Source organism: Seriola aureovittata, chromosome 9, assembly GCF_021018895.1.
Source record: "Seriola aureovittata isolate HTS-2021-v1 ecotype China chromosome 9, ASM2101889v1, whole genome shotgun sequence".
NCBI classification, from domain to species: domain Eukaryota; kingdom Metazoa; phylum Chordata; class Actinopteri; order Carangiformes; family Carangidae; genus Seriola; species Seriola aureovittata.
Genome location: NC_079372.1, coordinates 9488085 through 9612580, shown reverse-complemented (window position 1 = coordinate 9612580; position 124496 = coordinate 9488085). Strand labels below are relative to the sequence as shown.

The window sequence follows — 124496 nt, the reverse complement described above, 5'->3', positions numbered from 1 at the left end:
AATAATAGAACACATTAAAATAGTCAGCAGAACCACATTAACTGAGATCAAATAAGTGCTTAATTGTGTGTGTGCCTGCGGAGGCACGTGTGTGTCCATGTGTACGAAGGGCACTGAGTGCATGAAACGTATGATTCTGAGGCGTGTAAAGAGATAAGAATGTGTGTGTTTGTCTGAAGGCAGGTGATGGATGAGATGGTAGGACATGCTTCTTATTGCCTCCCCGGCTGGCTCCTATTGTCTGCTGGCTTTGGGAGTGTTGAAACAGATAGCAGCTCTCACTGTATTAGGCAATCCCTGTTTGCAGTGGACCTGTGTCTCATCTTCACATTGCTGCTGCATCAGAGCAGCAGCTAAGTGTAGCCACAGCACAAATCACTGTGGGAAAAGTGATAAATGCATGAAGCATTTTCAAGTCTTTTATCATTTAAAATATTGTTTTTGCCACATTTTGACCATTTGCATTCAGTAGTGTCACTTGAGTACATTCTCTGCAAGTATGACAGGAGCTTATAATTTTTTATATATATATATTTTTTTTTTTTCTCAAATGTTTATAAGCTGGGATGCACATTTAGCTTACAAAACGCCCCACACGCCTCTAGCTTTATGTATGTGATTGGAACACCGCCCACAGTGTTCCACTTGAAGTAATAGACAGATGGGAGTCAGTCACAGCGTCGCTATGATGGAGAGAAATTACCCTACTGAATACTGCCCTCCCTCCCACACTACATCAAACTCACTGGACGCTCAATATTCACCAAATCACTCTATTTTTCTAGTCATGATTGACTTGTATATAGGACAAGACAGCTTAATGCACTGAAATGACCAGACCTGGATTGAGATATGGGTGAGATTCTGTATGACTAAGGTTTTTCGGGATGAATATTGTGTATTCATCTGCTTTAACACACCAGTCTTTTAAACATGTGTTGTCTTCTCACGGCGTGGTGAGGTTAAAATGCTCAGATCAAGGTCTGGGCAAGACAGCTTGGCAGAGGAACGCTTTCAAGGTGAAACATTGATAGTGGTCCTGAAATGTTCACAAGTGTTAGGCTGTGTTTTGCAGAGTATGTTTTGTGCCATACTGTGGCCTAAAGTCTTGTGCCATTCAGCTATACTGAAGTAATTAGAAGGTCATATTGGTGGATTTGTGTAGACTGTCACTCCACAAGCTTCACAGCTGAGTAATGTGTTCATCATTACCCCATAGACTTATTTTAGCAGCAGTGACTCACTTTATAATAAACCGGTGAGCCATATATCCACACGTTGGTAAATTGTGCACAAGTCTCATCTATATTCATTGCATCATATATACATCATTGCAACACAAACCAATCAGCTCACAACTGTTTCCTCTAGTTAGTGAAATCTGTGAGGTTCCAGTGTTGATTTCAGGGCTGCAGTTACCACTAAAAACACTGAAGTCATGTCCTTTATTTTTCTCACAGTTATGCTTTTAGCATCCTGGAAGAAATGTATTGTCTACAATAAAAAACAAAACACATAGTGGGTATTTTTAAATGCCGATTACTGTATTTTTTTGTTACTCAATATATTTAAATTTTAAGGAACATATAATTAAACAGTTAACACAATAAGTAATATATCAAAAACAAACAAACAAAACACTTTTTTTTCTCAGTTTTCTCAGTCTGAGGGACTGAACTCACCACTTCATATGAAGTCAACTACACAAAGTAAAATGCTGTTGATCGAGGTCTATTGGGAAATCCACAGTTTGCCAAACCAATCAGTCAAATTCAAAGGGGAAATTAAGTTGCATCTCATCTGTGTGGGAGCATGGCTGCACTATGACAAAGCAGCACCGGCAGTGGGTTTGTTTCTTTGAAATGACTCAACCAGGAGGTGCTTCCCCACATGGTCTGGCCTGATCTCTAACACCGGGAGCTACTTTATGGCCAACAGCAACCTTGAGCAACACGTTCAGTCAGAGAAAGGCAGACTGCCGGGGCCAGCATCCAGCATCCAGCATCCTAGCGGGAGAAAAATCAGTTTGTGTTTGTGATGGATGCAACTGCCATGCAGAGAGAGAGAGAGAGAGAGAGAGAGGGAGGGAGAGAGAGAGAGTGACAGAGGGAGGGAGGGAGGGAGAGAGAGAGGGAGAGAGAGAGGGCGCGTATATTTGCAAATGTTTGACACATCAGTGTTGACAAAACGAGTCATGTGACGACCATGAAGATGGCGCAGCTTATGGTATATTGCAGTTTTCTTAGTATTTCCTCGCACCAGCTCGACAGCTCGGACCGGCGAACACTATCGCGACCTATTAGCGACTAATTACCGACCGATTCAGCCCGTTCACGCTGGCTGAGCAGCCTATTGTGGATCAGCTGGACTTGAGCGCGATTGGCTGAGGAGGGGGGGTAAAAAAAAAGGAGGGGGCAAAGAGCGAAAAACAAAGAAATTAAATAAATAAGCTTCGAGGAAAAGAAATCTCTCCGTTCCGCTTGAAATGCGGCTGCAATAACACCTTTGTTTTTTTTAGTTTTTTTTTTTAGTTGACAGCAGAAAACCCGCTCACCGCGTGCGTGCGTGTGAGCGTGAGAGCGTGCCTGCCCGTGTGATTGCGCGTGTGCATGCGTTACATTAGGTGGACACGGAGACTGCATCAGACTGGAGACACACGCCGGGACATAACAGAGCGGAGATATTGAGGCTTTGATGGTCCTTCCTTCCTCCTCCCCCCCTACCTCCCCTCCTCCTGCACACACACAAACACACGCACACACACACACACACACACACACACACACACCACACACACACACACACACACAACACACACACACACACACACACACACACACACACACATACACACAAACGTCAGGATACTGATTCCGGTCGAGACATGTAGTCCTCATGTATGAGCAGCCAGGATAATTTGTAGCCTTCAGCTCTCTTTTTTAGCAGCATCATCTCACGATATCGACATAATGTGGCTTGTTCTACCGGAGGAAAAATAACCAAATATGTGGATACCTACAGAAGAGGAGAAAATCGGAGTTGGTGAGTCCATTGCTTCCTTTTATTGTTAATTTACCACGTTTGGTTTCTAGCTTTTTAATTGACTTGAATCATTCAGCGTTAGGATGGCAGTTTGTGCTTAAGGAACACCCAATTTTGCCCATCGACATTTCTATCCAGCCCATTTCTCCCCCCTCCTGTTATTATGGCCATTACACCCAATGAAAAACACATACACTTATAATGGCTGATATACACGGCCAGTGACTGCATAGAAAGGGAAATTGCGTGGGATGATACAGCCTACAACCCACCACCTTACAGATGCTATCGCAGTCTATGCACAGCCGCAGGCGGTGCTTTAAATCAGGGTCCTGCTCATAGTTTTGTGGTTTAGTTAAAAAAAAATGCGTCAGTGTAGCATTTTAGCCTTTTCTTTTCATAAGCATATCTGGAGGGGGGGAGGGGGGGGGGCGCGATTCGTGTTAAAACCACGAGGGGGCATCGTGACTGCGTACCTCCAACAGGTGTAGGCTGGAGTGAAACTGGAGTCTACCTGTAGACAGAAAACTGAGAAGCCCACTGCTGCTGCTCCTGCAGCTGCTGCTGCTGCTGCAATGACAGGGACTGCACTCTACCACACTGCACATGTATTCCTCCCTGCTTGTGAGCACTTTGACCTTTGACAAAGAGGTGAAAGTGTCGGTTGCAAGAGCAGCACTTCTCCAATCAGATTAGCATTTTATGAAAAAAAAGGGAAAAAAAGCAAATGTTAAAAAGAGCTGTATTCTATAGGGTCTAATAACTAGCATAAGGTCATTATAAACTGACTGCTAAGCCCCACAGCCACGGCTAAAGTGTCTATACCCTACGATTATACTATAGAGGGTTTTCATTTGGGGAGTGAGTCATGTCCAGATGCTCTACAGCTGGTTACTTGCAGGGCTACTCATGCTGGCTCGCACATGATACTCCCCCCTACATACACCCGCCCACACATAGGCCTATACACTTTGTTTGGAGGCATTACATTTGTCATGATGGTTTCATAAAGACTGCAGGATGAGAGCGCTGTATAATCGCTTGTAATCTCGCCACTTCTGGTGGCTGTATAGTAATCTTATCGCATTTAATCGTTTGTACGTTCATCCCATGCAGCCGTCATAGAGTCACTGCAGTTCTTTTTCAAGCGCAAAATAACAGTAGGCTTATTTTGGGAGGGAAGGAGGGAGGGAGGGAGGGGGTGCAGAGAAAAGAGGTAGTTTTGTGTGATGGAGCAACAGTTCGGCGCAGCCTCCGCATCAGTCGGTGTGGACTGACCTGGCGCTGTCCGTGGTGCTGAAATGCGGGGAAAGCAGAGCCGCTGTGTACCTACACAGTACATACTGTACCTTGTAAAGGCAGCCCAAATGACTCTAGTCAGTTCCCCCCTTCCCTCAAACAACGTGTTGACATGCTGGATCTAATATTTCTCCAACATCATTGTAAGATGAAGCCCACCCTGCTAACTTAACTCGCAATGCAGCCCCATATTCTCTTATCATTTCTTCTCCTGCTTCCTCTGTATCATTATTGGCATCATATCTGCACATTTCCTTATCTTCTTGGCTAATTTTGTCATTGCCTGTAAATGGTCTCTCACCAATATTACCATAATACACCGATATGAAACAGAGCTGTGGTCTGTCAGCAGCCAGCCAGGCCTTTCTGTTTTTTCTTTCTCCTGGGTTATCTTAATGAGCTCTGTCTAAACAGGAAACAGTTGGAGACCACCTCATGAAACGTTAATGCCTTTCTTAGAATCGCTGCCTATTCATTATTTTGTTCTTGGGTGTGTTTATACAGGACATAATATTAGTTTGTAAATCACTTGTAGAGTGGCAGCGAAGGCCAGCTTTGCATAGTGTTGTGCTGCCCAGTTCTTTCCATGCTGGAACTGCAACTGATGATTATTTTAATTACTAATTAAACTATAATTATGTTTTGTTCCTCAATTAATAATTAGCCTGTAAAATGTCAAAATTAACCAAAAGAAAATGCTTATTATGCAATAAAAAATAAATATAAGATAATCTTGAGGTTGTAAATTGTAAATATCTGGAATTTCAATTGATAAATGACTAATAGATTATCAAATTTATTTTCTAACCACTAATTCATTAATCAATCCTCATTCCACTGTTCTTTAAATCTTTCTGTAAGTTCAACTTTTTTATTCTCTTATTTTTAAATGAGTCACTGATGGATTTCTCTCATATAAGAAGCAATATTGAGAGAATTTCTTCTCCAGTTTTATTGGAAAGAGCTCTGACTGTAAATCAGTACCTGCCCACATGAGAGAGTGAAATGAATCAGCTGGCTTCATCTGTGGCCACATGGACATGAGTCAGACACAAACTACTGTAGCAGTACATGAAATAATCAAGCCAACGAGGCCACCATTATCTGAAATGGACAACTCTGGGATCAAACATGTTCATAACAGAACAAAAGATAGAGCTAATGTTCAGCTGAGAGTGGGATTAGAGAGATGAATGTAGCCCAAAGTAGCATTTCTCCACCATTTAAACCCTTTATCAAATCTCCAAATGAAAGTTGCTCAGCCTCAATTGAACACCTCTTGATTCATCACAGGCGCCGGATCACAAAGCTCATTAGTTCTGTAGTTTTCTGTGACTTAACTTACATGCACAACAGCACAATAAATAAATACATGTATTATCGCATGTGTGATAGTCATGTTCAGGGTAATTTAAAAGTGTTTCATGATGAGTTCATCATCTCACAGCTGCACCACTGCAGTTGGGTAGCGTACCTAGATTTCTGTGACTTGAGATCAGATTTGGTAAAATGCCGCTCTGCCTGTGTGGCAGAAATCCCTACGCTAGCAGGACTTCAGTGCAGTAATGTGTCTGAGTAAGTGAGCGTGCATTCAAGTCGTGCTGAACAACATGACTCAGTGGGCGAAGCCCAAAGACCGTTGTGTAATTTTTAACTTTGCTAGATCTGGGACAGGACTACTCAAGCCAGGACCTTCATGGTATGCATGCTCACATTGCATTACTGGAATGGTTTAAGAATGCACTCAGTAAGCAGCTCAGCTTCAGTTGTACCAGTTATGATTGAGACTGGAACTAAAAGGACTAAGGAAACCAAAGAAAATAAGTTAATTCCAGTGCCGCGGTTTAGATGAGCACAGTGTCCTCTTTAATAAGATGTTCCTCAGTACAGTGGTGCCATTAGCACTCACACACAAAAAACAGTAGACAATTCATAAGCCATAATAGTGTTTACTGTCGTTCTGGCAGGTTTTTGATGATGTCTTCCCTTTCTCTGCAAAATATTTCTACCCTGTGGGTCACTGTACAGTTAGGTACTGTATGTGTGTTGTACTGATTCAAAAGCAAGGTCATTGGGCCATGCATGATCTGTCTTAAGCTTCACTATATTACATATAGCAGTGAAAACATTTTTCAAGGCATGACAGTGTGTAATAGTCACTGAAAGGTGATACTAGCCTCACTTCCTCTGTTGTATAAAAGAACAATATTACAGATAAAACACGTCTGTCTCGACATTTCTCAGGAAACATGAAAGTGAAAGGTAGATATGGGAAACAGGTCAAAGGTCAGACTCAACAAAAGTACCTTACACTGACATGTGTATAGTGAAATTATTTTTCTTGGATTGAATATGTTATCAATGGATATTGTTGTCAGTGCAAGTTAAAGCTGTAGCTAGCAGATACATAGTAAACCGGACTTGAACATATTCAGAACTTGAATGGTGTTACAGTTTGCTGATGTAATGCAAGTGTGTGCTCGTGATATAAGACAAACCTCTCAACATAGATACAATGTTCATGGTGCTACAACTCTCTCTCAGTGTGGAGAGCTTTGAATTGTCACATTTACCTGCAATCATCACTTAAAAGTGCCTTTTAGACTGCAACACTGCAGGATTCCTTCCAACAAGGCAAGGTGGGGGTTTTTAGTATTCACTCATAAGTTTCCTATTTAAGAAAAAAAAAACACTGAGTCTGTTCCCACATGACATGACCATTCTGGTTATATTAGGCTTTTTCCTACACACCATGGGTGGCAGCACTGAAGAAAAGCGAGGTAGAAAATGAAGGCACAACAGAGAAAAAGCGATATTAATTCTCACGCAGTATGTCTAAATGATTTTAAAACTTCTTTTACAATTGAGCAGCAGTTTATCGCTGGTTTGCTGAGTCTCATGCTTATTTTAAACTATGATGCTTGATACTCACTAAGTGATTTCTAAGTAATAGGTGATCAGTGTGATGCTATAGGTAGGGTCAACTAAATAACTCTTTGCATAAAATAACCAAGGAACATTGCTGCTGTTGTCTTGTAAGAGCTGGTGGTGGTGGTTACCAAGTGCTGTGATGAAAAATCAACTCCAGCTTGTGTTCTCACTTCACGCCAACACAGAACATTGGATTCTTTAAAGACTGTTTTCAGGCTGTAAAAACTTTTGGTAAATATTTGAAGAAGGGAGTAGAGAATGTTGTGAGCTTTGAGTTTATGATACATAGTAAATAACCCTTGAGTCTGTTTAGTTTATTAAATCTAAGCATATAAAATCACCAAATGTTTTACTTTTTGTTCTCCTTGGTTATATATCTATCTTAAACTCTATTATTTTTGGAATATTGTTGCATTTGTAGTTTTTTAGTAGAGAGATTGAGTTCCCATCATGTTGTTGTAAGGTTGCCACTTTGGAAAACTAACCTTTGCTGAATTCAAGTGTTGGTAAGATAAGTTCTAACAACTTAGGGCCCCAGGCTGAGCTCTCAGTAAATTAGTCCCTTTTAAATGCAGGCTACACCCAGCACCCACATTTTCAATCACAGATGTGTCTGATAGTTGATGAGTAAATTAATATAGGTAGTGTTTGAGTTATGTTATGGATGGATAGACATGCTGCATATGTATATACCGGAGGTATTGTGAGGTAAGAGGAAAGCGGAGGACAGCAGGACTCGCTCAGAATCTCCTCCTGTGCCCAAGCCCCATAATTCCTACCAGTGGGTTACTGGTTACACAATAATTGCCATGTGGACTATGAATTCAACTGAATGGAGGGACAGTCTGGACTGGTATACTGTTGCTAAGTAGAAATGTTTGCTTTTGCCAAGCATTACCACGGCCTGTCCTGTCAGTCCTTCCAACATCCTACGTTCAACATGCTGAAGTCTAAAGGTGAATTCTGTTGGTTTTGTTTTGAGGATATGCTAATGCTCTGCAGCTTTTAGGCACAGTGAAAGAGTGTTTACACAGCTTGGAGGTTTTGTGAGGGAGGACTATGAAAATATGAGCCTGTGTGATGCGCCCATCTCTCTTCAACATGACAATCTCATCTTGTTCTGACGTGGCATCCACTGAAGAGTTTTCAAATAGTATGAGTGCAGGTTTTGCAATTCAAATGAAATAGAGGCCATTAAAGAATAGGACTCTCAAATAGGAAATACTTAGTCCTGGCTGGAAGACCCCAAGGCAGACTGAAAAAGGTGACAAGGAGGCTCTTTAAGTCTATCCATCTCTCTCCCTCTAATACATGCCCAATACGCTTGACTTGAACTCTAGTGCCATGCAGCATCTATAAGCTTGCCATTTAAAAATGCCCAGATCCCTGCAGCAGTTACAGTGAAGAAAGCCCTCCAGTTTGTAGATGATCTGTTGCCATAGTTACCCGAGCACAGGAACTGAGCGCTCGTTACCCTCAAACAGGCGAGGGAGCCGAGCCCAAGCCCCTCCTTCTCTTCCTCCCCCTCACTGGGTCCCCTGGCTAGTTCATTAGCATAATGATTCACACCAAACTCTCCTTGAAGGGCCACCATTTGTAGGTTTTTAAAATTGTCAGCGGAGCCCTGTCATTATTAAACAAGTTTGTCTTTGCTGAGGCTTGTGCACTACATGTTACAGTGAACTGCAGTGCTACATAGATAAACACAGGCTCCTGAAGCGATCCTATTGTGAAGGCCTTTATTGTGGCATCTGTCCCCTCAGGAATGATCATGTTCTAAATCGGGGTTTGAGTCACAAGATGTTTCTGTGTATGGTCAAAAACTGCATGATGCTGCAAAAGCGGGTGGCATGGAAGGTCTATGCTAATACCGACTTATAATAAATCAGTATTTAGCCATACTACTTAGCAGCCTGTGTGGGCTCTATTTTGGGAGACAGTTCAATTAACTTAACATTGCACAAAAATCAGGCCGCTTAAGAATTAATTGCCTATTAAAATGACTACCCACTTCAGGGTGGGAGCTTGTTTACAGTTCGCTAAGCAGTGGTTCCTGTGTGACACTGTGTTTAGATGTTTGCATTAAACAGCTTATTAAAAAGCTGCAGCAACTGCCCTGCTACAACCCCAGAACACATACTGTGAGGAGACACAACAGTGTAGGGGATGCACCTTGCTTAATCAGAGATCACATGGGTGAAACCAAGTTTAGCTCTTGATCTGTAATGTGATTTCTGTTGACAGTCAGCACTATAAGGTCAAATATTTCTTCATCTCTCTTTTGTCTACTGATTTTTTTTTTCTGTTTTCTCTTTCTCTGCACAGTGATCTGCAACTTCCGGTCACCAATATGTCAGGCCCTGGTCCTGGAGATTGGGGAAACTGTACAGATTCTGGAGAAGAGTGAAGGTAAAAGCAGTCAGATTTCCTATGACAATGCATGCTTATCATAAACATAGGCATAATGCACAGTCTGCATTCTTCGCTTAAACGTAAACATGGTGGTTATTTTTAGGCTGACTCCAGTCTTGGTATACTCAGTATTTAAATGATACCTTTAGGCCAAATAGATAAATAGAGGATTTGGTATTTCTTCACCAGAATTTTATTCCTGGATGGAGAGGGCTTTGAAATAGCATTTTGATCTTTATGTTGAGAAATAAGAAGTTAACACTGTATTTTACTGGTTCGTAATTTGCTAATAATTTCTCAATTTACTGCTAACTATGTAATCTGGCACTAATTATAGGAAAAACAGAGACACATTTTACTGTTTATTAGTTAGTTCGGTTTTTAAGTTGTTAAATTCTAAAGGAAAATACAACTGAAGCGAATGTATGAAAAATACAAATAATTTAGATATGTTAGGGAGTTTCTTTTTTTGTGTTTGGGGTGGGGTTGTGTAGGATAATCATGACCTCAGCATTTCTAAAATCCTGGCTACAGCCCTGTTGTCAATCATCTTGGCTTGATGGCACAATTTGAATGCAAACCAATGGTGCCATCTTGAAACTGCCAGAAAACAAACTGTAAACTTTGATTAAAAAACCAGCACCAATACCAGCTTCACACTTTGAGTTTTAAAATGTGTTATAATGTAAAGGACATCATTTTATATATATATATATATATATTATATATATATATATATCATTATATATATATATATATATAACAAGTCTGATGAGTAAAAATAACTGTAGTGGCTCTCTGGACACACACCTATATATATATATCTATATATATACATATATCTATATATATATATATCTATATATATATATATGTGTGTGTGTCCAGAGAGCCACTACAGTTATTTTTACTCATCAGACTTGTTTCTTGGTGTAGCATATAACATTTTTTACTGTTATAGTCAGGTATCAGGTAAACATTACACATACCTCACCTTCAAATTGTTTGCACCACAAGGTGTTTCATTGTGAGGTAGCAAGGTTTTCTGATGTGCATTCTTATTTTCCTTTAGGTTGGTACAGAGGCTTTTCAACCAAGAAGCCGTCTATCAAGGTAATTATAACAACATACACAAATTACTGGTTTGACATCGTGCTGATTCCTACAGGCTGTGTTCAGTATTTTGTATTCAAATGAATTCTGAGTGAATGAAATGCATTGCAAGGCACACATAGGCATAAAGACAAAAAAGATTTGTAAATCAAACCTCTAATAATATTCACGTATACATTAATAATGTTGGCCACCCAGTGTTTAATAGAAGGTTAACTATTTGTCAGGCAAATGAAGTGACACCAAAAACCGGTTGCCAAAGGTCTGCATCAAAGACCAGTGCATTTTTGTGAATGATAATGTGATGTGAGAGATGTGCATCCCAGAAATAACTGCGTCTAGACAACAAAGACCTTAATGACTGATTAACTTATTGAACAGAGCTTTGATTGAACAAAAATAGAAATCTCCTGACCTGTATTTCCAGAGGTGCTTTAAAACAAGCTGTTCTGACTTCCTAGCACAGACGCACAAAATGTAATGCCATCTTCAAAAAGATATACATATGATGAAAAAAAAAATAAATTATACTGCACATATGATGATGAGAAAATATCAGTTGTACACATTGTAAGTGCATCAAATGTGCATAATGCACACTGTGGTATGAGGCCCTGTCATTTTCTTATAAATTGTAGTATGGCACTTTACAGATCACCGCAGCATCATGGACCCACCCACTGAGAGTATGCAGTATTACTACTGCACTGTTTTCCCTCCTGTGCAGAATTTGCAAAAAGTCCAAAATTTGTTTTCATTCCTGCCAGCAGATGGTGCAATTAGTAATCTGAAAACCAGTCATTATACCAAAACAAGCGTTTAAAAAAAATAAATAAAATGGCAGTTCAGTTCTAATCCATAACACTAAAGAAATTGTTTTCGTCAGTTACTGCTGCTGTACAGATGCAGCAACACTTGTTGTGGTGTTATATCTTTGATCGAAGCATGAACAGGGTTCAGATGGAAGGCAGGATGGAGGGAGTGAATGTAAACCTCTCAGTCTTGAGTTCAGAGTTTGTTCATGCAGCATCGTTGTGATAAATCCTCTGCACAATGCTCAGTAAGAGGAGATCATAGGTGCAGAACTCCGAACAATACAACACCGTCACTCCTAACAAAAATCAATACTCTGCACTGCAGTAAATGGTTATTAAATATGACTGACACATCTTCTTCCCATTGGATTGATTGTTCAGTAAAGAATGTTTATGACAGGCTTCATTCTTGATAACCTGTAGCAGAGTAGTCACTGTTCAAAGTTGGAGAACAAAGATGTAAAGTCTACATAGGTGCAGAACAAACGGTAGTATAACCAGTGACACATATGATCAGAAACAGGAGAGCAGCAGGTCATTTCTGCTATTTTGTATGTCTACTCTGTTTGAAACTGACATGTCAGAAGCTGGAGTGTTATGTGATGCTGCTGAAATGTTTTAAAGAAAGCACAAAAGCTGTCCAGTCCTGGTAAATGTAGGTGTTAGTGGCTACATGCTGTCCTTCTCTACTCTCATCAGCTATTTACAGTTCTTACTAACACCCCTCCATTTTGTTATGTGCTGCGCTGCCCACATTCAGTCGCCCCCATACTCTCTCTGTGCTGAGGAGAATTTGTTGTGTTCACTGTGGCCAATTCTTCACATCTGGCAGATTAGACTATGAAAGATGAACTGCAAAGGTGGCAGTTGGCACCACTCAGTCTCTCATGCCCTTCCCCTACTAAGCCAAGCCACAATAGGGCTCCTGCACATTGCTCTGCGTCTCGTCTCTTTAGTGTATGCAAACAGTATGGACTCGCATCTTTTTTTTCTTTTCTTTTCATGGAAGAAAATGTTTGCACACAGCAAAACACACACTGCCAAAATATATATAAAGGAAGTGTTGTCTTGCACTTCCTTAAGCGTATAATGTGCCGCCAGCAGAATTTTTGAATCTCCCGTTTCTTTTATCCAATTGTGTCACTCAACATTGTTTGGTTTGGACTACCTAATAACACAAACATGGTACATCATATGTGTATTGTAAGAATAATACAAACTATATATTGCAAGAGAATTAAAAATGTAATCCGTGTCACACTCACTAACATCTCTGCTCCTTCCTCTGACCACAGGGTATTTTCCCAGTCAGCTATGTCCACTTGAAGAAATCCACAGTGACCAACAGAGGGTGAGTTGTTTGATAAAGTGTTTTCTATTTGAGCTTGTGCAACATCAGAATTAGGGATGCACTGATCCAACTCTTTTTTTAAAAACTTATCATTAAGGATGTACCCCACCTTGATACACCCACAAACATACAATACAAACAAAAAGAAAAGCAGAAAAAGGTCGCAGGAGTAGCAAATAATTGTCTGTGCAAGCTCAGATATGCTGTATCTCCAGTGTCCATATTAGCTTGAATTGTCTGTGTGTTTTGACAGCCTGGGGATGGACAATTAGTATGACTTAAAAGGAAGTTCAAATAAACAAATTTACAGTATGAGTCAGATGAGGAAGAAGAGAGAGTAACCGCTTTAGCTGTGACCATACAAACACTGAAGCCTGCTGGGACTCACATCCGACCCAACATTTTTTTCTCTTGACACTGACTACGATAAATCTTCCTAGGGTATATCAGGGTGACCCCTTTTCCCCACATTTAAAATTTGTATAGCTGTGGAGCTCCTTGGAAACATAGAGCTTGACATTTCTCTGGTTTCTCTCTGGTTGAATGAATGAATGTGACAGAAAGATTGAACTTTACATTGACGCTGACAAAGAAACTGTATTTCAAAGCCCTAGAAACCTATTTCCTCAATCAGCTTCTTACTATGAGTGATGGGCTTCCACATGAACTCACTATTATTTCACAAAGGAGATTCCCATGTTTTCATCCTTGTCTTTCCCACCTTGAAGTGGGCGGAGCTCAGTGGAAGAAGGTGACGCCATGTATTTCTGTGCACCAATCAGAGTTTAGCAACATTTGAGAGAGGCAGTTGTGGGGTGAGATAATGTTACTTAAGATTTGAGGCTTTAATGTGGATTGGTTATGCCATGGATGATACCCACTTTGTTAAATAAAGTCAGAGCTGGCACTGAGATCCAGTGTATTGCATTGGTGCATCCCTAATTATAATTACAGCATGGCTTTAAAAAGGCACTGCAGAGGGTCTGCAAATATTTGGAGACTTTACAGGATACAGGAAGTCATGCTAACCTCTGTAATAGTAATGCTGGAAAGATTTATATTCATCTCAGGTTACCAATACTCATTGGTCAGTGTCAGGGCAGCTTTAAAATTTCCTGGATTTATAGCTGTTGGAGAAGAAAGCATGTGTCAGTCACACAGTGTGAATATAAATACATGCAAAAACAGACTTGAGACTGGTTTGTTTAAACAGCTTGGGCTAGGCAATATGAGGATGTATTGGTATTTGTAATATGACTGAATGTATTACGCCACTATCGGCAGTGAGCTGGACGTCCTTACGGCTAAATTGGATTTAAAGGACTTTTGCATCAGTGTGAACAAGAACTTATATCAGGTATTTAATTCTGAAATTAACAGTAGTTTCCATCTGTTTTTTGCTATAAACACTTTTTCAACTGAATTTCTCAAAAATTCACGATATATATCGAAATCATAAAGTAAAATATATACATAATAGATATATTAGATTTTGTCCATGTTGCTCACCCTTAGGACAAGCAATAGATCAGACAGAGGGAATCATTTCTGCACATATACGAAACATTACATTATGTGTGTCATGGACTCTAAAGGTGTTTATTATTAAGCAGACACATATAGTAAAAGTAGCCAGTTAAATTTATTGCTATGCAAAGTATTTTATGTAGGAAAGGAGTGCAGTTCAAAATACAGAAGAGCTGTTGTACACAACATCAGCAGATCCATCGCTACCAGAACTTTACTGAAGACATACTGGAGGCTGATATGAACTATGACAATAAAAAACAGTTCAGTTTATTCTATACTGGTTAGGAAATCTCTTTCACTCATTACACGAGAGAGTGTGATACAGATTCATCAACTGATCAATGTCAGGGCATGTGTATCCCTCCCTCCATTGTCATCTAATTTCACCTCACCACTGATTTGTGACGATCTAATCTTCAAGAGAATTACCACCTGACAGCTGCTGACATGCACACACACACACACACACACAGCGATCATCTACAGTTTCTGCCCCAACAGCCGTCCATGGTGGTAGAGGCCAGAATAGAGAGAGAGACAGCAGAAGCAGAGCTCTTTATCAGCCTGAACTCACGGTTGTGAAATGTGCAGGCTGGGATCCGTGGCTCAGTGTGGACTGGGAGTTTGCTGTTATATCACCAGCCTCCAGTTGAGTTACCACATAGCAGGAGGACTCTCGTTTGCACTCAAACAATTAAAAGTGCAGACTTGGAAATTGACATTATTATACTTCCCCGCTCCGGGAGTTGCACTTTGGGAAATCTGTTTTGCTGTCTCATGGAGTTAATGAGGTGACACACCTACTGCATCTCTGTAGTTCTCCCAAAGCATCCCCACCACAGACAATCACCCTGATTCATTGTGCAATGTAATGCTTCCCTTGTTGCAAAAACTATGATACAGTTTCAAAGTTCATTCTTTGCAGCACAGATCAGAGCTTAGTGAGCAAAGTGCAGTGTCACAGGAGATCTAACCTCTGGTTTAGTGTTTCCCAATGAATGTGGTCATAGGGAAATGTGATGTGTGTTGTGTTTTTTACTGGAGAGCTTCATCCCCTTTCTAACTGCAGCCAGAGATACTACCTCTTTGTCATTTAATAGATGTTAAACCCTTTAAAAGATGTCTCGATGCGGTGACATGCATGTGGCTTTGCATGTTTGCGTACTTGTCAGTGATGGACAAGTTAAGTGAAAAATGTAATGATTAACACATTACAAGTTACTGAATAAAAAAAAGTAATTACGTCACTAACTAGAATGACACTCTGTAGCACATAACTCTGCTGTCATGGTTTTCCGTGTTTCACTTTTTATGTTCAACACTTTTTGGACTCTTATGTTCGGACATTTGTTTCCTTTTGTTTTATTTTGTATTACGTCCCTTGTGTGCCTTGTAGTTACTTTACTTCCTGTCTTTGTCCTGTTTCCCTCCTTGTTGATTGTCTGCCCCGCCCTAATGTGTTTCACCTGTGTTCAATTAGCCTTGCCTCCCTTGTGTCTATTTAGTCTCTGTGCTCCCCTTTGTCTGTGTCAGTTTGTCCTGTATTCTGTGGTTCTGTTGCTCCCTCTGTTTTGTTTTTTTTTTGAAGTTGTTCCTAGAGTTTTTGGCTCTTCATTTTTTGCTTTTGTTTTCCCTTATGGTTTTGGATTTCGAGTTCACCGTTTTTGTAAGTTTTTGTTTCTTATTCATTTAATAAATCACCACTTACTTAAGATAGTCTGTATTCGGGTCCCTTATACAACAAAACCTGACATCTGCCAAGGCCAAACAATCTTAAACATGTCTGTCAGACCTGGATTATTAACTGCATCTGCACCAAATTGAATCATAGAATCTGAAAACCATAAATATGTTGGATTTTCTACATAAAGATCCATACATTATTTCCTGAGAAATTGACAAATGTTTAAAAATGCCCTATTTCACAATGTTAAAGAATGTGATTTTAAAAAAAACAAAAGAAACTCCCTTTACTCGGATCCACACCAAAATTTAAATAGGTTCTTCCTTGGCCAGTACCCAATTCCTCCACCAAGTCTGATGCTAATTGGTTCGGGATTTTTCGCGTAATCTCGCTGATAAACAACTTTGTAGAGGTAATTATTCAATGGCAAAAGTATTTTTTTTTCTCATCACCACACCCACACGTTACCTCTTCTGTGTTAAACATGTCAAAATGGAAAATGAGACATTGTAGTTGACTAAGCAGGCTACAGGTACTTACTGACCCTCATTAGCAAACTTAAGAACCATCTGTCACCCTGCAACTGCAAACTAAACCAGGTGGTTCCTGAATGACGCAACATGTCAATAAGACAACTTTGGAGTTACCAGTTGGTGCATTTCTCCTCTTCGGCTGGCGGCTACCGGTTTTCCCACGGTACAAACCCTGAACGACTGCCATAAAGCATGACCACAGGAGGCGCGGGTGACTGGTTGAATGTTTAGTTTACTGTGGTTGTTGCTTTTAGTGTTGTTCAAGTCTTTTTAAAATGGGTGAAAGTACGTGACAGTATTTAAGTGCTGCACATCTTTCTTTAGCTTCCAGACACAGTATGGTCACTGTTTCAAAGGTGGTCGAAAGAGATACTTTAGAACAAAGGTCACAATTTCTGACACTGCTCTGTGCTTGAACAAAATATACAGCATTTAGATATTGTCAGGTACTTGCCCTTCTTTTACCCATTTTAAAGACCGAATAATGCGAATCATAACTGTACAGTCACACTTAATGGCGGTCTCAAAATGTGGTGTAACATGCACATAAACCAAACTGAACCGTCAAACTACCAGTAAGATGGCAAACTTGACGTAATGGAGCGCAACAGGGATGAGTAACTGTACTGTTATGACTGAAGTTCACATGGTAATCCCTTACATTACTCATGATAACATGTTATCAGATGATACATTTCTGCCCATCACTGACACTTGTGTACGTGTATCCTTGTGCGTTCTCACATTCATGCGTGTTTCTTCTTGTTTTTTTTTGTTTTTTTTCTCTTGTTTTTGCTGCAGGCTGTGCGAGACGGTGGTGCCCCTCGAAGACCCTATTATCACAGAGACCACCTCCACATTGCAGGAATGGGGTGTCTTGTGGAAGCAGCTCTATGTGGTCAGTACATCTCACTTATGTTGAAACAAAACACTGAGCAATAAAAATGAGACCGGATCTAAACAACCTACCAAGATTTCCAAAGGAATTGTAGGAAAAACTGTTTTTGCAAAAAGAAATTGCATCCGTTGTTTCATTTGCATCCTCTTAAGGGGATTTGATGGACTAAACTTTTCTAGTACGTATTTTCTCGCTAAACCAAATTCAGCACCTGGTATAACCAGCAAAAGTGGTAGCCTGAGCTATACACCAAACATACAGTGACAGCTCCTTTAGATATTTCCCCAAAGCATGTCGTTCTGACTGTCACCCTACATTTTCATATACTATCTATATAGGAACAGAAATGGTGGTTGGACACAGATAATGGCCTACAGACCTGTCATATGCAATTTCATGCTGTGTCATTCAGCTATTGATTGAGCTTGGCCTGCCTCTCATAGTTTCTGCATCATCTTAAGATCCACCACCTTCAGTCAGCCTTTACTTGCCGGGCAAAAGTGATTACTGGAAACCTAAAGCGTCCTTAATCCTGCTAAGTGTCGAGGGGGCAGGCAGAAGTGGTTGGTAGGGCTTTGAGTTTGGAGCGGGAGTGGATACGTTGCAGAGCTGGCAGCAAGTTTTTACATAACCTCTCACTGAGGACTGCTCATGCTCTGAGCAACTAAGGAGCCTGAGGCATTGGTGTGGTGATGTAACTTCCTCTGAAGCTCGACTAATGTGAAGGGCTGATTTAACAGTGGCTTGTTTTGGTGCTCACCCCCTGTGTGATATGGGCCATGTTGCCACAGTTGCGTCCATAATAATAGGATGTAGCATTGGCTAGATGTTGATACATTTCACCTTATTGTTGCCAATTAGAATTCATGGTACTACTTCAGGGAGCAATGGCCTAAGCATAACTGTATCTGTTATAATGTACATAATTAGCCCTGCAGAATAGTCGTCCGAAAGGGCTCATCAACCCTGACAAAAATCTTTGTTTTTCACCAGCAAGCAGCCTTTGAGAACATGTAGTGTTTATCCTCATTAAATTTACATGGGCATTGTGGCGCTTAATCTTTCCATTTATGTAAACAAACCTGGGTGGTAATGTGGGCTTGTCCTACCATTAGGCAGAACAGAGTGTGCCTGAATTAAGTGTTGTCCTTGGCCCATGAGAAATGGTGATGAAATTCATTACCATGAGGAGGTCAAAGCAGACTTGTAAAGAGATTTTTTTTTTTTTTTTTTTTGTTTCATTAACAAATCCAGCGGGCTTAAGTCTCAGTGGCAATGTGGTTAGAGTGAGTGTCTTGATCAACTTACTAAAATCTTGATGTTCGATATAGCCACTTTTCAGATTTGTTTTTTCTGTTTTACATTTGTAGTTGTATTTCCAAACAAAATCACAGATAGCATGAGGTAAATTCTAGGATGAGTTTTATAGATAGTCTTTACTTAAATTCTGCAGTAGAAGGAGATCATATATACCAACTAAGTCTTTTTTTGGCTACATCAACAGAAACACAAGGTGGATCTGTTCCATAAGCTCCGGCATGTGATGAACGAGCTCATCGACCTGCGTCGGCAGCTGATCCAGGGTCATCTCGCCCAGGACCAGACTCGTGAGATCAAGCGGCACATCACCGTACGGCTTGACTGGGGCAACGAGTGAGTAACTCTTACACTGAACGCACTGTATCAAGAGTCAGAAGGCGTGCTTTAAAAACATTTGTTTTTAACTGTTGGCCACCAAAGAATACAATATTTCCTTGGCACTGGAGAGATCTACAGTACGGGGTGAGTGGGTGCGTAATAGCATCTTCTATGATGTAATTTTATGGTCATTTAGCAGATGAGTGAATTTCAAGCGGCTTAAAGTCAATGCACATCCCCCTGGAGGAACTGTAAAGCCATATTCTTACTGTTGCCAGTTTCAAACTCGATCCAACCGAGCAGTGACAGGCATCCATAACAGAGATAAAGATGAGAGGGCTCCCGCTCGGCCGAAGAAGAGCTTTATGAGGAGGGCCCATCTGTCAGTTTAGTATGAGAGTCACTGCACAATTACACATTTAAACGTACACACTTAATCACTTTGAACTACATCACTGTATTGGTCAACATTAGTGTGTTGTGCTTGAACAATATATTTTTTAATTTTAAAAACAAACAAACAAACAAAAAAATCACTCAGAAGTGGCGCCTGAGATACCGAGTACTGCGTTCACCATGCATGTCAGTGCTCTGTGCCGCACACTGACCTGAAAGCTGTAGTGATTTGATTTCATGGTCACTGCAGCACTGATAGTACTCCATGATTCGAGGCTGCACAGTTTAGGGTTACAGTATGGTATACAACAGCACGACATGAGTCAATGGCAAAAGTAGGCGAAGTATATTTACTCCGGTTCTGTACTTAACCTCTTTATTCCCACAGACTCTGTTGAGGGTTTGCCAGTATAAACTCATGTTGAGTGGTCAAGCACTGCTCAAATTCATAAGTCCTCATTCCACTGTACTGTCGCAACGTTTCCAAAGATGCCAAATACAGTATGTCTTACAAAGGAGTTGGAACAAAACGATGCAGAGGACAAATCTAAAATTGTCCACTGGATGTGATGATGTCACCGTTGAAAAATTGAGTTTTGTTGAGTATTTAATTTAGTGTCACTGATTGATCAAACTGTAGCTTGCAACAAACTGATACAGAGTACAATTTAGATAGAAGTTAGACTGATTTAAGTGCAGGCACTTTCCTTATGTATTTCAAGTTTTGTTACATTGTATTTTTACCCCTCCACATTTCTGAGGGAAATATTGCACCTGTTATATTTTTCTACAAGCTAATTTTTCAGTATATATGTGTATTTGTACATATACTGTAAATCCCAAACAGTGATATATACATTACATCATTGATTATTGAAAAGATGCATGAAAGCATAAGCCGCATTTTAATGTTGTGGCTGGTCACAATGGATCTGTGTTTAACTACTTTAAATACTGTTGGCTAGTTACTAAATCTATAAGAATTCATAACATTTGATAAAGTGATCATGTCTTAAAGTAGCAATCTCAAAGATCTCCGTTTTGTTATCTTTGACAACACCTATGGCCGTACATGGCAACAGCAGGTTTGTTTTTAGAACAGGAGTCACTAACTTTGTGTTAGTGACTCCCGTTCCCTGTGATTTTGTGGGTGAGTCATACCAGACACCCAGTTCATAAAACTGTAGAATGCAAAGACTTTAATATAATTTCACCAGCGGGTCATCGGCTCAATCACTATCACATTACCTTATTCGCTGATAGATGGTAACCTAAAAGACACTTATTTAAATGAAAATGAGATTGTCACCTTTTTAAAACAAAAGTTTGATATTTTAGGAAATGCACAATTTTCCACTACCACTATATATATCTTGGCCTTGAGCAGTTGCCATGCAACCAGAACAGACTTACCATAACTGTAACCCCCCCCCCAGTAAAACAGCCAATTGTTTTTATGTGTGTGTGTGTATGTGTTAGTTTATATAACAAACTCTAACTGTAGCAAACAAGTGTATTTCCCAAAATAGCAAACTATTCCCTTAATATGCAAACTAATAACTACAGAAGTCAAATAGCTCCAGTGGGGTAAAAAGTACAGTGTTTTGCTCTGAAATGTATCTTTATAAAGCAACATGTAAAAGAAATACTCAGGTAAAGTGTAACTACATCAGAATCATACCAAGTACAGTACTTGAGTAAATGTACTAAAGCATGTTTATTAAGGATGGTTTGAAAATTTTATTTCGGTTAGATTCCATAATTGAATAAAACTAAAAAATAAAACCTGGAATTTACTGAGTAGTGTAACCTATGTATAGAGCTCAACTTTTGATAAACCTTCACTGAAGGTTATGTGACATTGTTTTGACTCAGAACCTCTATTTTCAACACTGTTTTTTTTGTGTTCTCCCTTATACCTTCTTGATCCCTCTTTCACCAGGCACCTTGGTTTAGATCTTGTTCCCAGAAAAGAGTTTGAAATGGTGGATCCAGATCAGATCAGCGTATCGGAGCTATACAAACTGGTATGTTGGCTGTACAAATTCATTCCCTGAATCATTAAACGGATTAAATTAATGAAGTGAATGTGTATTCTTTGGATGATAAAAATGCAATTGCATATATATCCCTGCAGCATGCATACCCTATATCTGTAGCCATGACTCAATGATGCTTTCTTTACACACTATGAGCTCTTGTGTCCGCTGTGTACTTCTTTTTTTTTTTTCCCCATTGCAAAGCCTGGTTTTGCATATAAGAACGTGTTGTTGGATGTGTAGGGATGTGTGAATGTACCGATTATCAAATCATCCATAAGAAGGTGACTCACAAGAGAGAGCACGAGTCAGCTGTTGGAACTGCCTCATGTGACCTGTTCTTTATGCTTATCTTACCGCCATATTGAGTGTGTCCCCTCTCTCGCATCCACGTGACTCTCACAAGCGTGATTGCTAGCTAGCAATGCAGACATAATGCAAAGTGACAGGGCCAGGTGAGGCAATGGGGAAAATACATACAAATGAATTTTTATTATGTCTTTTTCAAATAAATTACATATTTTAGTCTTAGTTGCTCTAAACCACCAAACAGACTAGAGATGTATTTCCATAAATAAATAATGTCTCAGATGTATTTTGGCTGTAGCGATGTGGGACTTCCAAACCTGTACACAGAGAGAGAGGGAGAGAGAGAGAGAGAGAGAGAGGAGAAGCAGATCTAATTTTAGCAATATGCGATTACAGCACAGATGTTATGAAATCTAATGTAATACTGCTGGAGACAGTTATCTAGGAGGGGGATCCTTTCTGGTTAGTTGTTGTAGCTCCATATGCTGATCAAAACACTTTCCAACTGCCCCGCAGCCTCCCATTATCCCATTGCCATGTTTCTCAGCTTTGCACGCAGAATGTTTGTGCACTAAATGCTCTGTCCAGAAACAACAGCGTGGCTCTTCCTTGCCAAAAAGCCTCCTGACTCTGTCGATGAAAGTGAGCTTGTTTTTGGCAGGGCATAAGGCCTTGGCACCTCTTCAGGTAGGGGAGTAGAGGAGTTCTTTCAGGCTGCTGAGCAGAGAGGTGTGTGTGGGCGATACTGGCTTTGTCCTCTCCTCTCCCACATGCTCACGTTTTGCCTCATGTGGGCTTCTTTTAGCGCTGTAGGAACGATAGTATAGCCACTCTGCAACGTACGTAGGTGAATTTTTGTCAGATTTGTAGCTTCAGCCGAAGCATTGTTCAGGTAGCGCGTGTCTGAAGCTGCTATAAGGTAAATAAGTTCAATGCTGCGTGGGAAGAGTAAAGAATGGGCCGACTGATCTGACATCTTTCCTTTTGAACTTCACTCTTTTTTAGCACGTATCCAGCAGACACTGTGGTCAGCAAAGCACAAATCAGGTACAGTCTCTGCAAAACCATTTTGTTTATGAATTCATCAAAACCTTTTCATACTGTCTTTCTCTCCAACTCTCATTTTATATTTCTTTTCCAAACACAAATCATCCTGAGGTCAGGGTATCCTGCCTATCACCTTCACACTCTTTATTATTAAATCCTCTAGATCGAGGGATTTTTCCATTTGCACTGAGGATAAGAACTTGTAGGGTTAAAATCCCTAGATGATATATTTAATTACAAGGTGTTGTTGTCCATGCTACATAAGAACCTCACACCAATGCTGCCAGGGTGTGAGGGTTGGTTCCCACTGGGACCACATATGCCCAAATGTATGCACAAATGGTACAGTAGGGCACTTTTAATAACACTGTCCACCGAATTTCATTGTTTTTGGGAACATTATTTTAAAGACCTGTTGCACTGAGGCTCTGTTAAGCAGTGTAATATTTTTAATGTGAAATTTCTGGCATAGTTTTGCATCTAGATCCTAGGAGATCTCCCACAAAGGCTAGATTTAAGCTTATCCTTACTGAGAGAAGGCTGTCGAGCAGTGGTAGGCAAATAGCGGCCTATAGGCCAAATCTGGCCGTCCTACAAAAATATTTGGCCCCTTGATGACAGCTAAAGTTTTAAATTTAATAGTAATCAAAATTGTAATCAGAATAATTTTTCATAAATCTACAGTAGATGTGAAGAGTTTGTTGCCTTCAGACAGAGCTGGGCTAACTCTTTTCCCATGCTTCCAGTCTCTTTGCTACATTTAGCTAACCGGCTGCGAGCAGTATCTTCATATAGACATTAAAGTGGTATCCGTTGTCTCATCTAACTCCCAGCAAGAGAACAAACAAGGCTAAGGTGAACCCAGTATATATGAATCTGACAGAAATGGCAAATTGTAAGTCACTGCAGCTGAAAACAATTAAGTTTATTTGCCAGAATGTCAAAATATCCCTTTTAAAAAGACTTTGCAAAAATGTATTAGATGGACATGAGCGCTCTCCCTGCAGCCCCTTACAACAAATACAGAACCACCAGCGCTGCAGTTTTTCATCATTTATTCATAATTTCTTTATTTTGATGACACCCTGTATGTCTGCTCAGTCTACTGTAAATAGCATGTACTTGTGACAGGATGAAATACACTACAGAGCATACATCAGTGAATTATTCACCTCTTGCATTGCCGCCAATGATCTGTTAAATAAGCTTATCTGTATACAGAATGGCAGGTACTTGGCCTCGGTTGCAGTAAGGACCTGTCTTGTTAGTGGTAACTTTCTTCTTCGTTCCCAGGGTGACAGCATGAGACAGCGCCATGGTGACGGTTGCCGTGTCCCCGTGTCGCACCATCTCTTCATCAATCTGAAGAGCTTTACTTACAACAGCATCAGCGAGGATGCAGACGTCTTCTTCTCTCTGTACGACACTCGCGAGGCCAAACAGATCAGGTACGTGGAGGAATCTCAGTGAACAGATAACAGGCCTGCTGAGCTGTATGCACGCAAGGGCAAACACACACATATGTCTACACACTATCTCTGTTAATTGAGGCATTCTCTGGCTGAGAGACTCAAACTGGGAACTGGCTTCCTTTTGCAGTGAGAAGTTCATGGTGAAACTGAACAAAAATGGAGGACCAAAGAATCCTGAGAAGATTGATCGTCTGTGTGCTCTCTTCACGGTAACATCTTCCCCCTTCTACCCATAAAATACAAATATTCTGTATTTCAGCTGCGCTGACATTTCTCTCGGCATCCCATTTCTCCTCAGGACCTGAGCAGTAAAGACTTGAAGAGAGACCTCTACATTGTTGCACATGTCATAAGAACTGGTAAATAAATCAGCACAGTGTCCAAAAAAAACATATTCTTCATGTTTAATGACAGAGATTTTTGATATAATCAGTGCTCCTTCTTTGCGTCTCCTTCTTGCGTCCAGGTCGTATGCTGCTGAACGACTCGAAGAAAGGCCCCCCTCATGTGCAGTACAGACGACCTTATGGCTGCGCTGTTCTTGCCATGAGTGATGTTTTCCACACCATCACAGACCTCAAAGAGGAGAAGGACTTTGTGCTCAAAGTTTATACGTGAGTACAGATGTAAAGCTCTTCCTCCTCTTCTTCTTTTGGTTTATAAATTCCTCTGAAAGTTTAAAGTGAAACAGTCTGTGTACACTTCAGTTTTTCTGTATATGTCCGTGTAATAGCTCGGTTGGTAGTCGCATTGCTCCTGTGCTTTGGGAAATTAAAGTGTCTATGTAGTGGGGCAGGAATGTGTGTAAATGTTCTGCAAATGTCATGCATGATAACCTAGTGCTTCAGCGTTGATGCCTGGTGTGTTTTGACCAGAATGATAATGAAGTGTCCTCTGGAAAATCAATGGTCGCTCACCCCGGGCCTTGTGATGGGGCACTTGGCGTGTTGTGAATCTGGCTGCTTCTGTTAGGCTTCGCCACAGAGAGCCACTCCTGTGCACCAGCCGACCCAGCGAAGGAAGGAGAGGGGAAGAGACCGAGAGAGATGACACATAGATAATTGAGCAAAGTTAGAGGACGAAGGAAAATAACACCAAGCTCAGCGTTTCCTCCTGTCGGTCAACAGCTGGGATGTCTCCTTGTGTCTACAATGTCCTCCTCAGCATCCCCTCTGGGTCAGAGGTCATTCATACGCTTTGCTGTCCAGTTATGACATTTTTCTTGCGTGGTATTTTCAGGATAACTTTACAGCTCTGTGTGAAATAAAGATTTCCAGAATAGAGGGCTGTCATTTTTATTGGATTTCTGTGCTGAGGCGCAGAGCTCTTCCCTTTTTTAAAAAGCAAGCAGTGATTCAGTGCTGAGCTGCCTCCAAACTGTCGGCTCCTATAACGCTCCAGTCTGTGCAGTTCCCCATGCTTTTCCCAGGGGCCTACGGGCCCACAGTAATGAAAAAGGCTGGTAGAGAGCTGGCTGTCAGGTCTGCTTAGTGTGCAGTGCATTTGGGCTAATGTGCTGCTTGATAGCACCTCCCCCTGCTGCTACCTTTTCTCCAGGAGGAAATCAGCTCTGGGACACATGCCGTTCATATAGTCCCCATGCACACAATCCCGATCCCTCCATCTGGACCCGCTAATGGGTGCGCTGTTAACAGCTCTACTGGCTTGTCTTTTCTCTCCAGATGTAACAATGAGAACGAGTGGTACCAGGTACATGAGAACATCATCCGCAAGTCCAACACCAAGTACTCAGCTCCCAGCACCAACTACGGTAAATATCTCGTCTCTACACATCTCTTGTGTGTTTGGTCTCCTGGTATTGGATTTTTTTTTTTTTCCTATTTTTTGTGAGAATTTAGAGACAAAAAAGTCAGAGTCAAAGTTAGTATTTGATGCTTTTATCCAGAGCAGCTCACAGCAAGGAGGCAAGTAGGAGGTCGAGGACACATAGTCTTGAGTAAATATATATATTCATCAGCATCTAAGATATGCAATTATCATACAAAATGAAGCCTTAGTTGTATTTTGCCTGGATTTTCAGAAACCCAAATTTGAGATTGGTGGAGGAATACAGTGCTGTCTTTGTTTCTCAAAATATTACATTTAAAATTCTGCATCAGCATCTCTTTCTAGAAACAGTGTCCCAGTTACTCTGGATAATCCGCAGCACACACTGTCACCAGTTATTATAGGAACTATTTCCTCGGTAGGAAGTAGTTCCAAGAAAAACAGTGTGTGATCGGATGATTCAGAGAAACCATTTACCCCTAAGGGTGAAGTGAGAAAATATGTTTTGTGTAAGGATGGTTCACACATATGAACCATCCTTTCAATAACTCATAAAGGGAAATTAGACATCCTTCATCATGATACAGTGTTGATGACTGGGGTTGGGCGAGATATACCATTAGATGATTTTGAAATACTGTGTATGCTGAAAGTGGAGACTATTCCTTGGTTGGGTTAAGTAACTTCTGCTCTTCATACTTTAAGGCCAGGTATGAGACACAGGTATGTTCTCATCTCCCTCTCAGCAAGAAAGGGAATAGGGCCACCAAATGTTTTCTTGATGAATCGATTTTGTCTCTGTTTTCTATCCTAGACATCTGTGAAACTCTATAAATACCTAATATTCACATGTGAGAGGCTGAAACCAGAAAGCTTCATGCATTTTTGTTTAGAAAATGACTTGATTGATAAATTGTTGCCAATTATTTTTCTGTGTATTGACTGTTAGACTAATGATTTCTGCCCTTAAAGTTTATTCCCCAGAATGTAGAGCATTTTTTTTTTTTAATTCACTGGATTAGCCAAAAACAGAAATTCACCTCTAATTATTTTATCTGTAAATGGTTCTACAGTTAAAATTGTGGTCAATTAAAATCACTTTACATTAGATGATTGTATCCATATTGCTCACCTCTGTCAGCATGATAATAATCACCTGAAGGAGGAAATGTAGCTGATCAATCAGCTCAGCCATTGGGTTTGATAAACCAAAGATATTGGTTATATCTTTTGGTTATAAGATATTGGTTATATCTTTGGTAGTAAACAAATTGAGTGGAGGTTCAAAAATTGGACTTGCTGTGAGGCTGAACTCTTTCAATTCCCTATTACTTCTCCTCTTATGAGCAAGTCACACTTTAAATTATGACTCATGCCTCCCAAAAATCTGTCACTAGATTTGTGCGGTACCCATATTTTTCTTTGCGTAATTCCACAACACCATTTCTCCTCCCTCCCTCTGTTCTCCTTGGCTCTGATCACGTCTCTCCATCCACTCTCCTGTCTGTCTTCTCCTCCCCCACATTCTGACTAACGTCCCTTAAATACCCCTCTGTCCCTCCCTTCCCCTATCTCCTTTCCGTCCCTCCGCTTTCTTTCCTTCAACTCCGCATTCTTCCCACAACACCCCCCACCCACACAAACACACACACACACACACACCCACCACCCCTTGCCCCCAGGCCTCATCATTTCCCTGCAGCTGCTGCGAGGTGAGCTGGAGCAGATCAGACGGGAGAACCAAGCTGTGTTCAACAGGGCCCTGGCACTCACACGCAAACTGGGTTTCCCAGATGTCATCCTGCCAGGTAAGGAGGCAAGGAGCAGTGGACGGTAATGGGGACATAGAGGGTCAGAGAGGAGGTGGAGAGCAGAGGCCAGATGGCTTGGAGGAATGAAAAGCACTGGAACGAGTAGATCAGGGTTCAGAGGATGCAGATGAAGGAGGGGAGAGAGATGGGGGTGAAAAGGATGAGGATGGTGGTTAAAGACTGAATACAAGAAAACAGCTGGAAATAGAATTATAAACGTTGAAGGAGAGCAGAGAGGGCTGTGCTGAGGAGGAAATATAAGTTGGTTTTCCAATATATGATGGAAAGTAACATTTACTCAAATACTGTACTTAAGTACAGTTTTGAGGTACTTGTACTTTACTTGAATTTGAGTTTCAGATTAGGATTTAACATTAAAAGTGCTGGATAACAATTTTTGTAAGCACAAATAAACCGACCATAAACTGGACCGAACTACATAACTGCATTAAGTAGTTAAAATGAGAAACATCTCGACCAGCTACAACAGTAAAATGCAACATGTACATTGATGCGTCAGTATTACATATCCAATAATCTCATATATAATAATGCCACACGCGGGGGCAGTGTCTCTGCAGAGTTAGTATTTTTGCTTTGATACTTTAAATACATGTAGCCTCTAATACTTTGAATGCAGGACTTTAACCTGTAATGGAGTTCTCTTATTTCTGCTCAAGTAAAGGATCTGGATACTTCTTCTGCCGCCAGTATTTTGAAACTCTTAAGTTCTGAGATCAACATTTAGGTCAGGTGCTGTACAAAATATAAAGAGTAGAGGTCTTCAATGATAATTCAAAGAGAGAAAGGGAGAGGTGTGTTTATTTCGGTATATTTCATCAGCTAACATTGCTCTGCTTTGTGTCTGTTGAGATGTGAGATCCTCTCCTCTCCTCTTAGCCTGAAATACCGCCCAATATCACTCCTTGTGACTCATCTGTCCCCAAGGAAATGACTTGGATATAAATAACTGTAATCTGATTTTATAAATAACTGCAATATATTCCTCCACTGTTGCCTCTGATATTTATTCCATTAAACACTGACCTCACAAAAGGTGCTGGGGCAGTCATGAGCTACTGTGTATTACAGCTCAGCGGGGTCATTTCTCATTGACAAGAACAACGACATGTGGTGCACATCTTAGTCCGCACAGCGGCTTAATTTATGTTGACCACTCGCAGTTCATCTGTAGAGCAGAGGCTGTCATGTACTTATTAACATCGCCAGGGAGGAGACGTGTTTGTAATCATAGTCTGGGAATTTCTGAGATGCCTTGCTGTTGTTGGTAAAATTGAAGCTCAAGCTGTGTTGGGGGGGGGGGGGGGGGCTGTGATGAAGCTGTAGGGCAATGAATTTACTCATGACATAATGTGTCAAGCTTAAAAAAAGAGCTTCCCACCAATTTAGCAAACATTGTCGGACTCACAGTGGACAGTTGTTTGCCAGAGGTTTGACTTTTTAATGTGTAAAATCAGTGGATTTCTCCTTTTTTAACCAAAGTTTCTCCTGTGTATTTGTCCTAGGTGACACGCGCAATGACCTGTATCTGACCCTTGAGCGGGGGGAGTTTGAGAGGGGCGGCAAGAGCGTCCAGAAGAACATCGAAGTCACTCTCTATGTGCTCTATGCTGATGGGGACACGCTCAAAGTACGACTCATATTTACATGAGATATTATGCAGCATATGATCAATGCATGAGTCACGATGAATATAATGTTCCTCGCATCCATCCACACATTCATTTGATCAACTGCTTATGTCACTAGCAAAATCTTCCTGTTTTTTTTGTTTTGCCCCCCCCCCTCAGGACTGCATCAGTTTGGGCAGCGGGGAGCCCAACACCAGCGAATATCGCTCATTTGTCCTTTACCACAACAACAGCCCTCGCTGGAGTGAGATGGTCAAGTTGCCCATTCCCATAGATCGTTTCAGAGGGTCCCACCTACGCTTCGAGTTCAGACACTGCTCCAGTGAGTCAGTAATGCAGCCCAGTGGCAGTCATCCCTCAGTACATGAGTTTATGAGGACATATTGGATCTCCCTCAGAGCTACACAAGCATGGTTTGTGCAGAGGAGATATACAGCATGATGTTATGGTGTGCCTTCTTTCAGCTAAAGACAAAGGAGAGAAAAAACTGTTTGGCTTTGCCTTCACTCCTCTGATGAGAGAAGATGGGACCACGCTGTCAGATGAGAGCCATGAGCTGTATGTGTACAAGGTATGAGCAGATTTGACACACACTTGAGATACATGGTGCCCGGTAGCAAGTGCAGAAAGTCGATGCATAAAGACATTAATATTTTCCTTCACTGATAGTGTGACTGTGTGCATAAAAATGCTCAAAGATAAAGAAACATTATGGTGTTTGTGTTGGTGGAACGAGCCGTTCTGAGAGTGAGCTTCATCACATGTTGGCAGAGTAGGAGAGGACTGACGTGATGAAATGTGCCATCCTTTTTTCTTTTTTTTTCTTTTTTTTTTTTCTCTTCTCTGCTCTCCATCATCCAAAAAATGTGTAGCCCTGGATGACTGATCCAACAATGTCATACCAGGTGTTTTGTCCATAGGCAACTGTCAGCCTTTACTAGCTTCACCTCGCTTTCAGGCCTTGAATTTCTCAAATGACCACGACTAGCAGTGGTCACATAAATAAACCAGTGTAAGTTTGACATATTTCATACCGTTCTTTTCTAGAGTGTTCATGGGTTTGGGTTAATTTTAATACTTGTTATTTAACCTGTATCAGTATACCAATGAGTGCATTTATGTGTGCACTACTATCTTAGTTTTGGGCCTTATGTTGGTTTTGTGTGCAGTTCAGAAACCTGGATAAGACGTTTTCATGCCACAGAATCCCGGTCTCCATTGGAGAACTTCAGGTTTCTCAAGACTGTTATAAGGCCTCGTCCAGGTTTCTGAAACCAGGATAAGGTGTTTACAAATGCAGCGCATACAGTAACTGGGAAACAAACAAACAAACAAACAAACATCCAATCATGACCAGGATACTAATGCCCAAGTAAATGCACTATTAGACTGACCAATGGTTATATCTGCACATGAAGCAGCTCCACATGGGCTGTCAGACCCAGGGTTGGGAAATTCTTTGCTATACACAATATTATATCCGTCAGTCTTACATGCTAACATTTTTAGTATGCTAGCATTATGTATTAACAACATAATGTGATATTGGCCTGTTAGATTATAATTACTACTCTGTAGCCTGTTAGAGTAATATTTTACAAATACGATGTGATAAAATATGTAATTATATCATATTTTGTAATATGTTTATAAAATGTTTTTATGATAATATATGCATACTGTATGGTCATGGAGTGAAATCCAGGTTGTTCATTGGTCAGTAACAGCACAGGAACGCTTCCCTGCAGTTGGCTGATTACTTTACTCCTGCAAGAGTGAAGAGCCATTGAAAGGTTTCTGTGCTCCCAGGCCAGGGGCCAACATGAAAACACCCTGCTGCAGCTGTAACCAAGCCCCCATGATGCTGGTGCAGTGGCACCAACTATTAACAGTCTCCAAGCCTTAATGAATCCTCTCTGACCCTCCTGTTTCCACCCTCTAGTGTGATGAAAATGCCACCTTCAGTAACCAGGGTCTGTACCTGAGCCTGCCCTGCTGTAAAGAGGACTTCAACAGCTGCCCCAACCTGCCGGCCAACCTGCCCTTCCAGAGAAGCCCTAAAGAGACCTTCTGGGTCTCCACGATACTCTGCTCCACCAAACTCACACAAAATGGTAATCTTAACACCTTCCATGCTGCTGCTCCTCATATATTTTCACCTCCTGTTCAGTTTGATTAAACCCGGTTTGATTTCCTTCTTTTCAGTCGACCTTTTGGCTCTTCTGAACTGGAAGGCTCATCCAGACAGGGTGTTGGACATCCTCGGTCGACTGCGTCAGATCAGCGGAGAGGAGATTGTCAAGGTGACTGAGTTCAGATAATTTATCTGACAATGTGAAGGATGTAAAAATATTTACCTTCTGTATAGCTGTGTGGCGTAGTGGGCTTCCTTGACTACACACTACATAAAATATTTAAATTTGCCTCTCTTGCAGTATTTAGGCTGAGAAAGCAAAGACATTTTCAGTATTGTAGGATAAAATCAAAGTGTGACTTCATTGATTACAGGTGATGTTATAATATCATTACATATTGATCAGATTAGGTATAAAGCATTTACAAAATTAAATTGTTCACTGGATTTTCACAATGCATTTTCACAAATTAAGTAAAACATCTGTTACTGTGTAAAACGGTTTATAAGTCACATTAGTGCCATGTTTTCTGGATGAAGGGGAGAGTGACCCTTTGTTTCCATTTTAGTCAACAGCAAGGCCCTTAATGTGATGGTTGTGCTGAGTGTTGTTTCTTTTTTCCCCTCAGTTCTTGCGAGATGTCCTGGATACGCTCTTCTGTCTTTTAGATGACAACACTGATAAATACGGACCGCTGGTTTTCCAGTCACTGGTAGGAAATTTAAAGAGGCACAACTGTACTCGTAAATTAAATTATGCATTGTGACTTGAAGGCACAACATCTTTATATACACGTTTGTTCAGGTGTTCATCATCAACCTACTCAGGGATAGCCGTTTCTACCACTTCAGACCTGTCATGGACTCTTACATCCAAAACCACTTTGCTGGGGCTTTGGCATACAAGTACAACAAATATTTACTCCATTCTTTTCAGTGAACATGAAATTTATAATCTACGTACCAATATTGTCAAATGTGATATTGACTGTTATCATTTCTGCAGAGAGCTCATTCGATGTCTGAAGTGGTACATGGATCGCTCGGCCGAGGTCGTCCGACAGGACCACATCCAGGAAGCCATGAGGGTAAAGTATCACACGCGCCTCTGTCTGGTTTAGTTTCAGAGTAGCAGAATAAATTGAGTCCGTCCTGGCTCTTTCTACAGGGATTAATTAGTAGGACATGCGGAAACGGTCAAACAGAAGGGCTGATAAGGAGTAATATGAGGCCTCAGGAAGTGTATTGCCTGCTCATGAAAGGAAGCTAATGAAAGGAAGTTATCAAAAAACCTCTGCACATATTGACGTGTGCCGAGTGCAACATTTCCACATGGTTTTTGAATTCCCTCTGATGAGATCATGTGAAGAGATATTCTGTAACGAGACCCGAAAATTGAAAACATTTCCTTTTTTATACGTATAGATACTTAACCGCAAAACCATTCAGTGCTTAGTTTTCATTTCATGTTAGGGAACTGATAATACAATATGACATGTACCTTAGCTGACTGCATGTCTCCATCTGCATGCTGCCAACAACCCTGCCAGGCTCTGGAGTACCTGTTCAAGTTCATCGTCCAGTCTCGTATCCTGTACTCGAGAGCCACCTGTGGGATGGAGGAGGAGCAGTTCAGAGCGAGCATCCAAGAGCTCTTCCAGTCCATTCGCTTCGTCCTGAGCCTGGACAGCCGCAGCTCGGAGAACCTGGTGTTCACGCAGGTCAGACACTTCACACCTCATGACCAGAAATTTTCACTGTCTGCTGCTCCGACGACGTATGTCACCTGCTCAGCAGTCTTACTTTATCTTTGTTTCTAAATGTTTTTATTTTTCCATTTATTCATCTTCTGAGTCTGATTTCATGTTTCATTGATTAATTTTTATTTGTTTCTCGTCTCATTCTCGTCACTTGTTCCACCTTTCGTTCTGTGCGTTCTGTGATTGATGCTTCTATCCCTCGCCCCCCACTGTTGCCTCATCCCTGTCTTGCTCTTGGACAGTTTAGGGGTGTGACCAGCTGCATGCCTCTCTGTGGTCACGCTCGGGGCTCTCGACCATCTCAGTAAGTCACAGCGCCCCCCTGTGTTGGTTCGGCAATGCAGCAGAGGCAGTGCCTACACCAGGCTGCTCAAACAGGATGATTATATATCCTTAAGAAACTGAGAAGCAAAGAGTTTAGATTTGTTTTTTTTAACTGGATATTTGTGACTGAATATTGACAAACTGAGATTATGGCTGTACAAAGAAATGAACTGTGTTCCTACATTAAGATATCAGTCATGTTCCTTTTGGAATATTAATAGCCGGCTTAATTTGGGGTTACTGTGTGTCCGTGTCACCCAGAAAAGGGCAATGTTTTATAATGTGTATTTGAGTGTAGCTTCTTTGAAAGAGCTTATATATTCCATATGTACACTACACAATCCCTCTCTGTGCTCTTTGTTCCCTCAGGCAGCACTGTTGAACAGTTTCCCTGATATCTTTGATGAGCTGCTGCAGATGTTCACTGTTCAGGAGGTCGCCGAATATGTCAGGGGCACCCTAGGGAGCATGCCCAGCACAGTGGACATTGGGCAGTCTATGGATGTGGTTAAACTGCAGTCCATTGCCCGTACAGTTGAGAGCCGCCTCTTCTTCTTCCCTGGTAAGACAAATGTTTTACAAGGTGTTTTCATCCTCTGAAGATACCGAAACAACCATGTATGTGAGAATAGCGTGCATACAGTACTTTTCAGTTTCATCCTAACTCTCTTCTTTTTCTTTCTCTCTGCCCTCAGAGTCTCGTAGTATTTTGCTGCCGGTGGTTCTACATCATATCCATCTGCATCTGCGCCAGCAGAGGGAGCTGCTCATCTGCTCTGGGATCCTTGGCAGCATCTTTTCCATAATCAAGACGAGCTCCATGGTACAGCATCTTGTACCACATGTGTACTCAACATATATGACTGAAAATCCCATTTGATCTCAGAAAAAGTTCAATTGAATTAATAAATGCAACATAAAATTCCCATTTTCTTTTGAAATGTATTGGATCGTGGTAAAGCAGCTGTAAACACTGAAGTGTTCCCACTAGGCAGCGTATTTGCATCTCTGTTGTTGACTCAGTGTTTCTCTGCCTCCTTCTACTTGCTCTCGGCGCCTCAGGAGTCTTCAGTTCAAGAGGAGGTGGAGATGATGGTGGAGAGCCTCCTGGACGTGTTGCTGCAGACCCTGCTGTCCATCATGAGCAAGTCTCACTCTGTGGAGACGTCCAGGGGACAACGCTGTCCCCAGTGCACTGCCGAGATAACGGTAAGCTTCCGATCATTGGCCTCTAAAATATAAACAATCAAAACAAGTGGAAATTTAGTGAATATTTGATGATTAACCTTTCTAAATATGTATGTGCATATCTGTCATTTTCTCTTGCACAGGGGGAGTATGTTTCCTGTCTCCTCTCTCTGCTCCGACAGATGACAGAGATCCACTTTCACCATCTACTGAACAACTTCCATAGCAAGGAGGAGCTGAAGGTGGGGAAACTCTTTGAATCACAGAGCTGAGCACGATTACAGCATTTTTGCTGTGGCCTGATTAGTACATACCCAGACTGTATACATTTTGTTAATATATTCATGCAGGAGTTCCTGTTGAAGATCTTCTGTGTGTTTCGCAACCTGATGAAGCTGACTATCTTCCCCCGAGACTGGAGTGTCATGAGGCTTCTAACTAGTCAGTGAGTCTGCTTTTCCTGTTCTGTCGTGCAGTCTTTGTCCCAGAGATGGTAAGGGTACACAGCCAACCATTAGATCAGACTCTCCTCAGATAATCCTGCCCTGAAGGTGACGCTTGTGTTGCAATTTTTTATTTTTTTTCATCTATTTTTGGCTGCTCCTCGTTTTGTAAGCTGACTGTGTAATGTTTGCTTTCTGCAGCATCATCGTAGTGACAACACAGTTTCTGTCCCCGGCGCTGCACAAAAACTTCTCAGAGGCAGATTTTGATTTCAAGGTGCGTGTGTCCCAACAGCGTGGGTTGGCATTTAGGAAACCCACTACACCATATCGCCACAAAATACGTTATGCTTTTTCATGATTCAGTTTGTGAAACTAGTATTATTCATTCAAAGTAGCATAAACTTTTGTTTGTCTCGTGTGTGTGTGTCAGGTGTGGAACTCCTTTTTCAGTCTCACTGTACTGTACATCAACCAGCCCAGTCTGCAGCTGGAGGCACTCGGCCCCGCCAAGAGGAAGAAAGTCCTTGACAAGTGAGAAACCACCATATATTCATTGTGTGCATTCTTTCCGACGCCGGCTCACGTGTTTGTTTTAACTCTCTAAACTTGAATACCCACTCTTTTCTTTCTAGGTGTGGAGATATGAGAGTGATGATGGCGTATGAGCTCTTTAGCATGTGGCAAAAATTAGGTGCGTCATCATCAATCTATATGCATACACATACATACACCATCCTCCCAGACACTCGCACACGTGTCACACCTGCATTTACATCCTTATGAAATCAATGAGAACACTGACTTCTAACCCAATCCAGGTGACAACAAGCCCCACTTCATCCCAGGAATGATGGGACCCTTCCTGGGAGTCACCCTCGTCCCCCAAACTGAGGTTCGAAATATTATGATCCCAATTTTCCACGACATGATGGATTGGGAGCAGAGGAAAAACGGCAACTTCAAACAGGTCATTATGACATCATTATGTTATGAGATGCAGATTGTGCGCTGCGGTGGTTAAAAACGGACAGCTTTTTGTCACATACTGTAACATACCCCATCTTTTGGCTGAACGTGTTTGCGTATGCGTGTAGGTGGAGGCAGAGCTGATGGATAAGCTGGACAGCATGGTGTCAGACGGAAAAGGCGATGATAATCACAGAGAGCTCTTCAGCCTTTTGTAAGCATCAAACCTGTGTTTAGAAAACCTGTGGGTGATCCTCAGGATAATGCTGCTCTCATACTATTTCCTTCTAACATACTTCTCTGTGTTGTCACACCCCAGGACCCAGCTGTTTGGTCCTTATCCAAGGTGAGGTGTGATGCCTTCACGGCCAAGACCAAGAGGCATTTTGATTAATGTCCATTTCCTCCTTTTGCTCATTATCTTTAATAAGAGCATCTTAATGTATTCTCTGTGCAGCCTGCTTGAGAAGATCGAGCAGGAGACCTGGAGAGAGACGGGGATCTCATTTGTCACATCAGTCACGAGACTTGTTGAACGACTACTGGATTACAGGTATACTGAGATTATGGTGCGCATAATAACACTATTAGTTTATGCAATGAAATGAAAAGCAGTGAGGGGAAAAAAAAATAACTTTTTTTTTTTTATGTTTAGGGACTGCATGAAAGGTGATGAGGTGGAGAACAAGAAAATCGGTGGTTCCGTCAATCTCATGGTGAGACATTCATGAGCGTGTCTGGATTTTAGAAACACTTTTCAGAATATTTCCACATATGAGATAAAAATTTTAACCAGTCTTTTTAATCTTTTTTAATTCAACCCCAGAACTTCTACAAATCAGAGGTGAACAAGGAGGACATGTACATCCGTTACATCCACAAGCTGTGTGACCTGCACCTTCAAGCAGAGGACTTCACAGGTAGCAGATATACTGAGTTCATTTCTTTGTGGTGTAACGTGGTTTATGGTGGAGACTTTTTGCTGGCAAAGTGTTTTTTTTTTTTTTTTTTTTTGGGTGAACACAGGTTTGGAAGTCTGACAAAGCTAGACCGTAAGTAGCTAAAGTTTAGGCTGGCACTGCTTTCCTTTATTTTAGCTGATTGGATGTCTTCTTGAGGTGAGGTCGGACTATATTTCTCTGTGAAACGACCTGCCTGTTTTGCTTGGCGCGGACTTCAGTTTGATCAAACTTTAGAACGGAAAGTCGTGAGGCTCCAGTCAGTTTGAAAGAGGTGTAGGATTGATAATACGGAGTAGGAATGATAATTGATTGACTCGCAAAGGTTGTGATGACACTCACACAGCTATGACTGTAGTTGTTGTCAGCTCCAGTAAAAAGTTCACTCCATTGGTCTCCACCGCCGCCTCTATGCACGTTGTGAGGCTGCGGTTTGACACCAAAATGCGGCAGTTTTTAAAAAAAAATTGTTTCATTTGGCTCCGGTGCTGCGACCTGAAAACCCTGCATGCACGGCGTGTGTAAATAAAATAATTTCTTCTAAGTCATGCGTCAGTCTTTTCCGATGTGTTTATTGCACATGTTCATATTGCGATGACAATGAAAATAAACTTAATCAGTCAGCACTAGTATTAACATGCGTCTTCAGTCATCTGATCACAAGTGGACAGCTGTAACGTCAGTTCACACCTGACTTTAAAATGCTTCTCCACATGCGTCTCGATTGACCACTTGTGATCAGATTGCTTTATAATCAAATAACCCCTCCCGTGCCCCACTCGCTCTCTCTCTCTCTTGCTCGCTCTCACACACACCACAAATTGTAAATAAAGATGGATTTAGCCTGCGACTAATCCAAAAATGGGCAAAGAGGGAGGGGAAAGTGTCGAGCCGAGACTTCAGTGCATGTCGACTCGTGGCAATCTGTCAATTGGCTAAAAACAAGTATACTTGGTTATTTGCATGTAAAAGGGGGAAATGAGATCCAATCACAACAGATCAATCGAGACGCATGTGGAGAAGCCAGGTGTGAACTGACGACTTGTGATTGGATCACCCAAAATGGATGTTAATACCAGGTCTGATATCTTGACGAATGTCAAGATGATATTTGACTTGTTTTCCTAATTAATGTAGTTATTTTTTATTTTTAGTATTAAATTAATACTAAATTGTGTTTGCCTGCCACAGTTTAACGTATATAACCGCATATAACCGACGCTTGCGACACGCGAGCGCACACACACTCCGGAGAGACCGACAGACGGAACACGTCATTTAGTTCAGTTTCTGACACTGCTGCTCTATATGTTGGTAAATTGAAATTCCAGAGACACTCATTTTTTTGGTCACTCCTCTCTCTCGCTCATAGGGTAACGTAACATTGACGTAACGCACAGGTGTAGTGCTGCCCGGAGCCACCGGAACAATGCTCAACAATAAAATCTCCACAGTTCACATAATCCAGTTGATATTTATATACATTTTAAGCACTTGAAGATCTGATCCTCATGCGTGTGCCATGTAGAGAGCTAATAAAAAAACAAATAGACAAAGTTGTCATATTGACGTTTAACGTGTATTGTTTGATTTCGAGCAAGCCTGATACTCAACCAAGATAAGAGAAGAAAACAGTATGAGGGCAACAGACGTGCAGGCTAATATTTGGAGGGGGGTGATAGTACATTTTACTTAAGTCTGGTAATGCCACTTTAAATCATGTAAACAGGAAATGTCAGTTTATGTAATCATGTAAATAGTGTAAGTGTTCTTGCTTTACTCACATCGTTGGCAGTGGGGCTTTATTGCTGGCATGTAAATGTAGACAAATACGACTAATTGAATGCAACCTTATCTATCACTTATGTACAACAAACAGGCTGGCAAGATAATTACATTGCATTTTAGTGTTTACTCTATACTCTGAATGTAATGGATTCATGTTGTCCTACGGTTTATTTTAGGGCTGCAGCTCATGATTGTATTCATTTTTTATCAATCAGCCTTTTTGTCAATTAATTGATCAATCATTTGTCTATAAATGTATTTTTTAATTTTTTAAAAGTACTATCAAAATTTCTGAAACCCAAGATGATGTCTTCATGTTGCTCATTTTGTCTGATTAGCTCCACAAAACCCAAAGATATTTAATTATTTATCTCTGAAGCAAAAGAACAGCAAAACCTCACAATTGAGAGAATTTTTTTTCTGTCGATTGGCTGATCAATTAATCATTTCCTCAAAGGCACAATCCCCTGTCTTCAACCTACACACCTAGTGAGGGCTGAAGATACAGTATACTTTTACACGCTTTGCCTTCTGTATGAGCAGCTTCCTCTCCCTCTCCATCTGTTCACACCATCACTGTGATGCCCTGAATATTCACACCTGAATACTTTTGAGTTCTGTGTGAAAGTTGTGACAAAATGCATTTTCATTTGAAGATTAGAGAAAAGCTGGAACAGGAAATGAGAGTAGATGGTATATTTCAACTGTGCAGGTGCTCTTTGCACCTCTGGCCACCAATACACCAAAACATACTCGCTTTGCTTTGGGCAACTTATGCTTTGTACCACTGACTGCACTCTGTGCCGCTCACCATCTGTTCACAAAAACTGGACCCAAAATGTCTGGAAGGTTATCACTTCATCACTGTGGCCAGACTGTGCAAACTGCTTTACTAGATAGCAGATAATCACGATGACACGCTTTCATCGTGTCGACCTCTTCTGACCTCTGCTACAGAGGCAGCGTTCACCCTGCTGTTGTACTGGGAGCTGCTGCAGTGGGAGGACCGGCCCCTGAGGGATTTCCTCCACTATCCCTGTCAGAGCGAGTGGCAACGCAAGGAGAATCTGAGTCGTAAAATCCTCCACTACTTTAACAAGGGCAAGGCAAGTGAATGTTTTATAGCTTTCTCCCCTGCTCCTGTTTCCACTGATTTCAAGCCAGTGTTTCAGGGAAAGGTTAAAGGCCTATCATTTCTGACACTCAACAGCCTTTGGCCTCACTACAGCTGAACCTCACTTAGTAAAATGTGATCATTATAATGTTAGCATTATAATATTAGTGTGTTTGTGCTGGACCATACACACCAAGAACTAAATCATCTTAGATAAATGAAAGTTACATAAGTTTTATAACTTTTATACATATTTTCTTTTCAACAATGTTCCAGTAGCTGTTTGTTCGCATCCCGATAATTCAGTTTTACCCTCATTAACACTGGGAGAGAGACACAATCTGATTTATTTATAACCTTTCTCAAAGTTTTTATCTCTTTACACATTTTCTACCAGTCTCCAGTGGCTGATCGCTTTATGACACTTCATTTACTATTGAACTAGATTAACACAGTGGTGGAGGAAGTTCTCAAATCCTTTACATAAGTAAAAGTAACAATACCAGTGTATAAATACTCAGTTACAAGTAAAGAAGAAAAAATCCATGTCTTTTGAGTAAAAGTACAGCAGTATTGGTAGTAAGGTACTGTAAAATGTAAGTTGTACAAGTCTTATGTAAAAAGCCAGGGAGACTGTTTTACTATATATTCTGTTATTTGATGGTTATTAATGATAAAGACTATAGTTTCATGTTTTTGTAGCACTTGAATGTAATTTTAATTACTTTATATACTGTTGTAACTGTTGAGTAGTTAAATCAGTGCATCATACTTTACAATACTTCATGTTTTATATGTAAGGTCAATGTAACTATAGCCGGATAAATGCTATCAAGTAGACGTATGAAGCAGCTTAAAATAAAACTCAAGTACAGCAGCATCCTTTCCACAAGGTTGAGAGCACAACCACGACTGTAGATTATCAAAACTTACATCATCTTATTGTCATCGCTCTGGTATATATCCTACGTCAAGAGCTTCCTGTTCTGAGGCAAACTTTAAATATCATAATATGAATACCAACATGTAGCAATTTGTGTTAGTGTTACTGCTCAGTAAGGATCAGGTGGCTCAAATGTGATTTGCTTCCCTGAGTCACTGCTCCCTTTCTGGTGCTCATTCACAAAATTAAATTAGTTGACTGGTGTCTGTACTTTGGAGAGGACAATGCCCTGTGGCCTCCGGGAGCAGCTGAGGAGGAAATAAAAGTGACCTCCTTCAATTAACTCTTTGCCTTTGTGGTTTTTATGACCACCCTCCTTTTTCTTTTTTTTTTTTTTTTTTTTTTTTTAAAAACAACAAAGGCAGTCTCTCTGGATTTGTGGAATCCCTCGCTGCTACAAATGTCAAAGCTCATCCAGGACAAATCTAAATGCTCTTAAAGACAAACTTGCAGGTTTCTGATCTGAATTAATGGGTGATTGAAATTTTAAAAATTTTTTTTTCAAAATAAACAAAACAACCTTAATAAACTTCAGACATCCGGATTCCTTCTTGTAAGGCAGAATCCACGTCCATCTCAAAGAACACAAGGGACAATGGCTTCGATTTGAGTTTCTGCCGTATCATGTCATACACGAACCTTTTAAATCATTTCCAAGTCAAATAGAATAAGATTCTACCTGCAAGTGGTTTTTGAAGTTGTTTTTTTTTATTGCACTGTTATAATATACAGTAAATATAGATGCATGTTACTGCACATACAACCATTTTGCTGTGACCACACACATATTGAAGGTGTCTTGAATTCTAAATGTGGTATTCCTGCTCAGTGCTCACCTTTGGAATATAAATATACTTTTTTTTTTTTTTTCTCTACTTTCAAATGACAGTGACTTGAGTCAAATATTTTCTTTTCATGGTTACTATGCTGCTGTATGATTTGCCAACCCTCTGTTATTCTTTCTACAGTAAATGTGTGTATAGAAATCTAAATTTGCGCAGTCCTAAAATGACGATTTAATGCCGGTTTCCCAAGTTTCCGGACGTTGTCATTTTTATCTCTTGTTTGTAAAGGATAAATGAGGCTGTAATGTTTTCTCCCATTCATCCTTCATCTCAATTATATTTTGCAGTGCTGGGAATATGGAATCTCTCTCTGCCGGGAGCTCGCTTTCCAGTATGAGACTTTATATGATTATCAGAGCCTCAGCTGGATACGGGTGAGTGAAGTCATGCATGCCTCCTCTCTGTTATTATCAAACAAGCATTCTCTGTGATGCTGGAAGGTTACGTTTTTGGCTCCCTCCGTCATTGTCATCCTCTGTTATGTGGTGCGAAGTCTGCAGAACGTCAAACACAATGTCCTAATTACCTGTGGGCACCCACGCTCATCAGGAAATGCAGAGGATTCAGTAATGTGTGTGATTAAATCATTATTCGTCATGACTCCTCTGTATGTGTGTGTGTGTCATTGTGGCAGAAAATGGAGGCGGCGTACTATGACAACATCATTGAACAGCAGAGGATTGAACCCGAGTTTTTCCGAATGGGTTTCTATGGCAGGAAGTTTCCTTTCTTCCTCAGGGTAAGACTTACTAAATCGTGTTTCCTCTTGTCTGTTCTGCCACAGTTCTGATTCTGCTGATGCAGCCAGCTCGCTGCTCCTTCATGCTTTGGCAGGAGACGATGTCAGCTACAGTAGCTTGTGCAGGACAGAGAGCCTGGATGGGAAATTGATGTTAAAGATAGACTAAATATGTAACAGTAAATCCAAATCAATTCCTAGCAGCATAGTGCCGTTCTGAATCACCTCTGTTTATATACATGATAATAAGCTGAACAAGTTTAGCTTGTTTCTAAGTGGTACACTGGTATGTGCTGGCATAAAGATTAACCGAGCTACTGCTGTCTCTCTGCCAGCCATCCTGGCATCATCATGAATATGTATCATGAATCTCATCACAGCATAACAGAACTTTATCTGTAAAATTTAACCACTGAGATCCATCAGCCTCTGCATAAATATTTCCCACAGCTCCTGAGACCTGAGGAGAAACACTTCATCATCTTAGGAAGGAAATGTGTCCACTACACTGTCACAGTATCTCATTTAATTTAGAAAAAAATTTGCCTGAATGTGAAACTGGTGATTTATTCTGCCTTATTTCAATAAAGCAGCAGGATATTTGTCATATTATTCAGCAGGACTGAATAGAAAACAAAAGAATCATGCAGTTGGGGATCCAGTTGTAGTGCTGTTACTAGTAAAACAGCCAGTGTGACTTGTACTTGAGCAATAATAAAAGAATCCAGAGCAGAAGAGCGAGAGAAGAATCTCCTTGGACTCCTCTCACACACATCACTAAAGCAGCTTTCCTCCACCTCTGTTTCTAACATATATTCATCTCATCTGGACGGTACCACAGGTTTTTACACTCTGTAGCATTAGATAATTCTAACTGGTCCAAAATACAGCTGCTAGAATTTTTACTAGAAGCCAAAGATTTGAACACACAAAACTAAATCTGTCCTCTCTTCATTGGCTTCCTGTTTCTTCCAGGTCAGACTACAAACTGCTATTTATTACCCACAGAACTCTCCAGATATTAGCACCTTCCTGTTTGGCAGAACTCCTCAGACCTTTACGCTGCTGACTGAAAGCTCAGCACACTGCAGCTTAAGAAAACACAAGCAAATGGAGAAAACATCTTCCCCCAATGTGACAGCACATGCACAGCATTTAGATATAAAAAAAAAAAAAAGAAAAAAGTGCTGCAAAATGAGAAAACCGCCAAATACAGCAACACGCTGTAAAAACAGTAAACACAACCAGTGACAGAAATGCTGCAAGTTGTACAGAACACAGTAGAAAACAGGTTTCCAGGGGACAGTTATACATGATGAACACACCTGGACACATCTGTTATTTGTTGCCATGGTTTGTTTTTGTCATAAAGATAGTGAATTTTATTTGTCAGTGGGGTTGGTAAATCAGCAAATTTAACATTCTGATTGCCTGAGTAATCTGTTATTTCAGATATTTGCTGTCAACCTAGCGTGAGCCTTTTACTGACTAGGAGCCAACATTACAGAATATCTGAATCAAACAGTCAGTGTTTGAAATACATTCCTTTTTCTATAAAGTGAATTTAAATGTATTTCTTACTCTAATATCTGTCATGTTCTGTATTTCGGTTGTATTTTATTTGTAGTTTACTTATTGTTTATTTATTTATTATTTTGGTTTTGTTTTCCATATACATTTTTTTTTCTTTTCTTTACATGCCCTGAATGTGTTAAATTGTTTTCTTCATTTGAAGATTTTTTTTTTTTTTTTTTTTTTCCCTCCCCAGTTGCAGTGTATTGAGCCCTCAGGGCCACCATAGACCTTACATTCCCCCACGTGCACTCACATCACAGCATGCAGGTCATTTCATTGTTCAAATAAGTAATCTATTGGCAGAATATTTTCTTTCCCGTTCAGAGACAAACACTATCGAGACTGAAAACAGTCATCAGCATGATCTGCTCCAAGATGTCAGCTGCCAGTTTTGCCTGTCAGTGTCAGCCATGTGTACATCCACCTGTTATCTTCCCTTCTCCGCAGAATAAGGAGTTTGTCTGTCGTGGTTATGACTATGAACGGCTCGAGGACTTCCAGCAAAGGATGCTGGGGGAGTTCCCACAAGCAATCGCCATGCAGCATCCCAACCAACCTGACGACACCATCCTGCAGAGCGATGCTCAGTGTATCCTATTACTTTTACTTTGGCTGTTTTTGTTTTAATTTATTATAAATGAACGTGTAGTTTATTCATTTTGTCTATGCTGTTAAGACTTGGTTTGTTTGACCAATAATCGGCAGCAGAAAAGAGCAAACCCTCTCATTGGAGAGCCAGCAAATATTTTATTTGAATGATTATTTGATTTTCTGTTATTGATTGCCTTTCAATTGATTATTCAACTAATAGTTTCAGCGTTGCAGTAAACACCAATAATGGTTGCATATGTATTAGAGGTGATCACGGATCAGATGAGCTGTCTGAACATAATGTTGAGGTTGACATCCAAAATCATACAGTTGGACTGTAAGTGTTTCCTCTTAATATCCCTCCTGCTCTTCCTCTGTGAGCGGGCATGTCTCTGTCACCTCCTTGACACTTGGTCTCTAGATCTGCAGATCTATGCGGTGACTCCAGTGTCAGACATCTCTGATGTGCCTCAGCTGGAGCGTGTGCCTGAGAGGATCAAGAGCTTCTACCGCATAAACAATGTCAGCCGTTTCCACTATGACAGGCCTTTCCACAAGGGGCCAAAGGACCGCGAGAATGAGTTCAGGGTACGGTGAGCCAGCGGTGCCACTCTGTCCATCTCCGCCTCACGGCTGAATTCAGATGTAACACTAGTAAAAGACACGGCATAGATCAAACTCTGTGGAAACTGCAGATGATTCATAGTGATTTTTTTATTTTTATTTATTTTTTTATTTTCTCTACATTTATCTGACCGTTCAGGTGATGTAAGTGCATGTAACACCCCCTGGTGGCCAGTGTGGATGAACTAAAGCTTTTGAGCAGTGATGCCTTTTTAAAACTTGCATTCAATAAATCTGAAGTATTTCTCTAACTTTTAAAACTGATGACTAACAACATCCTTTGGCATTACTTATTAAGAGTTTAACACAAAAAACTGCTTCATCGGGACTGTGTGGGTGTGGTTTGATCAGATTTGATTGACATTTGCCTAGCAACATAAATAATGTGATGTCAGTCACATGCACTGCAATGAATTTTGGTACATTTTACCTTGGTCTGTTAAATCCTCTGTAGCTACTAAGTTGTGTTAAACTGAAAAATGTGATCGTGATTTTAGAGTCATCCAAGTATGACTCACTTGTTTAGCAGCCTTTGTAACTTGCAGTGCTCCCTGTCTGAGTGAACTGCAGGTGCATTAGTCATAAACACTGCAAAATGATGTAATCCAAGGAAACTGTTAATTTAATCTTAAAAAATCTAAACATCAGTTTAAAAAATGCCATTCACAATTTTCAAAACAACCTGTTTTGTCTGACCAACGTCCTCAAACCCAGTGATTCACTTTACATTGTAAAACTGAAAAACTGAAAACTATATTTTTTCTTTTGAAATGACTTTAATGATAAAACAATTATCAGAATTGTTGATGATTCTTATCGTGTTGATTAACTGACTGAAATGTTTCAGTTGTATTCACCTCCCCATATCTAGTGTGAATACAGCTGACAGTGCTAAAAAAAAAAAACTGCAACCAGCGGGACTTTATAGACTTGGACGAGACATGATACAGTAGTTTCCTCTGACACACTAACCTGAATGTGGACTTTTACTCTTCACTGAACTGACCTACATGCTCCACTCAAAGACAGTTGTGAGGTATTTCCTCCTCCAGCCAGCTTATTTATCTATTATTACAGTCAGTTCTTCACTAGACCTTCATGATGTTGCCAGATGTGATTGACAATAGGCAGTGTAACCTCTGTTCTCTGGATGTTCTTTATAGAGTCTGTGGATTGAGAGGACAACCCTGATCCTCTCCCGTCCTCTCCCCGGGATCTCCCGCTGGGCGGAGGTGGAAAGGAGAGAAGTGGTGAGCAGCTCAAACATTCATTCTGCTGTCTTAAATTGCACAAACTTCCTCTTGAGGGATGCCAGACAGTTTTCTCAAGCTCTCTTACAACTGATGTGAGGTTACCATGGTAGCCATGCTTCTGAGGCAGTATTTCAGACTTAATGTGAACTTGTTTATAGGCAATGTGAACTTGTTTATACTTGTTTCCTGACAGCTTAGGGTGAATGTGTGTGTTTGTTTCCAGGTGGAGGTGAGCCCTCTGGAGAATGCCATTTATGTGGTGGAGAATAAGACCCAGGAGCTGCGGACTCTGATCAGCCAGTACCAACACAGGCAGCATCATGGCAACATCAACCCACTCAGCATGTGCCTCAATGGGGTCATAGACGCTGCTGTGAACGGAGGCATTGCCAGATATCAGGAGGTACTGCTGTAGGGAGGAGGGAGGAGAAAATTATGAATCTGTGTGTGTGTTGATCTTCATCCTTTTACTCATCCTCTTCTACACCAGGCGTTCTTTGATAAGGACTACATCAGCAGTCACCCAGAAGATACAGAGAGGATCACACATCTGAAGGATCTGATGCAGGAGCAGGTCAGACTCAGCTTTGAAGTTCATCATGTTGGTTTATTTTCTAAGCGGAGGCATTTTTCTACCACTTGAAGCAGCTCAAACCTTATATGGATCCTTATTTGAGCCTCATATAAATTACTGTAACATTATACTGTATGGTGTAATACTTATCCTAGTTATCTTGAGAAACTACAGATTCTACAGAAAAGTCATATGTATAATATCATGGTCTGCAGTAAATGCTCCCACTGACCCTCTTTTCCACTGTTAGTTTTTTGAAGCTCACTGAATGCTTGTACTATGTATAATGTTGTATTGAAGCTAAATGACACTCTGTGAGCTAATTCCTGCTTACGTTCCCTTGCACACATACAAAGCCAGAAAAAAGCATCTTATCCACGAAAAGAAACATAAACTTAAATGCACAAGTTTTAGTGTGGTGTGCAGAGGTCTACAGGTGTGGAATGAGCTTGATGAAACTGTAAAAATGTCACTATCCCTATGTGCTTTTTAAAAAGAAGTTAAAACAGCAGTTGCTACAAAATATGTTTAAATTTGTGTTCCCTGAAAGGCTGGAGTCTTAAGAACTGGTTACTCTACTGAGCTACTGTTATTTTTTGCTGTTATCTTTTATCTACCATTTATTGCTGATTGTGTATCTTGCCTAAATTGATATTTTGACTAGGATAGATGTTTGGGACCATTTAGTTATTCCTTTTGGGGTTTTAGGTATTAGGATGTAGGTATTTTATGGCTGAAATTATATTTTGTACATGCAGTGACTGGGCCGCTACACACAAGCTTTAGAAGCTTATTGGAGTGTCCCATTTTCACCCATTACTACTATTATGCTTGTATATTTCTTTTTTATTCTTTATTTCTTATTTGTGTGTGAAATAAAGGAAATATTCATATGGGGAATTGCTAGTTTAACAGACTCATATGATGATGGAGTAAATATCCTTTTCAGCACTTCAACACTATTCTTATTATTTTAGGTGCACATTCTTGGAGTGGGACTGGCTGTTCACGAGAAGCTGGTGCATCCAGAGATGCGCCCCCTGCACAAAAAGCTTGTAGACCAGTTCCACATGATGAGGACAGGTTTACACCATGTGAGTATTCCCACTTGTGGCTCAGGATTTTGTGTTTGTGTTTGAGCTGTGCTAATTTTTATTCTTGCTGACGTGTACATGAACATTTCCCTGTTTGCAGACCATAATTTGTGACGCAATAGTAGGTTGCAGTATGTTCATGTACCAGTGCGTCAATGCATGTGTGAGCAGTCTAATTATTCAGAGCAGTATATGGTTGGGTCCCAGCAGGGTGTGCAAAGCGTGGATCGGTTCGGCCCTGCAGGCTGCCCAGGGGTCAACTCTCCTAGAGGCATCCTGTCCTCCCACAGCCACATGAGCCCCGAGAGTGTGCGTCTCATACACAGACACAGGTCAGTCGTTCACACGGACACATCTGTAATCCCAGCCCAAACCCTAACATATCTAATTTTAACCCATAACTGGCATTGAAAAGTGTTTTTAAAGCTTGAGAGAATGATCACATGTTAAATCTTTTACTAGGGCTGAAACTTGTACTTGCATGCATATCTCAGCTTGCATTAGGCAAGAGGCAGGACAGGCGAATGGGACAGGTTGCATTTATCACATATGGGCAAATATCAAGAACAAGGCATATACCATTCAGAGTTATAGCCACACCTGGTGATACAGGCTTATAACAGTTGTATTTTATATTAAAAATCTTGACTAGAGCAGTTTTACTACAATGTAAAAGTAGTGTTCAAGTAAAGTGCAACTTAACCTTCTCTTGAACCGAACCACTTACTGTAAACTGGAATGTACAGTAGCTGCGTAACTTCTATAGATAAATTCCTGGACACACAGAAATAAATGTTGTTTTTTTACAATGTCCAACATTGTCTCCGTCCTACAGCCCTCTGAACCTTCAGGGCTCCATCCGTCACTCGTCCTCCTCCCTGTCCTCTCACACATCCAGTGAGGCAGGAAACCTTGTCATAATGACTGACGGCCTGATGGGAGAGCACCCCGAGGAGGCATTACACATGCAGGTGAGGCTTGGAGTGAAAACACACACTGGTCTGGACGTAGTGGAAACAGTATGAATTTGTTGTGCATGGTATCAAACCGTGTGCCTAATGCTGGCAACTGATGGTATAATTTTTGTATGATTTCCTTTGTAATTATCAATATTGATACTGTAACTATAAGTGCTTTTGGTAACACTTTATTCTGGTCCTGTATTTTCCATCAAAATTTCTGGAAACTTTCCTCTTAATTTCCTTAAAATTAGCTATTATTTAGCTATGAATTACTAGGACATATGGTACTTATAAAGGAAAGTATTACAAGCGGCTCATTAGGGGAAAGGGAAGTAAGGTGCTACACGCAGGGTAGTGGGGGGGCATCGGCTGCGACTCTATCATGCAGAAAGTTGTAATTCCACAGTTATGAAATAACCACTTGTTATATTCGTTTTTCAGACAAAAAGTAGGAAATTATGGAGCAGTTAAGTGGAAAATGTTCATATACTGTATATAGTGCAGTGAAAATGTGAAGGCTATTTGTGGAAATCATAAGAGGGTTTCCAGGAAATTAGCTGGAAAATACTGGACCTGTAAAATAAAGTGTTACCCTGCTTTTTTTTTATTGCTGCTGTTGTAATGCACATAAACTTTTATCATTAGTTTTCTGTCTGCTAGATAAAATATAAGAGATAGGCAAAGGGGGTTTCTATTCCAGATCAGTGCTTTAATAGTTTTTGTTATATTTACAATGTATTGTGTTTTGCAGCCGAGCCCCTCCTCCTCCAGCCTGAGCTCAATCCGCTCCAACTCTTCTCAGATTATTAACTCTGCTCCCTCGAGTGCCAGAGGTAAGTAACGCAGCTACAGAAAGCCACACTGGAGATGGATACAGAGACTGAAATCATCATTATCCTCACCAACCTTGATATTTCTCTATCTGATCTGTGTATACTTGTGTCTTCATGGACATTTTACCAATCACTGGGCAATGCGGTTGTTGTAAGTAGAAATAGTAAATTTTCCATGTCTCTCCTCTGACCAGGCTCTCCATCCTTGCCGGATAAGGCCAAACACAACCGGGAAGTAATGATACTGTTGCCATCTCATCGTGAGAGGGCAAACAACTCCATGTACTACAACGTGGCAGAGAATGGACAGGTGCGATGGGACTGGGATATGTCGAGCATGTCATTTTTATAAGACCAAAACTGCTAATAATTTACTGAACATTTTTTTTTTTCTCAGAACAACCACATGCAGCGTGCCTTACTTCAGCAAGTTAGCCCCTGTAAGCCGTGTGCTGATCCTCACATAAATCTGCCAGAGAAAGGTAACGCACAGACAGGTTGAAATGCAGGGTGTTACTCACATGACGTGTATCACAGTGTGTGTGTTGACGTATTAATATTTTCTCCCTCCAGTCTTTCCCAATGCTCCCAGCAGCTGGAGTCTGGATGGAGAGAACAGGGAGCAGGTGTCCTACATGCCAGCTTCTACTGGAGGTGTGATCATGCCCCCTGTCCCACCCAGGTCCTTCCCACCAGGTACTTTCTCTTTCCCCTTCACTGTGATGTTTTTACTTGGTGTTGAGATCACTTTTGACCTCAGCTGATTCTCAGTGATGTTCTCCACCTGGCAGCAGAAACTGAGTCTGTCAAGTTTAGACAGGATTTGGAAATGAGGCCTCACTTGTATGAATTATACTTCTGTTTGCAGGACACTTCCTGATGCACTGTGATGCGTTTCATCACCAGAACAGCGACCCTCCCCCCGCCCTGCCTGTCCGGTCTCTTCGAAAGGTACATCCATCAGAGAAACATCGTCCTGTGTAGAGTTCATGACGTACAAGATAAAATGTCAGACTCAAACAGCTTTCTAGCAACTCCTTGTTTTCCATATATATATTATACATATTTGTTGCTCAGTCAGTTTTGTGCAGGGAGTAATTTGAAACTTCACTTGCGGAACATGTTTTTTCAGCCACCTTTAGGAATGTAAAAATGATGTGCTTTGGTTTTTGCTCTGTTCATGTTCAATTGGTTGAACTGAAGTATGGAGACTGTTACAAGCCAAGTCTCTCCTCCCAGTTTTCTTTACTCCTCCTCATCCCCCTGCTCTCTCGCCTTATTTGTTCTTGTTCCTCTTTATTTAAATTTACACGAATGCATCATGCCGATACGACGCTTCTTTGGACAGCACGTTTTGAATGTTTGAAATGAAATTTCAGTCGCTGTAACCCTGCCGTCGAACAAGCTCCTCTTTCCTATATTGTTGCTCCCACACATTGTATTCACTTGCAGTCAGTTTATTAATTATACACCATTGCCAGTCAAGTGACTCATCGCAAAACGCCTGTGATTGAGTGTAGACTAGTCAAGTCATAATTACAAAGCCATTGTAAGTGTCTCAATGTTTGAAAGATGAAGTAGCTTCTGACTGTCTTTCTTTCATGTGAGACTTGTATTTCCAATATTTCTGTCAGCATGTGAAGGCAGCATGAGTAGTATTGAAATTCAGATTGTTGTGACAACACTCGACTCTATGTCCTTGACAAGAAAAACACCCATGACGCACACTGTCTCTCTGTCTTGCTCCAGTCTCCTCTCCACCCGATTCCTGGCTCCCCCACCAGTCCTCAGTCAGCTTTGGGGGGCAGTAACTCCACTCTGTCAGGCAGCGCCAGCAGCGGTGTTTCCTCCCTGAGTGAGAGTAACTACGGAGGTCAGTATCCAGACCCTGGCCCGATCAGGAACGACGCCTTGGAGCCTCTTCCCAGTCACCTGTGGTCCCCTCCTGACGAGTACCTGGCCTCTCCCTACATGCACCTCCACTACGGCGGACCAGAAATCGACTCCGTGGACCCAGTCCGCCCCTTCCATTACCGCAGCCCTGCCTCACACCCGCACACCCACCCGCACCCTCACGCCCACGCCCACCCGGGTATGGACAGCCATTCCCACGGGCCACCGCCTCACCACCACGGTCCCACTCACGGCCCTCACCACATCCCTTACCGCAGGCCTCAGCCTCCAGCCGTGCCGCCCAAACCCTACCTGAGAGAGGGCTGCATCCCCGAGGAGGAGCTGCCGCCTCAGCCCATCCCGCTGCCCCGCAGAATCTTCCACTCCCCTCACGGCCACAGGGAGGACCAGGGGAAACACGCCTGGGAGCAGTGCATCAGCGAGGAGCACGAGGAGACACAGTGATGAGGAGGCTCCAGTTATATTTCAGTTAGAGCTTTCTACTCCTCGTCTTTTTCCCTCCATGTGCACCGAGTTAAAGGAGCAGTGATGGAAAGAGTCCGACGAAGCAGTGGAGTGTGTTCAGCTGACCCCTCTGTCTCTGTTTTAATTTCAGTGCACATGAAGGGAAGAAACGAAGGACTGAACCTCGATGAATCTACAGTATGAGGCACAACTGCCGTCACTGCTCCGCGTGGCCTCTTAGATATTATTAAAAGAAAATTATCTGTTGAACAATGAGACGGATAAACTTTGTTCAGAAATTGATATTGATTGTACACGACTGTACAACTCGTCTGTGAGCATGTTTTTTCATTTGAGAATAATAAAACAGTTTTGTGAAATATGACAACCATGGTCATAACCAACATGATCCCAGGTGCAGTATAAGCTCTGAACTCCCTTAATTTTGCTTTTCATGTCATTTTCACAACACGAGGCAACTACAGAAGGTTATTACTCACAGGGATGTGACTTCTCTGCTTTAAAGGCTTCATATATATGAATTCTTATTTTGATAAATTTGCTACATTATAGTGTTTTCAAAGGCTTATGTCCATTATGTTTTTCAAAACACTGTTAAGTGCTCCTTAATAGTGAATCATATCAAATGGCGCACCGTAATACGTGTTGCTGACGGGCTGTCATAAATCCGTAGGTCTCTAAGGTTGGACTTGCAGCTCTCCTCTTGGACCGGCATCTCAAGGGACATGAACTTCAGTCAATGACAGACTGACGATTTCCCATCTGCACCGTGCGTATGGAAACCTACGTGAATGTATTCAGATGAGATGTTCTATTTGTATTGCACAAGATGCAATCCTGTTTTGTGTTTTTTTTTGTTTTGTTTTTTTTGTTCAAGTGCTTTAAGTTCAGTCCATGTTGCAGAAGTCTCTATTTGTCTCTCTTGTGTGACAAAGATATCTTGAGGAGTGAGAGCGTTCTGCGGACTGAGGGGGAAGCGGAGGACAATGACAGGCAGCATCCACACCTGTCACGTTTCATGTTCATGGTGAACGAAGAGCGAGGATTTATCCACTTCACACCTCAACCACCTGCTGGCCACTGAGAAGTAACACCAGTACCATCCTCTCTCTTTTTCTCGCTCTTTTTCTCCCCTCCATCTTTTTCCTCCTCTGTATGGTTGTCAGACCATGTTAAGCAGTGAGGGCTGAGCATGGACAGCTGCAGTGGCATCGGTGTCAGATCTGATGCTGATGACACTGCCTCGAACCCGCCCGCTGAGTGGCCAGTCGAGGAGCCCACTCAGACAGCGTTGGAATTGCCTACCTGCCTTAAGTGCACTCAAATGCAGTTTGACCCCTTCATCCAGACTGTGAGAAGCTCGTTTAGTGAAGGCCGCTCTCCTTTTCATTCTGTTCACTATACGCTTCCTGGAGGAAAAAAAAAAAAAAAAAAAAGATATCTACCTACAGTAGTGATGTTTTTGTATGGTTTCGTCCCGCTTTGGTTTCAAATTGTTGTTTGGTTTGTAGCGCTAATATTTCTTATCCTGCCTGCGGCTCTTTTTCAATCACCTTCTGTTGTGTGAAAACTGATGTTTCAGGAGAACGCTGAAGCCCAGACTGAGAGGGAGGTTTACTTTTTTGCGGAGCAGACGAACACCGCTGTTTATTGCGACGTAGTGGGTTGGAAGGATATAGCTAATATTTTAACAATTAACTTGTTTTCCTGGTCGTTTTTTTGCAGGTGGATGCTTTGTGTTACTGTACATCAAGTTGTCAGCTGACTAGACAACATCTATTTTTGTATGTGAGATCATCAGTTGTGTGAACATATTTCAGAAACCGTACCAAGTCAGAAGGTACTGCATAGGCTGCTGTACTTTGTATGGAGATGATCCTGAGGTTAGATATATACAGTATGTGAGTATCTCTTGTGAGCTCGATGGCACTGAGGATAACTGGTGACTGAAGTGATACTCAAAATATAGGTACAATAGAATTTTTCAATGTAAATTCTGTTATTGTACATACAGCAGTATTGTGAAATATTTTTGAGAATTATTGCAGACGCCCCAAAAAGGTTTATCGTTGTTTTGTGTATATACATGTACTCCAGAGATCAATGTAATTGATAAATATCTATAATCAGTGTTTGAAAAAGGACAAATCCATTAGACTGTGGCTGTCTCCACCGTTCTTGACTTTGAGTCTTCTCATATAAATACTTTATACACTTTTCAATGTGCTTTCCTGTACATATGGTGTTAGCATGATCGAACAGTGTTTGGTTGTAAAAGTGGTTTTCCTACTCCCATAACTGCTGTGGTATGGAATTCATTAACGATGCCAAACATTAAAGACAATCTTTTATCAGCTCTAACTCCCTCCTCCTTACCTGTGCTGTGCTGTGCTGTGCTTGATTAAGCAGTATGTGGAGACAGACAGCAGAGGGCGCTGTCTGTCATGGAAATATAAGACTGTGACACCAAAGTGGTGAGAATGCAGAGTTATGTTAATTTTCGTGTGTGTGTGTCCCTTGCTCCACCACAGCTGAAGGAAGATGACAAACTCTTCAGCTGCAGTGACAGCTGAGGTCCCTGCTCTCACCAACTCGAGCTTCACACTGTCACTAGCGTCCCACTTTGATATTCAAATGCAACGCATCTTCTTATTTGATAAACAGTAGTATAGCTGCGGTTTGAGTTTAAAGTTTTTTGTTCATTTGATGAAAAAAAAAACCAACCAAAAAAAAAACTTGAAAATGTAGGCGGGTGCTATTAACAAATCTTTCTGCTAACATCGGGAACATTGATGTGCTTCAAGGTCGATTCACACCATCTCACTGAGTAGTGATATGTGGCCCGCAGATGGCACAAGTGACCCAATGAGACCCTGAGTATCACTGTTAAAACTCATGCCTTCAAGGACAATTGGAAATATCAATCTCAATCTATTTTGTTTGAAAATATTGCATCATTGAAAATCATAAAATTAAAACTGGCTGTTGGTTGAGCTATAGATAGATAGATCGATCTCAAGGCATCTCTGTCCTTATTTTTAATATTTTTGCTTTGCCACTCATTGGACTTCGGCTGAATAACAGTGAAGTTGCAGGCGTGGGCTGTGAGTCTGTTTGCCTCAGAGAATGAATGTCTTTGGCAACAATGAGGATTGTGCACTCAGTGTCTTGCATACCCATGATGCAGTCACAGAAAAAAAAAAAATGGGGGGGGTTGTTAGGATGAAAGGATCCTAGCTGTCTCTCCAGAGGATGATGATGCTGTGGTGCATGCTGATGCAGATACTGAATTTTATTTTTGCAGCATCACTGAGGCGCCTCATTTTTCTACTTCTCTCCCTCTGTTCGTGTCGTTTTCTTTCTTCCTGGCAAAGCCTGTATTTTGTCTTGAGGGATGTTCAGTGATTGATTTTCAGTATAACAGTCTACACACACACACACACACACACACACACACACACACACACACACACACACACACACACACACACACACACACACACAGAGAGAGAACGAACAGCGTGTGATTCTGGATCTGCTTTTGTCTGTGCACACTTGCATGCATGTCAGTGTATTGCTTGGCATGTCGGCAGAGCTCTCGTCTCTTCTGGGGTTGCACGGTCTCATTCTGCTGTTATTGTTTGGGGCACATGAGCACGATGATGTGAAAAGCACCTCTCATAAATTCTGGCAACCCAAATGACAAGCTGCCATCCAGACTCTGTTTGGAGGAAAACAAATATAACCTGGACCTGGCATTGCAGCTTGTGTTCCCCGTTTCCTCCTGAATGTGTGTGTCCCTGTGCTGCTACATTAATTTATCACCGATTCAGTTTAAATACAGTTTCTTCTGTTTGAGTGACTGGCAGCATGTGCACCAGATAATTACAAATAAAAAAACAAACAAACTAGTAGACAAATAGATCCACCATGTCAGGAAACAAAGACTTTTAATAAATGAAACAATACTAATAAATAAAGATTAAACAAGTTGCTCATTCAAAACAAAATCCAACAAAATGAACATAACACTGAACGATAAAGTAGCACAGATTATTAAAAAAAAAAAACAATCCCCCCAGACATTTACAAATTTTCTTAAAAACTTCAAGAGGCAAACATAGACATTGTATAAAAGCATCATACAGTAGAGCATTTGTCATCTGAGTATAATTTACAAATTTATTGAAGGATAAATACTCATAGCTGATCTCTAACTTGAGATACACATGTAGAAACTTATTTAAACATGTATCTCTCAGGTGAGGTTCCAGCCCTTTTTTTTTTTTGAAGTTTTTTTTTTTTTTTTTGTGATCAATAACAGTGATGAGGTGACGATGAAAGCAGTCCATCAATTCATGGGAAACTCACAAATTATCTATAACCGTAAATAACTTTTAATAGCTTTATCCACATCTCCGTTGGTCTCTTCTCTGTTGGTGCATCAAAGAATAAAAGTCAAGAGCATCTCTGCCAGCGGATACGGCTACATCAGGCGTCTGTGGAAGAACACTGCGCAGCTGTCCTTCATCTGACTCTCCAGACATAGAGACGCAGAGGCTACATCAGTAGGGAGCGAACTTCTGTCTCTCTGGCTTTTTGATGCAGTTGGCTGAGGAGATTTTGGCGGTGTAGGCGGCCAGAGTGGTGTGGGAGGGTGCTGCAGTGACAGCCACGGTGGGGGCGGGGCTGGACAGAGTCAGAAAGGGGACGGACTTCACCCCCAGCAGGCCGGAGAGGGGCATGGCGCCGTATGGGGTGCCCAGCATATGAGCTGGGGTCAGGGCGCCCACAGCGGCCAGGGTGGGTGCAGGGGAGGCAGCTGGAGAGGCCGGCTGGGTGAAGGCCATGTTGAGGTCGACCGGAGCTGCCATGGTGGCTGCCTGGGCTGTGGATTTGGCTGTCTCTAAACTATGAGGGCAGAGATAGGAGGAGGGGAGGATAGGGAGGCGGGGAGAGGACAGAAGAGGAAGATTAGAGGATTATACTGTTGCTGCAACACTGGGTGAAGTTTCTGGAAAATCATTAAAGGGGAACTCTACCAATTTTACAGAGTCTGTTTACAAGTCTTGTTGGGAGCAGCTACCACTGCATATGTGAAACAAGCTGTGCTGAGCCTTTTGTGGGTGAAATCTGATTTGCTCATGATGTCACTTGAGTCGGTGTTTGCTCGGTCTTCTATCTGGAAAGGTGCAGATAGACAGAAGGGAGGTTACCAGACCTCTGTAGCCCCCTCCTCATCTCTGTCCTTAGCCAGTACTAGCATAACACACCTGACCAAACTGTCAGTGGTCCAGTTGCATTGTGGGTAATATAGGTGCCAGGTTTTGACAAAGAAGAAGAATGCATGGAATAAAAAAGGACGATATCTCTGGTTCTGCTGCATTGATTTTTACCCCTTTTTTTCTGTCCATCGTGGGTCTGGCGGTGTTACAGGAGTGCAATGCTACATTGGTGAACTCTCATAATTTACCAGAGCTATACACTAGTTAAACTTCAAAACACTGAAACTACTGTACTGTTGACTGTATAAAACTGAAGCAGATTCTTTTCTTTATTAAACCTTAATGTCTTGTTGGGGGTCATGAAGACTCTGGGGTCTCTTTAAATTATCAAAAAAGATACCTAACATTGTTTTATCACTTTGATACCTCATGGCATTTCCTAATTTTATATCTAATGCATGAATGCACCAGCACTTGAATTGTTTTCCGTCTACTTATCCTATCAGAACTTTTGTGTGTCCATTGTGCTCCTCTGATCTGTAGAGCTCCTCCAGACTATACTGGGACCTATTTTAGTTTGTCTTTATCGTTATCTGTCAGTTTAGCTGTGTTTCTGTTTGTTCCCTGCTCAGGCTTCAAGACTCGTGGTGACCGAGCTTTTTCTGCTCTGGCTCGTAGACTATGGAGGAGTCTCCCTGTCGGGGTCAGATCTGCAAACTTATTGATGCTTCCTTGCCCTAGTTTGACAATATTTGCTTTTGTTGGTTGTTATTAATCATTAAAATGCTTTCATCATCTTTTTTGTGCCTGCGAAGCAGTTTGTAGCCCTGGTTTTTAAAGTGCCATATAAATAGTGTTGCTTACTCATTTTATAAGAATTGCTTTTGAAACAAGTCAGATGCAGAAAATTGCACTTTACTTCTGTTTGGAAATCCCAGGTGTGAAGCATGATTAACTACAATAGATTTTCATTTGCTCTATTTCTGTGACTGTATTGACAGTTTTTTTTTTTTTTTTTATGCGGCACTACTCCTCCCAAATCCCAATTAAGTCGATCTGGATTTCTGTTATTGTAGTATCAAGGTTTTCATGAGATCAGAAGAAAAGCTTTTTTTTTTGTGCTTTTTGTTCTTTCTTTTAAAAGATTTAAAAAAAAAAAAAAAAAAGAAAGGTCATCACTTATATTTTGCAGCAGTGGAGTTTTTTGGGACCCAAAACAATGAAGATATAAAGAAAATCTCATCCAAACACAGGGGTTAATGTGGGGATGTTCTTTTGTTTCTCATTTAAAAATCTAAAGTGTTAAGCGAGGTTGCAAAAACTTTTGTCAGAATTTTTCTTGCTGTATTTTTTTATGGGACAGGTCTCTCAAACCACCTGGTATATGCAAGCAAGAATTAATGTTCTAGTTCTTCATCAGTGGAAGAGTCAGATTGAAATTAATGATGGACATTGCCTCTTTTGAATCAATAGCAAGGACTAATAATTACCAAAGGTTATATATGTTATATTAAATTTAGTCACATTTTTAAATGTATGTAAAGAAACACACACAATAGGAAGTAAATGTTCCTACTTTTATATAGTGCTGCTTAATTTTTATGTTGTACTTTCTACCTTTTACTGTTGGTTTGTTACTTTATTATAATTTTTACAACCAGAATTGCATTCAGTTTTATTTGTATTAATGTGGCCAGAACAAAACAAAACAAAGGCTGCAGAGCTGCAAACACTGAATTCCAAAGAGACACTGTTACTACATTGTACAATACAACCCTGATTTTACTCATTCCCTGGAGGCCAATTACCAGCAGCACCAGGACATACCTCATTATTGCTTATCACACTATAGCATGACCTTTGACCCTTTTAAACCGATGTATTTTTCTCTGCCTTGCACTTGATTCATTAGATGGCTGCGTGTGCCACTGGGCCTCACCAGGAGGTAATGAGGTACTGGGCCAAGTTGATGCTGACGGGTGTTCCTGTGATAGTGACATGGCGGTCGCTCGTCCCGTCCAGCTGGCTGCCGATCTTGATCTGCGCTCCCGACACCTGCCTGATCTCATTGATCTTAGTGCCCTGACGGCCGATGATCGAGCCGATCAGCTGCAAAAGAACAGAGGTGAGGCAGATCGGTCAGTGTGATGGAAAGATGAATGACTATATGTTGATACACAGAGAGGGATCAGAAGACATGCTTTACAGGGAAAGGCTCCAATAAATCATTTGACTGGATCTGTAATGCTGATGAAAGTGATTCTGACGAAATGGGCAAAAGCAAAACACTACATACCAAAAAAAAAAAAAAAAACTGACTTAATGCAGACCACTTCAAATATTGCAATTACATTGTTTGTCTTTGGTGGACTGGTCATCCATCATGCACGTCAAAAGCACTTTTTTTCCCCCCAGAGTCTCCCTTAATTGCTACTGCGTGTGCTCCGGTAAAAGAGACGAGAGAAGGCACATTTGCCTGTCATTAATCTGAGTGGCTAAAAGGTTATTGATTCCTCGGAGTGGTGATGACTTCCCAAACAAATCACTTCCCAAACACATGCCAGCTAGATGCATCTCCGCACTAATGGAAAACATAATGGGAAAATAACTCAAATATGTAATATACGTCCCGTCGGCTTGAGCGTTCTCTCTGCTGAGAGCAGATTAGACAGTGACACGAGTTTTATTGCATTCCCAAATACATTATCACTTTTGTTTTGCTTTCATTACCCAACCTGGACCCATGCCTATTAGCCACAATAGATATTTAACAGACCCAGGGCTCGGGGGCTGCGTATCAGCTCAAGTGCAGGGTGTCAGGGCTCAGCGACGGGGTTATGCTGCCAGATATATAGTGAGTGGGACAGACAGTGATGAAGTGCTTGTAGTGTGTGTGTGTGTATGTGTGTATGTGTGTGTGTGTGTGTGTGTGTGTGTGTGTGTGCTGGCAGCTAAACAGCGGCTGACACAGAGGTAGAAATACACAACGCGCACACACACGCGCAGTGATCGTGCTGCACTTGTCCCCGCATTTCACATTCCTTTCCTGAGAAGTAAGCAGCCTGTTCCACAATGTCTGATTTGTCACACAGCGACCTGGTTGGTCTGCCTGGCTATTATTGGCTCAGCAGTTTATTCGGGGAGAATGGTGGGTGGGGGGGGCGGACACACAGAGAGCAGCCGGCCTAAAGAGCAACTCATGAGACAATGGCCACTACAGACCTCAAATCACAGATAACGTCTCTTCCCCCACTGAGACCAAGAATCTCCACTGGACTCTGGCCTTTTACACCACCTGTCAATAGATACCAGCTGTCAACAGCTCACCCACTCTGGTATGTATGACCTCAGTCAACAGCATTCCTGTATGAACAATCACAAAAAAAACCCACTTTAAAGATGCAACTAGAGCTAAATAAATGACCCAGGAGACACTACATATACGCTTGCTGTGGTGATTATTTTTTCCTAAGCATTCAAATGACAGAGACACAGCACAATGCTCCTGGTCTTCAGCTACGAGTGGCCTATATATTGTTGAGTTCCTGCTGAACCAGTCATTTGAAAGGACACAGGAAGAGGGATGGGATGGTGAGGGTGCAGCCATTTTTCTTCTGGCGAAATCTTCCTTGCGCAGAAGTACAGTGCATACTGCTGACTGTGTGTAAGCAGTTTCTCAATGCGTGTGTGTGTGTGCGTGCGTGCGTGCGTGCGTGCGTGCATGTGCGCGTGCGTGCGTGCGCACAAGACTTCTTCGGCGCTCTGTGTGAGCACAGAACGGGATTGTGCGGTTGGAGTGTGGCCGGCCTGAGGGCGGACAGAGGACTGAGGAAGCTCAGTCATGGCTATAAGTCCTCTCTTCTGGAACAATGGCTGGAGCTTACAGCTGTCCCTGTCACGTATAGCACTGGACTCCCTCATTCCTCTGATGCATTGTGCCGCTCGCCATGTGGGGGTTTACTTCAGGCATTTTAGAAATGTTGTTGAAGGGTTGTGGCTATATCCTATACAGTACAGTGAAACCTTGAGTAATCAATTCTCTTTTTTTCTCTTCTTCGTTGTAAAACAAAGACGGCAAAGGGAAATTAATTTCATTGTCTGAAAAAAAGTTTTTTCTTTGCAGATCCTTGTAAATAAAGGAGCATTTCAAACTAAACTGCAGTGCATGACGTGTTTGGGTAACAATTGGATAAAGATAGCATGTTTCCTTGGTGTCTACAAATCCCATGAAGAGAAAACCAACAATGAGCTGATCCTAACAAGTATCTTCTATGTGGCAAAACCCTGATATTCTCTAATTTATTCCTCTGTGACACAGACTTCCATTGTTTTCCAAAACGATTAAAAACACATCAATGAGCTGCACTGTTGCACTGAATGATACGTTCCTTTATTATCACAAACATGGGCACTGTGGTTTATATTGAGTCACTCCCACAAACGCCGTCCTGCTGCCATAAATGTTTACTAGTGTGTATTGCTCTGCAGTTGAAAATAGTCCCCAACAAATTAACTATCAACTCCTAAAAACTACAGTGCCCAGCTCTTTTAGGAAATTACTGAGTCTGTTTATACAATGAAAGTACACATTTATGGCCTGATTTTGCAGACTTGTATCTTCAGTAGGAACTAATGAGAAATTACTGAGAGACAACGAACTAATACATTGTTAGTTTTGGTCTTCTCATGGGATTTGTCGACAGTAGAAAAACACCATCCATATCCTTTAATCTTCTGAGCAACATATCATTTGTTTGAATGATTGTGGTTCTGTTATTACACCAGATATCAGAGCTGCAAATTAAATCGTAAATCACAAATGGCTTCATTATTAATTTTCCTTCATAAGTGAGTTTTTTTCTGAGTTAAATTCATATTAAGGGAATCACTGTAATTAATGAACAGATGCTCTCAGTCCAAACCAGCCTGATGTAATAGAACAGTGATCATTTGAAGAGAAATGTAGTCTAACTTTATTTTGAAGTGAATCTTTGCATTCTGATTTCTACTCTCAGATTGGAAAGACATTTCATCAAACCCTGGCGGAGGGTAAGTGAGGAGGGAAAGGATCTTTGTCTGTTTTCTTATTGGCTGTTTTGACAGCAGACAGCTTCTAAGTAGGTCAGGGAACATGAGAGGATTTACTGAGCACTCTTGGGACTCATTCTAAGACACTGCAACTGCTGCCCAGACAATAATGCGAAAGGATCCATATCGGCTCAAAATCCCTTTAACCTTGGGTTAGTCGGAGGTTAGAATAATGAGGATAATTAGTCAGTTGCCAACATGTCTCCAGTCTCTTTTGAAGTCACACCAGACGTCTCTGCAGTTGCAGCTACTGCATCTGAAGTCACCTGCTGCAGAGCAGTGTGCATGTGAGATGAGCGCTGACTTCCTGTTGTTTTTCCTTGTTCAGATGGGAAAATACTAACATCATAGAAAGAAAAAAAGTCGAGTTACTTCTCCTTACATCATTGGGAATAAGCAGCTCCTGAGATGTCTGAGAGTTCGAGTCCATCCCTGATGAGAGAAAATACAAGCAACAACTGAATAAAACTGACAGACGTTTTAATATTTATTCAGCTCCTGTAGTTAGTGAATCCACACAAACCCACCGGTGACATGCTGGAAAACCCTTTCAGCGAAGATATAAATACTGCCAGATATAGTAAAGCAGTTAATTTCCATTTTAATGGACTGATGTTTAACACGGCACTCATTCTTTTCTTTCTCCCAGTTCTCCGACTCTCTGCAACGTATCATTTCACATAATAGTTTCTCTCCAAGAATGGGAGATATGAGAAAGCTATAAAGCCTCTTCTCCTCCTTCCTCACTGACAAGCACATAATCTGTACGGCTCATGACAGTGAGTGTAACTTCTCACGTCTGAAGGCAGCTGGACAATCTTCGACAAGTTACAGATGGAGGAGCAATGCGAAGGCAAAACTGGGCAAGCTTATAGTGGTAGCGATATAATCCAGAGCAAATACTATTATTAGTTCTATACATACCAGGTATGACAGTCGAAGCAGGCTGGGCAATAGGACTCAGGCCTTGCTGCACTGACAGCTGATGTAGCTTGGCCAGCTGTAAAACAAAGAGGAAACGGTCGATGCAGTGCACACTAAACCATAAACTACTCATGTTATATTAAATGATAATATATCTACAAATGGTCAAACCTCTGAGTGTGGAATGCCATATTGGTTTTGCAAAGTGTAGGCCTGAAAGAGAGCATCCTGCATTAGGTAAATTACAGCAATAAAACATCACACACAGGCAATAAATCTGTAGCCTCTTAATGGAAGTGCTTCACCGTCAATACATGCCTGTTTTTCAGAATAAGTGAAATGAGTCTTTATAGTTAAGCCGTGAACTTATACAGATGAGATATGCCATATTTTCCCATGAACCTCTAGTTCGTCCCTGCCAATGCATATCCCACAGTTATTGCTTTATATGTGTGGGGTTTGAAATATCCGTGTGTGAGATTTTTGCCCCCACCCCACTACAGTGGAGGTCGTTCGAATGTAGCTTGTAGCGCTCACAGCCGTGATGACATTTAAAAGATTCAACAGTCACTCTGGATAATACACAGACCTCATTGGAAGCAGTTTTTAGTGGGACTCTTTATGTCAATACAAAGTATCTCCTGTGAAAATTGATTGTTCTGTGACATGCACATGGCTGTTAGATGTTTTAACCTATGTCCTTTGTTGAGATTGGCATTACAACCCTAGTGTCAATGTCCCACAAACCCCACTGCAGTATGTGTCAACATAATAGCAATTGCAAAATTAACCTTAATTTTTTTATTTATTTATTTTTTGTTCTGATTAAAATCCAAATATGTGGATACATAAGTGACCATTAAGCATTGCTATTACACCAAATAAGGAAATATCTCATGTTCCATATGTCAAACATGCATGAACAATAATTTATTAATGGTCATTTACATACAAATAAATGTCGAGTTTGGTGTCCTACATACTGACAGATTTACCTCCCAAGTGAAGATAAAACTACAGAAATCCAGACTTATTTGGGAGGGGCAGTGTTGTGTACTGTCATCATCAATCACAGATACAGTATATAGAGCAAATGAAAATCCATTGAATTTAACCATGTTTTACAGCTGAGCTTCTCAGACAGAAGTAATGCATCAACCTCTATAGCAGCACTATTGAAACGTGTCATCAGTTCAAACTGTTTATGAGCATTTCAAGAATCAAGCTGATAAAACAATGTTATGTGTGTTTACTGAGCTGTTAAAGATGGCCCGGGGGCTCCAGGACCCCAAAGAGAACATTAGGATTAAAGGCCATTTTTCAGTGCTGTGAACAGCACAAACAAAATCCCCTTCACCTCTGTTGTATCTATGATCTATTTATGTGAAATACTCGTATCACTCATCCCCTCATTACTTTAAATAATGCAGACTCACATATGTTAACCCCCTTTTGTATCAGCCCACCCATCAATACTCACTGTATATAAATATATGTACATATATGTGTGTGTGTGTATATATACTGTAATTAGTGAGGGTGGTGTGTGTGCAGCCCTCCCTCCTTACAGTTATGGTTTGAGCAGACAGCACTTAGCTTAGCCTGACGCCAGCAGTCTGGCTACTATTACCAGTCCATCCTATATGGTCATAAACTGGAGAGGGGAGAGCTCAGCCTGAGCAATTCATCAATACATTCGAGCTGTGTTTATTTAGGAAAGCACACAAACGCCACAAATTAGCAGTAATCTTGTCTTTTACAGCAAGAGTGAAATCTGTGTCTTTATACTTGGCAGAACTTTTTATAGGCTATTTCATTACCAACAATTACATTTTTTTCAGTCTATGATTGATTTGTAAGAGGCTTTTGTATCCATTTTGATATTATGACAGTATGTACTATTTGCTGTCATGGGAGGAATATTCTTAAAGCTGAAATATTTCTGGTGCAGAGCTAGGCAGGACTAAAAAAGAGACGGCAGAGCTGTGGTGGTGGTGTGTGGTGGTGTGTGATGGCGTCGTGTTTCAGGAGGGGTTATAGCTCTTATGACAGGGTAGAACAATAGCTGCAGCTTATTCTCAGCTGTTGTTTTTAATGCCTCATGCCAGATGATGGACTGTGTAAATTTGGACATACCACACAACCCCCTGCTCTCACTCACCACTCAAATCCTCACAGCCCTGAAACTCATTCCTGTGCTCCATAATGATGTCTAGGACCAATGTTAGAAACAAGCAAGAGATTTTTCATGTTCAGAAAAACAGGTTATTCACAGACTTCACATGAATGATTGTTTAGTTACCTGCTGGAGGTCCAGGCCACCCTGGGTGACTGAGTACAGAGGGTGGGGTGCAAATTCTGATGCCTCAAACACCTACAAACACATAGCAACACGAGAAGGAAGCACCAAGTGAAAATAGATAGTTCATTACTGAAATATATTCATGTTTATAAAGTCTGGAAAGTCATTGTTTTTTGCATTGGATTGAGGTTAAATATGTTCTTACCAGCTTAAACCTCCCATGATAAATCTGATAAATAAAAACCTACAATTTAATTTTTTTCAGGGCTTCACTATAGATCAACTCCGGTCTGAGATGGGCTCTCGGAGCTGCATTTCTGACACTTTAACACACCTAACAAGCTTATAGGCTATGACTCATCTGCAGGCCCTTTCCCATTCCACTTCATTTTCTCCTCTGACAAATTATACGAACCTCTCTTACCACTGTGCAGCCTCCATTACAGCCATCTCCCAGTGACCGGGACCTCGCCCCCAGATTTAATTTGATAGCTTATTATGTGGAATATCAAGAACACAAAGCCATTCCAGAAATTGACCAGAGTCTGAGGCAGCACAAACAGCGTCAGAACTGCTGACAGCTATGCAGAATATCTGGGTGCTGCTGTAGCCAGAGGAGACGGCAGGTCTCCAGTCTCACTTGCTAATCTTGTGACTTGCTCCATGGGAGGGTGGATATCTGTCCCTTCTCAAACAGAAGCATCTCACATAGCACTCAACCCCACCCTCACACACAAAAACCACCCGATCTCCCACCGAGGAGCACCTACGTGCGTCTTGTTTCAACGTAAGGGTTCGCCAAGACTCCAGTGAAAGAATTGATTATTGGCAATGCCTCCTTCTCCAAACCCTCTCAGATAACCATTTGGACTTTCATGTAAGTTGTGAAGGTGACGGTGTCAGTCCCAAATGCTAATCCAGTGGTTCTCAAACTTTCCGGCTGTCCGTTGGTCCACCACCTTTGGTTCAGACTAAAATATCTCTTGAATGGGTTGCCATGAAATTTTGTGCAGACATTCATAATGCCTAGAGGATGAATCTTGATAACTTCAGTGATTCCCTGACTCCACCAGCGGGTCAAAATGTTCTCTTATCTACCCCGAACCCCCTGTAAAGCCTTTATGACCTATAAAGGCTGTATCACCCGGTAGTTTGAGAACCACTGTGCCACAGATAAGCCTCCCAACTGGTAAAATCTCACTCCTTTACCTGGTTCCCTGCGATGAGGAGGGCAGCTGGTGAGGGGCTCGGTCGATAGGGGATGGTTGCACCCTTCGGGGGAGACTATGGAGTCAAAAACAGGAGGAGGGGTTAGAGGTTGGAATAAATCTTTATCAGTAATTTCATAGACATGAATAAGATCTACACATCTACTCTGCCATGACGTCAGCACTTCTGTCAAAGATTGAGGCTCTTTGAGTACGTCCTACAAATAGTGTTAAACTCTGATTTTAAAAAAACAATGATTAACTAAACTGCTACGACACTGACATTAATCCCCGCCTTGGATGTCTTTTGATTATGCTAATCATTCATTTAATAATTGAAGCAGTGTGGTGAGGGGTCTTTGTAGCTCTGAGCTAGGGTTGTGAGGACCTAACCATAGTGTGATCGTCCTAAAGTCACACCGTTAAATTACTGATAGACGGTATGATCGAGCGGGTTGGGTGGGGGTGGGGGGGTTGTAAGTACAGAATAGACTACACGGCTGTAAATGTCAGAAGTACATTTCTCTCTGTCTGAATTATTTGAACTGTAGATATTTTATTTCATCTCTTGGAGGAAAAAAAAGTAGCGGAGAGTCGTTCCGGTGCGCTCCGGCAGCTCTACACCTATGCTGCAGCACCTGCAGCACCCCCTACTTCCTGTGTTTTGCTTAGATACAGTCTATGGTATGAAAGCAATGGAAGAAAAAAACTGATTGATTGAAGACAGTTTTAAGTGATGTGACGATCAATGCCCAAACAGCAGGGAATCACACAAGGCGTTTTGAAACTACTGTTCAGATCCATCAGATTCCTGGGAAGCAGGGGGATCACCATCAGGGGTCACGCTACACGTCTTCTCCACCTTGAGTCACTTGAAAACATGGCTAGCAACACCATGGCCCAGGAGAGACCGACTCATCTCTCCTTGATGCATGTCCACAGTGACATTTTGAACTCATTGGACATCCATGCCCCATCCATACCCAACGCCCGAGCGCAAGGCCACCTTTGGATTATTGTAACTACTGGAGCAAATTGTCTGCAGCTCAAGGTAAGATATTTGGTTTATAACAAGCTGCCGCCGAGCAGTTAAATAGTCCGTTGTCAATACATTTTAACGTCACTATGATATACATGTGCTGAAAAAATGTGCATGTTTAGATATGTTCTTGTGTGCTGAGCTTTTGGACTTGTGTATTGCTGAGCCATGGCATTATTGTGTTTGTGTTTTATAGACGTTGTTGTTGTTGTTGCTGTTGTTGTCCTCAGTTTGGTCTCTGTTGTAGTTGCATTGTTGTAGGCCTCTGTTGTATTTGTATGGAGAGACATCGAATATGAATTTTTACAAAATGAGCTCCAACATGTATTTGCAAAAATGCTCCTCCCACTACAGCACCCCCAACTTAAAACATCTTCCTGTGGCCCTGGTGTGTCCCGTTTCGCTGCCTCTCTCCCACGTTGACTCCAGAAGATCATTTTATTTACAGCCATGAAAAGCAGTAGGATAAGAAACTGAACTAAATGACGTGTTATGTCTGTCTGTCGATATCCTCCGCTCTTAAATCACAGCAGCTCCTACACACAACAAGCAGCTTCATTACAATCAGCTGACTGAGTGTATGTGCGATGCGAGCATCGGTTATGTGCGGTTATACATGTTTAAATTGTGTCAGGCAAATTAAATGTAGTATTAATTTAATACTATAAAGAATGAGTTACCATATTACTGGGAAAACAAGTCACATATCGCCTTGACCTTTGCAAAGGCATGAGCAACTGGCGATTGTTCTGATGATCGTGGATGACTGATATCGTCCATACAACCCTACTCTGAGCTTTAGTTCGTATCAGACCTCAAGGGTCTGCAATGGTTTACCCTCTGGATACATCAAGCATCCGACAAGAAGACAGTTTAAGATGAAATTTTTCAAACACCCATAAGAAAAAGGGGATTATAAAGTGTACATGACAGTGTATATCTTATCGAGTTACTGCAGTGTTGGTGATACTGTTTTTGGGTTTAAAATGTAGAGCATCTTTTCTGCGGGAGCAGTCACAGCAAATTCTTTGTATAACTTTGCATAATTTAAATCTCTGAGCCAAAAGCAAGAAGCCGCTGGTACAGAATCCTAATGAAACTTGCAAGCCTTTGAAGAAAGCCCTGGAAAACTGGATCAAACTAGCAATTAGTCAGTCAGGTCCAGCTGCAATGCTAAAACAAAAAGGACTTGTGCACTTCCATGAACACACAGGGAGAAACTGTGCTTGGGGTTGTTTTTCTCTCATCTCCTCCTCGATTTTCTCAAGAGAACTGTTGTCTAAAGGTGGACAGATTTTGCTGCAGGCCAGTTTGTTTTCCCTTAGTGTCCTCTGCAACAATACTGAGCTCTGACCTGAGAGCGGCACCTTTTGACTCCATCCGATGTCTCTTTTGGCATATTACAGCACAGAAGGTCCAAATAGTAAAGAAACTGCACTACTTTCTTTGCATTTCCTAAGTTGTGGATGAGGATACAGCCCCAGCATCTGTGAATCTAGTCAATTTCCAAGCAACACCGCCGTAGGTAACGTTACATAACAAAGAAAACCAATGCAGCCTACTAAAATTGCATTAACATGTGCTGCAGTGGAATACACGATAGCTGCATGCTGGTAAAATCAAAACATGGATGTCAACAGCAATTATTTCCTTCACGTAGAGCTCTGACAAAATGCGAGCTAGGTGTGAGTATGTGGAGTAACAACAGAAATGGTACACCTCCTACCTCCAGGATTACTGTGCAGATGAGTTTGACGCACTGGATTACTGAGTCCTGATTCCCAGATATCGTCACCCCTCGCTCAGTAGAGTTGGGCAGCAAATCCCCTGCCACCTGTATCTGAGCTCCGGTGCTCTGCAAATGATTGGGGTTTAAAAAAAAAAAAAAAAAAGATTAGTTTGACTCTGGAGATAAGACAAGTTGTGATTACACTGCCATGGCTTCTTTCTGTGTCTCCCTGCTGACTTAGCTGACCTTATATTTTTCCACCTATTCTGAAGGAAACCATCTGCGCTGTAGTATGTTTTTAATGTCAAGACCTGTCAGGTTAGGAGATAAGTGAAATTCACCCACAATAAGAAGATACGATTCTCCTAATTTGAGCTGACACATCCCTAATTTAGCATGCCCGCAGGCAAGGGGTACAACTTCTCATGCTTTAATCTACATTCGGCAAAGTCTCTATCAGACAGTAGGGTTTCTGGAGGCCAAAATGCTTTTGCAAGGGAGCATGTGTCCTGTGGCAACCAAACAAACAAAACAAATCTGCAACTGAAACAAATTTGGGATGAGAACAAGACAAGAAAATCCATGTATCTGCATAAAATCAACTGGATGCTATTACTGGTGAAGGTAAAAGCTAAAATGAGGAGACTATTTGTAGAATAGTACAGAGCTAAAGTGACAGAGTCAGATGTCTCTGGCAGCAGATCTGATAAATTTAATCCTAATGTTTCAACTGGGCCTAAATGTAGTCAGGAGTTTTTCCCTTTCAAAGCTTCCACTGCTGAGTCATACTATATGTTGTACTAAGTTATTTATCTGGGCTGCATTGTCTCGCTAATTTCCTGTCCTTGATGGTCTAAATCCACTTTTAGTCTCCCGCAAACCTATGTGCAGATAAGTGGTATCTGCTACAATTATTAGTTTTGCTCGTTTTTTATCCAAAATGGTGCATGCTTTGTGAATTGCTATATTTTAAGCCACACTAGCAGCATATCTGTAAAGATGATGTGATAGTTTGATGGTTATTTTTTTGGACAAACATTCATGGCTCCCAGAGGATGAATCATATTGACTTAAATGATCCACCAACAAGTCAACATTTTCATTTCTGCTCAAACTTGTCTACTAGATGGATTGGCTCAAGGTTTTGAAATGTCTTGACAACTATTGGACAGATTGACATGAAAATTTTCTTCTCCTCAAGATGAAACTGAAGTCAGTGGTCCTCCTCTGAATCTTTAATCTAGTACCATCATCAGGTTCAATTTTTACTTATTCTCAGAAAAATCTTTTGGTTTATGACCAAATACCTGCAAGACTAAAGATATTGCCATCAGCCTCAGCTGTACTGTGAACACGCTAAGCTCAATCAGTTACATTTATTTTAGAGCACATTCCTGTTGTGTCTTCATGATGACTATTAAAAGACCAGAGACTAGTCTTAAAGATATCAGTGAATGATTTCCTTTTCTTAAATTGTAATTAATGAACAATGCTAATATAAATTAGCATTGTATCATTTACTTGTGGTTTACAGAGCTATTTCTGAGGGTTACATGTGTCAACAATTTCCTTTTTGGTTGGTAGTTTAAATTGATAAGAAGCTAGGCAGGCACATACAAGCATTTTGCTTCAGCCTGTTCAATCTCTAATTAATGCATAGACCAATTTTATTTTTTCTGCTGTCCATATTGTTTATATTTACTGTATTATGTGTGACTACTGAATAAAATCTACTTCACACATCAGTGAAGGGGGAAAACTGTTCCACAATTTAGGGCCAACAGTGAGAAAAGGTGCAATCAGACCTGGATTTTAAACTAGGAGCGTAAAAAAAGAATAGTGATTCGTCAGCAGATCTGAGGGGATGAAGCTGGTGAACATGGTAACCATTAAACCCGCTATAAATAAGTATGGTGGGATTATCAGTGTGACTATACTACTAGCATTTAGCTCAAAGCACCACTGTGCCTCAGTCCAGTTTTAGCTAAGTTCCGCTTCTTCATAGGTCATTAATTTGTACATACAATAGATTTATTGTTTTTACATTTCATCACCACCCTTCCAGCCTTATTACTGAGATGTATGAACTGTAATTGCAGTTATTCTGAATAAGAGCATCTAATACACAGTGCAATTATGCAGCAGGGCAAAAAACAGCAAAAATGAAATATCTCTCCATTCCAGCTGCAGATTTTCCCCTCATTTTCCAGGAGCAGATTTGTTCTCTACATATTTCAGTGTTCGACCAGCCTGTGAAATGAGGATGGAGTAGATTTGCGTTCTGGCTGCTCACCTCTCTGATCTCCTTTATCTTGGCCCCTCCCTTCCCGATGAGAGAGCCACACTGGCTGGCAGGGATGACCAGGCGCAGGGTGACTGGTGGCTTGGAGCTTATGGTGCCGTTGGCCACCAGCGCAGTCAGGTCCTGGAGGGAGGTACAAGAGAAGAAAAAAAAAAATGTGGTGAGAGCCGACAGGAGAGAAAGAGAGAGAGAGAAAGAGAGGCCCAGAGGAAAAGATCAGACAGAAGGGGTCAAGGTGGAAAGGGAGAGATATGTCACTGGAGGGTGTTAACTCCAACAATAACGACTGAACAGCCGCTGAATTTGAATCAAGCTCATTTCATTCAAACTGATCTGAACACCCTTAAGTGAATGATCTAAATACAGGAAACCAAACAGCAAAAACTGGGTAAAATTAAAACCTGCCCAATTATGCCATGTCATGATGAGCCGAGTCATCATTTCACTGCTTATTAGCATTACCTGAAAATCCAGAATTATGAAGACCATAGTGGGCAATACATTCATAGTTTGTCCTGAACCAATCACAATGCAGACAAGCGCCGTTTCTACTGCATCAACATGAATCGGACAAACGGATAAAACAAATGGGATCTGTATTGGAAATGGCAGGTGGTTCTTTGGGAGCGAGTCAGACCGAGCAAAGAGCAATCCAGCATCTGCACCTAATTAACCTCCGCTCCTGTATCTGTATATGTGAGTGTGTGCAGGGAGAGACGCCCACAGGAGGCTGGCCAGCAATGTATGTTCTCCAGTCCAGTGTGAGGGGGTCTGAAAAGGCTGTTTAATCATTTTTATGAACTGCTGAATTCTGCATGAAAGGGGAAACAATACCGGTGGTGAGCAAATTATGCTTTGAGCTTGAGCACTCTGCATAAAACTGAGCCAGAGCACATTGTCTACATGTCCTTCCCACTGCCTGAACCTGGTCACCTTGAGATTCCTTTCTAAAGATATTTTCAAACGAACTGAATGAACAAGTTTGTATGAGAATGTCTTTTCGTATGCAGACCTATTCGTTACAGGAATCGCATCTATGCAATGTGAATTTATATATTTTACACTATGGAAAACTCTTGGGTGCACGAAAAACTTAAAAGACAAACCCTTTTAAAGAGGTTATTTTATAATAGATTACTATCATTCTATTATAAAATAACAAAAAGTTAAAATATATTTCAACATGTCTGATGATAATAAAAACCCAATAAAGAACGGGTGAGGATATCTCTAGCTGTCCTGCTTGTATTGTATGTATTTGTAAGTTAAGACAGGTATTTAGACAAGGGACCTTACTGATCTGAAGAGTGTTGAACTGTGTTTTACAGTGCAGGTAGCAAACATCCGTCTGCTCTGCTGTGGGTGGAGACTGAGCTTTTAATTAATGAACAGCATGTCTCTGTGAACCTTTTGAAATGTAAATACGCCACGCTGTCTCTCTTCCCATCAGAGTTCAACACAAAACAAATGTGTGACAGAATGTTTGTTTGTTTTCGTATGGTTTGTGTTGGGGCCAGTTTGCAGTAAAATTAGCAGAGTTTGACTTAAGAGGTGACAGTGTGGATGTGGAGCCTCAAGGGATTTTACTTATGAAGGGAACTGCATAATGTTTCCAATAACTGAACTTTAAATTTGAAAGGCATATTCTGATGTGGCTCTTGTGCCGCTCTGCTCCGTGTCTATATTTAGTGAGGCAGATCAGGCTCTCTGACGTCTCGTCTCATTAGAAGAGGAGCACACAGCTCGTCTGTACAATCAGAAGACTCTGGGCGTCATTTTCTTGATTTGATCTAAAAATATGAGCCACATCTTAACAACTGTGAACGTTCCCATACTTTCCTGTTCCATCTCAGCAAAAAAAAAAAAAGAGACTCTCAAAGCAAATTGGTGGAAATAAAGACAGCGGGTTACAAAAGCACTGCTCACATAAAGAGTTGCTGGGCTTAAATCCCCAAAGCATATTTTGTTGCTGGTGGGATAAGGACTCCAATACAGAGAGATTATGAGGCTTTCATGCATGCTGTGCCACGACACCTGGGAACAAAATACACGTATGATACTGTCTTGCATGTCTTGTGTTATCAGAACACTTTTTTGATTATTATATCACTATATTCACATAAATCTAACAGTGGTTAGGGAAAACTTGATCCATGAAACACAGACACGAGTGATCAGCTGCCAAATGAAAGTGAGCCTGAGCCGCTGTGTAATCATAAAGTATTGAGACACAAACAAATCCAGTGGCCAAAAAAGCAGATTATTCCCATTTGTTTTTAATTAAAGGTGTCAGACATACAATAACTCAACTATGGTGGAAGCGGCGTGCAGTGGGTCAGCCAACACGTTGCTATGGAAACTCAGGAGTTACAGGGTTGAAAAGAGGTGAGTCCGAAAGATCTTTAATTAATACTGCAGTGTGCTACCAGCCAGCATGTGTGTTTTACTGAACGCTGTCGACCTGAGCAGGGAGCACCTGTTTCCTTGCCAGCGTCTGTTGTGATGCTAAATCAGAGCGAGGGCGGCTCTCATTCCACCATATTAATTAGTGTGTTGATGGACAGTCACCATGGGGATTAATAGCATGAGGAACTTTGTCATCTAAAACTGATTAGAAGACCATGAAAAGACATACAAATCCTTCTCATTAACAGGCACAAATTAGTATCATTTGCACTTTTAAGGACTGGATTCAGCATGTGTTGCACAGTAATGTACAACACACATCACGCCATTCCACTTCCCAATAGTCAAAAAGGTTTTGCAACAATAGCTACAATCACTTACCCTAAATTTTCATCTGCAGAGTAATCTTAACTGAAAGTATGTCTAAGTGCTATGAAATGGATACAATTTTTTTCTTCCATCACTTCAGTTTAGGACATAATCGATAGCAATAAGAGCACATTAGTGGTAATGTTAAGATGAAGCTCAGGAGAGGATTTTGTTTTCGTGATAATGGGGTAAAATAGCTTCTTGCACTTTTCTAACTCTCACAAACAGGATATTTTGGATATATTTCTTATTGTATCTTCATTATTTTCCACTGTAAGAAACAGTTTTGGTCTGACAGTGTTGGCTTGTTTATGGGAGATGACGACATGAGCTGATTTAACTTGTGTGTGATGGCAATGAGTATGATGCATTAAAGTTACAGATACCTCTTCCAGCTTGTATGTGATCATGGTGAAAGCTCTGAAGACGCTGTCTGTGGAGCCGGTGATGGTGATGATCCTCTCCGGACAGGATCCCTCTGAGATGTTGACCCGAGCGCTGCTCTGTGGGGACAGAGGTCATTATTTCACTGAACGGTCAACTTTAAAGGAATAGATAGATGTTTTGGGAAATAGCCTTTTTTTTTTTTGGCTTTATTTTCTTTTTAACCTTTTGACCTTTTGACTGAGCCAGGCTAGTTGTTTCCTTCTGCTTCTAGTCTTTATGCTAAGCTAAGCTATCCAGCTGACAGCTGCTTCATATTCGGCATAAACACATGAGTCATCTTCTCATCTACCTCTCAGCAAGAACGCAAATTTCCCCAAATGTCAAACTACTCCTTTTCTCTTCTTGTGGTTGGGTTTCCAGAGACACGCAGTGGCTACAGACACACTGTACCGCGCTGCTGCCCTCGGGCGATCAAGCCCCTGCCCTCCTCTCCTTCCATTTTGTGTCCTTGTATTTCTCTGTGTTAAAGTCACATGAGCAGAGACAGGACAACACTCTGACCTCTGGGCCATTTTCTCCAGTCCTCCAGTGAGTCATGCTCCCACTGTAGCTGTAAGCCCCAGGGACGGACTGAGAGGATGAGGCTCACACAGTTGGGAAGTAACAAAGCCAAGAGTGGCTGGCTGACTGGGTGAATGGATGGATGACTACCGTGGGTGAGTGGTTTATCCAGCAGCTCTGCAGGGCTGCATTGTCCCATGACCTCACTATTCCCCTGTTTATTCTTCTGCCTCATAAAGTAAAACATAAAACCTTAGCAGCCTAGTGAAAGAATCAAATGTGCCGCCACAGTGTCAGCCTAATTACTTTTTAATACAAAGAGTTAACCAAGCGGCATTAGTTTGGCTGCCCCCTTGAGATTTATAAAGAGGGTATGGAGGAGCAGGCTGAGAAAAAGGAAGTTGTTTTAAGCAGGAAAAGAAAAAGAAAGGGATTTGGAGAGAGAGCAGCTAGAGGAGGGGTAGTGAATGATTGAGAGACAGGATTTAAATTGAAAAGGTGTCGTTATTGCCCAAAAGGCAATTCGGACAATGTACCAGTTCTGTATTCTTTTCAGACTCAAAGCTCCCAAACAGGCTTTATTATTAGCTTACTCCCACAGCTTTATTATTAGTACACACATCTGCCAGAAGGCCTGACCAGTTTTAGAGGGCCTTCTGAGATTGCATTACATTTTCTGTTGAGATGAACCTGCTTTACTTGTCACACACAGAAAGGGCAGAAAATAAAAGAGATGGGGTTGGGTTCATGTCTTAGTTGAAGAAATGGGGAATAAAGTGTGCTTATTTGGGCTGTATGACTGACACACACACACAGCTAGTCCCTAATACTCAACTCGTATATCAACAGCAAATTGCACGACAGACAGTAAAAACACATATAAAAAAAACCCAAATTGCACAGATTATTAAACTGTACCTCTTCTCGTATTCGTTTCACAGTCTCTCCTTTCTGGAAAAGAGCAGATGAAAGATAGATTTAATCAGAATCAAAAGTGCTTCGTTTGAAAAATACAATTACATCAGTGTCCCCAACCTCTAAGTGAAACCTGCCATTTCGAACCACGTAGGTCTGATTAGAATTCATCAGAACAAATCCCAGCTGTCTGCAATGATTCGCCGTGGTGTCCTCTGTGCCGCTGTCTCAAAAAGATATCAAATACATCTGAGTGTCTGAAGGGGAAGTACACCTGCAGTAATGGCTGTACATTCAGTGTGTGTGAAGACCTCCTGCCAGGGACAGGAACATTTTGTCGGGTTTGTGTCACACTGCAGCATATCCTCTGCTGGTTTTTTTGATTGCTTCTTCCCCTCTCCCACATTTTCTTTTGGCTAAAGTCCATACAAGCTGTCACACCTCTGTTTCACACCTTTATGCACCCACTGACGATCACTTTCTCACAAGAGCATCAAAAACAGTATCATCTCATACCCTGGGCTACACTGTTATTTATGTTATGTTGTAAGAAAACGTATTATTTGTGGTCGATTGTAACTCTGGTGTCCGTCTTCTATTGATGGGAAAGAGATGAGAGGTCTGAGATGGGAAGGGGGGGGGGGGGCGCTTCGAGGGTGGAGTGGCAAGTTATTAGCCCAAGTACTGCAGATCAAGTGCACCTCTGTGTTGAGATGCACAGTATGAGCCAAACTCATCTCTCTCTTTCCCAACCTCTCTTTTCATTCTCAATTTCCTCTTCGATATTTTGATTTCTGTAACACATTGCAGCATCCGTTGTTAAATCTCTCTTTCCAGCACTCTTTACTTTCTGCGCTCATTTATTTTTTTGTCCCTGTTCCACCTTGTATTGATGTCTCTTGTAGGTGTTGTGTTACAAGGCATGATAGCAGGAGCTGCTGAGGCAACACAGTGCAGCCAGGCCCTTCCTAACAGACACCAAAAGTGCCCACAAGGGGCCAAGAGTAATATGTCTTTGGAGCTCAGTTTCAACAGGAGGCTTGCAGCCAATGTGCTAATGTTTTTGTTTGATGGATTTCTGTGTTGCATTATGGGTGGTGAGTGGGGGTGGTTGCGCGGTCTTAAGAGGGTTGGTTTAAGGCAATTACATTGAGGATGAGGATATTCAGGAGAACAACTGTTTGTTAGGAGCCTTTGTGTTCTGCGCCAATTTCAAAGTAGAATCAAGACGGAGGGAAAAATGATTCTACAAAGGCTGATTATGAACTCACATAAAAGGCATCAATACAATGTTAGTACAATGGAAAAATAATTATGGATTTCACATAAGATTAGACGGAGGTATAGCAGTTTAAAACATCGACCTCATCTGATAAAGTGATATGAGTTTATGATTAATATGCAGCATTTTGTACAGTAGAAATAAAATAGGACATCTCACCTTTCCTATGATGCTGCCAACCTCCTATAATACAAAGAGATAAAAGTAATTACATAAATTAAAATACTGACCTTTTCATTATTCACCAGTTCATTCATAAACAATGCAAGCAGAGGGGTTGTACCTTTCCATGCATGAGCAGTCGTAGTGTGAGGGTCACTCCCAAGCCCCCGTCTCCAAAGTCCTGCTCACAGTTCATAGTGTTGTGGGAGTGGCATGCAGGGAGACGCATGAACGGGGCTCATTCGCTGGTCACGCTGTCAGACGAAGGCCAGCGCTCGTTCTCTGGCTCTCCGAGGTCCTTCAGTGCTGCTCTGAGAGAGAGAGAGAGAGAAAAATGATGTTAAGATGATAATGATGTGTTAAGTGTTTCAACAATATATTCTCTGGAACATATAACACTGTCCTACCAAAGAAATGTGTGAATGAAGTCATAAACATATGCATTCCTGTTCTCAAACACCATTGTTTGCACTCACGACATAGCTCATGGATGCACACACACACATGCACATACACACATGCATACACACTAAAAAACCTTGACAAGAAACATTAATTCACCATCACTCGCTGCACATTATGTGCCACGTTTAAAACTAACTGCTGTGTTCTAGTTCAATTCTCAGAAACCGCATGCTTGCACTGTATCTCGCCACAATGTTGACTGAATGATAATTCCCAGAGATCAAAGGCAATCAGGTGAATACATGACAAATCAAAGCTGAAATCAAACACATTGATACCATCATAGGCCTTTCAGGCAGCACATTGTAATGAAGTACCTACGCGAGAAGCCGCTTCATTGGTTTGAGTAAATGTAATATTGATGGTGATTCATAACAAAGTCACAATGAAGAGCATTGTGTGTGCAGGATATTGACCGTAAGCACCAGCAGTGTCAGCAGTGTTACATCTCTACAGAGTTTGGGGTCCTAACAGACTGTGGGTGGCCATCGATGACTAACACGGTCTCTGTGTCTTCATTAACTGACAGGCAGTTTCTCTCACGGTGGAGCCGAGTGATTTTTGAAATTGGATAGAAAAAAAAAAAGAAAAAAGGAAATTTCCTTTCAGACAAGCGTGGCATGAGATTCATGCAAAGTTAATCAAATTCAATTCGAAACAGTTTTCATAAAATTGAAAATGTTTGGAGTTTCTTTGGGGACCTGGTTTTATATGCTCCATCCAGTCTGGCTGTGACAAAAAAAAACAAAAAAACACTGTTCTGGAGAGACAGAGCAGAATTTATACACACACAACAAATGAAAAGCATCTGTAATGATCCCAGAATAACAATGTGGCAGCGGCTACGTGCGTGTCAGTTATGTGACATACGGTATGATGATTAATGTGTGCGTCACCTGGCTGCTCGTCTCAGTCTCAGCATGATGTGTACAATTAGTTCACCGAATTATTCATGTTTCCTCTTGATTTATATTTCCTTACATTTGTCAGTGGGGACCGGAGAAGTAGGTAGATAAATATGTGGCAGATACGTGTAGCCAGGTGCTGCAGGATCAGCAGTGGCGGAAAGTAACTAAGTTCATTTACTCAAGAGGTTTTGAGATGTTTCAAATTTACGCTGCTTTATTAGTCCACCTTACTTTATTTCTGAGGGAAATATTTAACTTTTTACTTTACTACATTTATTGACAGCTTTAGTTACTTTGCACATTCGCTTTATTAATACAACAACAAATACAACAAACCCGGCAATATATACTACATAAAATTAGCTGCAACACTAAAGTGATGTACACATTAATTCGTCAATAATTATAATCCAATAAAATTATGTAATTTATTCTGGTACCTTATTTTAATGCTAATACTTACTAATACTGCACTTTCACTTTAAGTAAAATTTTGAAGGCAAAACTTCCTTGTAACTTCCTTACTTCCTTGTAAGTATTTCTATTTCATATATACTTTATTGTTACTTTTACTTAAGAAAAAGATCCGAGTACTTCTCCCACCACTACACAGATGGTATATGTTGGCATATGTTTTCAATGCTAATTAACTAAACAAATGATACTTTATGAATGAAACTCTATCGTACTAGCTCCCTTGTCCAAACGATAATGAAATATTTTTGTTTTTAATGACAATTTTCAGACATTTGTGGAACAACCACACCAGACAGCCGAATCATAGTAACCGCTCGTATTCAGCACCAACACACTAACAAATGATTCTCTCCTCTTTGACTCATCAAGGCCACTTGTTGTCTGCCAAATGTATTCCACCCAGCATACAGTGCCACTGTATGCTTGCCCTCTGCTGCAATCCTGACATGTGTCTATGTTTTTTTCATAAATCTGCACAGTTTGTAGATTTGGTGAGCGGTGTGAGGAGATCATGTTTAATAAATTGGTGTTATTTTAGATGAGATCCGATTCCTGAGAGACTTGCTGTGGGCTGCTTTATTGCTTTTGCTCGGTGCACAAGGCCATCGCTGCTTGGCTGATTTATTTATGCGCTGGATGCTTTCAAAGTCACGTTCAAACGCTCACACACATGCTTCTTTAAGATGTCACAGAGCCTGACTGCCTGTATGTGTTTTGTATTCCCTCCATGGCTGTGGCACGGTCTGACATGCCAGCCTGTCAAAATGTGGGAGTAAGTGGAGCAAACTGTCATTTTGCTGGATTAGATTGCATCAAATCAAACTTCTGCTACTCTTTTGAAAGGCATGCTCATTGGATTGACTTGCACAACTATCAGTTAGAAGCTCATCTCCATACAATTTCCATAAATATCAAACAAAGACCAGAGGGTTGACTGGAGATAAACAAAAACTGGAACATTTTACTCGCTGTCAGCTACAGATACAAGGCCAAGCAATCATGACTTTAAGCTTGATCGATGCATCCTCAGCACGTGTTATCACAGACTGCATTTGTGCAACCCGTGGGCTAACTTCATTATGTTTAGGCACTGAAGGGCATGGCTAAAATGTTAGCACTTTATTGCATTAGGAGTTAATGGTTGGAGGGATCATTATCTTCTGCTCTGTGGGTTGATAACAAGGCATGTGCTCTGTGTTTGTGTGAGGGCGGTGAGCCTCTGAACTCCTCATTTCCAGAATCCCAAGCAGCAGCGTTCCAGGATGAACAGAGCCCCTCTGTTCTGAATTAGACCTGGTAACTCAGAACAGGGAATCCAGTATGCGGGAGCTCCTGTTGTGAGTCATTGCTTGTATTCATCTTTATATACACTAGATTAAGCATGACTTTGTGAGACCAAATGGCTGACACAGAAACAAATGGCCATAAAGCCATGTCTCTCTTCAGTCTGCTGCAGTTCAAAATGGCAACTAAGGTTTAAAAAAATTAAAGGATTATTTTGCTTTATTACAACTTTGGTCAGATTTTTGTACTTTTGGCCATCATCTTATCAGTGTTTTGATAACACTGTACTCAACACACAACATGGTGACCTGTCTGATTTGGCAAAAAAACAACAATCATTCAGGTTGTAAACAAGCCAGCACTTTGGCCAGACTACGTAAACCCCTTTGTTTGGATATAGTGCTGAATGTTAGCTCACCTGAAATGTTGGTTATGATCAATCATTTCACAGGAAGTGTGGAAGGTCAAAATTGAACTACAAAGTTATAGTTTACAGTTTGTGAGATCATTTTACATTTTGCCTTTGTTTATAGCCATGCTGGCTGTAGGATGTCAATGTCATTGCATCTATCCATCCACCACTTTAGTCCACACTCGGATATCTCCAATATCCCTGACTTTTCCTCAAGCACTGCCACCAGGTTGATATTTATGTCTTTCACTGAAACATCTCAGACTTCAGTGACCCTCTGACTTTTCATTTAGTGACATCATCGCATTAAAATTATAATTTGGTTTATAACAAAATCCATGCACAACTAATCATTCCCATCAGTCCTACCTATACTTTGTGTTTAATGCTAATTAGCAAATGTTAGCATGCTAACGTGCTAAACTAATGTGGTAAACATGGTTAACGTTACACCTGCTTAACATCAGCATTGGCATTGTAGGCCTGTTAGCATGTAGTGCCAACACCACTGTGCCTACGTAAAGCTTTGTAGAGTCACGAGCATGGTTGTAGTCTTCCAATCTTCTTCTACATATACCTTTTATTCTTTTTTTTTTTTTTTAAAGTTGTTACCTGGTTTCATCAATCAACTTCATGGGTAATGTAGTGGTATATTTTCTTATCATATTCGGATAATAGATCCAGGGCTAGTTAGATGATCTTGACTTGTGTTCAATTTAATTAAATCCAACGTTCTTGTGAATTAAACGAGAGTACTCACTCAAGTCAGGAGACAGGGAAAACAGTGAATGAGGGTTTATATTTAAATTCTAATCACACCATAAAGGCCAAACAGAAAGTTACATCCCACACCAGCCCATTACAGACTTGATGTTTTATCTGTATTTCACATTACACACTGTTAACTAGCTTTGTCCGAGGCTGCAGACCTCTCAATTATTAAATGATTTAGAGCTGCCATAATTAGGTAGGTAATTGACAAAAAATGATCAGCAAACAATTTCATTATCGTTTCAGTGATTTATTTCTAAAGCAAAAAAGTCAAATATTCTTTGGTTCTATCTTATCAAATATGAGGTTTTGTGTTTTTGTTGTCCTATATGACAGTAAATTTAAAATATTTTGGGTTGTTGATCAAACAAGGCAAGCATACTGAAGGGACCGCTGTGATCTAAGAATGTGTGAATGGCACACTTTCAAATTTTTGTAACAAGTCTAACTGATTAACCGAGAAAATAATCTGCAGATTAATCGATAGCGAAAGTAATTGTTCGATGCAGCCCTAAAATGCTCTTATAGTGTTTACAAATGTTAAATGGGGAGGTAAAAGTAAAGTGTTACTGAAAAGCAGTAACTTTCGTACCCATTCAAACTACGGCATTATCACCTGTAATAAAAATATATGTACTGGTATTCTAACACTCAAGGAAAGAATATCTAATGTAAACATGTTTAGCACTGTTCAAAACTTCACTGGTAGCATATAACCTATATAACATGTGATAACATAAACAATTTAACAGGTACAAATGAACAAATGAAGAAAATTATGGAAGGAAATTATAAAATAGGATGAAATAAACCAGAAATATCAAGAATCCAGAGGTGTATTTTTCACTAACATCCATGAAGCATACATCAAAGATGTCCTGGATAAAAGCAACCAGCGTACATCCCTCAACAGCCGCCAGCAATATTTTTTTTTTCTTTGCCATGTTTCCAGGAGCATCCACTCCAGAGAGACTGTCAAGATGAAAAGGATGTTGTACAACCCGCTTGTGTAGAGGACTGGACACCTGTTCTGAGACAACCATGTCCCTCACAGAACCGGTAAACAGACGGCTCTGGGCCAGCTTACAGGAAATGAAGAAGGAATGAGGACATGCCTGGTCTCCATGGTGAAAGACTGAAACAGGGTTCCCCTCTGCATACAGTACATACAGGGGGCCGGGGGTATTAAGTGTCTGCTTGATGAGCACACTGAGGCAGAGAGGATAGGGTGTTCCCCGGGTGGGCACGTATAGAGAATAAGTGAGAGGGTGTCAACGTGTGTACACGCGCACAGCGAGGGTAAGAGGTGAGAGACCATTCACACACATGCTCGGACAACCCTCCTGACGCACATACAGGCAGCCACATTCCCAGGTCTGTGTGCACCAAAACAAAGCGCACACACACACAAACCCACACGCAGCTGCTGGGATGAAAGGAGGCAACAATTCACACACACACACCGAAAAGTGTCCTGTGGAAACACAAGAGCGGACAGCCTTTGATCTTGACTTTCTGCGGCTATCTGTCACAAGCAAACTCAAACAACCGCTATGTCGGACTACATGGATGACACAATGAGAGCGTTAGCGGCTGAGATGACAAGGATAAAGAAAAAATTACTTCGGGTACAAGAGGGGAATGAGACAGAGTCCTCTAGGCTCCTCTCTACTCGTGGTCAGTCTCTTCTCAACTTAAATGAGACCTAGGGGAGTAAACGTGTGTGCACACATCCACACAAGGACACGCAAGGGTACACACAGAAGCAAATGTAAGCATGGTGTACTACATCCTGTACACGAGACAGTGCGTAGGAGCTCTAAATAGTGGAAGATGTTGAACTAACACAGCTAATGACTGCATATTAACACGACTCTGAATACTTGAACTTCAGCAGAATTATTTCTTTATGCAGAGGCCTTTTGATTAAATGAACTCGATTCCGTGTGAATGAAATATTCAAAAAGGGGCTGCGTGTTTGGATTAGCTTTAACCACATCACAGCCACAAGTGATGGTGGGATTCATCAGTAATACTGCTTCATAAGCTGTACCGCAGAGCGATGTTAACGCAGCTGAGAGAATATGCAACAATGTATATGCAACATAAAACGCTTGTACTTTTACAATGACATTCATTCATTTGGAAGACCCCTTTGTCCCAAGTGACGTACAAATAGCTCAAAGAGAAAAAAGTGCCTCTATACTATTTAGTCCCACGTCCCACCTGACACGAGTGTCACAAGGCTTGCAGGTGCATGAAGTAACATATAAATGCCAAGCGAGTGAGAAAGAGAGAGCAAGAGTAGGATCAAGAGAGAGAGAGAAAAAGGGAATTTTAGGTGAGTACTCTTGACAGAAAGATAGAAAGAGATTCAGCTGCCCAAATCGAGTACGGTAACTCATTCCACCACCCTGGACAAGCACAAATGAAACGTACTTTAAACCTCTTCTCAGACGTTCAGAAATTCTGTCTTATGGTCCATCACTTTAGCTGTGGCTAAGTAAAAAACGCAGTTTGAAAGCCCCTGAAAACTTGGTCCTAAGTTTTTTTCTATTACATTAAATGTTTATGACTCACAACAAAGTTAAAGTTTATAATCCTAAGTGTTTAATTCTCTCAAACTCAACTAACTTGCATCCTCAGCATTGTGTGGGACAGTGCTGGCAACTTAAGCAAACAACCGTCATCAGATTTTCATTTGATCCTATTAACACGTTCTGATTGGTTCAAGTTCACTGAATATCTCACCAACTTTGATTCACCAACAAGAGCAGAAAAAACAAAAACGCATCTGTCTTTGGGAGAAAATTGTGTGTATGTGATAGACCCCATCACTAATCATAAGAGGCTTTTTGAGAAAATATATTTCAAGGCTTTTTGTTAAATATTCACATATCCTGTAGCTGTATTATATACTGAGAGCAAAAGCTCACACCTTAAAGACTTAAGAGCTCTTGATTTGAGTATGAAAAGGTTTCTTCACCATGATTGCACTTCCACAATCTCTCCACTGAGATGAGAGAGAGAAAAGAAAAGAGACAGCGGGAGAGGGATTTAGCTGTGAAACAGGAGAGGCTTGAAATTAAAGAGCAGTGTTTCATCTCTCAGCATGTCTGTCTCAGCTATGTCACATATAATGGGAGGGGTCAGCCCTCGGCGCAGAGGGGACTGTCCTCTCCTATCAGCCCCCGGCTTCATCTGGTGTTAAAGCATAACTGTGTCAGCCTGCGGCGCGAGCCGACTGTCAACCACAGGCCCCTGAGAAGGTTATCAGACCCCTGGGCTGCTTGCTGCTCCTGGAGCCAGCTCGACTTCCCCGCAGAGAGGAGGCCAACAGCCGCATTCACTGCAGCCACCGCACCTAAATGTGGGCTGATAAGATTACCCTCAGGCAGCGTGTTTTTAATTCATAATCCGCTTGAAAGAGTGAATAAAACTACAAGATTTTCCTGCAAATTACACAAATCAGCTGAAAAGTTGCAATGAAAGTTTTTAATTTCCAAAGTTTCAAAGAGCTGAGAGAAAATTACTGAAGTAGGGATTTCTAGGCATCTTCAAAAAGTGTGTGGGTTTTCTGGCAGACGTGAAGAATTTGGAGCACTGTCGAGTTGGTTATAAAATTAGGTTTTTATTTATAACAAAATATTATAATATCTCCCTCATTCTCAGACTCTTATCTACACAAAAAAGCAGATTATATCTCAACATTATACCAACTGTCATTCCACTTTTATTAGTGTGATGACAGCTCAGGAGTTACAACACAGACAAATTATTGACGTCAGAAAACAAGAGCTTCTGCAAATTCTTTCATATCTCAAAGTGGCACGAATCAATACTTTCAGTGCTTCATTCTGTCACGGCAACTTACAATCATGTCAGTCTGTCTGCGTGGCTTAGACAAAGATCACCTTCTGTGGCAGAGTCTGCATAATTACGAGTGAATCCAATAGCTAATGAACAGAAGCGTAATTGACACTCTATTGTGGCAGTCCATCCCAAGCCATCGGTTTCTGTCTGACTGTCGGGCTGGAGCAGCGTTCACTTAGATCAGGCTTGACGGTTATTAATAAGAGAATACCTTTTAAAAGAACATGGTCGCCCTGTGAGAAACGTACTTTGATCAGGTGTTGATGCACTTGTTTTCACAAAAGATTTCGTCTACGCATTAGCTCCTTCCTTCCTCCTCATTATCGCCGGCAGGGATAAAACAACACAAACATACAGATAATGAACCTTACAGGGCCGTGTTTCTGTGCTGTCAGTTGTTATCTCCCAAGTCGCTGCCTGTTCCAGACACACAGTGACACCGTCTGAGCCCTCTATTTACGCTGGCTTTGGTTAGCATGGGGACAGTGTGGCCCAAGCCCGTACACTACACATTTGGCATTTAGCTTTGCTTATCTCAGTTTAGGGCTGCAGCTAATGATAATTTTCATCAATTAATCTGCTGATTATATTATCAGTTAACAGATTACTTGTTTTTCTATAAAATGTCAGAGAATGCCAATTGAGTCTTCAAATCACGGTTTTATCCCACAATTGGTCCAAAAACCAAAGATATTCAAATTAGGGTTATATATGACGCAGAGAAGCAGCAAATCATCATATTTAAGAAGCTAAAACCAAAGAGGTATCAGGTATCTTTTTTTTTTTTCTGGAAGAGTGACTGAAGAAGTTGCCACTCATTTTCTGCAGATCGACTAATCGTTGCAGCTCTGTCTCAGTTGCAAGGTAATCTTTTTTTTTTTTCATATTAGAGATCTCATACAGAAAATCTAAGAGAATCTCTAACTGACTTCGGATGTCACATGCTGCAGTGTTGTTTTCATTCTATTATGCAGTTTGACGATTCAACGGTGGAATTTTCTGGTCATTTACGTTGCCTTGACTTACAGTGGCATGCTTCTTATTATTAGAGAGCTTCTATTAGGGACCATATATCATTCTGAATGGTTTTTTTGGCATGGTGGAGAATACACTTTGGCAGGGTATTAACTCCAGCTTTTATCCCATCCCTCTTACTGGATGAAGGTCACTCCCTCTATCTGCAAAATGACTTTCCTCTCTTCTCTTTCATCCCTGCTTTCCTCCCATCCTCCACACCAGGGCATGAGTCAGAGAATCTGACACCTCAGAGGAGAGAGGAGAGGAGAGAGAGGAGGGCCGGTACAGGGAGATGGGAGACAAATTGAGAGAGAAAGAGGGACAGATGGGGGCAGTCGGAGGGAAGAGAGAAGAGTTGATCAATATCTGGGAGAAACAAGTAACCTGAGAAGATGTGGATTGGCCCTGCTTCCTTGATGGTTCAAGAAACTGTGTTAAAAAATGGCAATTAAATTCACCAGTCCTGGCTCTGATTTACGGTACAGCATCCTTTATAGTGCCGAACAATATGGCTGCAAAATCGCACTGCTTGCAGCATCACTATGCTCAAGTTAACCAAGCCGATGGTGTGTTATTTGGTATACAGCAGTACCATGCACGTTGAGCTGAAACTACATATTACATAAGCCCCACAACAAACTGAGCACAAACCCAAAAATAGTGCAGTCCCTGTTAAATATTTCAGGCACTCGGCAGCTGAAGCGGGGCGGTGGGGGTGGTGGTGGGGATAAAAAGCTTCTCTCCTCCTTGGTCGCAACACAAAACACACACACACACACACACACACACACACACACACACACACACACACACACACTGATGCAGATGGCCAATTGAAGGAAAAACCTCCATTTAGTGTACTGTAGAGCAAAGCGGATTACCGTCACGAAGGCAGTCTTGTAGCTTATTCGCTTGATATACAGCACTTACTCACTGGAGTGGCGTACTTAGCATACACCTATCCTTATTTCTCCAGTCACTCTCTGTACAGTATAGACACAGCATGAAAGCTGCTCTTTCAGGGTAACTTCTAAATAAATCACGCTCATGAGACCCTTTTGCGAGAGACACAACAGGAGAGTCATGAGGCCTTCTGGGTCGATCTTCGGAGTTCAACACAGTGCTATCTTTTCATAGCAGGGACAGCCCGCGGCTCTGTCAACCGCTGGGTCAGTCTTAAGAGCAGCAGGGAGGGTCACACTCTGTTTCATGAGAAAGGCTCTCTTCATAGCAGAACAAGAAGGGCCAAAACAAAGAAATCTACACTGTTTAATTTGCCAGATGACAAATCATTAAGCATTCATGTGATTTTTGTTTCATGCCTTATAAACATAAGGATAAAGAACACGCAGCAAAAATCTATTTCAATTGACGAAGCTGGAGAAGGTATATGGGAGTTGAGCCTCAAGAGGCTGTAGTTATTAGATAGCGACAAGCACAGGTTAATTGCTCAAATGCAGGTTAATTGCTGCAGGGGATCTATCTCAAATATTGGAGAGGAAATTAATTTGTTTCACAACAACGCTCCTGTGACAACAACATCTAAATGAATGCCTGAGTGAAGGTAATTTGCCTCGTAAAGTGTTGAGTTCAGAAGCGTTATTACAACTCAGAACAGAAACTATTCAAGACAAATTTGATGTCATGAATTTTTTTTTTTAAATCAAGAGAATAAAATAGGAATCTGCATACATTTCAAGATGTTTTGCCAGTGTAAACAAGTGTGCTATCCTGTGTTGTTAATGAATAAATTATCCCAGGAAGCTCTGCTTTTATTCTCCTCATCAGTAAAAAGGTGAATGAATATCCACGATCTCCCTCTGCAGAACTGTTTAATAGAGTAAAGCAGCTGTACTGGGCTGCATTTATATGATGACTGCAAACTCAAACCAAGCATTGTGCCCCCCCCTTCAGTCTGCAAGAACAGCATTTTAGTAGATGAGGGGGATTATTGGCAGTTCACAGACGTTGGAGCAGCACGTGTCAGGTCTGGCTTCTGTTATTTATGGAGCCTCTCGGCCCCAGCCCTCACTCTGCAGCACAGATGCAGGTGGGGTTTCATTATTGAAGATGCTCTTCCACTTCTTATTAGATCTCTGACTCTCAGAGTGCATTAAGCAATTGCATTTGGACAGAGAGTCAGCAATACATGGCGGCCTGTCTGTTACCCTGGGAGTCCCTCTAAAATGTGTGTGCCTCTCAAATCAGCCAAATTGTATGTCCTCTTCTCTTTTCCCTTTTCAAGAATAAACAGTGTATTTGAACTCAAGCAGATCCCCCGTACACCCCCCCCCCCCCACACACACACACACACACACACACACATACACACACACACAGACAGAAGAGAATTATTGCTTATTGATCTCTGCTTGTGAAGATAAATCTGAATCGTGTTCTCCTACCTCTTCAGTAAAATTGTCATACAGTGCATTGCATCCAAATGAATTCTCCCACAAACAGCTTAGAGTTACACCCTCAGTGATGAGAAATTCTCCAGTTGTGTCCCATTTCTCTCAAAATGACAAAAATCTTTTGTTTGAGCAGATACACACAGGGAGGTGGACATGCAAGATTCATGAGCATCTCCAGGCAGCAAGGACCATGATTTCCTTAATCAATCAGCTGGTCCACTCTCTTAATCTAAGATGTTTTATTTATTTTTTTTATTGATTCAATTGTACTGAAGATTCTGAAGATGATCCGTCTCTTGAATCTCCTGTTGGCCTGTTTTGCTAAAATGACAGAATTTAAGCCCAGAACATGTGAAACAATGTGAGTGTTGATAAAACTGTATGTGGAGACAGGATGCATTTTCATTCCAGCTATAACAATCTGAAAGGAATATCAAGCCTGATTTGTACTAAAACCAAAATTAAAGTCACTTCAGATAATGACAACTCTATCTGTGTCCTCTGTGCTAAATGAAAATAAGCCTTAAAAATTGCTAGTATTGACTGTAAATTAGCAAACAAACACTCTGGTAATATGTGGAAACCTTATGAGCAGGAGGACAAATAAACATAACTGCTTCTTACTAACTTACACTTTGTTAAATGTGACTTACAAATTCTTAAATGTAATGGTCAATTTCAGAAAACACGTGCAGCCAAACGACATCTGCCCTGAGTTTTAGGTTTCATGTGGGTCAGCTCATCAAGACATTTTTCTATCCAGTGTAAGACTAATGCAATTAGGCATCTGGGTGAATAATAGGTGCTGTCACACACACTCGCTGCCTCAGCACCGAGCAGGCGCCCACACTATTTTGTTGAGAATGATCTTTGTGTACAGGGCTGGCCCGGCCAACGGGGTCCACTTTCATTATCATAAAACCGTCCACACACAAGAAACCAATTGTCTCCTCGGTCTCACCGTGTCGCCTGCTCATCTGGCGACTTTGTGCCATATGGTGGATTTAACAACCCAGTCAGTTAATGTCTTCATTAAGTGCGTCCAAGTCAAAACATAACAGACTGTAGTGATTCAGAGAGGCAGTAAGAATGTAGTTTAAAATTGGTGATTCTGCCTTTAAATCGGTGCTTGCCCATTAAGAAGAGTTTGAAGGTGAAATTGAACATGAATGTTTCTCTGTTCGGTGTAATTCCATTGATAAGACACTACATTTGACAGTCGATAGCGGTCAAGAATGTCACCCACTGGATAAGAGCTGTTTTCAAGTTGGAGACTTGGGAACAGGCTGTCCAAAAATAATGTAAGTCACTTACCAGTTTTCATGTAAAAGGTCGCAGGCTGCAGTTCCCACTAAAGTCTCCCCATGTATCTGTGTTGACCGGGCTTTGTATCCATAGAGTCCAATGACACGGACGCGTAGTGCGGACTGTCCTCGCGGTGTGTCAGCAGACCGGAGCGTAGGGCGCCTGTGCGCTGAGGAGGGGAGAGACAGAGAGAGAGAGAGAGAGAGAGAGAGAGAGAGAGAGAGATGCAGCCGACCACCCCGCTCACCCAGATCACCATTAACCGAGGTAGCTCGTGGGAGAGAGCCGAGTGCTCTCTGGGTAAAAAAAAAAAAAAAATGCTGTGGCTCAGCTGCCTGCTTCAAGCCTCCAGTGTGTTTGTATCCCCGCCTCGGCCGGTGTGGTGTGATACCTTCCTGTCCCCACAGGACCTCTGCTGGGAGCGCGGCGCGCTTCTCCCTGTGCGACGCACCGCAGATCGACACATTCAGGATCACCGAGCTCCTGCGCGGTGTGAAATTGGGCATCTGCTGAATCAATCAGTTCAATGTTCGGATTTGCCGTGTCTCAATTATGGCGAGTGTTTTGGTTGTGAAATTTGTAGTGCCTAGGAGAACTTCCGGCCAAATCTCGTCTGTATGCCAAATTATATTTTGTACATGATGGCTGCTTTTAATTAGCACTTAATTTACGCCTATAAACTCCAGTCAAGTGTAAATCGAATTGCCTTTGACAAATGATCACAGGGTTTACTGTAGGACTCATATGTCTGATAGAAATCTTGAGCCAAATTTTAAAGGATACAAATCATATTTCATTGGGTTTATCAAACTTGGTGGTGCAAATATAGGCTAAAACTGTAGCGCTTGGCATTTCCTTTTGAAGTTTTTAAGTGTGTGAGATCAGTAACTTTCTCTCATGCAGCGCCATCTAGTGTGTAAATCCTGATGTTGCGTTTTTTTCAATCAACCTTTCTGGGAAAAAAAAGCAGGGAGTATCCATAGATCTACAGTATGTATTGTAATGTTATTCATCCATTCATCAACCTGTTTTCTATACCCTCCGAGCCTGCACAGGTTCTGGATTGTAATATCACTGATAATAATAGGCTCCTACAAATAATGTGTCAGGAACATTATAAAGTCCAGATATCTTTAGCAAGTGGCTGACACTTTTAACCTGTGAGAAATGTGAAACAAACAACATGTGAGGGACACACTTGTCTGTTTCCCACCAAGCGAAAAGCTCCTATTATGAATTTTCACTTGACAAAATGGCTCATTAATTTACAGACATTGAAGCAAGTTATCTAGACAGCTCCCCCTGCTCCTATGTGAAGGAGGGAACGTCTGGGTAATTTGAGCATGACATCTCCATCTATTTCACAAATGATCTCAGTTGTTTCTCATTCATGCAAAAGACGGAAGTGAGAAGCGGATGGATGTGAAGTTGTATTTATACTTCTAAATAATAGACCTTTATTCATTACAAGTTTATGTTTTTATTACCGTCTCTCTGAGCTGTTACATTCTCTTGCTTTGTCTGTCTGATAGTGACGTGTTCTCTTGGCTGAGAATAGAAACAGAAGAAAGAGGCTACATAAAGTAAGTAAGATCAGGGGTGGGCAAAGAAGCTGATACTTACAGAGGATATATTCACACATGAGCATGAGGAAAGGCACATTGTAGCATGTCTTGAATCTTTTGACAGGGAACCATAAAATGGAAACAAGCAATGGCGGAATAATATGCCCTATTGTTGTTTAATCTGTCAGCCATGCAAGGACGAGTTTCTGCATAAGGACACCCTATGAATCAAGCACTTACCCGTACAGAAGCTTGACTGAATAACTTGCCGTGGTCGGTCTGGTCCACTGACAGAGCGAGATGTTGTTTTTCAAACAGTAGGAGGTGCTGTGTGATTTCAAATCCATCTTGCAGAGACAGGGTGCTTTGTTAAGGAACAAAAAAAGAAAAAAAAAGAAAAAGAAAATGCAGCCACCACTAGGGGTGTGTGGGTCAGAGCACTGCCAGCCATCAGTCATGGTGATGTGGCTTTAAAACAGTTAAGGTGCACTGTTGGATATGACATAGCCATCAACCAGGAGAGGGAATTGTGATTGCATCAGTACACTATAACAAACACAGTCAGATCTGCACTGAATCACAGCTGGACAAGCTGATAGAGCTGCACTGGGATTTCTTACAAATTAGTCACATTTCCTCCCTGCTATGTTTATGTTTTATGTTTATGTATTACACACACACACACACACACACACACACACACACACATATATATATATATATATATATATATATATATATATATATATATATATACACATAGATTTTGCATTTCTGCCAGAGTGTAAGATGTGATGGAAAGAGAAAGATTTATATGTTTAATTTTATGGTTTGGATTCACTTTCTAGTGAGTGAACCACACACTGGGGATCTGTATTTGAATAATTTCTCATTTACTTTGGTTAAGCATGAACTGCTCGCATGTATTTTCACTGTAACATCATCATTTTTAAAATCAAATAGAGCTGGAAATTAGACAGTGATGTCAAAGCATTGCCTGCGCTGGAATCAGCCACGGTGTACAGACCCCCATTTGCTTTGGCAAACACAATGTATATCATCACTGCTTGTCTGGGAGCATTCAGGCTTAGCAAATACCTTTCATATTAAATGGCACTGAAACAACGAGAGATGACACAAGGGCAACAAGTACGATTACTCAGCCGAGGAACGTCTCTCTTCTTCTCTCCAATTCTCTCATGCACAAACAAACATGGCTTTGCATTCTCTGCACTGGATTTCATAGCATTTCCTAACTTTGTCCTGACAAATGGTGATTGAAGACCTATGGGGGGAAGGGAGGAACCTTTTCTGCTTTTGTCTGCGTCCCACAGTATGGGTTTGCCTCTCTTTTAAGTAACTTCTGCAGAAGTTTGATCTTCTTGAAACCTGAAATCATCTTTCATTCCCTCTCAAGCAAGAAGCAATGGTTTGGCATTGCTTTGTTGATGTTTACTTATCAAGCATGAAAGAGATTTCTAATGCAAACTTAAAAATAACTTGCTCTATAATTCACATGATAAGACTACAGAAGCTACAAGTGTTTGATTGCCTGCTGTACCTGTTGAGAGAATGAAACAGACCCACACATGCACGTGCACATGAACTCCTACTGTATATTTAGTGTTTACGATTTGCATTTAGATGCAGAATGGTATTACAAATCACATTTCCATATATTGTCCTTTGAAGATATATGGATTTGCTTTGAAGAACGTATATTAATTACAACAATGGAGGCAAAGGAGATGCTGGACACAACAGACTGGCGTTGGAATACTAATAGGAGATTTAGTATGAAAATGCTTACAGAACAAGGATTATGTTCGCCATGCTCTGTAAGTGTTGTTTTGTTTTGTATGTACTTCAAGGAGAAAAAAAAACCTTACGCAAAAGCACTGAGGATGACAGGCTACCACATGATTCCCTATTTCCATATATTTTACTTTTAAATGTGACATAATCAGATTTCACATCATCCTGCTTCGTTTTCAATCAGTCAATCGACCTTCTTTAATGCAATTCATAATGTAAGTAAAAAAAGAAAGAAAACATGCACAAGATGCCTAACATGGAATAAATATACTCCAGAGACAGTGAGTGAAAAACAAACAAACAAATGAAATAAGAGAAGTTAAATGACAGGTCTACAAAAGCAGCTTTTTAAAACAAGCTATTGATGAGCCTCCCACAGATCCACGGGGGGGGGGGGGGGCTGTTCAGGGTGATAAAATGCACTTTTTGTTGTATTTTTGATGTTTGTATCAAAGCTAAGATCTCAAATAAAAAAATAAAAAACCCAAAACAAACATCTGATCTCCTTCACAGTAGTTCACTGTTTTCTGTCTGTTAGTGACGTCATCTGTATAATTAAGTCCTTTGCTTGGCCAGCCGGCAAATCACCATGATTTCAGCTGTGCAACCAACAGCAATGCAGAGATCGTGATAAATGTTGTACTGAGCTGATGGTGTCTTCCCAAGGAATTGGACATATTTGCCTCACAGTGTTATCTCAAATGTACTTTCTCACTGCATTTCTCTACGTTTTTCAGTGGCAGAAGGTACCTGAGTACATTTACACAAGTACTGATACTTTAAACCTCTACACCATTACAGTTAAGAGGTAAATATTATACTTTTTTTTTTTTTTTACTGCATTTCCATTCATTTGATTACTTTAGTTACTTGTTACTTTGCATATTCTGATTAACACAAAATATATTCAACAAAAGATCAGATCAGATTGAGATCAGATTTTAATAATCCCCAGTGGAAATTCACAAGCTACCCAGTTGTATATAAAGTAATTACAGTGAGTCCCATGCCTTTAGCTGCAAAATTAAAGTGGCACACATACTCATGCATCAATATTATAATCCAATTATATAAAATACTTTTATACAAAAATATTATCTTTACTTTTGGTACCTGAAATAGATTTTGATGTGTATACTTCTGTGCTTTAACTTAAGTAAAATTTTGAATATAGGCCATTTACTTGTATCAGAATGTTCCTACACTGTGTTATTGTATGTACAGTATAAAAAAATCTTCCACAAATGTTCTTATGTCCACAGACCACTGATGACAGAAAACTGTTATTTAATGGTACTTGACATGGACAAAAATATGAAAAGATTAAATATGTCAACACGGCAATGTAATCTACTTAAGTCCTTACATCATCTTCTAAGGAGCAGTGATGGCCTAGTTGTTACAGAGGCAGTGAGGTAAAAGGTCAGATCTCAGCAATGGCAAGTAAAATGAGGGCTGGAGAATAAATAAACTCACTCCCCTCAGCTATCATGGTCCTTGAACATAGACTGCTTGCTTAAGACTTCATGAACATGGCTTAATGGTGTATATCTATAATTGACTAGCTCCACTTTGAAACCACAGCAAACAAATTACTCACAAAAAATTACAAAGCTGTGTTGCACTGGGAACCAGAGTGATGTAAACTGACAACCCAAACCGGCACAAACACCACATTTGCCATGGTAAAAGTGCAGAAAGTTATATAAACACAGTAAAAGCGTTGTAGAGATGATAAAACAATTATATCATCATTAATTAAAGCTTTAAAAATAGTCTCCACAGAACTGACATGACATTGTTTTTAAGTGTTATGTCTAAGACATCCTTTGTCCTTTTTTCAAAACCGAACAGTACACTATACCACTTATGCTAAAAGAAATCTATCTTCATTTGAACCTAAAGATAGGACTTTAAAAAGCACTATTTTAGACCCTTGTGGATGCAAGACTTTCTGTAACATTCTCTTTCCTTTTATAGAAGAGAAAGATCATTACTACATTTTTCTTTCATTTAATAATAATGAGTCTCCTCCTGCACCCAGATAAATGAAGCTTTGTTCAAAACCGTGTACCAGTTTTAACTGAACTGCTTAAAAAATGTAGATTTCATGCAAGACCTCTTCTGCATTTTTACAAAGAACTGGATATGTCTCAATAACAAGACACAGTCAATATGCTGGGTTGAAGTCCCCTTAAATCAGTGCCTGGAAAAAAAAAAGAACTGTAGATGAGATCATGGCAGATGTGAGAGGAAGTGCTGCTCCAGGCTATGTCTCGAAGAGGCCAGAGGATACTGTGTCATCCGCAGGTGCACAAATATGCAATGTAGGAAACATTATGACGGTATGGTTTCTAGTGTTGTGGCTGGAAACAGCCTGTAGGCAGCAACTCGATCCGATAAGTATGGTGAAAAGTGTGGGAAGTTCTGGCTTTCATTTCAAAGAGGTGTGAAAAAGGGAACAAGAACTTAAAACTGCTTAAACAGAAATTAAAAATTAGAAAATAAGAATGTGAAGACATAATAATTAATTTTAATTCTGCATTATTAAAGTCCTTCAAACTACCTGAATACTATTGACAAACCTGAGCAGACTGTATATTGTAAATCTTGAAACTTCACTTTTTAACAGAAAAGTGTGAAATAAACCTTTAACATAATTTCCTGTCCCAGGACTCCATCAGAGCTCTTGACTGCAACTTCAGAGACTGGGCTATCTGCTGAGTCTCATGTTTCAGGTATGAAGAGTACCTTCAAACAGCTTTTGATCTTGAAAATGCACTGAGGTGGGGAAACAGGTAATGAGATCTTGGCGGAGCACAATAATGTACTTGTACACCATTCCACGATAGTGTGGCAACACCAACTATTCTGAAGCTCTTGCAACTTTGGTGAATAGTGAAAGTATGTGGTTGAACCATGGAGCCTGTGTTTGCTGACATACCAATATTTAATTATGGATGTATTTAGCACTTCAAATAGCATAAGATCCACCACACTTCAGCAGCAAATTAATAATGAACTCCTCATTTCCAAGCATTTTCTCTGATGTCAGGCCTACATCAGAGCACATGATTTGCAGTTATAAAGGCCAGACATGAGGGATAAAGGCTGAAATGTTTGTAACTATGCCAACAAAAGGACAAAAACTATTTACAAGAAACACTCTATTAGAGACTGGTTAGCGTGCCAGGTCGTGCCTGTTTCTGTTCCCTGGGCTTTAATTATTGAAACCATTGTTTATTCATTTTACTTAGGAAACAATGCACAGTGTCTTGTATTTAACATTTGAGAACATTTTCTTACTTTTATTCATCTTTAAAAAAAGATGTTGATATTTCTCAAAGTACAAAATATTCTTTTGGTGCTGATAGTGAAGAGTATTGCCTTGGCCATTAGAAGAATCTTGCTCAAAAACAAACTTGATAATGGAGAGAAGCCTGGTGGCTGCCTATTCACAAGCCCACGGACTTGAGGGTTTAAAACTACCAACATTTTCATGTTGGACACTGATTAATTGTACAAATATAAAAGCCTTGTCGTTCTGCTTGGAACTATGAGTATTTGCTTACTATGTTACATAATAAAAACAGGAGGTCTATTGATGGCTGTGATTTACATCTGAAAGAGTAAAAACAATTTAGGCAGATAAATAGAACAAATACATTGGGATTTACATCCTATAACATCATGTCTGAGTCTGGGGGGATAAAGGAAAAATATCCTGAAGGTTTTATTTGTCTGCACATGCCTATACAGAATCCAGGAATGTGGAGAATGGTGAGCGAGCGACAAGAGAGGCCTTGTATTTGGAGGTCTATCTCCTGCCCACCCTGTAGATTAGCCTCTTATCTGTTAAATGAGACAGTGCCGACGGATTTGGATAACAGGACTTTGGCATCAGCACCACGCTCCCTGCACTGAGAGCTTTGCTGTATCACAGAGAGTTCCTGTGCGAGAGCTAAGCAGCACAGGCAGCCTTGGACCAAGCAGTGGGTGGATATGGGGAGCCACATAATAGACAGCTTCAGACACTGCCATTCCTTCTCCTTGAACTCTGCTGTTTGTTTGTTTTTTTTCTCTTATCTCTGATCATGGGTATGACATTAACATGGGATTATGATTGATATACCACAGAGTCTAGGTTCAAGCCCACATATCACCTGGATGTATGTGTGGCTGTGATTCCGGTAGCCACTGACTCATTTCTTCTCAGTCTGCGCTGTTACCATGCGACTAGCCAGGCAATAAGGCAGGCTGAAATGCATCCTCCAGCTCTGACTCATGATTTGATCTGGCTTGTAGTCTAGTACCTCACCCCGGGCCGGATTTGATAGGTGGCGTTAAGTGCACACCTGGGACCCGATGTAGGGTTTCCTCACTTTCTCCCCATTTCCATCTTCCCTAAGCCCAGGGCCTCAGCCAGTTATCAACCAGGAGTGCTGCACCACACACTTGGCATCCCACGCAGACTTACTGAGACAAAGCTGCCTGCCACGTTAGGCATGAGTGCCAGTCACCGTCAGGTCCAATGGACAAAACTGGAGCAAATTCCTGAGACCTTACATGTTCTTGCTAGTTAATAAATCTCTTAGCCCGCTGAGGACAGAAAACACAGGAAGGTGATGATTATCTAGACCAGAGAGGTAACAGGAGAGGACACAGAGTCAGGTTACACCGCACAGGCTCATCACTTTGTGCAGGGGTTGTACGCTCCAAGATATATAGGCTACATACCATAGGTAAATCTGACATCTAAGGTTACCTAGAGAGACTATATGAAACAACAAAACTAAAAGTTAGCTGTACACTTTTAGTGTGGCAGCTCTGTGAGCTTGTATTCAGGCACAGTAGTGCTTTGAGCTAAACCAGCATGCTAACATGCTATTGATACAATATAAAGCAGGTATGATGTTTACCATGTTCACCATCTTAGTTTTGCATGTTAGCATGCTAATTGCTAATTGGCATAAAGTGAAGCTGAGGCTGACTAAACTTCCTTTGACTAATCTAAACGAAAATGTTTCGAAGGTCATAGCTGTTAGACTTTAGTTACCAAACTAGTCCAAATAAGGAAAAGATGAGGACTGGTGGGTGAATATGGCATTGTAGTTATAATGTGTAAAAGAGTCATTAAGAGTCCTGTTTAAGACTGTATAATCATGTTACTGCACCACTGGATTGGATTACAGGTATTTCAGGTAAATGCTAAAGAGTTGCAGAACACATTTGGGGGCTTTTGAGGGGCTATTCAGTCATTGGGGTTTTGATTTGATTTCTGCTCCTTATTGGGGTCATCCTGTGGCCACGCCATTTGCTGATTTCTGTATTTGCTGATGTCCTCTTGATGTGTTTCAGAGTCATTAAGCATCATTTGTCTCTGATAACAAAACTGTTACCCCAGTTACAAAAGCCATTAGGGGCTTTTCCTCGGATTCCATTTAGCATGAGGCCTCACTGAGAGTTGCATGTTTACCCTGTAATGGAGTATCCTGATCTGCTAGTGGTCGGACGTACGGAGCTGCTAATGACCAATCCCCTGTAATTGCCTTCGGAGTCTCTGATGGTGGATTAATTACGTAGGGTAATTTGCGAATTATCAGCTAAATTGCCTCAGCTAGACTTGAATGGGGTTAAATTACATTGAGATACATGTAAATATGACAAGACAAACAAGTCACAATTCGCATTTCAATAAGACATAATATTTGGAAAATAATTAGTTTTTTTTTGTTTTTTGACATAAAGAGGATGATATCAGAGAGCAGAGGCTTATTAACAAACTATTTCAGTGTAAACATGTTGGAGTGATGATGGTAGCTCTTGGAAAACCTTATTTGTGCTGAGCAGCAAGAAGAGATAACCAGGGGGCAGGCACAAATGGGAACAGCACTCTGGTCTAGGCGCTGTGCTGAAAGGAAATCCTCCTCCTTCCTGTTCTATTATCAGCTCAACATAACAAGTGACGGCACAAGCAGACACCCACTGCAGACCAAAAACAAAACCTCTAACAGGTAAATGGTGTGTCCCTGACACATGCTTTAAAGTGTTACAACACTGATCTTGATCAAATACTCCTGAAAAACACCAGCCTGTTATCTTTTCATGTGAGATCCAAAAAACTATTACAGGGCAGATATTTTAAATTGTGACTGTGACAATAATTGTGTTGAAAAAGAGAGAACACTCTGTGAACATATAAAAAGCAGAAAGGGTCTTTCCATTTGTTATTGATTTAAGCTGAGAAGGGCTGTCTGAAGTAATCTACCGTTGAGAGAGAGGGGAGATTGGCTCAATTGAGGGTCTTACTACTCAGCCAAACCCCTCAGCGGTCCAACAGTCTGCTCAGAATAACCCTTCTAATAAGTCACTTGGAAGAAAATGTGGGGAGTCAGCTGATTCCTAATCCGCTCTCTTTCTCGCTCTGTGCCCACACATCAAGAGTCAGATTGATATGTGCAATCACATGAAAGCCTCTCTGTGGTGGGGCTATCATGGTCTAGTAGACCTGCAGGTGTTTTTGTGTATGTGTCTTTTGGCAAAATCAGAGCTGGGTGATGCGTTTGCAATGTAAATCCCTCATCCACAATATGCCTCAAGTGTAAACAATAGAATGTGAGAACAGCAACTGCGAGGAAATGTGTGTATTCGTCTCTCTGACATTGATACAATTTACACATTATGTCTGTGCTGATGATGTATTCATTAGATTTAAAGACAACTGAGAGGTGTAACACAATCACAAAAAAAGATTCTCATTTCTCTGAATCTGTTGTGTAATGTGTAAATGCAATCTGTGACTTAAAAAATGAATCCATGGAACATTTACGTATGAGATAATACATTTTTTTTACATATAAATTCTGAAAGAATTTTATCACCTGTGCTCACTTAGATTAGAGCATTACTTTAGATACTCAATCTATTCTCTCAAGTCTGCATGCAGCCACTACATGCATGCGCCTTTTTTCATACTGTCGCCTTGCAGGGGTGAACAAAGAGTCAGGGGGATTCAGATGACTGACAGGTCTATGAACTATTACAGACAGGCTCTGGTTCTCTATCTTAAAATCCTAATCATACTTGCCAAGGGATTTATTAGTATATAAAGGCACTTTCTTTGTTGCCATGAACATCAAGTCAATTTTTCTCCAAGATATTCACACAGTTTATAGTTTATGATAATGTATGAAGATGGCGTAACGTAAATGACACCACATATTTCACGCAAATATTTTCAGTGATGTAAAAGACAGCTAATCATTTGTTGGCAAAGCGAATGATAAAAACATCCATTTCCACTGTTGTATTTTGCAGTTTTATTTGACACTATAATGACATCTATGATTGTTGTTTCGTGTTGAGTTTTTTTTTTTTTTTTTTTTTTTTTACTGTGCTACTTCCTCCTCTACAACACTTCCTGCCAGTCTGGGAGATGTTCCTCTTTCTTTAAACTTTTCTTTCCTCTTTCAAGTATTGTTCCCAATAGAGCTCATGCCCTATTTAAAAACCATAATAATGCAGGCTAATGTAACCAGTCATTCATATGAACTCAAAGAGATCTCAACAAAGAAATTTCTTCTTTGCATGTATCTGTTCCACTTTAAAAGGAAAAGGTAGGAAGTCGCCAAGGTGAAGAAAAGTAATCTCAAGGAATCCTTTGCAGTGCATAATGCTGGAGAGCAAGAAGTGGTTTTAATGTCTGCACACAGATCCACAAACCAATACTGACTTTTCATTTGCAAGTAAGAAACAACATTACATTTTATTTAATATTTTTGCTGAGGAGTTAAAGGAGCTACTGCTAAGGTTTGCTACTGTTACATAGCCAGCGTTGCGAGCTCAGCATCAAACTTCATTCCTTTACTTGCCAAGATTTGTCTCCAGCTGTAGAAAACAACACTAATGTTAACTCTTGTCTATCATATTTTTTCTTCAACTGAAGTAAGCATGCTAACCAGCTAGATCCAGCGCGTCTCGCCACTTTCCAATAGCCATGCACTCTACCCTTCAGTCTGCCATGAAGACACAGTGCTGCTCTGAAGGCGTATTATAACCTCTTGTATTGTAAATGCAACAATCACTACCACCCACTCCCAGCAAGAAACTACGTTTGGCAACAGAGAAAACTTACATATAGCCCCTTTAATATAAAATTAGAACATGGATTGGACATTGACTAAATGCTTCACCTGACAGCACGTCATCCTTGGACGTTTGAACCCTTGAACCTTTAAACAACCTCATGCTTGCATCTTGTGACCACAATCACAGTTCCCTTCCAGCAGTCAAGTGTTTCTCTGAGACCAAATGCACAGACGCAATCCCAAATTACTGCAAACTGTGTGCAACATGGTTGTATGATAAGACTTCTGTGCTAAACTGCCCAGCACACCTTGTCAATTAAATCCCACAATAATTACATTTTCAGTTCAGTTCAATTGCATTTATATAGCGCCAAATCATAACATACATTTTCTGAAGGCACTTTACAGAATAAGGTCAAGATCTTACATTATTATAGAGCAAATCCCAACAGTTCCCACCATGAACAAACACTTGATGACAATATTACCTTCAGCTAGTGGATGTTTGAATTCCCTGAAGTTTGATTTTCACTGTGACATTATAAATATTGATACTAAAATCAACATAACACTTTTGTTTTGACAAAGAAACTTGAATATAGTTATGGGGTTTTGGGGGGGTGGGAGCATAGCAATGTTTTGAAGATAAGAATGCGCAAATACTGACACCTGTACAAACAGAAAATAAGTCATGTCTGTTGTTACTCATTTCAACACCCTTCTTTGGACAAATATAACCTTTAGACCATGAATAGTCTCATTTGAACTGTGTGACTAGTTTTTGATTTTATAAAACATGAGTATGGTAGCATGTACAGTCTAAGTCTGTTATGATAAACTCCATGGAAGATGCTATGAGGCACAAAAACAGAATCAGAAAGATCCTTTCAGGAGTGTATTTAACTTTTGTTACTTATAATGGTACAGCCATGACAGTACATTAATACAGGTGGAATTACTGGTGTTTCTAACATTCATCATTGAGATACATTTTCTGAAAAACAACACAGGCTCTGCAGATAGATACTTGTCTTCACTGATGGTCTAAGTTTGTACATTTGGATTGCAGTTAAGGCTATGAGGTTAGGTCACAGGATAACTTTACATCATTTGTCTATCAAACACACTATTGTGTATCCTGTGCTTTGTACAATTCCCTTTGTGGCATGCCATCCTGCATCATTTTATTCTGTGCTGATTTTTTTGTTAGATCAAAGTAGGCTCATTCTCTGTAAAGTCCTTTGAGATATACTTGCGACAAAGGGCTCAATAAAAACCTGACATTTAAATGAAATAAAATGGATTTTATTAAACTGTCCTTTGAGAAAGGTCGGCACTTAAGAAACAACTACCAACTTTAAATTGTCAAATGTGATAAGTCATGATTATATCTGTGGGAGAAAATATTTGTACTGCATGCTTACAAATAGTAAATGAATTTACATTTAATTTAATGCTTGTATTATAAAAAACACAAACATTAAAATCTGCATGCATGGCAGGATATAAAGCCATGAAAGGTCCTGCTCATGTCTGTTCACTGATAGTTGCTATGCAAAATCACAGGAGGAGGAATCAAGGATATTAAATAGTCCTATTTCTCTATTTCTATTTCTCTGTATTCTATTGTCTGCGTGTTTGTTTAGTCCTCTTAATATGAATAAAGGACCAACATTCTGTCCTACATAAAACAAAGATGCCCAGGGCAACTTTCCCACAAGAAAAATGCAGTTATATTCTTACACCCTGAAAATGAATACATTATAGCATTAAAGTTGTAAGTGTATAATATACAAATGCCTCACACTACTGTTACTAAATGGTGTTGAATGTTCTCAGACATTTGATGAAGCTGTTACATTGTTGGAAGGTATAAGGGGAACCTAAGGTAGAATTTTCCTCACCAAATACATCTATACAAAATGAATTACCTGTTTACCAGTGAGTAGCTTTGCAGACAAAGGGTCCTCCAGCCTTTACCTTCCATCTCTCTAGCCTACTTGCTTTCACTTGACTCAGTTCAAGATGAAGTAAATGCCTCACTCAAAGTTAGGATATTAAGTATGTGAAATGCGTGATTATCAGTAGAGCGCTAATAAACACTCACCAGTTTATCCTTTCACCTGCATGTCTACAAATAAAGGGGAGGCGGAGTCATGCTGGTACACACGATCGGCCTCAACTTGTAGACCTGTCTGTGAGGAGGACAGAGGCAGCAAGGGAGGGGTAGCTGCCGACAGAATTACAATACAGAACAGTGAAGTAGCTGTAGACTTATCAAACAGTAGAAATATCGTCTCTCTTGACTGTGTTCAGATACCCTCTTTACTAAATGCTAGATATCCATTTGTGGCGTTGAAGGAAAGCGCATGTTTAATGGCGTTTTGGAAGTCTCCGCGGCGCTCTCCGGGTAGAAGAGGAGACATTACGGCGCGAGTTAGCTAACGTTAGCTCGTTAACAAGGTCAGTTTGAATTTTGTGTTCTGTCGCTGTTTTAGTACCAGCATCATTAGAAATGCCATCCTCGTCACCTTTGTTAACTCGGCTCATTTACAGAATTGGCATAGACTCCCGTCCACCGACAGGACGGGTTACCAGCTACATTTGTTATCAGCATTCACTCTTGACGTTAGCTTGTAAGTTAGCCCTGCTTGGTGGCTATCACGGCTCAGCCCGTTTGTTCTTACTCGACTTTGGTGTTCCACGTTTGGAAGTTATGGAGCTGGCTCACGTTAACGCTGCCTTGTGGAGGTTATAGCGCAGAAGCAGGCTTTTGTTATTAACAGTATCAATAGTGCAGCATGTCTGAGCTAACGTCAGCTGCAGTAATCTGAGAGAACTGGGCATTTGTGCGGTGGTTTCTACAGCAGCAGCAGCAGCAGCTCGCTCCTTGTTTTCCGCCTAGAATAAAACAGGTGCACCTCTGCGCTAGCGATGGGCAGATGCAGGTTAGCACTCAACGCAGCCGCTTACTGCGTTTGCTGTTTTACATTTTTGCGCAGATTTTGGGACAATATACCCCATTAAAGACATATTTGAAGTAGTGTGGGCTGCTAAATGATTTATCAAGGTTGAACGTCGTAGGTGGCGTTATCATTTACAAAGGCCTCGTCTGCCGAGTCCAGTAGAAACGGGGGCAACTGAAACGGGCCCGGTAGCTAACGTTTTTTAGCAGTAAGACTAACTGGCTAGCAGACTAGCTACTGGGACACAATTTCTGTCCATCCAGAAACATTTTGTTGTGTTAGCAGTTTCTGTGTATTGTTGAATCACACTTCCGAAACGACATCTGTTGTCATCAACCACAGGGTCTTTATTGGTGCTGATGTTACATTGGAAGAGGCTGGTTTAACCCAACTTGATATTAGCGTGAATTTCCTAACGTGTTTAACGTTGCAGTAGTTCCAGTAGCTTTGCTTTAACCTTATCATATAACGAACTGGAACATGTGTGGCAAGTAACATCACAATCATTAGCAGTAGAATCTGTCAGTCAGTTTACATAAATTACGAAAATCAGCTGATACATCACAACAGCAGCTAATTTTCAGACAAAAGTGTTACTTGCTGGGAAGCTTTACAGAACAGTAATATAGCGTTGCCAATGTTTTACACTTGAAACTTCACTCTTGTTTCATACTTAAGATATTTCTGAATTCATAAAAACGGCCACAAAATGATTTGTTGACTTCTACACTGGGTTTTGACAACATACAGTAGTTTTCCTGTAGCGTGAAATGAGTTTGCTCTCAGGTCATCATGCCAGGTTAGATTTTCACTCAGCCAAGGCCGATTTTGTGTTTTCTCTCCACATATTTCATTACTTTGTTGAACAGTGCAGAGGGCAACACAAGGGAAACATCCAATTGCGAAGCAAGCTTGTCTTGTGGATATGTTTGTTATTCAGCTCATGCACTATCTGGAGGCTGCTGGATGTGGTACGTCAATTCAATTGGCCCTGAGTGCCACTGTGCATCAGAGCCCTAATTATTTTTGATGGTTTTCAAGTTTTAACTACTGTTGAACTGCAGACGACGTGGACACTGTGGTTGTAAACGGTTTCGTCCCCCTAGTAGGGTAGGCCTCAGTGTGAAATGGGCAGAAATCACCCACACTCAAGCCTCTATCAGTCTATTGTTTACTATGTATAAAAATGGCCTGTCACAGAAACAATGAGGGTTTAATAAGTTAAGTGTACATACTGTTGGAAAATGAACAAATTGTGTCATACTCAATTCCCCAATATATATTCAAATTAACATTTTTATATGAGCTGTGGTTTAACACTGGGGATTTTGAAACTATATTTCTTAAATGTTTGAGCAAGGGTGCCATATAGCTTGGCCCCAGTTCTGTCATTAAGAAATTATCATGATCGTAACAATGAGTCACAATTATTCCCTCTTTGAGCATTGTGAAATTTCATTGAGGCAAGTTGTTTTTTAAAAATAGACTTTGTGCTTTGTTTGTGGACTATTTTACAGGCAGTCATTGTAGTGAAGTAACCTGAAGTTTTATCCAAGTTTTTAAGGTCAATCCTCTCAACTACAGGCAACATGGCTTCATTTTGCTATTTTGTTAAGGGTTAAGCCATGTTTTGATTGTCTGTTTTTTCTTAAAATGACATATCTTTGTTACTGTTAAGGTTTACTCATCTCAAACGCATCCAATTATGCACGTTTCATTTTATTATGGTTTGTTGCTCATTTGAACGGCGTGTTGAAACACTACAAATCAGCATATTAAAACGTTTCATATTTCTTAATGAGATGTTGTTTGAATTGGATTCTGAATTACTCACACAGTGTGAAATGAGAAAGTGATAGAATCTAGGCCACAATGTGAAGCGCTTACTTTGATGCTCAGATGTTTTTGTGTGTGTGAGTGAGTGTGAGTGTGAGTGTGTGTGTGTGTGTGTGTGTGTGTGTGTGTGTGTGTGTGTGTGTGTGTGTGTGTGTGTCTCTGTGTGGCAACAGCCTGAGGTGAGGTGTAATACTCATATCTTAATTAAATTAAGCTTATGGGCAAAACCTATTTTCATGTTAATGTCTGTGTTTTACATATAAACACAAATGGATGGATGAATCAGGCAATACGTTTTGTCTTTACTCTCATCTGACATATTGTAGACCATTGAACATTCACCCTTTAAGTATTCTTGTATGACCATGTCTTAAAGAGAATGCTGAGTGTTTTTCATTTGTCTAGGATTTCCAGAGTCAAATGGGGGCTGCACAGGGGGAGAGGGTCATGGGATGTAAATCCCACTGAAGTGACTCAGTAGATGGAGATCCTAGATAAGATGCATGTCTCAACCTGGTTAATGGTTGAGGTGAGACGTGACTCAGTATTCTCTGTAACCATTGTGTCACTGCTTTTTCACTGTTGTTTCCAATTGCTTTTTCTTAATTTGATATTTTTGAAATACTTACACATACATTTCAAACTACATGCAGGATGGTGGAGGGTACAGGATCCCTGTGGATGAGGACTGAATGTATGTTATAGTTTTCCCATCTGGCTGTCTGTCAGAAACACCACACTAGATACTTGCAATAGATGCAAATCATCATCATTTATTCTGAAAGTAGAATACACAGGTTACACAACATATAGTTACTGTTGTTTTGTCTTGCATACAGTAGCCTACATGTTTGTGTTAGTCACTAACACTAGATGATCTACTGACACAATAGATTTTCCCAGCAAACAAATGACAAACTGTTGCTGCCTTCGGATATAGGTTTTTGTCCAGTGATGAATCATACATTTTTTAAATGCAAAAGCAGTGGGTTGGCCTGTGTCAATAGCACTGGTCGAGCTGTGTGCTACTATAGAGCTACTAGCTCCTTACAATTGTATGATCAGATTTGAATATTATGGGCAGTTATTGTAAAAAAGGAGTGAAGGAGATGGAGTAATCCATAGAAACCAAAGTGTCAAAAGTATCTGTTTGTGGTAGAATTTTTTTTATCAGGTTAAGAGAAGGCTGGATTATGGTTCGTCAGAAAGGTCAGAGATAATTTCAGCTACACAGTTCATAGTAATATAGGCTTTTGTTTGTCAGTGGCTTTGAACATTTCAAAAATAAAGTGACGGAACATTCATTATGTGTTTTGCAAAGTTTCAATTGTAAAGGCCACATACATATACATAAGGCTGTGTTGTTAAATATTTTTGTCAGTCCCATATGATTTAAGCTTGGACAAAATTTCCACTCATGATGTCTGAATCTAATGACTTGTAAGCCTTTCAGAAAATGTATTCCCTTCATTCTTGTCCTTTGCAACATGATATGGGAACTGATGCTTTGTTGTTATAGTTAAAGGTTCTGAAAATCCTAAAAGGAGTCAAGGGTTTAAGGTTGTTCTGATCACTTTTATTTGTTTTTGCTTTGACACCAATCTGAACTACTGAATAGAGGTCTACACAGAATCTGCAGGATTTACTGCTAGTTCCCAGAGATTCTGATCACTGCCACCTGCAACAATGTTTGCTATTGAAAACCTTTCTGCCTCATTCAGCAGGGAAAATACAGGCACTCATGTGTTTAATAAGCCACTGTTAGAATATATAAATTGCAAACAAGTTTTATGAAATGGGTTTAAAGGTTTCAAAAACAGTTTCAGACAGTAAGAAGTAAAAGTGAACAGAAACATTATGGTGTTATCCCAGTTTCTCAGATACTTTATGTAATTTCCTTTAGGAACGGATTCAAACCAGATGTTTGAATATCACATGTCAGAGCAGCAGTGATAGTTTTATTGTTAGGATTTAGATTGGAATGGTAATTCTTTTCTAATGTTATTCAGGTTTAAACAAAATGTGTAGTCGATTGTCTGATTTGTCTTAAAAGAGAGCAAGTGAGAAGAAAAAGTGAGTAGATGAGTGAGAGAACTAAACTGCCTTTTATTGTGTTTGTTTAATTTTATATCTTATCCCAAAACGGTGAGGCTGAGCATCTGTTACTGCCTATATTTGGGTAAACACATGTATATTTTGATTTGTGTCTTGTGTACTGTGAGATCCCTGTCCCATTGCAGTGCAGCCCTCTTTTATGGGCCATTCCTTGCATTAGTCATCTGAATATTGCAGGGTTAGTTCAAACAGCATAAAACTTGTTATAGGGATTGGTCTTGTATATAATGACTGATAACATAGTGTAGTTTCTAGACCAGAGGGTTGTCCGATGATTGAAACGTGTTGCGCTAAGACCCTCTGTAAGAAGTCTTCTGGCAATATTTTGGATTGTATAAGTTGACGTCATAACCTTGTGCCAGTCAGGCATTAGGATTCCAGGCAATTGGCTGACCCTCCTCTGCCAGTTTGTGAGTGCTACAGGATTGGGGTTGGCTGGGTCAGCACAATGGAGGCTCTAATTCCAACCCTCAGGGTACCTAATTAAAACTTACAACCTAGACAAACAACCTTTGACACTCATACATCTCATGAGAATGGCTATTACTCAAAATACAATGACAGAGAGGTAAAGATTAGCAGGATATTGTGTTGTTATTTTTAAAGCAATGTTTACACTTTGATATTTTTGAAAATTTAAATGTAAAATGTAAATAGAAAATTAAGATAACCCCCTGCGATTTGGTAAAATTTAATTCCTTCGTTAAATGAATTGCATGCGTTTTGGGCAGTGATTTAATCATTCCCAATATTGCTTCAGTTATTAATTGTAGTGGGAAGACAAATATTATGATCACTGTTATCCACTCATTCATTGCTCCATGTGTAATAGACACTGAGTAGTTTACCATCTAGTGAGCCATAAATTTAAATTTCAGCATTAATTCTCATATCAAAAATTGAGAAGTTATAAATCATTGTTGATTTGTGTCATCACTGAAGGATGTAGGGTACTACAGTACTATCTGCTTTTCAAACTAACTAACAGTATTCTTTCATGCTACCAACATAGTTTGCAATATACAAATTATGTTGGTAGTTTTGCGAGTAGATCTGTTGATCAGTGAGTATGAATTGTTATGAGCAGGAACTTTACTGTGAAAGCAAAGATACTGATGTACTGTTGTACTGATGTTTTTTTCTTTTTCTCTTGTCACTCGTTTTTTTTTTTTTTTTTTTTTTTCTCTCATATAGCGGGCTGGTATGGCTGTCTAACAGTCTGCTAAAGATCTCTTCATGGATCACAGAGGACAACAAAGAAAAACCACCACATCTGTGAGCGTCACCAATAACTAGGGAATCTGACCCACAAACATATCATCAGACTGACTTCAGTGCATGTGGCCTCCTCAGTTGTTCATAGACATCCGTTGGGCAGCCCAAAGGCCTATTGCTATGCACTATAAAAGGAGAGACATGAGCTGTGGGGATGCTGGGAGGAGCAGGCTTCTTTCGGGCAGGACTATCCCTCTGGTAATAGGGCTTCTGGTGACCATGGCCCAGGGTACAGTGCCAGAACAGCAAGAGACACTGGTGGAGATGATATCTGTGGAACTAGAAGCTTCCATGCAGTCCTCTGTACTCTCTGAGCTCCAGGCTGCTGCATCTTCAGTCGGTGAAGGGCCGCCTACAGCCATCCCAGATTCCTCTACAAAGAATGGGGGAGTGCACACTGGCATACCTGACTCCTCTGCAATCGTGGGCCAGGTGTTCCAGTTGAAGGTTCCCCCAGGACCTGCCAATGCAAGCTGTAATATACATGTAAGTACACTGTACACTCAATATTTTGATAAATCCATTGTGGATCTTCTGTGGGAAATATTTGGCATGTAATATTGAATCCCTCATAATCTAATAATAATGTGTTGGTATTTACAAATAATTTCATGTAAATTATTTAACATAAATTTAATGGGGTCAGAATTAATCAGTCCGTATTTGTGTTTAAAAAAAAGAGACTCAGAATAACAAAGGGGTATGGGAGGACTTTGTTGTTGTACCGATAGACTGAAGGTCATTTTTTTTTCTTTTTCATTTGGGTGGTGGTTTTATTTGTGAGTACTAGCTTCAGGGTTTACATAAAGTCTAAAATGTATTCCTCCTTAATCTGGATGTTAATGCTGACTAAAAAAGCCGAAGGCTGAACCTAATTTTGTTACAGTACAAGGTTTAAAACATTATTTTGCAGAGAACTGAATTATAATGACATTGAAAAATACTGTATTTTGGTCTTAGCTGTACTTAGATATACATACAAGTGTATAATAAAAGTATAGTTGACTCTATAGAAAGAATAACTAATCACTGAAGATGTGTGCAGTTATATAAACTTACTAAAAACATTCACTACCTGTTTTCCCCTACAGGGACTACAGTGGCCAAATGGAGCAAAATATTTTTTTTTATCGTTGTAGAGATAGATAATTCAGTATAGTATTTATTCCTTCATTTTTGATCACTGTATCACTGCTGATTGAAGCTGACTGTGGTGCAATTTGTTCCAGTCAAACTTATGAATGAGATGAGATGATTATTATTGGCCCAAGTGGTGATGCAGAATGATATCCTGTCATACAGTAATAACTCAAAATGAAGAGTGATGACTCACATAGTTGTTATTATGAATAGGAGCTCACTCTGCTTCCTTTTCATATTTGGCAAGATTTTGTAAACTGAATGGAACTGGGAGGGTGGTTGGGAGGGGGGAGATAGTGAAACCATTTCTGCTTTTACCTTCTCCCTCTACCTCTGAAAGTTTGGCATTCATCTCAGTGGTTTTTCAACTTCCTGTTTCACTGGCAACTTGTTCAACATGACACGGAGAATATCTCCTCGATGTTCCCACAAAGATGTACTTACTTTTCTCTGTCTTATATCGTTATACAATGTAAGCTCCTAGTCAGAATTAATAGTTTTCAGCCATCACTTTGGTCCTCGTAACTTTTCATGATCATTTGTAATTATTTTTGATATGATCACTTAATGAAAGTTAGTAATGAGTTTTGCCTTGCTGTATGAAAGTTGTATCTCAAAAGTACTTCTGTAGTATAAAACAATAATTGTGATTATGGTTTCTCATCCTGCAGCTCACTGAGATGGGAAAGGAGACTTTACCCTCCTGGTTATATTGGGACAAAGAAAGCTGCATTCTGAGAGGGTTGGCGCTGGATCAGGATAAAGGTGTGTATCATATCTTGGTGTCTGGAGAGGAGTTAATTGAGAAGACTGGCAGCCAATTGTTCCCCAGTACGGTCTTCTCTATTGAAGTATACCCAGAAGAAAGAGCAGACAGTGAACCAGCCCTGCTCACTCTACAGTCTGACATCAGTGGCCTCCAGCCCTTCACGTGTGGCTCTGAGGAGCCTGTAACTGTCCTCACTGTCATCCTGGATGCTGACTTGACGAAGATGGTTGCTGAACAGAGGGCCAACTTACTGGGCATTATGAGAAAATTCTCACATGTTCCCCTAGAGCAAATGAGGGTGGTACCTGTTGTCAACAACCGCTTATTTGACATGTCTGCTTTCATGGCTGGACCAGGGAATGCTAAGAAGGTGGTGGAGAATGGGGCCCTCCTGTCATGGAAACTTGGATGTGCCCTTGACCAGGGTAGCATCCCTGACATTAGCAGTGTCCAATCATCAGCAAAGGATGGGAACATGTCAGCTAGGCTAGGGTACCCAGTGGTTGGCTGGCACATTGTGAACAAAAAGCCCCATGGTGTGAAACGGGTCAGACGGCAGTTGAACAACACACCTACTCCAGTGCCCTCCCTGCTTCCTCCAACTACCCACCCAGAGCCCCCTATACGTGTTGTTCCCACCCCAACTTCACCCTCTATTGCCCCAGCAACAGACAACTCTGCTCCCCCTGTCCGAGGACCTTTGCCTCTTCCAGTGAAGCCCACAATGAGGGTCAGAGATCAGATAGCCCACACACCTGTTTTTGGGCCTCCCCAACCCACAAGAGTACTAGGAACTACAAGCACCATCCCTATCCAGCCAACCATGACCCGGCCTACATTTGTAGAGGCCACTGCTGTGCCAACACCACCAAGCACCACCAAAAGACCCAAAACATCTGCCACAAGGAAACCCAAGAAACCCAAATCTTCCACTCCAGCTCCCCGGGAACCCAAGTCCACCACAGCTAAACCGCCCAGACGCACCACTCCTCTCTCTTTGGCTCCAGACTTGAATCAAACCCCAGAGATGCGTAACCCCATTGATCAGGTGAATGCATGGGTTGGCACATACTTTGAAGTTAAGATCCCTCCTGATACATTCTATGACAGGGAGGATGGTACTACTGATAAACTACGTTTGACTTTAAAGAAGACCCCCAAAGAGGCAGTGAATGAAACATCTTGGATCCAATTCAACAGCACAATCCAACTTTTGTACGGCCTTCCAGAGGAGCATCATGCAGGGAAACATGAGTACTTCATGTTGGCCACTGATAAGGGTGGAAGGAGCATCATGGATGCTTTTGAGGTACGAGTCAACCGTTGGTCTATTAATGACAAACCATCAGTTGTGTTTGCTGCTCGTTTCCATGGTGACCCCAAAACTTTAAGCAATGATGTTCATAAAAAGATTCTTTTGACCAAAAAGTTAGCTTATGCTCTTGGTGATCGCAACAGCAGCACAGTGACCCTGAGAAGCATCACTAGGGGCTCCATTGTGGTTGAATGGACCAATAACAGTCTCCAGCAAAGTCCTTGTCCAAAGGACCAGATCACAGTTCTCAGCAACAGGATCTCTGATCCCCAAGGGACACCAAAACTGGCCTTCATCAAAGCCATGGAGCCAGAATTCAAACCCATTAACATATCCATTCGTGGTACAAATAAATGTCAGAGCTACACGTTCATTCCACCAGGAGAGGTGCCATCGCCTGTTCTGCCTACAGCTACACCCTCACCTGGGACAGGTCGTAGGAGTAGTGATGATGTTTACCTACACACTGTTATTCCTGCTGTAGTGGTAGCAGCCCTGTTGCTCATAGCCGGAATCATTGCTATGGTCTGCTATCGCAAGAAACGCAAAGGAAAGATGACCATAGAGGAGCAGGCCACATTCATCAAGAAAGGAGTCCCCATAATATTTGCAGATGAGTTAGATGATTCCAAGTCACCGCCGTCCTCCAGCATCCCTCTTATCCTTCAAGAGGAAAAGCCCCCACTTCCCCCTCCAGAATACCCTAACATGGCTGGCCCTCATAGTACCCTGCTTAACCAGGATCTGCTGGAGGAGTATTCCGTTTATCAAGATGATGATCCTAATGCCCCTCCTTACCAGCCCCCACCACCATTTACTGTCCCCATAGAGGGCAAAGGCTCTCGCCCTAAGAACATGACCGCGTACAGGTCACCACCTCCCTATGTGCCTCCCTAACGCACACTGGAGCTTTCAGTTTGGAAAGCAGGTGCAATGTAGGGTTGCTTGTTGAAAACTACTACTGGAGTAATTTTTCATGTGTTCAATGAAATGGCTTTGACTTTGTAGACGCAAGGCAACCATACCCATATATTTGACCACAATGGATAAGACACTGAATCGTACAATTCTACTACTGGCACAGGGCAAATGGATGGGGAACAGTTTGTAATTTCGAACACACTCTTTTTTTGTTTTCCTTCAGATCTGCTTTTGACTTCTTGCATATTCTTTTTTGTCTGTTTTTGCCAAGAAGAGTCAGTTTTATCTTCAATGATGTACTATTTCTATTGTATAGAAAATAATAAAGAAGCAGGAAAGACTGAAGCCTACAGGGCCTTTGAGCAGATGTCACCATGACAACAGACTTGAGGCTCTCCCTCACAATGTTAATCTTTATGAGTTCTATATCACTCTTATCTGTCCTTTGGCTAGGTTTACTAAGATTTTGCACCTGTTATTTCTAGAGGGGAATGAAATACAAAAAGCCAAACTGAAAGCATGAAACACTTTATTTACACAAAAATCAGTTTGTATCTTAGACTTTGATCTTTCTCTGTTCTCTTCTTTGCTTTGCTCCCTCTTGACAATAACATGCAAACCTTGCACTTATGCAAATTCTTGTTAAACCTTGCACTATGTGTCTTGCACAGAATTGAACACAGTAAGTGGTAGTCCAATAAGGAGAAAACAATTCTTTTTGTATCCTTGAACTCACCACATGACTGAGATTCCTCTGGTACTTGATCACAAAGGACATTACACTGATCACGCCTGTTGTAGATGTAGCCTAATTAAGTTACAAAACAAATAATGACTTTTTTTTTCTTAATGTGTGCCACTGAACCTGCCTGTGAGATGACTGGTTTTGCTCTTGCCAAGGTGATGTCTGTGGTCACAAGGCAAACCTTGTGGGGTTGCTACAACAATATGAAGGGGCCAATGAAATGCTGTGGTCCACAGCAAGGTGAGAGTAATATTGGCAATATGGTCAATGAGGTGGATCCACTGTCTTATATTCAGTTGGTTTTATTGGTGTGTGGGGTGGGTGGGCTTAGAGTACTGTATCATCACTGCTCTGCCTCTAGGTGTTGCACTGTTATGTTTAGTGCATTGCCTGTTGTCAGTTCAGATGAGGCATGGGGACAAGGGGATGTACATAATTGTGTGCCTGTGAAATTAAACAACTCCATAATGTTAGTGTTTTATCAGTAAAGTTAGTCGGGAAAGGGGGGGCCAGAGTGGGAAATAATTTTATTTTTTAATTGTATGTCTAGATTTATGATCACAATCATAAAAAAAATGAATTTATAGTTTGTGAGGGTACAAAAGAACATTTACTTGCCTATCACAAAAAAATGCATTATCTCAATATGATGGGGAACAAAGAAACCACAACAATATGTGAATTATGTACATTTCATATCTGATATCACCATAAGAAAAAATGGATAAAAATCTAATGTTTTTACTGAGTTTTGATACAGTCTTAAACTTGTTTTATGAAAATATATTAATAAAATGTAATACTATTTGTAAAGCCTCAAAGATTGTGTTTTATTGAGAAAGTGGAACTGGATTAAAATGATGTTTTCAGCACAGATGTTTATGTATATAGGTTTATTAAAGAGCTAATAAAAACATGTTACCATGGAAATTACAATGCAATATACAGTAAACTCAAAATTTGCTATTATACTATACAGTATTATATTTACATGGTCAAAGAAGATACAAAAGCAGTTACAGCTTTTTTACAACTGGAAGAATTAAGTGCAAATTATGAGATATTTTAAGGCTAGTATTTTTTAAGTCAAATATGTGATTTTAGAATATCTTACACCCCTCTTTGCTTTCTAAATCCTCAATACAGTTTATCCTAGTAAAGGACCTGTGGCATTTTTGTAGTCTTGCTTGACAGTATGTTATATTCTTGACAGAATTTCTAGAAGCAGGCTCCAATCTGCTCTAATGGTTGGCTGGTTTTGGCTATAACATGAGCTATACACACTTCTTTGTCATAAACCAAATACATAGCAGGCTGCCCTCAAGAGACAGTGTGATATTTTAAGAGAATTGCTCCCTTTCTGTGCCATTTAAGTGGGCAGTTTTTTCTGTTTTTGGCTCTGTGCTGGAGAAATATCAATAACAATGACTAATATTTGCTCTTAAATTCTTTCAACTTTTGTTATGATGGCTTGTTCAGGAGAGGGCAGAAACGGTTTTGTTGGTTGACACCTCACAGACAAATGTACTTTTTCAGAACAAATTGCAATACAAAACATTTTGACTTGTTCTTGTGTTGTCCTAGAAAGAAATCGTTTTACTGTTGTAGCAATAATGTACCCGTGGTGAAAAGTTCAAGGGTATCAAGGTACTGAATATTCTCCATTTTGTACCTTGTACCAGACAGTGTGTGTTTGTGTTAAGCACTGGTGATCAGCTGACTAACGTTCTAGTCCATGACTTATTGGAAAGAGAGAAAGATTTGTCTTATTTTTCGCCCTTCACCTATAACTTCATACATAGCGATCATGTGTCTGCAGTGGTTGTAGCTTGTTGATGTTGTGCGTCTGCTGTAGTGTGTGAATCTGAAAAACATGGTCAGTGCTTTAATTCTGTTATCTGCCTGGCTCTCATTTGCTCAGTCTTACTAGTCTTAGGTATCATACCACATAATTGGTAATTATGAGGTGGGTTATGTTGCAAATTGAGTGTAATAATCATTTATCAATTAGCCAACAACCATATAAGTATGGGCGGCTGACTCAATTATAAGAGATATTAGTAACACTGGATAGTGTGATTAAACACAACTTAGTGAGTTTAACAGAATACAAACAGGGATGTGGGCATTTCACCCCTTGTTGCATAAATAACACATGATTTCAGCTCTTTGTTGACATGTTTACATGGTGTGGAGTGCGAACAACATTACAATAATGACAAAACAATGGCTTCCAGCTGGAATAAAGTAGAACATTGTTCAACAAGGCACCCTACTTACATATAACTCTCTCTTTTAATAACAATTAATTTTGATAGAGCTTCAACGAGTAGTTGATTAAGTTATTAGTTGATCAACTTAACTACTTTTGTAATTGTTTTAAGTAATTTTTCAAGCAATAATTTGCTGTTTTTCCTTGACTTACATGTTGGTAAATTGAATGTCTTTGGGTTTTGGGCTGTTGGTCAGATAACACAAGACTGAGGATGATGTGGAAATAGTAACATTTTCCATTGTTTTTGGATGTTTAGTTACCAAACAATGAATCAATTAATTGATGCAATAATCGATAGATTAACTAATAATGAAAATGTTAATTGCAAGACTAAAAACATAGATGGAAAGTACTTTGGCAAGTACTTTTACCCACTATTCATTACATATATGTTTTCATTCTTGTATTCAAACAAAATGCAATCCTCATCTCCCAGGCAGCTGTAGAAAGGTTGCTGACCATGTAAATCCCTATATAAACCTTTATTAGTTGAGGTAAAATCCCTATATATATATATATTATATAGGGATATAGCAGCCAATATTAACTGCAGGAATAATCACTTCTGACAGTCTTTGTTTGACACTGAACCTGTGATGCAGTTGTATGTGTTTGTTCTGTGTTTGTTGTTGCAATTCAGGCAACCGATAGCAGCTCTGTGGAGTTGAAGTTGGGACAAAGTACAGAAATGCACACCAATATTATCAAGGACAGTTGTGACTAAAAACACTTGCCTTTTTCTTGCACTGACCTATTGTGAAAAAGAAATTTTAACCTCCTAAGACCCGAGCTCTATTCTTTGCTATATAGGCTGATTGGGACCTGAGAAAAATGATGTCCACATATGAGGACATTAGTTTTAAATTTCGATTACTGAGTGGCAGTATAATATCCTCATATGTGGTCATGGTTGAGGCCCTTGTTGAGAAAAAGTTAGTATTGTGGTCTAGAGAACCCAAAATGTGAGGTCCACATATGTGGACACCAGGTCCTAGGAGGTTAAAGTATTGTTCAAACTGGACCCTGTTAAAATGCACCAAACCACCTTTAATTTAATTCCCTTTAATATCTCACTACATAAGTGGCATAGGAAACAAAGTGACAACTTTCTGTAAAAGTGCACAACCTACTGTAGTTTTCTCAAGGTCCATCCTCTGTATGTAGGGATATGCTTTCTATTAATACGCTCCTTGATGGATCATCTGAATAGTTTGAATCTACAAATGGACTTGAGCTAATCGATAGTAACAGCCAGTGGGAGGTAATGAGAGTGTATCAAAATGTGGAGTTGAGGCTATTTTATGCCCTGCCAGTCTCTCTCTTCATCAACCCCCCCTGCACTCATTAAAAATGTATTGGGCATGAAAGTTAATGTATGTGATGAAAAATGTATAACCTCATGAAGACCTATGGGAAGAACTGACCTTTAAGTTGTTGATGTTTGTCATGCACTGCACTTGAAAACCTGCTGTTGTGGTTGCTTTGCAGCACTGTGCACAAAACCACCCCACCAGACTCATCCGTTTCCTGACTTATATTTTGCTTTATAATTGTTTGAAATTGCTTCACAGATTTCTGCATGTTCACATTTGGTCTTTACGCAGCATCTGCTGTATCTTGTTATTTCAAAAACTGGCAGAGCACTAATAGAAACCGGTGTTTTGTAAGCATGTTTATAATTTCTGGGGTCATAACAAATTCTAATTAGGCCTGTAGCCATGCCAGTCGAAGCTCTCATTCCAAACAGGAGGGTAATTATTTCCACTGCACTGTATCATTGACTCAAACTTTTTTCTTGATTCAAAAAAGAAAAACTAATCAGTCTTTGTATGCGCCCTAGTGCTTGAGGAGGTGGTAAGGTGATCTGCTTCTTAGCAGTGGAAATAGCAGAGAGGGTAAGATGATGGGCAGTACCACATGATATGGACAACTCTGTAATAGGCCTCATTAGATGCCCAAAGCCCAAGAAATGTGGCACTCTGTTTCCCATTAGGCTGAAAGCACAATAAAAAAAATCATAATAATGAAGGATAATTGAATAATTGTCAGGGACCCAAATGCATAGCCTATATTTCATATTTTATTATAGGCAATCCATAAAAATGTTATATAAAATTTACATACCATATTAGACAATAAAGAATGTGCTATTAACGTACAGTGCATCTGCATCTATACAGACAGATTTTAACCTATATGTTATAAACGTACTCAGATAAAAGAGAGTGAATAAAATTAACCATGCAGGAGCCATACTGGTTTTACTTTTTGTATGTAAAAAATATTAAAAGAAGAGCAAATACAAAAATGTGACATTTCTCAGCAAATGTGTGTTGGTACTTATTTCCTGTTCCGCAGTCTGAAAAAAATATTGTATTTATTTTAAAAACTGTTAAAAAGAGGAGCTGGGGCATTTTTACTTCTCAATTTAGGACACTAACTACTTTCTGCATCCTGCTAGCTGACTAAAATTAGTTTTTTGGCTAACTGCTAAGTAGCTAGCCAGAAAGCTGCTTAAAATCATGAACTGATAATCTGAGCCATGTTTAATTAACACAGTGCCTCAATCTTTCATCAGAGATGAACTTCAATGGTGAGCAACAAAATATTATTATATATAATGAAATAAATCTGAATTATTTCACTGTTGTAGGTTTTATAATTTAGATGTGCACAGGTGGTTTAAAACATGCTGTGTATTTACTTTTATTAATCCAATTGCTCGGACAATACTAAAGACAAAAAGGTGAACCCCACAAGGTAAACCCTTTATTGTTAGATTTTCTCCAGTGAAGTCATCACCTGTGTTCTATGATTGCATATTCATTGGTGCAGTGATCGCAACATTATGCATCTGTGTAACATTTGTGTGACTATTACACACATACAGTAGAAAATATGGTTTACACAACATTTGACATAAGGCAGAAACCAAGAGTTGAAGTCACCCAATGTCTCCTGCCCATATCATTCCTTAAGAAGAGCCAGTTTCTTTTGTATTGTCCCCAAACCGTGTTGGTTACCTGGTGTTTGCCTGAAAAAAAGTAGTAGGAAAATCAGCTGTGATGGTGGGAAAAGAAAGACATTGCAATGCAGTGCTTCAGGAAAGGCTCCATTCCCCTCCAGTAAATATCAACAGTCTCTTTCTCTGCCATTAACTTAAGGTAAGATAATTTGTTTTTCCAGTGTGACTTCTGAAAATATACTAACTAAAATCTCATCTGCAGGTCGCTCTCAGAGGTCATGGATGTGGCCTGTCACTGCAGTCACACTAAAGTTTGGTGTGTCACAAACACTATTTTCTTAAAGTTGTCTGTAAATAAGCTGTTAATTCTACTGTCAGTTTTTTTTTTTTAAATTAGTTTGTAATTTTTATCATTGTATGAAGAACTCTGAGAGTACACCTTTTGGAGCATGCATTTTCTGTTCTGCAAATGTGTCGCCTATTCTCAAAACTGTGAAGGCTGACCTTAGGCATGTAATGATTATGGTTTAGTAAGAGTTATTTTCCAAGGGAATTAATGTCACTAAATTTGTGTGAGTATGTTTATACTGATTTGCAGCACTGATAATCATCCTCATGAAGTCCTCACCTAATCTCAGATTGCAGCTTGTCCTCCCACTGACAATGACTACAGCACCATCTTGTGAAAGAATGAAGTGAGTTCATCTGAATACTTTTCAAAGCTGACACAATGCGCTTGTTTGCCCTGAGCACTGAATAGGGAGTCTATTCAGTATGGTGGTAGATTTGTTTCAATATTATTTGTGTGAACAGATCGACAATCTGTGCGTAAATGTGTAATCTGCAAGTATAAAACACCTTCCACGAATACAAAAAAATATCTTCCAAATATAAAACGGATTTGCAAATACACAAACAAATTCCACAAATAAAAAATTATATGGGAATACATTCAATTGATTAAATTGAAATGTATTTGTGAACATCTTCCTAAAATTACATACATTACAAATACAACTTTCAAGCAGACATTTGTGAATCAATTTTATATTTGTGAAGCGAAAAAGCATTTGTGAATCTCAATTCTAAGATAATGGATTTTAATTTTACTCACATGGAGTGAATATTGTCACTGTAGAGCAGGTTAAGTATTAAAAAATGTATTGTCAATAGTTTTTCAATTTTCATTTTGATATGATCATAGAACAAATGAAAATTGGATTGCAGCATTTTCTTTCTAATTTTTTTTTTTTTAATACTTTGCTGGGCTGAAGAGCAGCACGGGAACAGGTGTGCTTACTGGGCAGCTCACACAGGTGTCTTGAGTGTTCTGTTTTTATGTTGTGGTCTACTGGGGAAGCAGCATGTCAGACATGAACACAAGGAGACTGGACAAGTTGATCAAAAAGGCTGGGTGACTCACTCATGATTGTTGTGGAGAGACGCATGCAATTTACGATTCAGGCCATCCTGGACAATACCTACCACCCTCCACAACATTCTATCAAGACAGAAAAGTATCTGTATCACACCTCAAAGTACTACTACTACTACTACTACTACTACTACTACTACTACTACTACTACTACTACTACTACTACTACTACTACTACTACTACTACTACTACTACTACTACTACTACTACTACTACTACTACTACGTCATCTTTGACTTGATATTTACTATACAAGATGTAAATAGAGGTGCTACTTGTAGTTCCCTTTATGCTAGGCATAGGGAGAACATGGTAACTCCAAATGTAAAGGCCCCAGATCCAGGGTTTGAACCAAGAACCTTCTCAGGCTGAGGCAACAGTTCTAACCACTGTGCCACCCCATCACAAAGTCATAGTATAGTAGAACATAAAGAAATCATATTAGGAAAAGTCATAAAAACATCATAGTATAGTGAAGCATAAAAATGTCATAAGGCATGAAATATAAAAAAACGTCATAGTATAATAAGGCAATAGTACAATAGAAAATAATGAAAAATCATAAAACATCAAAGTATAATAATGAATATAATGTCATAAAAACGTTATACTATAGTAAGGGATAAAATGTCATCAAAATATCATAAAAATATCAGTGTTGTAAGGTATGAAATATCATGAAAACGTCATAGTATATCAACACAAAAATGTAATAGTAGTAAGGCATGAAATGTCATAAAGAAGTAAAATGTTATAAAAACATCATACAATAGAAAAGCAGAAAATGTCATGAAAACGTCATAGTATAATAACAAATAAAGACATAGTAGTAATGCATGATAATGGTAAAATGTAAAAAAGGCATAAAATATTGTAAAAATGTCATAGTATGGTAAGATATTAAATGTTGTAATACATCATAGTTTTGTAAAGCAAAAAATGTTATAAAAACGTCATAGTATAGTATGGCATAAATTCTCATTGTATAGTAAGAGATAAAACAGTAAAAAAAAAAACTCATAACAAAATATGGCTTAAAAACGTCAAAGGATATCATTGTATAGTAAGGCATAAAAATAGCAAAAGAATGACAGTATAGTATAGCAGAAAAATGTCAGTGTATTATAGAATAAAAACATCTAAAAACGTCATAGTATATAGCATGGCATGAATTGTTATAGTATAGTTAGAGATAAAAAAATGTCAAAAAATGTCAAAGTATAGTACGACGTAAAAACGTGAAAAAATATCATTGTCTAGTAAGGCATAGAAATGTCAAAAAAACGACATAGTATAGTATGGCTGAAAAATGTCATAAATTGTCATAGTATAGTTAGAAATAAAAAAGTAAAAAGACATCTTAATATAACATGGCTTAAAAATGTCAAAAAAACGTCATAATATAGTAAGGCATAAAAATGTCATAGTAAAGTAAGGCATGAAATGTTATAAAAACGTCATAGTATAGTAAAGCAGAAAAACAAAAATATTTTAGTATAATAAGGCCTAAAAACATCATACAATGTCATAGTATAGTAAGGTATAAAAATGTCAAAAAATATCATAGTATAGTGAGGCATAAATTGTCAAAGTA

At 40.5% G+C, this 124496-nt stretch overlaps 3 protein-coding genes across 5 annotated transcripts; 2 read left to right on the top strand and 1 right to left on the bottom strand.

Annotated features, from left to right (window-relative positions):
• Positions 1-2816: 2816 nt before the first annotated feature.
• Positions 2817-55212, top strand: LOC130175210 (dedicator of cytokinesis protein 3-like). Of its 3 annotated transcripts, none has more exons than XM_056385564.1 (54): positions 2817-3042; positions 9598-9681; positions 10757-10797; positions 12908-12963; positions 17512-17608; positions 19113-19261; positions 21585-21669; positions 22996-23037; positions 24331-24485; positions 24637-24718; positions 24808-24868; positions 24976-25123; positions 26192-26280; positions 27980-28105; positions 29635-29759; positions 29920-30082; positions 30225-30331; positions 31703-31874; positions 31966-32063; positions 32524-32607; positions 32700-32800; positions 32901-32982; positions 33445-33615; positions 34348-34540; positions 34674-34801; positions 35041-35187; positions 35310-35408; positions 35517-35611; positions 35811-35886; positions 36043-36143; positions 36245-36303; positions 36431-36579; positions 36707-36792; positions 36898-36924; positions 37036-37131; positions 37234-37294; positions 37405-37498; positions 40283-40431; positions 42515-42601; positions 42862-42966; positions 44989-45130; positions 45554-45720; positions 46920-47006; positions 47233-47412; positions 47500-47583; positions 48561-48677; positions 48888-49009; positions 49513-49648; positions 50391-50472; positions 50667-50782; positions 50870-50954; positions 51046-51168; positions 51341-51423; positions 52222-55212. In XM_056385564.1, the coding sequence occupies exons 1-54, from the start codon at positions 3006-3008 to the stop codon at positions 52828-52830; spliced, it is 6240 nt and encodes a 2079-aa protein (XP_056241539.1). In that variant the 5' UTR covers positions 2817-3005; the 3' UTR covers positions 52831-55212. The 3 variants fall into 3 exon arrangements, with proteins under 3 accessions (XP_056241539.1, XP_056241538.1, XP_056241537.1); XM_056385563.1 differs by having other exon boundaries at positions 48885-49009; XM_056385562.1 differs by having other exon boundaries at positions 48867-49009.
• A 1565-nt stretch (positions 55213-56777) lies between these two features.
• LOC130175503 (poly(rC)-binding protein 4-like) lies at positions 56778-92156 on the bottom strand. Its single transcript, XM_056386033.1, has 14 exons — positions 91686-92156; positions 78872-79061; positions 78748-78771; positions 77310-77342; positions 75830-75946; positions 72660-72791; positions 70364-70492; positions 67600-67674; positions 66391-66462; positions 64260-64301; positions 64089-64164; positions 63547-63596; positions 60016-60185; positions 56778-57762 (listed from the first exon to the last, which is right to left on the bottom strand). Exons 2-14 carry the CDS (start codon positions 78977-78979, stop codon positions 57417-57419), a joined length of 1374 nt encoding a protein of 457 aa, XP_056242008.1. The 5' UTR covers positions 78980-79061; positions 91686-92156; the 3' UTR covers positions 56778-57416.
• A 13176-nt stretch (positions 92157-105332) lies between these two features.
• LOC130174856 (dystroglycan 1-like) lies at positions 105333-117032 on the top strand. The gene is made up of 3 exons (XM_056385087.1): positions 105333-105606; positions 111255-111821; positions 113147-117032. The coding sequence occupies exons 2-3, from the start codon at positions 111399-111401 to the stop codon at positions 115454-115456; spliced, it is 2733 nt and encodes a 910-aa protein (XP_056241062.1). The 5' UTR covers positions 105333-105606; positions 111255-111398; the 3' UTR covers positions 115457-117032.
• The last annotated feature ends 7464 nt before the right edge of the window (positions 117033-124496 follow it).

Excerpts from the sequence above, each read along its gene's own strand:
- LOC130174856 (XM_056385087.1), top strand. The coding sequence starts at position 111,399 with ATGTGGCCTCCTCAGTTGTTCATAGACATCCGTTGGGCAGCCCAAAGG. Across the intron at positions 111,822-113,146 it reads ATGCAAGCTGTAATATACAT|CTCACTGAGATGGGAAAGGA; the intron begins GTAAGTACACTG and ends CTCATCCTGCAG.
- LOC130175210 (XM_056385562.1), top strand. The coding sequence starts at position 3,006 with ATGTGGATACCTACAGAAGAGGAGAAAATCGGAGTTG. Across the intron at positions 10,798-12,907 it reads CCAAGAAGCCGTCTATCAAG|GGTATTTTCCCAGTCAGCTA; the intron begins GTAATTATAACA and ends CTCTGACCACAG. Across the intron at positions 47,007-47,232 it reads AGGTGGAAAGGAGAGAAGTG|GTGGAGGTGAGCCCTCTGGA; the intron begins GTGAGCAGCTCA and ends GTTTGTTTCCAG.
- LOC130175503 (XM_056386033.1), bottom strand. The coding sequence starts at position 78,979 with ATGCGTCTCCCTGCATGCCACTCCCACAACACTATGAACTGTGAGCAG. Across the intron at positions 77,343-78,747 it reads TTGGCAGCATCATAGGAAAG|AAAGGAGAGACTGTGAAACG; the intron begins GTGAGATGTCCT and ends GCTCTTTTCCAG. Across the intron at positions 60,186-63,546 it reads AGCTGCTTATTCCCAATGAT|CTGATCGGCTCGATCATCGG; the intron begins GTAAGGAGAAGT and ends GTTCTTTTGCAG.